This window comes from Eleutherodactylus coqui, chromosome 1 (assembly GCF_035609145.1).
Source record: "Eleutherodactylus coqui strain aEleCoq1 chromosome 1, aEleCoq1.hap1, whole genome shotgun sequence".
NCBI lineage: Eukaryota > Metazoa > Chordata > Amphibia > Anura > Eleutherodactylidae > Eleutherodactylus > Eleutherodactylus coqui.
In genome coordinates this window covers 298,257,022-298,382,228 of record NC_089837.1, presented here as the reverse complement: position 1 = coordinate 298,382,228, position 125,207 = coordinate 298,257,022, and the positions used below count along the sequence as shown (strand labels likewise).

At 46.2% G+C, this 125,207-nt stretch overlaps 1 protein-coding gene across 1 annotated transcript; it reads right to left on the bottom strand.

Moving 5' to 3' along the window:
* Positions 1–57,435: 57,435 nt before the first annotated feature.
* NT5C1A (5'-nucleotidase, cytosolic IA) lies at positions 57,436–103,851 on the bottom strand. Its single transcript, XM_066574342.1, has 6 exons — positions 103,306–103,851; positions 90,591–90,758; positions 88,284–88,413; positions 87,045–87,167; positions 70,601–70,785; positions 57,436–60,360 (listed from the first exon to the last, which is right to left on the bottom strand). The coding sequence occupies exons 1-6, from the start codon at positions 103,444–103,446 to the stop codon at positions 60,016–60,018; spliced, it is 1,092 nt and encodes a 363-aa protein (XP_066430439.1). The 5' UTR covers positions 103,447–103,851; the 3' UTR covers positions 57,436–60,015.
* Positions 103,852–125,207: the final 21,356 nt, after the last annotated feature.

Here is a 125,207-nt window from a genome sequence, read left to right as displayed (position 1 = left end):
CAGGAAAGGAGGGACAGGCAAGACACAACACCACTTTTTCTAACAACATCCCCTGAACCAACAGTATAATTACAGTACCAGATGCAATCTCAGTACATAAATACATCCCAGAACCAACAGCATAAGTACAGTACCAGATGCAATCTCAGTACATAAATACATCCCCAGAACCAACAGCATAAGTACAGTACCAGATGCAAGCTCAGTACATAAATGAAGCACCAGAACCGAGATCAATAAAGGAATAGATTATAAAGTCAAGTCAGCCTGCGATGTAAATTTGTGCTTCCTGCTATGGTCTGTATGATGGCAGCTGTCTGGTCACAAACAAGAATGCTACTACCCATCATCACTGTACAGGCCATACAGGACTGATCAGAGGCAGTCAGTGACAGAATAAACAACGACATTCTGAGGTGATGTCATCTCTAATTAGCAATGTAGTTTTCTTCTCTACCTAGTCCAGGCCTAAACGACAGCTTCTCTTAGGTCACTCTCACACATGCTGATTACCGTGGCATTTTGAACGCCTTGCTAACCACGGTATAAGTCTTCCATTGATTTCAGTAGGGCCTTCCAGACCTGCGCTGATTTTTGAGCGCTGCCTGCTTTATTTTGTAGCATTTTAACACACCTCATCACCCATTAGAATGATGGAGTGTTTTAAAAAACACAGTTGAACGCAGTAATCTAGAAAACGTCAATCAAAATAGTGGTGTTTTACCGACACTGTGTGAGAGCAGCCTTAGACACTCTTAATAGTGCCCATGGTTTCCCCTATATACTGTATAACAGTGCAACTCACAGCGCCCCCCCCCCCCCAACCGAGTAATGAATAACAAGCTGCACTGTCCCCTGCAATAAATAATGATGCACACTGTCCCCCTGCAGTAACTAAGGATGCACACTGTCCCCCTGCGGTAAAAAGGGAGCCATGCTAATCCCATGAATTAACATATAGCCATACTGTCCCCCTGTAGTAATAAACAGCCATAGCCTGTAGTAACATATATCCATACTGTCCCCCTGTAGTACCATATAGCCATACTGTCCCCCTGTAGTAATAAACAGCCATAGCCTGTAGTAACATATACCAATACTGTCCCCCTGTAGTAATAAACAGCCATAGCCAGTAGTAACATATACCTATACTGTCCCCCTGTAGTTCCATATAGCCACACTGTCCCCCTGTAGTAATAAACAGCCATAGCCAGTAGTAACATATACCTATACTGTCCCCCTGTAGTACCATATAGCCACACTGTCCCCCTGTAGTCATAAACAGACATAGCCTGTAGTATCATATAGCCATACTGTCCCCTTGTAGTAATAAACAGCCATTTCCTGCAGTAACATCCTATACTGTCCCCCTGTAGTACCATATAGCCATACTATCCCCCTGTAGTAATAAACAGCCATAGCCTGTAGTAACATATAGCCATACTGTCCCCTTGTAGTAATAAACAGCCATTTCCTGCAGTAACATCCTATACTGTCCCCCTGTAGTACCATATAGCCATACTATCCCCCTGTAGTAATAAACAGCCATAGCCTGTAGTAACATATAGCCATACTGTCCCCCTGTAGTAATAAACAGCCATAGTCTGTAGTACCATATAGCCATACTGTCCGCCTGTAGTAATAAACGGCCATAGCCTGTAGTAACATGTGGATATACTGTCTTCCTTTAGTAATTTATAGTCATAACGTCCCCCATATTATCTTCCCTACGGTCCCATAGCTTTTTTTCCATCCACCCCTTAGTCTCTTCCAGATAAAATTCTGCGTGATGACACAGACAACGCAATGACATGCTTGTGTCACCTGGAAGGCGCCAGGAGCATAACGTGGCTTTCAGTGAGCGCACCAGCAGTGCCGAACGTGCTGAAAGGATCACACTTTGTGCAGGAAGATATGGGGGTGTGGCAAGAATTAACCAGCTGGGACAAGCAAGAGAACGCCCAGGACAGCAGTTGAAAACTGGGACTGTTCCACTGAATCTGGGACAGCGGAGAGCTGTGATATCACAAAACAACATACTGGGACATGTAGTTCCACCTCTTATACTCAACCACTATAAGTTTCTCTGTTAAAGGGGTATTCCGGGACTTTTTTTCTTTGATCTCTGCCGATCAATTGATTTCTGGTGCCGCTGTCATTTAGGTCAGCACAGGAAGCAGAAAGCACTAGCCATAGTGCTGTGACTCGGGTTGGTATTACAGGTGCAACTCCCGCAGAATTCAATGCGAAAGCTGTGCTTGTCGTACCAATCCAGGCTGCTGCTCTACAGTTAGAGCAGTCTGCTTTCGGCAGTGACTACAGTGACAGTGGCCCTGGGAATCAGCTGATTGGCAGGGATCCCAAGGGTGGATCCCTAACTGTCGGTCATCAATAGAAGAAAAGTCCTGGAATACCCCTTCAATACAGGAAATTACAAGGGGAGAATATAAGAGCTGGGACTGCAAATCCCAGCATGTCCATGCCATTAAGTGATATTAACCCCTTAATGACGCGGCCACTTTCTTTTTCCATTTTCGTTTTTTCCTTCCCCCTTCAAGAACATCGTAACTCCTTTATTTACCCATTGACGTCGCTGTATGAGGGCTTGTTTTTTGCGGGACGAGTTGTATTTTTTAATGGTCCTTTTTAAAGTACCATATAATGTACTGAAAAACTTTTAAAAAATTTTAAGTGGAGTAAAATGAAAAAAAAAAACGACATTTCGCCATCTTTCAGTGCATCTTGTTTATACGGTGCACAAATGGCAACAAAAGCGACATGATAACTTTATTCTGTGGGTCAGTACAATTACTACGATACCAAACTTGTATAGGTTTTTTTTACTATACTACTCTTTTTTTTTTTTTCAAAGACATTTAATTTTTTTCAATTATTTTCTGCGGTCATTTTGTGCGCACAATAACTTTTTTATTTTTTCGTCAACGTAGTTAAGTTAGGGCTCATTTTTTACAGGATGTCCTGTAGTTTCCGATAGTACCAATTTGGAATACATACCACTTTTTGATCGCTTTTTATTGCATTTTTTTCTGGGAGATGGGGTAACTACAAATGTGCATTTCTGGCGTTCTTTATTTTTTTTCGGACGATGTTAACCGTGCAAGAAAAATAATGCACTATTTTGATAGATCGGACTTTTACGGTCGCGGCGATACTAAATACATATTTTTATTTTATGATTTAGATTTTTTAATAATAGATATGGCAAAAGGGGGGTGATTTAAACTTTTATAACTTTTTTTTTTTTTTTTACAATTAAAAAACTTTATTGATTTTTTTTTTACTTTACTTTGAAGTCCCCCTGGGGGATTACAAACAGCAATGCTTTGATTGCTCCTGCAGTATGACGTAATGCTATTGCATTACGTCATACTGTCATTTAACAAGCAGTCTTTCAAGCCACCCCACGGGGATGGCTTGATAAGCAGTCTGCTAAGGCAGCTCTGGGGCCTTTCTAAAGGCCCCCGGCTGCCATGACACCTGCACGGCTCCCCCGATCTCACTGGGGGGGGGGGCGCGTGCCGTTGCCCCGCAACCTCTCTTCATACATACCCCGCAGCTCCATGACGTACCTATACGTCATGGAACAGGAAGGGGTTAAAAAAACATTGCAAGGAGAGAGAATAAAAGAGCTACAACTCTCAGCACACACAGGCTATTATAAAGTGAAGTCAGAACAGGAGAGAACTACAACTCCCAGTGTTTCTGCTGGCTATAGAATCTCGCCCAAAAATCCAAGGATCTGCAGCGTCCTGGGAGTGGCCCTACAGTCGAGGAGACAGGCTCTTCCATCTCCTACCTTGGGGGTACCACAGGACACGACCAAGTTACTGCTGGGGGAGTTTCACAGGGAAAACGAAATCCGTGGTTTACCTTAGAGTCCTTTTTGTCACTCGTGATGTCACTGTTCCGTTCTCTGCGGTGAATCAGGAAGTTAGAATAAAATAGTCCACACGCAGGGATAACTTTCTGAGCAAAACCGTGAACGGTCCGTAGTGCCCATTTACTTGAATAAACAGTTAACAGTTCACAAACTTTACATCAGCCAGCAGGACGCTGGTGAAAACAAAATAGTGGTGTAACAGGGAGGATTCACAGGATGGCAGACAAATCCACAGTCTCAGTTATCTGTGGGGTTCTGCTCTCGGCAACTCTCTTTACTTTCTCTCCATTTCTCTTTCAGTACACACTCACAGACGTTACACTCAGCATTGCCTGGCGGTTCCGCTCACTTTCTCTCAGTCCCACATCATAGCATCTGGGAGGCCTGGGTGATTTGCTACCAGGGTAGACATTACGCCATCGCTCAGCCTCTTCCATCTTGGGGGATCCTCATAGGATGAGGCACAGTCTCTCTTACTAGAAGGCTCTCTCTTCCCAAGACTTCCACTCAGACTCTTGCAAGACCAACTCTCCTGGACTGCTTTGCAAGAAGGACTTTTGCAAAACTCTCTAACTGTTGCAGCTGTTCTGAAGTCTTCACCTTGCTTTCAGGCTGGACCAGGGTTTAGCAGTGTCTCTACCTTTCCTGGAGCTGAGGGGTGTGGTGGTTGAATGAGTGATGTCAGTCCTCACCTGTTTCTGAGGTAGCTCTGCTCCTATATAAGCCATGCAAGAATTGCCCTCACAGCTGGTCAATTTTTCATTTTCTACTTGGACTGCTGCTGAGGAGCACAGCCAGCACTTGAGCTCCTTCACATTTAACCCTTTCCAATCCATTGTCTTACTTCTGAAGACATTATGATTTAAGGCTGTACAGCTTTGGTCTTGGAAGACGTCCGTCAGGGTTCTCTTACTGTATATTGCCTGCCTCTCTGCTGTCGGAGCCTATCCAATGTGTCAACTCATGCAGTACTGGCTTTAGCCAGCAGATAGCGCCGTTGTATAAACGCAGAAAAAGAGTAAACCTCCTAGGAAAACCAGGATACAAATTGGATTGGAAAGGGTTAAGTTAAGTATCTTTGAGTATTTGGTGTTCTGTTCCCTTTTTTGTTTTAGGGATCCCTAGTAGGGAACATTTAGTGGCCCAGGCACACGTTGTGGGTCTGCACTTGTCGGAAGCGACAGCCCGCTGGAGTAGGCAGGGCCCCCCTCCCGGGTTAGGGGTTTGCAGGAAAGGCATTCCGTTAGTTTTGTATTTATGTTGCACAGTTGTGCCTTTTCTTTTTGTATATTGCACGTTCGGTAAGGATGCAACACTAACTAGCTTTCTCCCTTGCATTCACCTTTCAAACACATACATATATATATATATATATATATATATATATATCTCAATCACGTGATGCACAATAAGATACATTTTTCAGACATAACCCAGACATTAACCCATTCAGTGCTGTAGAGGTACAATACACATCAAATGCACACACCTTTAAGACATCGACAATACAATTTCACATTCATACTTCTGGAGGGGCCCAGCTAATTCTGGGCCACTACAGATTTTGATTCTTCACTGCTGCTCTCCATCCCTGCTTGCACCAGGCCTGACTAAGGTAGTGGAGGGGATGGACATGCCTCTTGCTGCAGGGGACTGCATCCTAATTCCAGGACGGTTGGGAGACCTGCTGGGTGATTGTAATAATACAGCTTGGTTGTCCAGCTAAACAGCACTTTTGTAATCATATTGCCAAGAATGGTCCATATGCATCAAGCTTTGCGGGCCAGTTTTCTGTGCATTTTGGTGAAAATAATGGTGTATATGCTATGTGCACTTGGTTTAACCCCTTGAGTGGCACGCCTGGAAATTTTCTGGGACGAGCTCCACTGATGATAGTGATATAGCCTGGAAGATTTCCGGGCTATGTTTCACTATGCGAGCTGCAGAGCACAATTCCACAAGCTATGGCATTGTGCTCTGCCTGCACAGACCCACACAGAACAGTGCAGGACTTTGAAAAACAGAGGCAGGAAAATATTACAGATCTGGCGGCAATCTCCCGCTTCTAAATTCAAAGTCCTGCTTTGTTTACAGGTTGCCATAGAGACCATCGGCTTGTCAGAAGCAAGCCGATGGTCTCTGTGGCAGGGAGAGCTGGTGCTTGGCTATCAGAGGACAGCCAGGCACCAGCTCTTACAGCAGAGATCAGAGCAAACCTCCGATCTCTGCTGTGTTAACCCTTTAAATGCTGCAGTCTATGCGACTGCAGCATGTAAAGGGTTGTCACCATCGGAACCCCGGAATGTGATCAGTGGGTCCTGATGGGTCTCTGTGGAAGTCCCCTAAAGGGACAAAAATTAAAAAGTTTAAAAAAAAAAAGTTAAAGAATTATTAAAATAAAAACGCTTGTTTCCCTTTACTTTGTAAAAAAATTAAAAATAAAATTACACATGTGGTATCCCTGCGTCGTAATGACCCAGAGAAGTGTCAGGGTAATTCTAAGTACAGCACCAATCAGGCCCACCCCACTTGCCCCGCTGCCGGCGGTAAGAAGAGACACCACACAGAGGTCTGGTATAGTTTCTCACACGGGACATGACTGCGCTTTGCGCTTTATTACAGATTACATGAGATCTTATACCCTTTTGTCTCATCACCAGGAATGGGTGATGGGCTCATAACCATATATGGGAAGTCCGGATTTCCGGCCTGAGACAGTGAAATTTATGTACATAGTTGAACAGTTGTTATCTTAATACTGGCGCCTCCGGGAAAACAGCCAAGTACGCGTCCTTCGTCTGATTCTTCTTTGCTGTGTTTAAAATACATTTTGTTCAAGATACATTCTGTCTTCGCCTTGCAAGGCCTTTGGAATATCTGATGTAAGGCGACATATAAGTTTTTTCTCATTTGGAATTGAATAGAACTTGCATATAAGTATAAAAGCATAAAGAACATATGGCAATATATACATATACCCTCACAAACCCCCCTAAAAACTTATATGGAGATCAAGCATCAGACCTTGCACTCTTCCTCGGTCGTCTCTCCCTTGCGTCAGGGTTTCTCCACTTGCCCGTAAGTCCCTACTCCTAAAAGGGGGATCCCTACCTCACCTCAGAAGGAGGCCATGGATTACCTGGGCTTATTTCCGGGCATCCATACCCTCTATCTGTACGAGTTAACACCCCGCAGGGTGTGCCCTCGCCGGAACCTAAGGTCTTCTGCACTATCCCTAGGCAAATGGGAAGTCCACTGACAGTCCATCTTAGAAGATCGGGAAAGGCGCAGTACTAGTACATTTCTCCATTCTTCTGGTAACGTACGTGGCTGGCATTATCGGAACTGGCTCTTCATCTTTTTCAAACAAGGGAAATTTTGGTGTCACATTGTCCAGTCCCTTACTCATACTCTTTTTGATCAAAGGGATAATACACATACAGGAAGTTACATACCCCACCTCTTTCTGTTAAAATCATATCCAGGGCCACTCTAGGGCCATGGATGCAGTAGGCCCTAATTGTTCAGCTAAGCCTTGCAAAGCATCTCTGGTGTAGTTTACAAACCTCTGCTGATTGTAATAGATATAATTCATCCAATATACATTATTATTAACAGTGACAATAGCAAATAAGGAATCAAAACCTGCTTTCTAGAATTAAATTCATCTGGCACCCCCCTTGGCACTCCTATTACATCTATGTATACATGTGGATAAAAGTTACCACCTGGAGCGTCAACGTCTCTCTTAGCACGATGCGTTGTTGGATTCTCACCCTCAGTGTAGTCTTCATATTGCACATTTGATTGTATTAATTTGTTCTGATCCCTGAAACACGGGGCTAGTGTACAGTAGTCAAAGGTGTGTGTTAGAGGCATTGTACCACATTATAGCATGTAAAGGATATGCAGGATCATTAGTTTTTTCAGTGCGAAGTGTGGATCCAAGTGGGCTTTCCTTCGAGCTTGACTGCAGTTGGGGTGGTGAACAAAATCTGGTAAGGACCTTCAAACCGGGTTTCTTTCTCAAACTTTTTCACATAGACCCTGTCACCTGGTTTCAGATTGTGACACTCATCTGTAGGACCTGGGAGAAAAGCAGAGACTGCAGAATGGATTACTAACAATTCCTTAGAGAGGCCTATGACAAAATTAACAAGAAAATCATTTCCCAAGCTCAGCTACTGTGGCATGTACCCTCCGGAGAAAAAGAAAAACTAATAGAAGACACTCAATTCAAAATTTGCCCATTTCCTCCATCGTCTTTTGTATCTACTTTCCCCCTACTCCGCGGACGGTAGGGTGTGTGAAAAGCCTGAAATATACCCAAATAGACATGATGTGTTGCATTATTTCACCTGTGAAGTGTGTACCTTTGTTTGACTCAATCACCTCCGGTACCCCGTATCTGCAGATTACCTCATTCATGAGCTCCTGTGCGGTTACCTGCTTATTTACCTTGGTAACAGAGTAGGTCTCCAACCTGAAAAGAAATCAACAACAACAAGCACATATTCATGCTACCCAACAAGTGGGAGCTGAGTGTAGCCAATTTGCAATCCCTGAAATGGGTAGAGTGGTCTAGGCAAGTGTGATGTGGCAAATTTTACTTCTGCCCTGTTGCTTTACGGCAAAGATCATGCAAAATTGGACAAATGATGCAGCAGCTACAGAAAACCAAGGAGCCACCCGTCCTTGTTCAAGCGTTGACATCATTGCTGCTTTGAGAGCACGGTGCGTCTTTCCGTGCGTCAGCTGGGCCATCATGGGGCACAGGGACTGTGGTAGGCAAGTGCTGTTGACTGTTCACCATACGCCGTTCCTTTTTAGTCCATTTTTCCTTTTCTTCCTTGCTGGCTTGTAACTGTAAAGTCTTTAGCATGTCAAAGTCCAAGTTTTTGTCAAAGTCCAAGTTTTTGTCAAAGTCCAAGTTTTTGTCAAAGTCCAAGTTTTTGTCAAAGTCCTCTTTTCTTCTTTTCTTCCATGGCTTCAGGGCCGCTGCGTTTGCTGTGTGGTCTGTGATGGCGTTGCCTCTTGTTTCTCCGGTGTAGGAATTGGTGTGAGCTCTCTACTTTGTCAGGTAGAAGTAGGGCCTCCATGAGACCCTGCACCGCTGCATCATTCTCAGTTGGCTGTCCTGCTGAGGTAAAAAACTGTCTGGCCTTCCATGTTGGGCCGTAATCATGAGCTATGCCAAATGCATACCGGGAATCAGTGTAAATGTTTACCGTCTTACCTTCTACCACTCTACACGCCCCAGTGAGTGCCTTTAGTTCCGCTTCTTGTACTGCGACATGCGGAGACATTCTGCTTTTAGGACATCTTGTTGTGTAACCACTGTATATCCAGTGTGGAGTCGTCAATCACCCTGGTACCATCTATAAAAAACAACTCAAAATATGCATTATTAACAAGGGCTTTTGTAACTTTTTAAAACTTAAATTTTCTTGTTGCATCAATGCTAGACAATCAGGCTGATATTCTATTTCAAAAAGATCAGAACCTTGTTGCAAAAAATTTAAAAATTTAAAAATGGCTTGCAAAAAATTTAAAAATGGCTGACTTGCAATACCTAGATCACCTATGCCTTCTCCCCCCCCCCCTTTGAACCCGGGTACGCAATTGGAAGAAATAGCCGGGTTCAAGTTAGTACAACATTGTAAAAAATTTGATGGATGCAGATAAGGCCTGTAAGATGTTAGCACCAATAACAGAGACATGAGTTACACCGGGGAAGAATAATCTACAAAACATGTATTAATATTTGAAATGTGATATTCCTTTAAGCAAATTCATTATTAGTCTGTTCCTGCCTGCAATGTCTTATCAAATTTGAGACAGGAGAAAAAATAAAACAAAAACTTTTACTAGCTGCTCAAGATCCTCACCCCCTCCCTTGTCGAGAAGAGGGATGAAACATTACGTACTATTACATGATCTAGCTCCACCCCCTTCGATATTGGCTCCTTGCGTCTTTCTTCACAGCTCATTTCAGCTTAACAGTCTACACGTCCACATGTCAACCAAGCAAAGTCCCATGCATGGGGTGGAACTTTTATCCCCAGTCAATATCTGCATCACACATTCCACACAGCCCGAACACTGGTCACTAACTCTCATCCATCCATGCTCTCAAGTTTGCTCCGTCACCCCTTATTGAAGGTGTCCCAGTACATACAGATGCATAGACAAAAAAAAAGTTTGACAAACATACATACATCAGTTGAAAAACATTGAAGTGAGTGCTATAATGTTATAAAGTACATGATTCTATTGAGATGAGATTGTGAATGAGCGCTATCTTTGACAAATTATGTGAAAAAAAAAATTTTGCTGAGTGACAGACATTCTATCTTTCTTATTTACTGAAGCTATTATATGCTGTATTAAACGCTGAAGTATTTTAGAATCTGTGGGTATTTTTCAGCCCCCCTTGTCTGTCTTTCTCTGTATTTGACCCTGAACAAAAAGTGAAGTCTGAAAGCCCCCACCTTTTCAAAACATCTCTTATCTCTCTACGAATATGAAACACAGACTGAATTGTTTTAGCTTAACTATTCCCTGCATTTGAACTCATAATTAACACATATGCTGGGACCTTGCAACATTCATTTTCAACCCCTGTATAAGTAAGAATATACCTTAGAAATTGCTATATTTCCTGCCTACTAAGACAGTATAATTAATTAAATTCATTTCAAGCCTTCATTCCTTTACAGCAAGCAAAGATATTATCCAGGGTTATTATTGCATTGTCTCTCGCTTCGTTATCTCTTGACCTTGAAAACTAAACACAAGCTCTCAGCTACATGTCAACAAAACCTTCTCTTCTAAAAGCAAGCTCAGTTAACTATTTGCACATACAGTATATACATATATACACACATATATATCTATTATCTATCTTGTATTATACACCTTTTCTTCTTTCTCTCTGCCAACAAATCACATGCATTGTAACTTTCTTCTCGACTTTGCTTGTTCCTCTTATTTCTCTCCCCTACCTAACTGCCAATATAACCTTCAATAGACACTCTCCTGACGCCCTCTTGATCACTTACTGTACTTTTCAACATTTCACTTACGGATACTTTCTTAAACAAATAATGTGTATATACTTAACTTTCTCTGACTGTCTCTCTCTGCTTCTCACTCCAGCACTTTCTAGCAAACCTTGGTCTTTCAAGGCGCCTCTTGGTCCTAAAGACCTCCTCCCAGACACCATTTTTGTAATCTACCGTGCGGGTCCTTGTCACACATTTTCATAAGTTTTCTTACATTCTACAGATTGGAACTCTTGTCTCTCCTACTGTCTCTCCTCCACCAATTGATCCGCACGGCGGCAGCCCTTGAGGGGCTCTGTCTTCTTTAATAAGGTCTTACGCATATTAGAACATCAACAACAATAATAATAACACGCTCCATAGAGTGCATCCTTCTGACCCGAATTGTCAGCCCCTTATATATGGCAAAACAACCGAAGGCATCATCTTCTATGGAACCAGTCCCAAAGAGTGCATCCCTCTCCTCAGCTAAACCATCAACAACTAAACTAAACTAAAACCGAGGGTCTCTTCTTCTATGGGACCTGTCTCAGAGTGCTTCCCTCTCCTTAGCTAAACCATCAACAACTAAAATAACCGAGGGTTCCTTCTTCTGTGAGACCAAATGAAAAGTAAGAGAAAAAAAAAATTCTGCAGATACAACAAACAACCTTCACTATTGCCAAAACGCTACGGACTTCAACAACAAATAGACTACAGACTAGTTTCTGGGTGACCGATTGGTGCGCATATCACGGTCAGTGGTCCATGATGGCAAACCCGGAGCCCACACGAGTTACCGTGTAGAACTCTTAACCCAACCCGTCCGGTCACAAAACACAGATAGTCAGTCCTGCTGCAAGACACTCAGCGTAAAACACAACATAAATATATGCTGGTCTTACCTGGAGTTCTGTGAGTTGATCAGGCTCGGTTTTCAGCAGGACGGCTTCTCCGTGGCGTGGATCCGGGTGGAATGCGTTGTGAGCTCCGGTGTTTTACCGCCCCACGTTCGGGCGCCATTTGTCAGGGTAATTCTAAGTACAGCACCAATCAGGCCCACCCCACTTGCCCCGCTGCCGGCGGTAAGAAGAGACACCACACAGAGGTCTGGTATAGTTTCTCACACGGGACATGACTGCACTTTGCGCTTTATTACAGATTACATGAGATCTTATACCCTTTTGTCTCATCACCAGGAATGGGTGATGGGCTCATAACCATATATGGGAAGTCCGGATTTCCGGCCTGAGACAGTGAAACTTATGTACATAGTTGAACAGTTGTTATCTTAATACTGGCGCCTCCGGGAAAACAGCCAAGTACGCGTCCTTCGTCTGATTCTTCTTTGCTGTGTTTAAAATACATTTTGTTCAAGATACATTTTGTCTTCGCCTTGCAAGGCCTTTGGAATATCTGATGTAAGGCGACATACGTTTTTCTCATTTGGAATTTAATAGAACTTGCATATAGGTATAAAAGCATAAAGAACATATGGCAATATATACATATACCCTCACAGAAGGAAGATGTACATTATTTAACCCCTTAATGACACGGCCCTTTTTTTTCCCCCATTACTCACCCCCCCACCACCCACCCCTGTTTAAAAAATTATAACTCCTTTATTTATCCATCGACGTCGCTGTATGAGGGCTTTTTTTTTTGCGGGACAAGTTGTATTTTTCAATGGTGCTATTTAAAGTATCGTATAATGTACTGAAAAACTTTTACAGAATTCTAACTAAAGTAAAATGGGGGAAAAAATGCCATTCCGACATCTTTCAGTGCGTTTTGTTTCTACGGCACACAAACTGCAACAAAAATGACATAACTTTATTCTATGGGTCAGGGCGATTACTACGATACCAAACTTGTATAGTTTTTTGCTGTAGCACTTGTAGTTTTTTCAAAGGCATTTTATTTTTAAAAATTATTTTCTGCTGCATCTTCTGCGCGCAATAACTTTTTTTTATTTTTCAATCGACATACTTGAGCAAGGGCTCTTTTTTTGCGTCATGTCCTGTAGTTTACGTTAGTGCTAGTTCGGAATACATACGACTTTTTGATCGCTTTTTATTGCATTTTTTTCTTGCAAACTGGGTGACTGAAAAAGTGCATTTGTGGCGTTCTTTCTTTTTTTTTTTTTCGGACTACATTCACCTTGTGGGGTAAATAATGTACTTCTTTGATAGATTGGACTTTTACAGATGCGGTGATACCAAATGTGTTTTTTTTTTTTGTTTTTTTTTTATGATTTAGATTTTTTTATTACAGATATGGCAAAAGGAGGGTGATTTAAACTCTTAACTTTTTTTTTTTTACGTGTGAAAAAGAAAAAACTATTACAATTTGGTATTGGCATAATCGTACTGGCCTGTGGAATTACTTTAATATATGATTTATACTGCTTAGAGAATGCAGTGAAAAATAAACATGCCAGGATTACAGATTTTGTTAATCTTGCCACTAGAAAAAATGGAATAAAAAGCGATCAAAATTTTACATGTTCCTAAAAATTAGATAAATGAAGACTAGAGTTCATCCCGCAAAAAACAAGGCCTTCTAGAGCTCTGGCAATGAAAAACTAAAATTAATATGCCTCTTGGAATGTGGCGACACAAAAGCAAACATTTAAGAAAAAAAAAGTTTTAAATGTACAAAAATAGCAAAACATAAAAAAACTGTATAAACTCGGTATCACTGGGCTCATGATGACTCAGAGAATAATGTTATCAGATTATTTATTCTGCACGCTGAACGCCATAAAAATGAAATCCAAAAAACAAATGGCAGAATTTCTTGGTTTTTTTACCCCCCAATCTCCCTACAAATTTTTTTTTTTTTACAAAAGTTATGCAATACATTATATATACCCAAAAATGATGCCATCAAAAAGTACAACTTGTCCCGCAAAAAACAAGCCCTCATATGGCTGTGTCAATGGAAAAATGAAAAAGTTATGGCTCTTGGAACGCGACTGGAAAATTAGTTGAGATGAAATGATTAGACCATTTAAAAACCTGCCCTGGTGGGTCTGACAGGGTGGTAAGAAACCCGCCACTCAAGGGGTTAAGAAGTAGTTGTACAAAATAGATTTGTTTCCGTTCCATGTGCAGCACTTTGCTGTACATGTTAGCGGAGATGTAATGTTTATGGGTGGGAATTACATTTTCCCCATAACCATTATGGCCCTGGTTTATTACGACTGGCATTACATATGCTGGCATTAATACAGTATAAAGTGCACTGGAGTCATGTGTGCCAAGTATATTTATTAATTATAATTCTACCACTTCTCCTTCTGGGTGTTGCAATGTCAATGTTAAGAAATAATATATATATAATCTCTCAACTTTTAAATTTAACACGCACAAGAAATGGTAAAATTGTGGAAATGGTAGGATTGATAGATATGTTAATGATATGCAAATGATAAGAAAAGGGAAACAAATATTCAAAACATCTTAATTTATTGAGTATTAGTGCCAAACGCAGAAACACACGTACTTACAAGCCTTGGCATGTTATCAATGAGGTTATTAATGGTTGTCTGAGGAATGTTCTGCCACGCTGAATACACTTGGGCACGCAAATCATCAAGATGCGCTGCTGGCAGCTCCCTTTGCAGCTGCTGACCAATGAGGCCACAGATGTGCTCAATGGGAGACAAGTCTGGAGACTCTGAGGCCATGGCAGCATGTTTAGGCTAATCTGTCTGCTTACAGTTACACAAGCAACAATCAGTGTCATTGTTATGTTTAAAAATGGCTCCTGGGACACTTCAGAGAAATGTCTAGTGATGATAGTAAAGTGCCCCGATGTCCCAATTCAGACAGGACAGTCCGGCTTTGGGACCCTGTGTCCCGCCTTCAGGCGGGACCCCTGCAGGACTTCCATTTGTTCCGCTTTTGAGACATCTGTTCACCATAGTGATTACCAGCCGGGGTGCCGCAGCTCCCCTCCAGTAATCACTTTGCAGTGCCATGGCGGATGCACACATTGATGGCAGTGTGTGCATCCGGGATCCTACTCCCCTGACCTCTCCTCCTTAATTCCCCAAGAGAGGGGAGGAGGTGCTGCTGCGGATGCACACACTTCCTCCTGCAGAAGTGCCGAGAAGAGGGGGAGTAGCGGCGCTCTGAAGACCAGAAAGACGGTAAGCATATCAGTTCCATGGGGGGCTCTACTACTACTGTGAGGGGGTCATTGTGACTACTGGGGTCAATATAAAATACACTATTAGCAATAGTGTCATCTATATCAGCCCCAATAGTATTAGCACTGAGGCCACTGTGGAGGTCACTATTACTATTGAGGACTACTGTGGGGGGGGGGGGTCACTAGTACTATTGAGGACTACTGTGGGGGGGGGTCACTAGTACTACTGAGGACTACTGTGGGGGGTCACTAGTACTACTGAGGACTACTGTGGGGGGTCACTAGTACTACTGAGAACTACTGTGGGGGGGTCACTATTACTACTGAGGACTACTGTGGGGGGGTCACTATTACTACTGAGGACTACTGTGGGGGGGTCACTATTACTACTGAGGACTACTGTGGGGGGGTCACTATTACTACTGAGTACTACTGTGGGGGGTCACTATTACTACTGAGGACTACTGTGGGGGGGTCACTATTACTACTGTGGGGGGTCACTATTACTACTGAGGACTACTGTGGGGGGGCTCACTATTACTACCGAGGACTACTGTGGGGGTCACTATTACTACCGAGGGCTACTGTGGGGGGGGGGTCACTATTACTACCGAGGGCTACTGTGGGGGGGGGGGTCACTATTACTACCGAGGGCTACTGTGGGGGGGGGGGGGGTCACTATTACTACCGAGGGCTACTGTGGGGGGGTCACTATTACTACCGAGGGCTACTGTGGGGGGGGTCACTATTACTACCGAGGGCTACTGTGGGGGGGGGGGTGGTCACTATTACTACCGAGGGCTACTGTGGGGGGGGGTGGTCACTATTACTACCGAGGGCTACTGTGGGGGGGTCACTATTACTACCGAGGGCTACTGTGGGGGGGGGTCACTATTACTACCGAGGGCTACTGTGGGGGGGTCACTATTACTACCGAGGGCTACTGTGGGGGGGGTCACTATTACTACCGAGGGCTACTGTGGGGGGGGGTGGTCACTATTACTACCGAGGGCTACTGTGGGGGGGGTGGTCACTATTACTACCGAGGGCTACTGTGGGGGGGTCACTATTACTACCGAGGGCTACTGTGGGGGGGGTCACTATTACTACCGAGGGCTACTGTGGGGGGGGGGGTCACTATTACTACCGAGGGCTACTGTGGGGGGGGGGTCACTATTACTACCGAGGGCTACTGTGGGGGGGGGGGGGGTCACTATTACTACCGAGGGCTACTGTGGGGGGGGGTCACTATTACTACCGAGGGCTACTGTGGGGGGGGGGTCACTATTACTACCGAGGGCTACTGTGGGGGGGGGGTCACTATTACTACCGAGGGCTACTGTGGGGGGGGGGGTCACTATTACTACCGAGGGCTACTGTGGGGGGGGGGTCACTATTACTACCGAGGGCTACTTTGGAGGTCACGATTACTACCGGGGGCTACTTTGGAGGTCACGATTACTACCGGGGGCTACTTTGGAGGACACGATTACTACCGGGGGCTACTTTGGAGGACACGATTACTACCGAGGGCTACTGTGGAGGACACGATTACTACCGAGGGCTACTGTGGAGGACACGATTACTACCGAGGGCTACTGTGGAGGACACGATTACTACCGAGGGCTACTGTGGAGGACACGATTACTACCGAGGGCTACTGTGGAGGACACGATTACTACCGAGGGCTACTGTGGAGGACACGATTACTACCGAGGGCTACTGTGGAGGACACGATTACTACCGAGGGCTACTGTGGAGGACACGATTACTACCGAGGGCTACTGTGGAGGACACGATTACTACCGAGGGCTACTGTGGAGGACACGATTACTACCGAGGGCTACTGTGGAGGACACGATTACTTCCGAGGGCTACTGTGGAGGACACGATTACTTCCGAGGGCTACTGTGGAGGACACGATTACTTCCGAGGGCTACTGTGGAGGACACGATTACTTCCGAGGGCTACTGTGGAGGACACGATTACTTCCGAGGGCTACTGTGGAGGACACGATTACTTCCGAGGGCTACTGTGGAGGACACTATATGCAGTGACCAATGTATTCCGGCCAGGAAGATAGTTCTAGGACTGTCTTTCCTGCCTGGCGTAAAAGCGCCCGGCCGAAATGTGCTATCTTGGCCGGGCGCTTTTCTGCCATGGAAAATTGCCCATCTGATCTGATGCATTGGAATCTAATGCATCAGATGGTAGCATATATATGGGCCGGTCGTGAAAACGGCGGCTGATATATGCTCGTGTAAATAAAGTCTTAAATTGCAAAGAGCTGTTCAGGTGTCAAGGCAGCCTGGAGTCTTCTGAAGGCCCCCAGGGCTGCCATAATTGATTGCCTATGAAAATACAATATAATGCAATACTATAGTTTTGCACTATAGCATATAAGCGATCGGATGCTCGCCGCTTCAAGTTTCCTAAAAAAAAAGGTGAAATAAGTGAAATAAGATTTTAATAATTACAAATAATAAATATTAAATGTTTAAATAGCTCTCCTTTTTCCCCGGCGTCATCCTGACGGCAGACATGGAGGTTGCACCTTGACCTCGTAGGGACAGGAAGCAGGAGACTTCCAAAGGCTCCTCCCGCCTCCCATTCACCAGTGCTTCCTGTCCCTACAGGGACATGCAAGAGGAGCTCCCTCCAGGGAGCTGCAGGATGACAGCTAGGGGAACGGTCCACAAGGCTGCTCTCCCCTCACCTTTCTTCCAAAGCAGGCTGACTGTAGGGATTGACGGTCCACAGGGCTGCTTCCCTTCTCATCTCCCTTCGGGGTGTCAGCGCGGTTCGGGAGCACGGCAGGCCACAGGTCTGACCGCCCAGGGTTCACCACCGTAGCGGTCGGAGCGGCGGACCAGAGGTCCTTGAGTCCCCTCCTTCCTCTTCCACAGCTCGGCGCAGTTGTTTTCAGCCGGGGAGAGCGGCAGGCCATAGGCTCAGATGCCTCTCTCCTCCAGGCATGCCGACGCAGCCGCGCGTGGCGTCTGGGGGTGGAGCCAATGATGCCGCGTGACGCGGTGACGTCAGACGCCGTCAGCTGACCCGGAACAGCGGGAGATTTAAAAATGTAGACCCCCCCCCCCCCCGGCAAGCTTCCACTGACAGCCGACCTTCAGAGAAGGATTTATCTGTCTAATCTGGTTCTATCTGCGTTTTCTGCATCATGACTACAAAGGAACCAGAGATGGAAGCCCTGCAAACTGTAAGTGTTACTTGTTGCAGGGATGTTATGCTCAAGGATTTAGCATTTTGTGGGGGTTTTCCCTTATGTGCATGCATGTACATTTTGCAGGACAGGGAATCCACCCGGTCTAAACAGGACCTAAAGAAAAAACACAGGAAATGCGCCCTGTCTTAAAAAAACTGGACGAGGCGTATAAAAAGCTGCTATGCCCTGATTGTACCTCCAAGATCCTTATGGATGAACAGGCGCATTCAGGGAAGATATTAGATCCCTGGTTAGAGAGGAGGTCCGGGCATCGATTTCCAGTCTCCCCCCAGCTCAGCGGGAAGGAAGAGCCGCTAAAAGGGCGAGCCACATACCGCTAACGAGCTCAGAGTCTGAGCAATCCCTGGGCGACTTGTCAGATGGCGAACTCTTTGACCGTCCCCCTGACGCCAGGGATGAGAATAAAAAGTACTATTTCTCATCTGGGGATCTGGATGACCTGATCAAAGCAGTCAGGGATACGATGAAGGTCGAAGATGTGGTCGAGCCAAGGTCCGTACAGGACGACATGTTCGGCGGGCTCAGACCAAGGAACCGCACAGTGTTTCCGGTTAAGGATACCCTGAAGAAAGTAATCACGGATGAGTGGGCTGCGCGGACAAACGCCTCTATTTGTCCCGCGAATATAAAGAGAGACTCCGCTTTGCGGAGAAAGACGTGAGCATCTACGCGCGGTCCAGGAGCACGGCGGGCCACAGGTCTGACCGCCCGGGGTTCACCACCGCAGCGGTCGGAGCGGCGGACCAGAGGTCCTTGAGTCCCCTCCTTCCTCTGCCACAGCTCGGCGCAGTTGTTTTCAGCCGGGGAGAGCGGTGGGCCATAGGCTCAGATGCGCCTCTCCTCCAGGCATGCCGTCGCGGCCGCGTGTGGCGTCGGGCACAGGTGGCCATAATGGCTAAAAAGACAGCCCTGCCATACAAGGACTCCTCTCATCTTAAAGACCCGATGGACAGGGTTGACGCCTTGATGAAACAGGCCTGGCAAACAACGGCCTATACGCTGAAGTCCAATATCACAGCGACTTCTGTGGCGAGGTCGATGTTCCTCTGGTTGGGGGAACTCGACGACCAGATTAAACAGAAGGCTCCTAGAGATGCGTTACTGGAATGCATGCCTCTACTTAGATCAGCAACAGGCGGTCTGGTTGAAAACATGGAAAGCAGATACGGCTTCCAAAGGAAGGCCGTGTAACATCCCGTTTTCATGGCCAGCACATCTTTGGCGCGGACTTGGAGATCCTAAAAAGAGCGACCGACAGAACCCACAGTTTCCCGGACCAAGCAAGAACGGGATTTCCCCACAAACCTCAGCCATCCTTCAAGCCATACCGAGGCAAAGGAAAGACGGGGCGCTGGTCCTACCCCAAAGGAGGCAGGGGTAAGACAAAAACAACCCCTTCCCCTGTAGGCGAGTACCAGGTGGGGGGCATACTATTGAGCTTTTTCCGGGAATGGCAGGGGATTACAGATAACCCATGGGTCCTGCAGCTCATAGCCCAAGGGTACAGAATAGAACTCTTCACCCGGCCCCCCAGTAATTTCAGAGTCCCCCCCACGCAATCCCCTGCCCTGCAGGATATCTTTAAAAATGAAATTTCTAAGCTGCTACAGATGGGGGCGGTAGTCCAGGTCCCCGCAGTAGAACAGGGCTTGGGGTTCTACTCACCCCTATTTCTGATCAAAAAACCCGAACGGCAGTTTCGGATGATCCTTAATCTGAAGGGCCTGAACAGGTTTATTACCTACAAAAGGTTTAAGATGGAAACCGTCAGGTCTGCAGTAACTCTGATCAAAAGAGGGGACTTTATGAGTACCGTCGATCTAAAGGACGCGTACTACCACATCCCAGTCCTGCCGGAACATCACAAGTACCTGCGGTTTGCCATCAGGATGGGCAGCCGTGTACACCATTTTCAATTCCAGTGCCTACCCTTCGGAATTTTAACGGCACCCAGGATATTCTCTAAAATAGTGGCAGAGATGGTGGCGCATCTCCATGTGGCAGGCATAAACATTGTCCCATACCTGGACGATTTCCTGGTAATTGCATCCTTGCCGAAGATCCTCAAAGAGGATACCAGCCAAATCATCTCCCTATTTCAGAGACTGGGGTGGATAGTTAACTTCCCTAAATCTAGTCTTCTTCCTGAGACGCAAAAGACCTTCCTGGGGGTACAGATCGACTCAGTGTCTCAGATCTTGTCTTTGCCTCCACCCAGGCAGGAAAACCTTAGGCTGGCAGCACAGAAATGTGGCCAGAAGAAACAAATAACTATTAGGGACGCAATGAGGCTCCTGGGCCTCATGACCTCCTGTATCGGCATTATTCCTTGGGCCCAGGCGCACTCAAGGATGCTACAGAGAGCCACCCTGGGCAATTGGGACGGGGCAACAACCTCTCTGGACAGCAGAATGCCCGTGTCATTATCGGTCACAAGGTCCCTCCGCTGGTGGCGGTCAACTGGCAACCTAGAGGCGGAGTCCCCATGGGTGACAGAGCCCTTCATCTCCGTAGTCACCAACGCAAGCCAGTCTGGCTGGGGAGCGCAAGTGGGGCAGCGTTTGCTCCAGGGCAAATGGGGTCCGACATTGCGTGCCCAGACCTCAACCTCGCGATGTGGATATTGAGGAACAGACGCTACTAAGGCAAGGTCTGTCCTCCAGAGTTATCGCGACTCTACGCCAGTCCCGAACACCTGTAACCTCAGCTATTTATAATAAGATCTGGGAAAAAATTCTCCTCCTGGAGGGGGCTGGAGGTCTCCAATCTTGACACTTCGGTGGCGGAGATTTTGGACTTCCTCCAGGAGGGTCTAGATAAAAACCTGAGACCAGGAACCCTGAAAGTTCAGGTATCCGCGCTCTCGGCCATTCTAGACCAACCTTTGGCGGATCATAGACTGATCCGCAGGTTTATGAAAGCGGCAGAAAGAATGAGGCCAGTTAGCCGTAGTACGGTCCCCCCCCCCCCCCCCATGGGACCTGAACCTAGTTCTCCAAAGCCTCTGCAAAGACCCCTTCGAACCTATCAGACTCTAATTAGGTTCCTCACGTTTAAAATGGTGTTCCTGGTAGCTATCACAACAGCAAGGCGCGTAAGCGAGCTCCAAGCCCTATCTTGTAAAACACCTTACCTATTAGTCCAGGACGATAAGGTCATACTAAAAACAGACCCCTTTTTTCTTCCAAAGGTAGCCTCAAAATTTCAGACAGCAATAAATTATTCTCTCATCCTTCTGTCAAAATCCCCAAAACAATAGGGAAAGAGACTACCATACCCTGGATGTAAGGAGGGCCATTTTATGCTACTTAGAGCAGACATCATCCTTTAGGAAGGCTGACTGTCTTTTGTTCAATTCCAGGGGCCGGGCAGAGGAAGAGCGGCTTCTTGGAGATCCATTAGCCGCTGGCTAAAATTCACCATCCAGCAGGCCTACTCGTCCTGCAACAGAACTATCCCGGAAGGACTCAAGGCCCATTCAACCAGGGCAGTATCCTGCTCCTGATAAGAGAGGGCTATGGCGACGCCGGACCAAACTTGTAAGGCAGCCACATGGTCCAACCTGCACACCTTCGTAAAACATTACAGGCTGACTGCGGACCTCTCCTCCGATCTCATTCGGGAGAAAGGTCTTGCAAGCAGTGGTCCCTCCCTAAAGAGTTAATCTGGTATACTCCATGTCTGCCGTCAGGATGAGGCCGGGGAAAAGAGTGAATTTCTTACCGAAAATTCCCTTTTTCCGAGTCATCCTGACGGCACGTCCCAAAAAATTCACACGTTTATGCGGGCACGAATCTGTAGCTCAGAGGCTCCTATGTTGGACATTTCCCTTTATGCGGCAAATTTGTGCATATTTCCTTTGTTTAAGTCCGGGTAAGCTACCCTCTTCTTGTTTATGTTCAAATGGAACTAACCATGTTTTTTTTTTTTTCGGAGCAATTAAATATCTTCCTTGGTTAACCACGACATGTCCATGTAAGTAATTTAGAAGACACTGGTGAATGGGAGGCGGGAGGAGCCTTTTGAAGTCTCTTGCTTCCTGTCCCTACGAGGTCAAGGTGCAACCTCCATGTCTGCCGTCAGGATGACTCGGGGAAAAGGCATTTTCGGTAAGAAATTCACTCCTTTCCAGTCGTCACATAAAAAAAGAAAAAAAGTGAATCGGCGCCACCGCATCCGTAAAATGGGCGTATTTATTACCACATTAATAATCCTGCACAGTGAATGCTGTCAGAAAAAATTACACAATACCAGAATTGCATTTTTTTGGTAACCCCATTTGCGAGAAATTTAATTACAAACAATCAAAGTCATATGTGCCCCAAAATTATGTCAATAAAAACTACAGGCTGTGCAGCAAAAAGCAAGCTCTCACGCAGCTGCATCAGCATAAAAAATAAAGTTATCTAGGTGAAAAGATGTCAAGCAGAATTATTTTTTTCTTTTATGTTTAAGTAGTACTGACCAACAGAATAAAGGAAACGTCGCGTTTTCTGCATCACGAATGCTGTAAAAACAACCCACTCCCTCTAAAAAATGGTGCAATTGCATTTTTGTTTTAATTTTGCTCCATTTAGAGATTTTTTTTAAGTTTTGCAATATATAATATGGTATATTAAATGGTACCATTGACAAATCCACCCCCCAAAAACACACTTATGTAGCCATGTCACCAAAAATATATAAAAGCTATAATTTTTTGAAAGTGGGGATGGCATACCAGAACAACAAAATGTGACTTGAACGCAGGGTTTAAAACTGCAATCTTGAGGCCTTTACACAAGCGTCATTGTGATGCAAAACAAGAGTGTTAAAAATCATGTCTATTAGAACTAATGGTTTCTATGAGTTCCTCCTGCTATGTGGTGATCCGGAAGATCCACTTACATGAGGCCCATGCAGAGGAGCTAGGAGGGTAAAGCTGTCACGGGTCACGGCGGCATCCACCAGTCTCCTTCCTGGAGAGCTACACGCGACCTCGGCCCGAATACCGGTAGGCCTCCTCTGGACACCCCTAGGATAGGGATGGCCAATAAACATCTGGTTGAATTGTAGGTTGTCACGTGACACCACCGTTCGCTTTTCACCAGAATAAAGCTTTGGCGATAATAAGACAATTCCACATACTGTATATTAGTTAAATACCTCAGTCCCTGGGAATGGTTTACTGTAGGTAACTGGAACACTTTACAAAAGCACAATAATACAATGATGCAGGTAACACAGAGAAAAGGGGGTCTGAGAGGAACTCAGGATGATGCTGGCCCAACAGTCATTGATACTTGTACGGGACAACTCCTGGAATGGAGTATACTCAGGATGACAGTGGCCCGACAGTCCTTATTATCTGTCCAGTGCCGCTCCTGGATGGGGGAATGGATAGACTCTGCACAGATGCACTCTAGACACAATACCTCTGCACAGTGATCAGGTTCTTCTGTCGCTCACTCTCTCTCTACTCCTTAGTGGTCTCTGGCATAGCAGGCTTCAGGGAACCACTCCTCTTCCTCCATTATTCACCACATGGGAGTTGATGGTACCCCCGTGTGACTGGCACTCCACTGACTTACCAAATCACTTATACTTATAATCTCAAGCATACCACATGACAGGACATGAATTGTTACATTTGCAGACATATCCCAGATCACGAGGACATTAATTCTACGTTTGCTGCAGCTGTGCAATAGACATAACAAATGAGTAGCCAATTTCTGCACAGTGCATCTACAGAAGACCTTTTATGCATGACATTTATGGAGGGGCCAGAAATATATGTTCTGGGGCACTACAGTTATCTGAGCGTCAAAATGATCATGTGAAGGAGGCCTCAAAGGGTTTAAAACAGCCTTGAGGTAGTTTAATAAAGGGGTTGTCTCGCGGCAAACCTCAAAATTTTACCTTACCCCATTCCCCCTGTCACCCCCCCTGGCATAAAATAGCAAAGTAAAGCTGTTTTTAAGCCTATTGCTACTTACTGATCCGACGAAATAAGGACTTTAAAAAATCTTCTCCCAAGATGGCCACCGGTCCTTTCCCAGGGATGCACTGCGGTTTTCTCCCATGGTGCACCGCGGGTCTTCTCCCATGGTGCACCATGGGCTCTGTGCGTTCCATTGCTGATTCCAGCCTCCTGATTGGCTGGACTCGGCACACGTGACGGGGCGGAGCTACGTGATGACGCGTAGAAGGGGGCGGAGCCAGAACGCCGCTCGTGCCTGGACCAAGCAGAAGGAGAAGACCGCACAGCGCAAGATCGTCTAAAAAAAAAAGCAAGAAGACATCAGAATTAGACGGATCCATGGCGACGGGGACGCTAGCAACGGAGCAGGTAAGTGAATAACTTCTGTATGGCCAATATTTAATGCACACTGTACATTACAAAGTGCATTAATATGGCCATACAGAAGTGTATAATCCCACTTGCTGCCGTGAGACAACCCCTTTAACTCTTTAGATGTTTCACAGGAATTAAAGGAATGTTCCCATCTTGATTTTTCATAGCCATGATAGGACACCGCAGCCATGCACCAAGAGCCTAAGGAAAGAGCTGAGTGCTTAGCAGCTCTCATTGAAGTGAATGGGAACTACGGAAACAGTGTAGCACAGTGTGCTGCGCGGTTTCCCTATCACATATTCACTTCAAAGAGAACTATGGGAACAGTGCTGTACTAAGGGCTCCTTCCCATAGGCATATGCACGATTGTGCGTTACTCAGCGCATTGTATTTGCGCTATGAACAAGGCTTTTTCGCACGCATTCTGCCATATTTTACTGCCCCCATTAAAAACAGGGCGTGGCTTTTTGCACACGGGACACAACCACGCTCCAATTTAAATAGCTATTTGGCCTAATGAGTTCCAAATGTGTTCTTTTTGCAGCAGAATTGTGCAATGTATTGCGCATCATCTTGTGTGCGATTTGGGTCCCCCCCCCCATAGACTTCTATAAGGACTCTTGGTGCACAAAAGCATTTTTTTCTGTGCACGCGAAATGCATGCACAAACAGGAACTATAAAAGAGCCTCTTGAAATCGATGGGTTCTATTCTTTATGTATTACCAGAGCAAATTTTGTGCACACAAAAACAAGCGCAAATACGCCTGTGTATGGGCTTCCTAGTTTTCCTATTTTGGCTATGAAAAGCAGAAATGGGAATCCCTCTTTAAAGTGAATAAATTAAAAAAAAATTGGGATAGCAGATTTAAAAGTTTTATCCACTATTTTATTGTAATACAGCAAGCGTTAAGAGGGAAAGAAAACTTAATGGACACTTGTCAAAACTGTGTAAAAGAAAAACTGTCTCTGTTGTTCATAGAAACCAATCACAGCCCTGCTTTTATTTTCGCAGAGCAGCTTCACAAATGAAAGTTGAGCTGTATTAGTAGTTATGGGCGATTAAGATAGCTTTTCTTTTTGACAGTTTTGATAAACGAGGCCCAATATTTTTACCCTGGATCGGTAGCTTTTATGAATATCCTCTATATGGCCTTAGTGTTCTACTTGACTCAGATACAGGTGTCAGAAATAAAGGTGCAAGGACCAACCTCTGGCTCTTGATTGCTTCCTAGCATCATTCTTGAACCACAAATTAAGAGACGGAGGAAGGGTTAAGGATCACTTAAAGGGGTTGTCTCGCGAAAGCAAGTGGGGTTATACACTTCTGTATGGCCATATTAATGCACTTTGTAATATACATCGTGCATTAAATATGAGCCATACAGAAGTTATTCACTTACCTGCTCCATTGCTAGCGCCCCCGTCTCCATGGTGCCGTCTAATTCTGATGTCTTCTTGCTTTTTTAGACGCGCTTGCGCTGTGCGGTCTTCTTCCTGGTGAATGGGGCCGCTCGTGCCGGAGAGCTGGCTCCGTCACGTGTGCCGATTTCCAGCCAATCAGGAGGCTGGAATCAGCAATGGACCGCACAGAGCCCACGGTGCACCATGGGAGAAGACCCGCGGTGCATCGTGGGTGAAGATCCCGGCGGCCATCTTGGTGAAGGAAGAAGGAAGACATCGCAGAGCGGGGATTCCGGTAAGTAATAACATTTATTTTTTTTTTAACACATCCTTTGGGGTTGTCCTGCGCCGAACGGGGAAACGTTTCGGCGCGAGACAACCCCTTTAATTCAAAAAGGCCAGGACTACTATCCAGCTATGGACCACCCATTGGACTGCTCTAGATTCATTTGCATATAGCACGGGGCTGTGTCAAAGACTGATTTTGGGGCTCCCGAGGGAGACTAAGCAGCGAGGAAGGTATGTATAGCCTGACCCTCATATCAGCTTTCCTGCGGTGATACTGGTTTAGTAGCTGCACGGACGTTGACCGATATCCTTAAATGGAATTCATTACAATTGGGCCATGAAGATGACATTTTTTTTTCTAATAATGTGTAGTTGTAGCTCAACACTTTAATTTTCATAAGAACTCTAGGAGGAAAAGCACCCCACAATATGTTATGAAATTTCACCTGAGTGTGGCAATTTCCCATATGTAATTGTAAACTGCTGTTTGGGCACATGGCATTGCTCAGAACAGAAAGAACTCCATTTGTCGTTTTGAGCGCAGATTTTGATGGAATGTTTTTTAAATGCCAAGCCCCATTTGCAGCTCCTTTTTGAAGTACCAAGCTTAGTGACACGGGATCCCACTTTTTAAACTGTTTACAATTAAGGAATTCATTCAGGGGTGCAATGAGCATTTTGACCCCATAAGTGTTTTGCAGAAATTAAAGGGGTTCTCTGGATTTTGGTCTGCAAGATAGGTCATCAGTAGTTGATCATCAGGAATTTTCCCCTCAGGTTCCACATTGATCAACTGATCATCAGGGCTGCTGTCACTGTACATTGCTGAAAGCAGCGCGGTCCATATTGCAGTGACCCAGTTTGGTACTACAGGCAGAGCTCCCATTGAATTAAGCCAATGAACAGGCTGGTGAAGCAGCATTTTTGGCCAATGTTAATTCAAGTGGATGTGCTGGTAATGCAGCAATTATGGGCCGATGTTAAGCCAGCAAGAGCTGTAAATGTGGCTTACAGCTACTGCCTGGACGAGACCATGCCAAAGGGGTGGTGGGTCTCAACAGGGGGCCGGTGTTACGCTGGGTATCAAGATTGGTGATGCGGTCATATGTAGGACAGTGCCCGAAGAGTTAGGTGGCAAGTGTGGCCTGACTCATCTCTGAGCCAGGCAGCAGTCTGAGGTCCAGACAATCTGTATTGATCAAGTGCTATGATTGACATCAGGCTCTCTGGTGTATTTGCCTGTAAATAAAGTGTAGCATCTGCAATTTTGTTCCAAACACTGGGGAAGTCAAGCGAAGGAATAATGTGTACATTACTGGTTATGGGACTGCACGTTCACTTGCAATGGGTCCAGAAAGTCTTCAGACTCTCACTTTTTTACATTTTGTCATGTTGTGGCCTTTTGAAAAATGTCAAGTTTTCCCCCATCTTGCATTCAATGCCCCATAATGACATAGTGAAAACAAAATATTAGAAATCTTTGCACATTTTTTAAAAACAAAAAAACACTAACATTTTGCATTGACATAAGAATTTAAACCCTGTATTCAGGTCTTAGTTGAAGCACCTTTGGCAGCTATTACAGCCTCCAGTCTTCTTGGCTATGATGCCACAAGGTTTGCACACTAGGATTCTGCCATTCTTCTCTACAGATTCTGTCAAGCTCTGTCGGGTTGGATGGTTGGTGACCATATGTGGACAGCCATTTTCAGGTCTCTCCAAAGATATTCGATTGGGTTCAAGACAAGACTCTGACTGGGCCACTCAAGGACTTTCACAGGGTTGTCCCTAAGCCACACTTATGGTGTTTCAGCTGTGTGCATAAGGTCATTGTGTTATGGGAAGGTGAACCTTTTGCTTAGTCTGAGGTTTCTTGCACTCTGGATCAGGTTTTCATTAAGAATATCTCTTTACTTTCAGCTTTGAGCAGTGACTAGTTTCCTCCAGACCTGATGCTTAGAATTGAGGCCAAAAGTTCAATCTTGATTTCATCAGACCAGAGAAGACTTCTCAGTCTAGGAGTGCTTTAAGTGCTTTTTGGCAAACTCCAGGTGGGCTTTCATGCGGCTTTTACTGAGGAGAGGCTTATTTCTGCCAACTCTGCCACAAAGCCTAGATTGGTGAAGTGCTGCAGTAATGGCTGACCTTTTGGCATTTTCTCCCATCTACACACAGGAAACTTTGGAGCTCAGAGTGACGGGTTCTTGGTCACCTCTCTTACCAAGGCACTTCCCCCTGGATTACTTAGTTTGATGGGTTGACCAGCTCTAGGAAAAGTTCTGGTTGTTCCAAATTTCTGACATTTAAAGGGGTTGTCCCGCAAAATGAAGTCAAGGTAAACACTTCTGTATGGCCATATACATGCACTTTGTAATATACATCGTGCATTAAATATTGGCCATACAGAAGTTATTATATACTTACCCCCCTGTGTTGGTGTCCCCGTCTCCATGGCGCCGACCGAATCCTTCGCCCGGCTCGATTAGACGTGCTTGCGCAGTCTGGCCATACAGAAGTGTTTACCTTTACTTCATTTTGCAGGACAACCCCTTTAAGTAATATGGAGGCCACTGTGCTCTTGGGAACTTTCAGTGCAGCAGAATTTTTTAGTAGCCTTCTCTAGATGTGTGCCTCCACACAGTCCTGTCTCTAAGCTCTACAAGCAGTTCTTTCCACATCACCGCTCTGATATGCATTGTGAGCTGTGAGACCTTATATAGACAGGGGTGTGTCTTTTAAAATCATGTCCAATCAACTGAATTTACCACAGGTAGACTCCAAACAAGGTGTAGAAACATCTCAAGGATGATCAAGACAAATGGGAGCCCCCCAGAACTAAATTACAAGTGTCATACCAAAGGTCTGAATACTTATAACAGTGCAAAATGTTAGTTCTCCTTTTTTTAAAAAAATGTACAAAGATGTGGTGAGATGTGCTGGGCTCTAGCAAATTCTTCACACCACATGTGCAGGGTGTCAGTCCTGGGACTTGTACTGCCACAACCCCCGGCCAAGGTGTCAGTCTGAGTGCACTTCCCTACACGATCTCCCAGGTCTCCTCCACTCCACAGCTTAGAAGCAGTGACCTGGTAGTGGGGACAGACATCCCCACAGTCTGCGAATTCAGGAGAGCCTAAGTGAACTCTACAGCCCCCCCTTCGGTGGCCCTGGTGAGTGCCTGCACATACCATATATATATACACACACACACAAAAGCTGCATGCATTCATTCAATTTTTCTGGTTCTCTTTAGGAGAACTAATTCTAGATGAACTTTAATAGTATTTTTGACTTAAAGGGGTTGTCCCGCGCCGAAACGGGTTTTTTTTTTTTTAAACCCCCCCCCCCCCCCCGTTCGGCGCGAGACAACCCCGATGCAGGGGTTAAAAAAACAACCCCCACAGCGCTTACCTGAATCCCGGCGGTCCGGCGTCTTCATACTCACCTGCTGAAGATGGCCGCCGGGATCCTCTGTCTCCATTGACCGCAGGGCTTCTGTGCGGTCCATTGCCGATTCCAGCCTCCTGATTGGCTGGAATCGGCACGTGACGGGGCGGAGCTACACGGAGCCCCATAGAGAAGAGGAGAAGACCCGGACTGCGCAAGCGCGGCTAATTTGGCCATCGGAGGGCGAAAATTAGTCGGCACCATGGAGACGAGGACGCCAGCAACGGAGCAGGTAAGTATAAAACTTTTTATAACTTCTGTATGGCTCATAATTAATGCACGATGTACATTACAAAGTGCATTATTATGGCCATACAGAAGTGTATAGACCCACTTGCTGCCTCGGGACAACCCCTTTAAGAGACCAGCCCTAATTTTTTTTATAGATTGCTTGCCTGTCTGTACTTCAGTATCAGAGAACTTATTTAGAGTTACAAAGGAAACGCTATACTTTGCCTCCACCTAGTGGACAGCTATTGTACAGCTTCTGTCTTTCATACCCTACCTACAATTCACACAGATTCCCAGGAGTCTGGCTCCAATTTTTCTAAGGATCCTCAGTCTTGGGGGTCTGCACTGTTAATGTTTGTTGAACTAGGCGCATGTGCATAGCTCCACATTGCAGTGATGTAACTGCCAAACTGCATAGCCCCTTACCAGGAGCGTAGCTATAGGCGGTGCAAGTGTAGCAGTTGCTACAGGGCCCCGGAGCCTTAGGGGGCCCAAGGGTCCCTCTATCGCATAAGACACCAGTATCATACATAGCACATGGTAGTTATGGGGCCCTGTTACAGATTTTGCATCAGGGCCCAAGAGCTTCTAGTTACGCCTCTGCCGCTTACCATTCCACAAAGCTGTCTTCAGAGCCATCAGCTATATTCTTGTCCAGGAAAACTGAGGTCCGGGAAACTGGGAGTCCCTGAAACACCCACAACCCCTGTCCCTTCCTACTTCTCCCTCCCCCCCCCCCCCCCCCCCTAGACTAGGCCCTAGGGCGACAACTGGGTGACAGTCCCTAGCCTAGCTAGGGATGAGGGGCAGAAGTCAGACTTACAGACACACAAGGTACAGACAAACACAAAGGCAAGTCGGGCAATACGGGTCGGCAACTGGAGAATATGCAGAACAAAGTCAGGCAAGGCAAAGTCAGGTCCGAGGCAAGAGGGTCAAAAGCCGGGAATACAATCCAAATATGCGGGTGTAGCCTGGAGATAAACCTACACTGGCAACCACTGACAAGAACAGAGAGGTTTAAATGCTGTCAGAACTTCCACCCCAGTAGCTGATTGGGGTGGGAGCCTGACAGCAACAAGAGTTTGTCAAGAGCACAAGAAAGCCTGCCCCGAGCACTAACTGGCCTGGCGGAGATGGAGGACGCGCGCCCGGCTGCCATGGCAACGGGAACAAGGCGCACGGCAGCCAGGGGAGGTCACCAGCACCAGGGCTCCCCTGCCGGCCAGGTGATAGGACCAGCGGTGTGGACACGGAGCCCTCGGGAGCCACTGGTCCTGGCAATTCCTACTTCAACCATCAGTTTAGCATAGTCTCGGTGCCTATCAAAAGTTGATGGCCCAGGAAGGTTGCTAAAAAGCTAATGTTTCTGTGTGGTACTAAACCCTCCATTAAGCAACTCTTTAAATTTGCACCAACTTACTCTTAAGTTCATGAAAAGCATTGACCTCTGGTTGATCAGACAACTTCTTCTGTGCAGGAAGAGTCTAGGTATTGATTCTTTTCGCAGGGAGACAGACAGGGTAGGCTCTTGGCGCATTGCCTAACTATTAGATCTTTTCTCTCAGCTCTCTCTTCACTGTGTCTCCCAAATGGGGTACGAAGCCAAACTCCAGTTAGCATTGGTAAGGCCTTTGGTCAATCTTACGGCAATCTGTATGCCAGGGAGAATTTTCCTGACAAAATGTGTAAGAAACTTATTGAAAAGGCACTACCCCAATTGGCTACCTAGAGCTCCTGGCCCAGAAGGCTTTTTAATTCCTATTATAAGAAGTTCTTTTCAGCCTTAGGTGAACCTATAATAGGCTTTTTCAATTCCCTCAGTCAGGAGCCGCGCTTTTCTCATATAGATAATTGGGCTTACATCCAAGTAATCCCTAAACCTAGTAAAGACCTCACTTGGTGCAAAAACTAAGTAAAACACCTATTGCAAATATGTGCCTCTCCTCTACACTACTAACACAGCTTCCACTATTTGCAATGAAAGGAGGCGGGATGGGGGTGGGGCTAAGTTCCGAGAATTGGCCCCAGCCTCGTCCCGCCTCTCCCCATTGCAAATAGTGCAAAGGGGCGGAGAGGAGGTAGAGGGGGCAGGAGCTCAGTTCCTGCTCCTGGCTCTTCCATCCTCTCCCCCCCCCCCCCCCCCCCACAGATGAGGACAACGTATATCGGCTCGACGTGAAAATTGAGCTGATATATGTTCGTGTGAATGCACCCTCAAAGTGCTGACTATTTGCTCCCCCCTCCCACCGTGTTTCTAACAGTTTACCCAAGATGGCACATTCTTCGTCCAGGAATTCCGAGATAAGGACCTTAGCTCCTGGAGGAAGAGACCCATATAAGGACAGTAACCAATCAGCTACAGCTTCGTACTTCATGACGTACTAACTATGCATACGGTCTATAAAACCCCATGCAACTTGAGTAAGAATAAAGAAGCTTCATTTAGCTGAACAGCAGGTTTCAGTGTGATTCTTCTGTGCATGCAAAGGCCTCAGGCCTTAGACCTTCTAATCAGGAAGAGGGCAGATATTCATCATTAGGTATAGTAGTACCAATCTAAAACAAATGGTGCCTAACGTGGGGCCACCGAGTTTGGACCGCGCAAGCAGCCGTGAGAAAAGTCGCTGGGAATGAAACAACCAGACGGAGGTAGTTGGAGACTGATCACCTCCTAGAGTATGGTAGGTCATATAAAATGTCCTATATATATGACCTTACCAGTACACCTGCCTGCCCGTTTGGTTTCTGTGACTTATACAGCTGGCCAGCGGCCACCAAAGATAGGTTTTATTCTTGCCAAGTGTCTGATAACCCAAACCGGTCATACTGCATATCCGCTGCCCGGTTTTATGTTATGTGTGCGTTGATAGTTGGAAGAAACTTGGAGGATTACGTGAAACGGCGGTTAGGTCTGCAGACAAATTAGCGCGGATACTGCTTCAGAGTGACAGTGGTGTAGCTCGTCACTGAAGCGGGGCTCAAGAAATGGGGCGACCTTAGTAACGAGTATCCTCCAAAGTCTCCTATGACCGGTATTGTTTAATGTTATGTCCTAAGTGTGTTAAACCCCATGCAACTTGATTAGAATAAAGAAGTTTTTCATTTAGCTGAATAGCAGGTTTCAGTGTGATTATTTATTTATTTTCCCCCGTGCATGCACAGGCCTCAGGACTTAGACCTAATCGGGAAGGGGGCAGATATTCATCATTAGGTATATTAGTACCAATCTATAACATCTCTCTGTCAAAATGTGTTTATTGAAATTTTACATAAAGCAAATGGAATGGCATACTGGTTAACGGGTTAACAGATCCCGAAGTCTAGTTTACATATTTACTGAGTAAAACACAGGCGGCGATTACAATGGTTACTTCCGTAGCCGAGTTGAGGCATCCATGTGTGTGGGCAGCTGCGTTCAATACAGCGGTATCTCGTTGGCTTGTGCCGCGTGGGATGGTACCTCTAGACTTCAGGGTTTAACTTAACAACTAAGTAACAACAATCTACCTATTTCGAGTTTATTAAACCTTGTCACTTGTAGTGCGATAACATCTTAAAACGTGTGTGTGTGAGCCAGAACAGTTCGTGTGAACTTTGGCTCTTGAAGAGTGTATTGCTTTTGGGGGGGAAGAGGGGTGGGGCAACAGAGGGCAGGGTGCAGGGGATTATAAAAGGAGTATAGGAGAGGATAAGTTGGGGTAGAGCGGAGAGGAGGGGATGCAGAGGAGAAGAGAGATGGATAGAGAAAAGAGAGAGAGAGCGTCTCGGGAGGGGCCCCCAGCGGGGCGTTTACCCTTGATTAAACTGGCACAACCCCGTTTTCAAGCCAATGTTTGAAGCCGGGAGAGCCTCGAAACATCATCCATACCTCCCACATAGCATAGTATTTGGACCACTTGTCGTCGTCTTTGGCTCTCAGCTCTTCCATGTACCTAATGTCTTCCAAAGCCGTTGACGCGTTCAGGCGTGTCGGCGACGTCTGGGATTTCCAGAGTTGGGGGATCACTATTCTCATGGCTAAAAGAAAAAATCTTAGGATATCTTTTTTTCCTGGCGGCAATGGAACCCGTCATGACCGAGAGTAAGGCGATTTTTGGGGAGAGGTCTAGTGAGCTTTTCTTCAAGTAGTTATATAGGGTCTGTATCTCTGACCACAGATCTCTGATCCCCGGGCAGGACCACCATATGTGTGTGAGCGATCCTGTTTCCTTGGTGCATCTCCAGCAAGCGGCCGAGGAGTCAGGGTATATTTTAGCTAGTGACGCAGGGGTGCGGTACCATCTCATTATGAGCTTGTAGCTTAGCTCGTGGTGCCTGCCCGAGACTGACATTCCGTGTGTCATGATAATGCCCTTAGCCCTCCTCCGATAAGGGTTGTCCTAGTTCTATCTCCCACGCCTTGTGGCGGCCCTCTCCCAAGTCCCGGGTCCCCCCGGTTATTAGCATGCCGTAGACCGCGGAGATTTCGCCCCTCGACTCGCGGGGGTTTGCGCATAATTCTTCAAAGGGTGTGGGAGGCATAGATGGTTCCGGTACTGTACCCTGTGCTCTGATGAAATGGCATAGCTGTAGATATTGGAACCACGCACCCGCCACGACCCCTCCGTCTCCTGTAAGCGAGCTCAGAGGTCTGACTCCCTCCTCCCAAAGGAGGTCTTGAATTCTCGGGAGATAAACTCCCAGGCTGTTCAGGAGTGGTAGTCCTCCGATCCCCAGGAGGAAGTTCGGGTTTCCTACAAGGGGGGTCCAGGGGCCCGGGATGGAGACCAACCCTGCTTTGCTTGCAAAGTTGTCCCATATACGTAGGAGTGAACACATGAAAGGCGATACTTTGAGCCCCCTTCTGCCTAAACCTCCCCTGAGCCAAAAAAGGCCTTGTGATCGAAAAGGGGCAGAGCTCTGTTCTAGCTCGACCCAAAGTTTGGTTTGCCCTTTGTGCATGAGGTCCAGAACCATCCTGCCTATTGCAGCTCTGTAGTAGAGCAACAGGTCAGGCAGACCCCCCCCCCCCCCACCCCCACCCCCCCCCCCCCCGGTTTCTTTTTTCTGAGTGAGGAGTCTATATAGCTCAGGTGGGGTCTAGCTCCTCCCCAGACAAACCGCATCACTACTTTTCTTAATTTATTGAAATAGCTACATGGTAGCTGTATTGGTAAAGTCTGGAAGAGGTATAGAAGTTTTGGAAGGGAGTTCAACTTAATGGCATTTATTCTGCCAAACCAGGAGAGTGTTAGTGGGCGCCACTTATCTGTGTCTTTTACTAGGGAGGAGAATATGGGTTCGTAGTTTAGGTCGTACAACTGACTCGGGTCTGAGGATAGCTTGATTCCTAAATATTTAATAGAGTCTTTGCGCCAAGATAGCGAGAATAGGGGTTTAAGATGGGCTAGTTCCGCGGGCTGGAGTGTTATGTTTAAGATTTCCGATTTTTGTAGGTTAATCTTAAAGTTGCTGACTTTACTATATCTGTCAAGATCACGCAGAAGGGCGGGTAGGGCTCGGGTGGGGTTTGTTATGTAGACTAGGAGGTCATCCGCAAACGCGGCCACTTTGTGTTCGGTTTGGGTCGTTTTGTATCCCTGGACTTCTGGGTTCATTCTGATTGCGTTAGCCAGCGATTCCATTACCAGGACGTATAGGGTTGGGGAGAGGGGGCACCCCTGGCGTGTGCCGTTCCTGATGTTGATTGGGCTGGAGAGTTTGCCGTTCACTTTTATCTGGGCTGTGGGCTTGTTGTATAGGGCCATAATCCAACTTCTCAGTCTGTGCCCCAGACCTATTTTTTTATAGGGTGGCCTCGAGAAATTTCCAGTTAACGCGGTCGAATGCCTTCTCGGCATCAACCGATAAGAAGCAGAGGGGGCTCCTTGTGTCGCGTGCCCTGCTCACCAATGAGAGCGTTCTGATGGTATTGTCTCTTGCCTCGCGGCCGAGGACAAAACCAGTCTGGTCTCTGTGGACAAGCTTGGGGACAGTTGGTCCCAGGCGTGTGGCTAGAGTTCTTGCGAAGATTTTGGTGTCCACGTTCAGCAGGGAGATGGGCCTATAGTTTACGCAAGAAAGGGGGTCTCTGCCCTGTTTTGGGATAACAGTGATAACGGCCTGCAGGGCTTGTTGTGGGAACGGGCATTTGTCGGAAATGGCGTTAAAGGCCTTACAGAGCATTGGGGTTAAAAGGTCTCCGAATGTCTTCTAAAATCGGGGCGTGAAGCCGTCTGGGCCGGGGCTTTTGCCTATTTTTAGGTTTCTTAACTCTTCTGAAATCTCTTGTACCGTGAGGTCTTGTTCTAGGGCATCGGCATCTGGAGAAGAGACCGAACCAGGGGCAAATTCCTGTAAGTAAGATTCTATGCTATCTGCGGATGTTATATTTGTGATGTTCTAAAGCTTTTCGTAATAGTGCCTGAAGCATTCCAGTAGGTCATCGGTTGCGTGGACCTTCCCTTGGGGAATTTAGTGCAAATATATATGATTGGTGTCCTCGGGGGTTTAGGGCCCTCGCTAGCCAGCTGCTGCATTTATTGCCATATTCGTAGAACCCACCCCTTAATCTGTCCCTCATGCACAAGTGGGCTTGGTCTAGCACGGCTAGGATTTGCTGACGTAGGGAGGCGATTTCTGCGTTTAGAGAAGGGGAAGCGTTTGCTTTGTTGGCCTGTTCTGCTCTCTCTAGATGGGTGATGAGAACCTTCAATTTGCCTGTTCTATCCTTTTTGAGTCTTGCTCCATGGGATATGAAGATCCCCCTTAAAACACATTTAAGTGCTTCCCATTGTATAGGTGGGGGGGTTGCATCATCTCGGTGGGTCTCAATAAACATCTCAATGGACCTGCATATGTCTTCTCTGCAGCAGGTGTCATTTAAGAGATTGTCGTTAAGACGCCATGAGTTGTAACCCTTCTTGTGGACATGTCCTAGGAGGGCTCCGTAGACAGGTGCATGGTCCGACCACAAGGGGGTCCCTATTGAGCTTCTGGGGGAAGAGTCCAAAAAACCGTGCGATATGAACAGATAATCTAGCCTCCCATAGCTATTGTGTACAGTGGAGTGATGGCTATAGTCCCTGTCCTTTGGATGGAGTGTCCTCCAAAGGTCGATAAGTCTGAGTTCTAGGAAGCGTCTCCGCAGTCTACGCAAGGCCACCGGGGAAACCCCAGACTTACCCGAAGACGTGTCAAGGCCGGGATCCATCGCCAGGTTGAAGTCTCCTCCAAGAACGATGTCGGAGCCCCCTGCGAATTGTTCTAATCTCTCTAGGATGCTGAGGCCAAAGGCGTTGGGAGAATAAATGTTGGCAATCGTCACAAGACGGTGACCCAGGTCTAGTTAAAGGAATAAATGCCTTCCGGGTCAATTTTTGACGCCAGTACATTGTGGGGGAGGCTTTTATGGATTGCTATTGAGGTGCCACACTTCTTCTTTTCCAGGTGGGAGCTATGGTACCACGTGGGGTAGAATTTGTTTATGCATTTGGGTATATGGCCGGTCTTGAAGTGTGTTTCCTGTAGGCAGGCTATTAGGACTCGTTTTTTATGTAAGTGTGCTAGGATCTGGCCTCTTTTAGCTGGGTTGTTTAGGCCTCTAGCATTATAAGTGCAGAATGAAAGGCCCGTCATGGGGGTTGTTTGGTTGTAGGGGGGTGTGTCCTTAGGGCAACCGAGACACTGAGAGAGGAGAATGGAGAGAAGAGTGTAGAGGGAGAGAAGTGGGGGAAGGAAGGGAGAAGTGGAGGTATGAGGTGACGGAAAGTAAAGTTTCCGTCGATTGCGAGATTGGGACACTGGTCCCCAAGGTGGGTTTCGGACCTGTGGTCAGAATCGGACGGCACCATCGTGGTGTCCACCCGTTGGGAGGAAGAGACCTGAGAACGCGGGAGCAGCTTCCGGCATCCCCTATGTGGAGTCGTATGCTTGTTGAAATTGTCTGTGTTTATAAGACCTGCAGTAGTTGGGTTGTTGAACATGTGGCACATTGAACGCCGATAGGGGCGTAGTATAGGAGAGGGGTTCGAGGCGACCTGTTGGGTTATATAGTTGCTTAGTGCTTATGGTGGTGTGTGGGCCCGAGCAAGGTGGAGCAAAACTTCTGTGTATCGTGTTTAACATGTGAAGCTATAGGGCTGGGCAGCGTAAGTCCAATGGTGACTGCGAAGCGCGGTGTTAGTCCGCATGATGTCTCAGTCATGCTGAGATGGATGAAGGTTATCTCTCAGTGGCTGTTCATAGTGGGCGGGTGGGATGGCTTCCGTTTTTTCGACGTCTTGGTCTGGCCTCCTGCCAAGGTGTTCTAGGTGCTGTAATGGGCAAGGCTGGGGTATGAGGCCAGTCTGGAATTGCGACCATCGGCAGTTCCAGGGTGCCCAGGAATTTGGGGAGGTCGGCAGGGGACCTGAAGATTGCGGTCTTCCCGTTCTTTGAAGCGGCTAGTTGAAAGGGGTACCCCCATCTGTAGATTATCTTGTTGGCTCATAGGAGTTCGAGAATCGGTCTGACGGCCCTGCGAAGCTGGAGGGTGCGTCTAGCCAGGTCCAGGTAGATCTCTATAGGAGTGCCATTGTAGGTAAGGGGATCTTTCCTGTCGCGGGCGTTTTTCAGGATGGCTTCTTTGTCCCTAAAAAATGTATGCGGCATACAATGTCTCGTGGTCTTGCTGGGTCGTCTGGCCGAGGGTTCTATGGATGCGGTCAATTTCTATTGGTTGGTCTGGTGGGCGTAGTAGCAAGGAACTGAAAAAGTTGCGAGCCCAGTCCTCCAGTTGTGAAGGGGCGATTTCCTCCGAGAACCCTTAGACGCAGGTTGTTACGTCTGTGACGATTTTCGAGGTCGTCGAGGTGGGACATCATGTCCGTCATTTGCTGAGCCTGGGCGTTTATAATCGGACTGTGGGCCTCGAGCGTTGTAAGGACCTCGTCTTGCGTTTCTTCTATGGCGGTTATGCGGTTTCCCATGCTTTTAAGCTCTTGTCGTATGAGGGACAGTGATTCTTTCTGCGAGTTTTCTAGGCGCTGAAAGTCTCTTTTGGTCGGGAGAGATCTTAAATGAGCCTTCCAGTCCCATTCCTCTTCTGATGAGGAGTCGCTATAAAATGGCGTGCTGACCGTGTGGGTTGCTGTGGCTTTTGCGTGACCCCTATAGCTTTTCTGACGGTCGGGACTACTACTCCTCTCGGAGCTGGGCGTCATATTTTGTGGCATTCTTGGTTGCTGGGGAGAGTTGTTTCCCTCACTGTCACGTCTGTGTTCCTGCAGGGGTGATTGTGTTGCTGTGGTGTGCTTCCCTCCAGACACAGGGGCTCTATGTCCTTCAGTTACTTTGTGCTCTTTATTAGAGCCATGGAGGCTAGGGGAACTGCGGGGGCTGGGGGAGAGACCCATGTTGTCTGCCTGTGCTTGTTCTCCCTGGGTGTGAAGGCACTTATCTGTCTTCTGATGATCTCCTGGTCCGTCCGTGCTGAGCGGCATACGTCCACGGGGCTCCGTTCCGCTGCTGCTGCGGGGTGCAGAGAGGGAGCGCACCTGGTCCGGCGCCATCTTTGGTGAGGGGGCTGCCGCCGCTCCTAGTGTGCCGAAGAACCGCTGTATTGTCGGCGGCTCGTCTTCTCCCGCTGACCGGGGTTTGCTGGAGGGTCTCCTCTTCCCCATCGCTGGGCTGGAGGTTCTTTTGTGCTGATGAGAGGCTGATATAGCAGGTCAGTATAACAGGGGAGCCGGGAGCTTAGCGAAAGCGCGGCTTACTCCCGCATAGGCAAGTCACGCCCCCAATCTATAACATCTCTAACTCCTTAAGGATGCGGCCCTTTTTTCATTTTAATTTTTTTTTCTCCCCACTTTTAAAAAAAATCATAACTTTTTTATTTATCTAGCAACATAGCTGTCTGAGGGCTTGTTTTTTGCAGGGCGAGTTGTATTTTTCAATGGCAGTATTTAATGGAATACTACTGAAAGTCTTTTTAAAAAATTCTAAGTGCAGTGAAATGGAAAAAAAACGCAATTCTGCCCTCTTTAAGGGGTGGAGGGAGGGTTTGTTTCTATGGTGTACACACTACAGCAAAATTTACATGATTATTTTATTCTTTGGGTCAGGACAATTACTACAATATTAAATTTATAGTTTATTTTTTTGCTGTACTTATTAGAAAAAATTAAATTATTTTATTTTTTTTAAAGATATTTTCTACCGCCATATTTTCTACCGCCATCTTCTAACAGCCATAAATTTTTTTTGTTGTGCAAGGGCTCATTTTTTGCAGGATATCCTGTGGTTTCTATACGTACCGTTTTGGAGTGCATATTATTTTTTTATTACTTTCTATTACATTGATGAAAAAAAGCATAATTTTGACATGTATTTTTTGGTTCAGGAACCTCAAACTCCAATCAAGGTATTTAAATGCTGCTGTCAGAATTGAAGTCAGCATTTAAAGGGTTAACAGCTGCAATAAATGGAGTACTGATCACAGCTGTTGTGGTATCAGCAACTTGCATTATATAGAGCCTGATCGCCCTCCAATCTCCTTCCATACAAACCCCAAACCTCCATGACGTAACTATACGTCATGGAGCATTAACATTAAGGGGTTAATTAAAAACACAGGCCAACAATTTTTTTTTTTTTATTTTCTGTTGCACAAGATTTTTTAACTGTTTCTATGTGCATTTTCAAAGCTGATTTCAAATCTGTCATCAGTTTTTGTGTGGAAGCTATAGTTTTCTTGCAATCTGATATTTTTGATTTTAGTCAGAAAATCTATGCTTTCCCATTTAATTTTTTTTTTCGTTTTTCAGGTTCCACTGACTACGTGCTACATTGTGATTTGTTTACTGTCAAGTAGAGGAGGTGAAATAGAGTGAAGGCTGAACCTCAGAGGGGAATAACACGTTAATCTCACAATTTCTAATATGGCTTCATCAAGTAGAGTCAGATGTGTGAATCAACCTGATGCCTTCTGCTATACATGTGGATGCTACACACTTTCTCATCAGAGACAGAATAGAACATCTTTTGTGAGGGTTGCTTACAAAACTTACTTCAAAATTCCTCTTGGTGACCAGGACAAGAAATGGGCTCCATATATTGTGTGCCATAACTGTGAAGAAATGCTTTGTGACCGGACGAAAGGAACACAAAAGGCTCTACCTTTTGGGGTTCCCATGGTTTGGGAAGACCCAAGGACTACATTACTGACTGCTATTTTTGTCTTGTCAGCATAAGAGGTGTATGGAAGAAAATCGTCATGCAATCACGTACCCTAATATGCCTTTGGCAATAAGACCTGTACAACATGGTGAAGATCTCCTGGTTCCACTTTTCAAAGGTTTTGCAAGTGAAGGAGGTGAAGATAGTGAGGATGATGAAGACTATGATATGGGGGATGAAATGGTTCTAGAAAGAGAAGAATCCTCATCTGGCACGGCACAGTCTTCATGTCCCCCAAAACTTAATAAACAAGAACTGAGTGACTTAGTGCATGATTTGGGCCTCTACAACCAATTGTCAGAGCTTTAGCTTCAAGACTCCAGGAAAAACACTTGCTTTATCGCTCAGCAACAGTTTCTTTCTTCCGACAGAGAGGGCAAGATTTTTATTAGGTTCTTTTCAGAGGAAAAGGATTTTGTTTTTTGTCACGATATTCCAGGCCTTCTCCATGAATTGGGGATAAACCCATACAGTGCAACAGAATGGCGATTTTTGTTTCTTGATGGCTCAAAGTGTAGCTTAAAGTGTGTTCTCTTGCACAATGGTAACGTTTACGGTTCAGTTCCAGTTGGACACTCTGTGAATTTGCGAGAAGAGTACAATGTCAGGAGAGTAATTGATCTACTGAAATATCATCCAATCTCTTGCCCGAACATGTCAGCTGCACCTCAAGAGCATCACAAGAATCCGCTCTTTTCTCACTGTAGACACCCTAAAAAAGCTTTTCAGCTCGATTATTGCAACTCGTTGCTAATCGGCCTCCCCTGCTCCAGACTCTCCCCCCTCCAATCCATCCTAAATGCAGCAGCCAGGCTCCTCTTCCTGTCTAGGTGCTACTAGGACGCCACTGCCCTGTGCCGGTCACTGCACTGTGCTCTTTCTTTTTTTTTGAAAGTTTGATATTTCAACTTTACATCTATTAACATATTCACTGAGTTATTGTGAGCAGCCGTCTCACAAGACAATTTAATTGTCAGAATCCTTGTATAAGAGATCTGACATCCACAGTCTCTCCATCTTGTGTCCAGGTATTTCACCACACTTGGATATATAGAGAGATTAGATGGATTCACGTACTGTTTTTTTTTTGATGAGTTATAAATTATTACCCATCTATATAACCCCTGTCTGTAGTGTCTCTTTTTGTGTTTGTTGGCCCAGAAGTGTCTTTTTAAAGGATTTCAATAAAGATTTTTTTGTTTTAAGTCTATAACTGGGAAGGCCCCTTAAATACAGAATTCAATTTAAACTCATTACCTTCATTCACAAAGCCCTCCACAGCGCAGCGCCACCCCATATTGCCTCCCTTATCTTGATCCATCACCCAGCCCGGGTGATGAATGGGTGAGTGAGGGCTGTGACCAATCAGAGGCAGACCATTCAGCAGGCGGGGATTTTAAATCCCCGCCTGCTGAATACTACAGAGAGCAGTTCAGGAGAACTGCTGGCCGGACACGGCTGAACTCCGGCTGCAGGAAAAAGGTGAGTATCCTTCTTTTTTTTTTTTTTTTTTTACACATTTTCAGAATGGTTTTCAGGGAAGGACTTATATTTTAAGCCTTTCCCCGAAAATTCATCCAGCGCTTGCCGGCATACCATTGCTTTCAATGGAGCCAGCTGTATCGCCGGCTCCATTGAATTCAATGGGCGAATATCGTTCTATATCTATATACTATCTTTAGTATATGTTCTCAAGGGGGTCGGTGCTGCTGCGGCTGGCCCCATTTGAGCGCATATATAGAACACAACGATTCGCAGAATGCAGATAGGCGCGTTCTGTGAATCGTTGTGTTCTATAATTTATCGCACATCTGCATGAAAAACGGACATGTGTCTGCTCCCATTGGGATGCATTGGGTCTATAGATCTGTAGATCACAAGTGCATCTGCAGATCATACCAAAAAACGTCCGTGTGACCGAGCCCTTAAGCTGCATTTCCTTAACAGTCATCTTGATCAGTTCCCAGAAAACCTTGGGGACGTTAGTGATGAGCAAGGAGAACGCTTCCATCAGGATTTGCGTACAATGGAGGAGAGATATCAAGGACGATGGGATAAGAACATGATGGCAGACTACTGCTGGTCCAAAAAACGTGATTGCCCTGAGCAAGTACAAAGCTATAAACGTAAATTTCTGCCGGACTAGAACCAGTGCCGAATATAATGGCCTGTCAGAGTTGTTCATCACCCTTCACATTTTGTAAATAATAAATACATTTGCATCATATGAACTAAGGCTGTTATTTCCCTATGTACCATGTACTTAATTGTGTTGAAAATGCCTTAAAGTGAAATATGTAAATGCTAAATTGCAAAAACTAGTGCTTACAGTAAAAACCTAACTCCAGATTTGAAATCAGCATACTCAAATTATACTAAAACAAGTGTTCATATAAATGCAACAAAAAATTTGTTGACCAGCATAATGATTTAAAGATTCTCACTAAAATAATGGCCACCGGGCTTAATAAATTTGTAAGCCAATATAGTCTTTCTGACCAAGTTGGATTTATTCCAAGCCATTGATCAGACCAGACAGGTAATATCATCTAGGCCAGTGGTCCCCAACCTTTTTGGCACCAGGTACCGGCTTCAAGCGAGACCATTTTTACAAGGCCCGACAGGGTTGAGCGGGACATGGGTGGGGCTTTGGTTATATGGGGCGGGGTTATGAAGGGGGTTGGAGTTTAGTGCATACTTATTTAATTATGACATTTAGAATGTCCTGGCAGTACACACATAGGGCAGTATAATATATTCCCCCCCCCCCCAGCCTGGCAGCGCACGCATAGGGCAGCATATAATTTATCCCCCCCCCCCCACCAGCACACACATAGGGCAGCATATAATTTATCTCCCCCCCCCCACCAGCACACACATAGGGCAGCATATAATTTATCTCCCCCCCCCCCACCAGCACACACATAGGGCAGCATATAATTTATCTCCCCCCCCCCCCCCCACCAGCACACACATAGGGCAGCATATAATTTATGCCCCCCCCCAGCACACAAATTATATGATGCCCTATGTATCTCCCCCCCCCCCCCCCAGCACACACATAGGGCAGCATATAATTTATCCCCCCCAGCACACAAATTATATGCCGCCCTATGTATCTCCCCTCCCAGCACACACATAGGGCAGCATGTAATTTATCCCCCCCAGCACACACATAGGGCAGCATGTAATTTGACTAGCCCCACCCCCAGCAGTAACGAGTAGCCCCACCCCCAGCAGTAATAGGCAGCCCCCCCAGTAATAACCCCCACCCCCCAGTAATAAGCAGCCCCCACAGTAACAGGCAGCCCCCTACCCAGTAATAAGCAGCCCCCCAACCCATATACTTACCTCCTCCTTGCTGTCAGCATCGCTCTCTCTCTGCTTGCCCTGACGTCAGTGTGCAGCCCGGCACGCTTCCTCCCCGAGTCCTCTCCTGCGGAACTAATGAGCAGGGGACTCGAAGAGGAGGATCCTGGCTGCACACTGAGATCAGTGTGCGCCGGGATCAGCGCGATTACCAGCGGGGAGCTGCGGCACCCCAGCTGGTAATCGCTTCAGTGGTGAGCGGCGTCGGCACGCCACGGGCCACATAACACGAGGCAGCGGGCCTTGTGCTTAGAACAAAAGTTCCCCGCGGTGCCGGGGACTGGCGCTGAGCACCTAACGGCCCGGCCCCAGTCCGCGGACCGGTGGTTGGGGACCCCTGATCTAGGCTATGTGTTCGGATTAGGATGGGGGTGCGGATAGACGAGGTCTTTTTCTTCTTAGACTTACGCAAGGCTTTTGATTCGATTTCTTGGCATTACGTCTTAATTGTTCTTGAGGGGTGGCTTTAGGGCTACATTTAGATCTATTATACAGTCCATATACTCTCTCCCATCAGCTTCTGTTAGGGTCCATAGCTTTCAATCCAATGCCATAGCAATTGAAAGGAGAACATGGCAAGGCTGTCCCCTCTCACCCCTCTTATTCACATCCCTGGCATTCCTGCTTAGGGCCAAGAAGAACATTAAGGGCTTCTGCATTGTAGGGCAAGAACATAAATGTGCTTTATTTACCAATGATATCCTACTATTCATTTAATCCTCCGTCATCTCTCTCCCCAATATTTTCCATATTCTTGATAAATTTGGCTTGGTCTCGGGTCCTAGAGTTAACAATTCTAAATCTTTAACTCTCAATTTAAATATACTAGTCTCATTGTTTAAAATTCTAAAGTTTAAGCTACCTACACATAGGTGAGCAAAATATTGCGCTCGTGAACGTCGATTTAGCCGTGAATGCGAGAGCCATGCTAAGCATTAAAGGTCCAATTGAAATCAATAGGCAAAACGGCCAAGGAATGTGAATAGTTAGAACATGCCATGATTTAATGCTACAGCATTACGTCATACTTCAATTTCACAGGCAGCCTATCAAACCACCCTACAGGGATGGCTTGATACCGTAGTCAGTCTCTCAAGGCAGCTCTGGGAAGGCCCCCGGCTGCCATGACACCTGCACGGCTCCCCTGATCTCACTGCGGGGAAGGGGGTGGGGCGTGCAGGACCCCAGAACATCCTTGGGGGGGATTTAAATGCCGCTGTCAGAACTGACAGCGGCATTTAAAGGGTTAATAGCAGCAAACGGCTGATCGCAGCTATTGCCCGCGGGTGTCAGCTGTAATAAACAGCTGACACCCACAGAACTGATCTGGTCAGCAGGCCCAATAAAGGCAAATCTTTTAGAGAAGAGCCCCCTCTCTTACCACTCAATACGCACCTGGAGGGAGGCCAGATACAAACATAAGTTGTCTACCAATCCATCCAGGTTAATACCTATATTACCAAACGAAAATTTCCCTTTAAGTAAAGACCTGGTGCATTTCCACTGGTGGAAAATCAATGAAGTCACCAATGTACACCATCTGGTAGAAAACTCCAGACTACTAACCATAAGTCAATTTAAAGCCAAATTTAATCCTCCCGCATCCGAGAATTATAGAATCAATCAAGTATACCATTTCTTAGGTTCACTCAAGCTTACGCGAATCTTCCCGGACGTAACCACGTTCGAGAGACTATGCTTGAGAGACCCTATGAAAAGGGGCTCCTTATCCCTGATATACAATGTACTGAACAATTCAGGGGGATTTTCAATAACATGTTATTGAAAAATGTGTTTTTTCCTGCACACAAGTGGAAATCAATTGCGATTTTCCACTCACGAAAAAAAAAATCACAGCATGTTGGAATTCTAAGCGGATTCCGTGAGGACAGTGGCCATTAAAGTCAATGGAAGCCATCGGATCTGTGGTCCTTCCGCAATTGACATTGCATAAAAGTCACGGATTCCGCATCATCGCTAGGTGATGACATGGAAAAAGCAGGGGTTTTAGAAAAAAAAATGTATTGCGCATATCTGACGGCGAGCTGTGCAGACCGTCCGCAGTACAGAAAAGAAGAGAAAATGACATGTACGCGCAGATGCCGACTTGGCACTGGGTAGGATTCTGCTGAGGGTTCCTGCACGCGGAATCTAACCCAGTCACGTGCAGCCGCCCTTAGGCAGGCAGGGGGTCTACGGGGGAAAAAAGCTTGTGAACCTCTGATCTACAGTCTCTAAGAGGTGCGACGCCTCTTAATGACTGTAATGAGCATGCAGAGCATTGACCATCCTTCTAAAGTGGCCATCAGTGCTTAATAGTGATTCGCCCTGTTCTAATCACTAATCACTATAATTTCACAATGCATTATGGCACATTGATTGGTTCATGCTGAAAATTGCTGCAATCGGAGAGTCAAATTTGACCAGTCAATCACAATGATTATCGATGTAGGGGGGCACCTCTACTATAGCCTCCTAGGGGACTCTGCTACGGCCTCCTGAACAATGAGTAGAGATGACCTGCTGTTAGGGACAGCAACTATCTTTATTCGGTCACTAGGCTTGGTAATGCCTTCCCACTATGCCATTCATGCACAGCGGGTGCAGGAAGTCCTTCCTGACAGTGCCATATATATATACGGGGAATGTTGCAAAGAAGATAAGCTTTGTGTTGTGTCAGTGTTTTTTTAGCCATATCCTCCCTTCCAGCATTTGAAAATAGAAAATAGGTATTATATGGCAGTGTCTACTAGTAATATACCTATGGTACCACTCAGTAAATTGTACAACTTTCCTGCTTCCTAAAACAGTTATAGCTTTTCTTTGAGCAACCACTAGGGGGAAACCACTGCATAGCATTTTTTATTTTTACAGCTCTCATAGAGTACACTATAAAAGTAATCAGATGGTAAGCTCTAAGGCTATTTCTAAGCTGGTTCGAAAAAAACTGACATGGCTATAAGGCAACATTTGAAACAGAAAACAGTAGCAGAGCTGCAGTTTTCTGTTGCAGGTTTGCACACACTACTGCCGCAGACCTGCATGCCAGAGATGTAGCTAGGTTTTCCTGCACCCGAGGCAAAGATTTACTTTAGTGCCCCCACCTTTGATCTTAAGCTGTACTCTGTACTGTTGCAGGAAAAAAAAACACTATACAAAAATCAATAGTACCCCCATACAGTGACTATATAATGGTGGTTATCAGCTCTACAAAGGCGCTTTGCAGACGGAATAAGTGATTACAGTACTATTACATCCAGTGATCACAGGCAGCATCCTGTCTGACTGGAGTCATTTAAATTCTCTTTTCTTCTCCATCCGTCTCAGAGTGCTATGACAACTTCTCCCGGCAACAACATTTGATTGCATAATTTGAGACACAGACATTTTTCTCTACTCGCTTTTTCAGCACACTTGGTATGTTATCCACAACTCTGCACAATCCCCTCTTTTATAGTGCCCCAGATAGTAATAATGCCAACTGTAGTGCAACACACAATAGCAGTATTTCCATTTCTGTTCCCCCTGTAGACACCACATAGTGAGTGTTGCTTATAGTAACCCTCACATACTAAAGATGTCCTCACTTAGCAATAATGCCTTCTTATGTTCCCACTCAGTAAAAATACCCTATTTTGTCTCCTTTTACTAATACCTGCTTTTGCTTCCAGCCAGTAATAATACTTCTTAGGCCCCTAGTTAGCAATAATGCCCCCTTTTGCCCCAGTCAGTCAGAATGCCTCCTCTGGCCCCCTTTTAGGAATAATGTTTCGTTTTGCCCCTAATATAGATATATATGCCACCTTAAGCCCCTTTTAGATATAATGCCACATTTAGATTTAACATCACCTTCAGCCCGTTTTTCGACATAATGCCACCTTTTGCCCTGTTGGATTTAATGCCATCTTAAGCCCCCTTTTAGATTTGCCCTTCCAGTTATATATAATGCTACATTTATCCTCCCATTATATATATGCCTCCTTTTGCCCGTTATATACAATGCCACGTTTCCCCCTCCCAGTTACTGTTTATATGCCACCTTTATATCCTGTTATATGTATACCAGCTTGATCCAGCAGTCCAGGCACCCCGCAACTTGACAAGCCCACCAGGATTTCTCCCACTATAGTCAACCCTTGTCTGCCGCCTGCCCCTTCCACCTTATGTGCCCGCTTGTCCCCAAGCTACGCTCCGTGCATGCTTATTAAAGGGGTTTTCTGGGATGTAAAAAAAAAAGTTGAAGGGGCTTAAAATTACTTTAACAAAATTAATAAAAATTGAATAGAGATGAGCGAGCACACTTGTCCGAGCTTGATGCTTGTTCGAGTATTAGGGTGCTCGAGATGCTTATTACTCGAGACGAACACCACGCGGTACTCGAGTCAATTGCATTTCCCTTCCCCGCATGTTTAGCGTCATTTTCTAGCCAATAAACAAGGCATTACCACTTCCTGCTGTGACATGCCAGCCCTCTCCCCCCCCACCCCCCACAGTAGTGAGTGGCTGGCGAGATCAGGTGACCGCCGAGTACTTAAAGTGGTCCAGCCTGCGGCTTGCCTCAGACGCATGCTGGCAGAGGTTAGGGAAAGTGCTGATGCTTATACAGGGATAGTGTTAGCGTAGGATCCTGTCTTCAAGAACCCCAACAGTCCTTCTTAGGGCTACTCCTCATCACGTGCATTACAGTTGTGGCTGGCTGGGAGCAGTAGTGCACGAGTTTTTTTTAAAAAAAACATCTATCCCTCTGCAGAGCATTACAGCTATAGCAGCTTACTCTCAGCTTTCTGTCCCTGGGCAGAGCATCGCACAATACCCTTTCCTTGGGTGCGGTGAAGTTACCGCAGTTACCAGCACTATCCACTGGCTTTCTATTTTTCTCCCACTCTATACAGCCTCTCTATTATATGCAAGAGTCTGTGAGCGGTAAATGACCCCTCCGTATCAGCGCAAGACCGGTTTAATTTTTTCCGGTCACAGCATAGAGCCTCCGGTATCTACATGTCTCTGTGTGCGGTAAATTAGCCACAGTTCTCAGTGCTATACGGTGGGGTAATTTATTTTGGCCCTGCTCTATCCTTAATCCGACATGATGAGGAGTAGGGGTAAGGGTCGTGGACGTGGACGCGGGCGTCCAAGTGAGGGTGTGGGTGCAGCCAGAGGTCCTGGATGGGGTGCAACACAGCCAGCTGCTGAGGGATTAGGAGAGCGCCAGGTCCCTAGGCAGCCTAGCTTCCTATCACAATTTGCGGGTCCGTGTGGTAGACCTTTATGACAGGAACAGCAGTGCGAGCAGATTCTGTCATGGATGGCAGATAATGCGTCCAGCAATGTATCAAACCCCCAGTCTTCTACGCAGTCCACTACTCCTGACCTAAGGACTGCACCTCTGAATCCTCTGGCTGCTCCTCCTTCCTCCCAGCCTCGTCCCTCCAGGAAAATGACAGATTCTGAGCAGGCAGACTCCCAGGAACTGTTCTCAGGACCCTGCCCAGAGTGGGAGAAAATGGTTCCTCTCTCACCTGAGGAGTTTGTCGTGACCGATGCCCAACTTTTGGAAAGTTCCCAGAGTCCGGGTGATGAAGCTGGGGACTTCCGGCAACTGTCTCAAGAGCTTTTTGTGGGTGAGGAAGATGAGACACAGTTTTCTGTCAGTGAGGTAGTAGTAAGGGCAGTAAGTCCGAGGGAGGAGCACACAGAGGATTCGGAGGAAGAGCTGCTGGACGATGACTCCACCTGGTTTGCTAAGCCTACTGAGGACAGGGCTTCAGAGGGGGAGGCAAGTGCAGCAGCAGGACAGGGCCAGAGCGAAGAATCCCCCAACTGTTTCCCAAAGCACCCCCTCGCAGCAAGTCTCCGTGCAGAGGGCTAGGTGTTCAAAGGTGTGGATGTTTTTAGTGAGAGCGCAGACAACCGACGAACTGTGGTGTGCAACCTGTGTCGCACCAAGATCAGCCGGGGAGCCACCACTACCAGCCTCACCACCACCAGCATGCGCAGGCATATGATGGCCAAGCAACCCACAAGGCCATTGGGGCGAAGGCCATTCACCACCTCCGGGTCACACCACTCTCTCTTCCCCTGTGCCACAACCTGGCACACAAATCCAATTCCCCTCCCAGGACACAGGCAAGAGCGCCTCCCTGCCTGCACCCACACTCTTACCTCCACGGTCCTCCACTCCATCCAGCAATGTCTCTCAACACAGCGATCAGTTGTCGCTAACACAAGCGTTGGAGCGAAAGCGGAAATACGCTGCCACCCACCCGCATGCACAAGCTTTAAACGTGCACATTGCCAAATTAATAAGCTTGGAGATGCTGCCATACAGGCTTGTTGATACAGAGGCTTTCAAAAACATGATGGTGGCGGCGGTCCCGCACTACTCGGTCCCCAGTCGCCACTATTTTTCCTGGTGTGCCGTCCCCGCCCTACACCAGCACGTCTCCCGCAACATAAATTGTGTCCTCACCAATGCGGTTACTGGGAAGCTCCACTTAACCACGGACATGTGGACAAGTACTGGCGAGCAGGCCACTATATCTCCCTGACGGCACATTGAGTGAACTTGGTGGAGGCTGGGACCAAGTCAGAGCCTGGGACCACTCATGTCCTACCCACACCCAGAATAGCGGGTCCTACCTCGGTGCTGGTATCTGCGGTGTTTTATGCCACCTCCTCCAAACCCTCCCCCTATTCCTCCTCCTCCGCCACCTCTACCTCTCAATTAAGAATTGTGAGCACGTCGCCAGCCGTCAGTAGCGCAGCGCGGCAGCACAGCGGTGGGCAAGCATCAACAACCCGGGCTGAAACTAATCAGCTTAGGTGACAAGAGGAACATGGCCCCCGAACTTCTGCAGGGTCTGACAGAGCAGACCGACCTCTGGCTTTCGCCGCTGAGCCTCCAACCGGACATGGTCGTGTGTGACAATGGCCGTAACCTGGTGGCGGCTCTGCAGCTTGGCAGCCTAACACACGTACCATGCCTGGCCCACATCTTCAATCTGGTGGTTCAGTGGTTTCTGAAAAACTACCCCCACTTGTCAGACCTGCTCGGCAATGTGCGCCGTGTCTGCGCACATTTCAACAAGTCCACCATAGACGCTGCCACCCTGAGGACCCTACAACGTCAGTTTCAGCTGCCAGAGCTGTGCGACGTGCCCTCACGCTGGAATTCTATGCTGCACATGTTGGCCAGGCTGTACGAGCAGCGTAGAGCAATAGTGGCATACCAGCTGCAACATGGACAGCAGAGTGATAGTCAGCCTCCGCAATTCTTTACTGAGGGGTGGGCATGGATGGCAGACATCTGCCAGGTCCTCAGAAACTTTGAGGAGTCTACCCAAATGGTGAGCGGCGATGCGGCCATCATTAGCGTTACCATCTAGCTGCTTTGCCTGCTAAGAAGTTCGCTGCTAAGCATAAAGGCCGACGCTTTGCGGTTGGAACAGGAGACAGGTGATGACAGTATGTCGCTTGATAGCCAGACCACCCTCATGTCTATATCTCAGCTCGTTTTGGAGGAGGAGGGGGGGAGGGGGAGGAGGAGGAGGAGGGAGAAGAGACAGCTGGCCACACTGCAAAGGGTAGCTATGCTGCTTGCCTCTCATCTGTTCAGCGTGTATGGGCTGAAGAGGAGGAGGAGGAGGATCCTGAAAGTCATCCTCCTAGTGAGGACAGCGATGTGTTGCGTACTGGGACCCTGGCACACATGGCTGACTTCATGTTAGGCTGCCTTTCCCGTGACCCTCGCGTTAGACGCATTCTGGCCAATACGGATTACTGGGTGTATACCCTTCTAGACCCACGGTATAAGGAGAGCCTTCCCACTCTCATTCCCGACGAGTAAAGGGGTACGAGAGTGATGCAATACTACAGGGCCCTGGTGCAAAAAAGTGATGCTAAAGTTCCTATCTGAAAGCACTAGTGGCAGAAGACGCAGTTCCGAGGGCCAAGTAGCAGGGGAGGCGCAGGGATCAGGCAGCATGTTCAGCGCAGGCAGGGGAACACTCTCCAAGGCCTTTGCCAGTTTCATGGCTCCCCAAGCAAGACTGTGTCACCACTCCCCAGTCAAGGCTGAGTCACAGTGAGCACTGTAAAAAGATGGTGAGGGAGTACGTAGCCGATCGTACCACAGTCCTCCATGATGCCTCTGCTCCATACAACTATTGGGTGTCAAAGCTGGACACATGGCACGAACCTGCGCTGTACACCCTGGAGGTGCTGGCCTGCCCTGCCACTAGCATCTTGTCAGAGAGGATGTTTAGTGCAGCTGGGGGAATCATCATGGATAAGCATACCCGCCTGTCAACTGATAGCGCCGACATGCTTACACTCATAAAGATGAACAAAGGCTGGATTTCCCCAGACTTCTCTTCTCCACTGGCAGAAAACAGCGGAACCTAATGATTCTTTTCGCTGCAACAGGAGCAAAATGCATCCTCTATCACCACAAAAAAAGGGGGAATTAGCTTCGTCAATCACTCTCAGATATTATTACTCCTTCTACTCCTCCTCCTAAAACAGAATGTCATCACGCTGAACTGCCAATTTGTCTGCGGCCCAAAAGCCTCTGTTTACAACTTTTTTACAATTTTTCAAAGTTTCAAAAGTTTTTATACTTTAACTGAAACTAATTTTTTCAGAGGCTGCCTCCAGGCTCTGTGACAAATTAAGCAACAGCGAGCTGTATCTTTAAAAAATGTTTATGAGTTTCACCTGCCCTCGCGGTTGAGCAATTTTTCAGCGGTACACTTGTACTCTTGGTACACCAATTTTTCTGGCCCTTCCCTATACTGTTATCTAACTAATTTTTCCGGCCTTCACCTACACTCTTGGTAACCATATTTTTTCAGGTGTTCGCCTATACTTTTGGTACACCAATGTTTCAGGGGTTCGCCTACACTCTTGCTACAGAAATGTTACAGGGGTTCGCCTATACTCTTGCTATAGAAATGTTAAAGGGGTCCGCCTATACTCTTGCTACAGAAATGTCACTGGGGTCCGACTATACTCTTGCTACAGAAATGTTACAGGGGTCCGCCTATACTCTTGCTACAGAAATGTCACTGGGGTCCGACTATACTCTTGCTACAGAAATGTTACTGGATCACAGAAGGGGAAATAAAAAATTAAAAACAATCACAGAAAAATGGCCGTTACTGAGTAAGGAGTGCATATAGATGCATCCTCCTCTCACCATGCAGGTAGCTGATTACCAAATGGAGGAGCAAATAACACCTGTGCAGGACAGCGATAAGACTACCACTCACACTGCCTCTTGATAATGAGGGGGGTGGATCCTTGGCATACACTCCCACACATAGTGGATACAGGGTGCCAGACCATTCTGATATATGTAGTTCACCATGCAGACCAGCAACCTATTAATGACGCCATAATAATTCGGCGGGTTGCCCTGCATTTCCATCAGTGAATCACATTGGTACTGCCACCCTGGGCTCACCCTGGAGTCTCAATGCCACACTGCATGTGAATGATAGATAATAAATGCAAGGCATTGGTTGAATGTTGGCCAAGATACATGAGCCCAATAACCACTTCACGGTTCCTTGCATTGTAGTGGGTCCCTACACTAATATAAATGCATCACAGAAGGGGAAATAAAAAATTAAAAACAATCACAGAAAAACGGCCGTTACTTACTGAGTAAGGAGTGCATATAGATGCATCCTCCTCTCACCATGCAGGTAGCTGGCTACCAAATGGAGGAGCACAGGTGCACAGGTATTATTTTAGCGGTTTTTTGAACGCTTTTTGCTGTGCAGAATAAAACGCATGTTCAACTTATTGTACACATCATTACGGACGCGTCGATACCAAATATGTGCCATTTAAATTTTTTAAATTTTTTTAATGCTAATATGAGAAAAAGCATAAAAAAGGGGTTTTTGAACATTTTTTTTACATTTTTCTTTTTTGTTCATTTTTATTATCTTTTTTTTACACCATCTATGTCCCTCTGGTGGACTTCTGTCTTCTGTCGCTTATACAGCGATCATAGGCTCTGACAACACAGGACGCCGGTACCTGGCGTCCTGTTGCCATGGCAACCAGCTGGGCTCTCTGCGATTATATTGCGAGAGCCTGGCAACTTCATAGAGGGAGCGCACTCCCTATGTGAACCCTTATTATGCCGCGATCTACATAGATCGCGGCAGGGAAGGGGTTAATAGCGGGGGGCGCATCTCCGATGCACCCCCGCTGCTGCAGCGGGAGGCCAGCTATGACTGACAGCCGGCTCCCTCTGCAGGATAGCGCGAGATCTGTCATGATCTCGCGTTACTCCTATGACGTAAGGGTACGTCATTTTGCCGGAAGTACCCCACTTCCATGACGTACCCTCACGTCATGGAGAGGGAAAGGGTTAAAAAATGCACCCCTCAAAGTTATCAAAATAGCATTTACAAGTTCTGTTAACTCTTTTGGTTTTTCACAAGAACTAAAGCAAAGGGGAGGGTACATTTAAAAATCTAATTTTTCTTGCCAATTTTCAATTTTAATAATTTTTTTTCTGTAACACAACATAAGTTCGTAGATGGCCAACATTCAATGTTTATTACCATGTTTTTTTTCCCTGTAGTTTTTAGAAATATCCCACGTGTTTAACATGACTCAATCACAGGCCTCAGAAATGAAGGAGCACCTTATGGAATTTTGGGGCCTCCCTTTTATTGGCCCAATTTTTCATTGGCCTATTCGGAGAACCATAGATTTTTTATTTTTCTATCAACAATGCTGTGTGAGGCCGTTTTTTTTGGTGGGATAATTGGCACAGAAGTGGTGAAGGATTTAATAAGTGAGTTATTTATTTATCTTTGTATTGCATTTCATACTGTTGGATTGATTTCTAAACTGTTACAGCAAATAGTTCCATCAGGAGAGCAAAGAGCAAAGAAGAGAGGGGACAGCCTTGGCATGTACCATCACATATTTGAGTAAAGGCAAAAGGCAAAAAAAAAAAGTAATGACATATTATGGCTGGCAGGTTAGTATATTGTATAAGGCAATAGAATTAGCACATTGCCCTGTGAAACCAAAATGCTGCAGTGTGGTAACCCCAGTAGTGTAACGCTCCGGTTCCGGTTCAGAGCCTTACTATTGCAACCAATACGGGCAGAGCATGGTCAGGGGAAGCCAGAGATTGGTACACGGAAAGTAGCAGTTCAGTGCAGAGGAGCAGGCAGATGGTGGAACTTAACTACCGTATAGGCTTGGAACACAAATAATCATGCAATGAGGAAGTGGAAGGGCCAGGCTTTTATGGGAGGGTGGAGCCAAGCAGGGAACTGGATCAGGAGCAGGAAACACAGACAAGGTCAAGCAGGGGAGCTTTCCAGAAGGCTGCATAGCTCAGTAGGTAGAGTTGCCACCTAGAGTACCGGAGCTCATGGGTTCGAGTCCTGAAAAATGGATTCTGTTGATTGCTTTTTCTGCATTTAAAGAGAGGAGCAGAGTGTAAGGCCACAGATGACAGGTCATCAGCTTTTACACAGAAACATCTCTAGTCAATGCAGCTGGAGTGGGATCGTTCTGGCCCACTCGTCTCCACTGACAATAAGCAGGCAGTTTTTCATAAGTGAACACAGGCTGGTCTGGCATCCAGTTCTCTGCATGCAGAAACTGAGCACCGAACAAGAAGTGAACAAATTCGCATTCGTCCTTCAGGCGGGGCATGCATTTGCACTGAACAATTTATCAGCCATAAAAGGGCCCTAAGAGATCACGCCCCATTTCAACACCACTAAACACTTCTTCCTCCCCTGCTCCAACTTCAGGTCTTCACTGTGGCCCTACTTTTTCAGGTCACAGCTAATCTGCGAAGTGTGAACAGACCCTGGGGCAAAACCCCAGCTAGCCATGGTGGCCAATAGCTGAAGGATTGTGCTGGTAGAAGGACAGACTATTGGCCACTGTGGGTGAGTAAGGTTTTGGCTGCATGTGGTTACTGAAGTGTGAAAGACCAGCCTAAGGTTTCCTTGACACAAACTTAGTTGGTGGCATTTTGTGCTCCTGAAAAAATGCTTGTGAGTAACAGCCAATTAGCAATTTTAAAAGACCACCCGATTGTCTTGGGAATTGATAGCCTGGCTCAGGATGAGAGCAAGTACTTAGATCAGGTACTCCACCCACTCATCCTTTGTACAGGACACGAGGTATGTAATACAGAGGCTAAACGATTTGACTATTTCAAATTATATGCTGTTGGCAAGCCTGGATGTCAAATTGCCTTTGCAGTCCAATATGGCTCAGTTGTCTCACTTGAGGCTCTGGAGAGTACATTTCAGATGTTCAACCTGGAGATTACTTACTCCCAAAAAATTCAGCTGGGATGGCTCTTATATAAAGTCTGGAATCACACGTGTCAGTTGTGGCGCATTTTTGATGTAATTTTTTTTTAGCTAAACACAGTAGTAGATATATAAAAGAGAAGATACAATTTTCCTTCATACTTCCCCTTTCTTTTGGATACACTTCAGATTTTGGCTACATAGAACTGCATCTTCAACCCTTCCAAAAATAGTCCGGCCAAATGAGGATAGAAAAGAGTTATGATAACTGCTCCTATGAGTAGAGCAAACATGGAATGCAAAACATCAGAGTTACTGTAGATAGAGAAGTTTGTTTCCTGCTGTGAAACTAAAATAACATTTGATGTGGGAATGCAGTCATGGAATTCGTTTTTAAGCCAAATGCTTCCAAGAGAATAAACAGAAAAGCCAAACATCTTGTCCAAAAATAATATAAATATTACACCCTAGATAACCAATATTTTGGCTCAATAATGCATCATACTGGGGTTTTATTTTTTATTTTAAATAGCATACAAGATGCTTTATACATTCCATGGTTTATATTCTTAGGAAAACCATACATTCCATTGCACAATCCAGGTCACATAAAGGCACAAAATACTCCAGAGGTGAAAAAATATTTGAGCTCAATAACATATAACATATACAAACATATATTCAGTAGACTGCCATTCTAGTTGCTTCGCTTTCCAGCCACCTAATTGATGTTTATATGGATCCTCTAGTTGTTGCCTCATGAAGACAATTCCGGTCTATACATATAGGGAAAATGGTTGTCATAGAGGAGAGCCCCCATTTGGAACTCCTCCACTTTCACGAGACAGAATGAAGAGCTGCTCTGTAAGAGTGGCAACCCCTCCAGTGAATTTGAGATGTCCCTGTATTACAAAGATGGCCATTCATCTTAAAGGCCACTATGTAATGCTATATTTCTCCTGCATGCTTTCCCTTGTCTGATCTTGTCTTCTCATTGTCCAGAAGCCAAATTCACAATCATCCGTTGACCACTAGCGTGGCTGCATTCGGAAAGGAGTTGTCTGTGATGAGACAACTCTTAAAGGGGTTCTGACACAAATAATTTTTTTATGCTTTAGCAGCCATTGTTCCCTGGTCTGCCTAATGGACCCAGGGAACCCATGGGTTAATGGCTGCTAAAGCATAAAAATCTTATACTTACCTGTTCTCCTGTTGTTGTTGACATCGGGGGGTCATCTCCCGGCAGCATATTAGCACTTTCTGCTCAGGTTAAGCAGCCTGACTAGAGCCACCTGATTGGTGCACGCTGTGCAGTCACGTGGTGCCGAAGAGCCAATCAGGTGGCTCTAATCAGCAGCGCTGCTTAACCTAAGCAGAAAGTGCTAGTATGTCTCCCGGCAGGCAGTCTTTTTCCTCCAGCAGCCGCGCCGCTCCGGGATCGCGCGCATGCGCAGTGGAGAGGTGCCCTCTGACAGGAGTCAGGACGGGCCGCGTCTCCACTGCGCATGCTCAGCACTCCGGAGTTCAGCCAGGACGGACGGGCCGCCCACAGCAAGCACTGCTTGTGACGTGCTTGCTGTGGCGGTCCGTCCGTTGACCTCGGAAGTGCCTGACGGACGGACCAGAGCAGGAAGCGGTCTTTTTGACCGCTCCTGCTCTGCTTTAAAGGCACAGAAGATGATGCCGGCTGGAGGGGACATACCTGGCGATCGGGCCAGGCCAGGCAAGGTGAGTACAATTTTTTTTTTTTCATGTCAGAACCCCTTTAACAAATTTGTTGAGCCATATTATGTTAATTACTACATTAAAGTTGATATTGAAAAGGACCCAATTTATTTGTCTTCTGCAGGTGAGGGAAACAATATACAGTAATATGTACCAAAAACTTTAATAAAAGCTACCATACTTTTAAAATGCAAATTAATACTGTCACAAAGTGCTACTAGTGGGCAAGACACTTAAAATTCCTGTGCTGAATTTACAGAATAAGCATCTGAGGAAACCAGGTCCAGAAAATAAAAAGTCTAGCACACAGATATAAGAACACATGGAAGCGCAAATATTAACACCCTGATAGACCTTTAAAGTCTCACACTCCATCAGTTAAGATATAAGACAACTGATCACGAGACATAAAAATCTAAGGCCTCTGTAGCTTGATTTAGCAGGTGGAACTGTTAGTAAAATGTATAAGATGCCCTTACAATTAGAAGTAAAGGTGACTTCACACAATTCGATGTTATTGATGATCTGGCAATTAAACCGCACAAGTTAACTTTGGTGTCTCACCCCTGTGCCATGTGATTACACTAGCAATTTAATGATGATATCAAGGAATTGCCACTAGTAAGTGTACTTAATTGAATTCTATCAATGCCAGATGTAAATAGCCTTGTAAGTAATAAATTGCCAAATCATATGTATTATGAAAGCATGCAAAACCACCCTAAATAAAAGCATGAACACCCCCTGATCTGTGATATTTTGGTGTTGCATAGGCTAAGCCAAACATTTGATTAGTCTAATGCCCCAAGAGGGCTCTGGTGGCTGAAATTTTCAGTTGCACAAGCTCATTTTAAAGAGTAGGTTATGGTACTTTAATTAGCATATATTAGACATGCACTTGCTAACTTATATTTGTCATGGCATGTTATGGTGTATATCCTGTATGTGCTAATTCCTTGGACTTCCATTTGTTACATTCCTAAATTAATTCACAGCAAATAGTTCCATTAGTCACCAGATGTTACCTTAGACATTCTGATATTTAGTGCTAAAGCTCTGCTCACACTTGCGTTGGAAGGTCAGTTTGGAGTGAGACAGAAGTCCGACGGGCTTGTTATAGTCACTGAGGTCCAATAGGCATTGTCTGTGTTAGTTAAATTCTGGTTGTGACCCTTCTGTTATTTCTATTGTTAGGCTAATGAGGAAGCCCACCAATGGAAATAATAGCGGAGGTGTGTCCCCCAGCCATCATTATAGAATGTAGTAAATATCTCTGGAAGTAAATTGTAACAGTTTTGTGTATCAGATATAAAATGAATTCCAGGGTGGTGAGGTAACAGGACAAGTTTTTACATTCGTATCACTTGGTGTTCTTATGCTTGTGTCTTTGCCCCACACCATAAGGGACATGCGCTGCTATTGTTCCCATCTCTTGGGCTCCTTCTACGTGGAACATCTGATCATCAAAGAATATATGTGGGCGTATTTTTTCCAGAAGAGGTCCTTTTGGGGCTCCAGCCAAGAATAGAGCCTCATCAGTTTCAAGGCCCCAGCTACGTAAAGTTTTTAGAGCTCGCGCCCCAGAACTTGCTGCACTACGAGCAGTAACCAAGTATGTGCGTATTGGGCAGTTCATTCTCATTCCCTTTTGATAGAATTTTTTCTGTAATTTTCCAAGAGATTCCAGGAAACCTTTTAATGGACCCTGAGGAAAAAAAGAAATAAAAGCAATCACTAAATTAACAAAAAAGGGCCAATACAGTATTTACAAGGTAATCTGACATGACAGTGCCAAAGACAAATATCTAAATGCAATAAGTGACAGAAATTTAAATTTTATTTGCCAAGGAACTCAACAAAAATGCAACTGTCAACAGGATGAAGTATGCCCATAATAACTGTGTTAGTTGTATCACACTCATCCTTTAGGTACTGTATCAACCTGGGGGTTACTTGCCTGTTAGGATCGCCATCTTTTCATCAGGATGGTTGGCACACATGCAGAAAGGTTTATAAGATATGGAGTTTCTTTCAATTCTGGCACCTGTCAGCATTTATTCCACATATCACAGCAAGCAGTCCTAGTACATACACAATCTCAGGGTTCACAACCTATAGGGTATCCGTCACTATCCCCCACCTGGGGCGTCTAGTAGGCGTCTAGAGGTCGTCCTCCTCTGTCAGACTTTTGTGACGGGCCTAGACTGGTCCACACGGACCTCAGGCTCCAAGTGCTTGATGGCTGTTCCTACACCCAGGTACTTTGGCTGACAGCCAACCTCCCCACTGCATAAATCTATATTACACTCAAGTTCAGCACTAACAACCAATCAGGTTGAATCAGGGAACCCAAACAACTGAGGTTGAATCAGACAAGCCAAACAACCAATCAGGTTGCTGGAATTGCTCCATAGTGCTGAACTTGAGTGTAATATAGATATATGCCTCCCCCCTGAGATTTGCAGGAACTGATACTTTTATGTTGCCCCCTATATGCCAATTTGTGTACTACAGCACCACAGTACATTTATAAAAGCTGTCACCAAAACTTTTATTTTGGAGTAGATGCAGTTAAAAATGATAAACATACACCAAGATAAATTGTGTGGCTGACATTTTTTGCATACTTTTCTTCTGGCGGGCAGTGTAGTCTTCAGTTTGTAAATGTAAAACAGAAGCTAGACTTCTATTTCTCCTGTATTTTTATGTATAATAATTAGAGATGAGCGAACGTACTCGTCCGAGCTTGATACTCGTTCGAGTATTAGCGTGTTCGAGATGCTCGTTACTAGAGGCGAGTACCACACGTGATGTTCGAGTTACTTTCACTTTCATCTCTGAGACGTTAGCGCGCTTTTCTGGCCAATAGAAAGACAGGGAAGGCATTACAACTTACCCCTGCGACGTTCAAGCCCTATACCACCCCCCTGCAGTGAGTTGCTGGCGAGATCAGGTGTCACCCGAGTATATAAATCAAGCCCTCCCACGGCTCGCCACAGATGCATTCTAACAGAGATCAGGGACAGTGCTGCTGGTGCCGGAGCTGCTATAGGGAGAGCGTTAGGAGTTATTTTAGGCTTCAAGAACCCCAACGGTCCTTCTTAGGGCCACATCTGACCATGTGCAGTACTGTTGAGGCTTCTTCTATATCGGCCGTGCAGAGCATTGCGTCCGCAGTCTGCAGTCATTGTACAGAGTATAGGGCCAGTACTGGTGAGGCAGGGAAAGAGATATTCAGGCTATATAGGCAGTGGGCTTTTTCCAAAAAATTGATCGCCGTCATCCCGCCAGAGGGAAACAGTATACATAATATTATACGCTGCCTACAGTATCTATCTGCTGGGGGTAGTAGTCGTAATTAATACGCAGCTAAGCGTTACAGCAGGCTTGCGCAAAATTGTTTCCTGGATCTGCTGTCTCTGTTACATGATCGCCGTCATCCCGCCAGAGGGAAAGAGTATACATAATATTATACGCTGCCTACAGTATCTATCTGCTGGGGGTAGTAGTCGTAATTAATACGCAGCTAAGCGTTACAGCAGGCTTGCGCAAAATTGTTTCCTGGATCTGCTGTCTCTGTTACATGATCGCCATCATCCCGCCAGAGGGAAAGAGTATACATAATATTATACGCTGCCTACAGTATCTATCTGCTGGGGGTAGTAGTCCTAATTAATACGCAGCTAAGCGTTACAGCAGGCTTGCGCAAAATTGTTTCCTGGATCTGCTGTCTCTGTTACATGATCGCCGTCATCCCGCCAGAGGGAAAGAGTATACATAATATTATACGCTGCCTACAGTATCTATCTGCTGGGGGTAGTAGTCCTAATTAATACGCAGCTAAGCGTTACAGCAGGCTTGCGCAAAATTGTTTCCTGGATCTGCTGTCTCTGTTACATCAGCGCTGTCATCCCACCAGAGGGAAAGAGTATACATAATATTATACGCTGCCTGCTGTATCTGTCTGCTGTATCAGCTCAGCATTTAAAAAAAATAGAAGCAAAATACTTAAGGCCTACTACTGGCCTTTGGCCACTTGACTGCTTCTGCGCTGTGAATTCCACTAGCTCAGTCATACGCACCTACGTCTCACTACAGGAGTGCGCAAAATTGTTTCCTGGCTCTGCTGTGCGTTCCGTAAGGGAAGTCAGCCTCCAACCACAGGCCAATAAGCGGCACATTTAATTACATCGTTCTGTTTCTGCACTACTGGTAATACAGCATGCTGAGGGGTAGGGGTAGGCCTAGAGGACGTGGACGCGGGCGAGGACGTGGAGGTCCAAGTCAGGGTGTGGGCACAGGCCGAGCTCCTGATCCAGGTGTATCGCAGCCGACTGCTGCAGGATTAGGAGAGAGGCACGTTTCTGGCGTCCCCACATTCATCTCACAATTAATGGGTCCACGCGGTAGACCTTTATTAGAAAATGAGCAGTGTGAGCAGGTCCTGTCGTGGATGGCAGAAAGTGCATCCAGCAATCTATTGACCACCCAGAATTCTGCGCCGTCCACTGCTGCAACTCTGAATCCTCTGGCTGCTGCTCCTCCTTCCTCCCAGCCTCCTCACTCCATTACAATGACACATTCTGAGGAGCAGGCAGACTCCCAGGAACTGTTCCCGGGCCCCGGCCCAGAATAGCCAGCAATGGTTCCTCTCCCACCGGAGGAGTTTGTCGTGACCGATGCCCAACCTTTGGAAAGTTCCCGGGGTCCGGGGGATGAGGCTGGGGACTTCCGGCAACTGTCTCAAGAGTTTTCAGTGGGTGAGGAGGACGATGACGATGAGACACAGTTGTCTATCACTCAGGTAGTAGTAATTGGAGTAAGTCCGAGGGAGGAGCGCACAGAGGATTCGGAGGAAGAGCAGCAGGACGATGAGGTGACTGACCCCACCTGGTTTGCTACGCCTACTGAGGACAGGTCTTCAGAGGGGGAGGCAAGTGCAGCAGCAGGGCAGGTTGGAAGAGGCAGTGCGGTGGCCAGGGGTAGAGGCAGGGCCAGACCGAATAATCCACCAACTGTTTCCCAAAGCACCCCCTCGTGCCATGCCACCCTGCAGAGGCCGAGGTGCTCAAAGGTTAAACGTGCACATAGCCAAATTTATCAGCCTGGAGATGCTGCCGTATAGGGTTGTGGAAACGGAGGCTTTCAAAAGTATGATGGCGGCGGCGGCCCCGCGCTACTCAGTTCCCAGTCGCCACTACTTTTCCCGATGTGCCGTCCCAGCCCTGCATGACCACGTCTCCCGCAACATTGTACGCGCCCTCACCAACGCGGTTACTGGCAAGGTCCACTTAACAACGGACACGTGGACAAGCACAGGCGGGCAGGGCCACTACATCTCCCTGACGGCACATTGGGTGAATTTAGTGGAGGCTGGGACAGAGTCAGAGCCTGGGACCGCTCACGTCCTACCCACCCCCAGAATTGCGGGCCCCAGCTCGGTGGTGGTATCTGCGGCGGTGTATGCTTCCTCCACTAAACCACCCTCCTCCTCCTCCTCCTCCTCCTACGCAACCTCTGTCTCGCAATCAAGATGTGTCAGCAGCAGCACGTCGCCAGCAGTCGGTGTCGCGCGGCACGGCAGCACAGCGGTGGGCAAGCGTCAGCAGGCCGTGCTGAAACTACTCAGCTTAGGAGAGAAGAGGCACACGGCCCACGAACTGCTGCAGGGTCTGACAGAGCAGACCGACCGCTGGCTTGCGCCGCTGAGCCTCCAACCGGGCATGGTCGTGTGTGACAACTGCCGTAACCTGGTGGCGGCTCTGCAGCTCGGCAGCCTCACGCATGTGCCATGTCTGGCCCACGTCTTTAATTTGGTGGTTCAGCGCTTTCTGAAAAGCTACCCACGCTTGTCTGACCTGCTCGGAAAGGTGCGCCGGCTCTGCGCACATTTCCGCAAGTCCCACACGGACGCTGCCACCCTGCGCACCCTGCAACATCGGTTTCATCTGCCAGTGCACCGACTGCTGTGCGACATGCCCACACGGTGGAACTCTACGCTCCACATGTTGGCCAGGCTCTATGAGCAGCGTAGAGCTATAGTGGAATACCAACTCCAACATGGGCGGCGTAGTGGGAGTCAGCCTCCTCAATTCTTTACAGAAGAGTGGGCCTGGTTGACAGACATCTGCCAGGTCCTTGGAAACTTTGAGGAGTCTACCCAGATGGTGAGCGGCGATGCTGCAATCATTAGCGTCACCATTCCTCTGCTATGCCTCTTGAGAAGTTCCCTGCAAAGCATAAAGGCAGACGCTTTGCGCTCGGAAACAGAGGCGGGGGAAGACAGTATGTCGCTGGATAGTCAGAGCACCCTCCTGTCTTTATCTCAGCGCGTTGAGGAGGAGGAGGAGGAGCATGAGGAGGATGAGGAGGAGGGGGAAGAGACAGTTTGGCCCACTGCTGAGGGTACCCATGCTGCTTGCCTGTCATCCTTTCAGCGTGTATGGCCTGAGGAGGAGGAGGATCCTGAAAGTGATCTTCCTAGTGAGTACAGCCATGTGTTGTGTACAAGTACCCTGGCACACATGGCTGACTTCATGTTAGGATGCCTTTCTCGTGACCCTCGCGTTACACGCATTCTGGCCACTACGGATTACTGGGTGTACACACTGCTCGACCCACGGTATAAGGAGAACCTTTCCACTCTCATACCCGAAGAGGAAAGGGGTTCGAGAGTGATGCTATACCACAGGACCCTGGCGGACAAACTGATGGTAAAATTCCCATCCGACAGCGCTAGTGGCAGAAGGCGCAGTTCCGAGGGCCAGGTAGCAAGGGAGGCGCGGAGATCAGGCAGCATGTACAGCACAGGCAGGGGAACACTCTCTAAGGCCTTTGACAGCTTTCTGGCTCCCCAGCAAGACTGTGTCACCGCTCCCCAGTCAAGGCTGAGTCGGCGGGAGCACTGTAAAAGGATGCTGAGGGAGTACGTAGCCGATCGCACGACCATCCTCCGTGACGCCTCTGCCCCCTACAACTACTGGGTGTCGAAGCTGGACACGTGGCCTGAACTCGCGCTGTATGCCCTGGAGGTGCTTGCTTGTCCTGCGGCTAGCGTCTTGTCAGAGAGGGTGTTTAGTGCGGCTGGGGGAATCATCACAGATAAGCGTACCCGCCTGTCAACCGACAGTGCCGACAGGCTTACACTCATCAAGATGAACAAAGCCTGGATTTCCCCAGACTTCTCTTCTCCACCAACGGACAGCAGCGATACCTAAACAATACGTAGGCTGCACCCGCGGATGGAAGCATTGTTCTCTATCACCATCAAAAACGTGGACCTTTTAGCTTCATCAATCTGTGTATAATATTCATCCTCCTCCTCCTGCTCCTCCTCCTGAAACCTAACGTAATCACGCCGAACGGGCAATTTTTCTTAGGCCCACAAGGCTCAGTCATATAATTTTTGTAAACAATTTTTATACGTTTCAATGCTCATTAAAGCGTTGAAACTTTCACCTGAACCAATTTCTATTTTAACTGGGCTGCCTCCAGGCCTAGTTACAAATTAAGCCACATTAACCAAAGCGATTAATGGGTTTCACCGGCCCTCTTGGTTGGGCATGGGCAATTTTTCTGAGGTATATTAGTACTGTTGGTACACCAATTTTTGGGGGCCCTCGCCTACAGTGTAATCCAATTAATTTTTTGCCCACCTGCATTAAAGCTGACGTTACATCAGCTGTGCTGGGCACTGCAATGGGATATATTTATGTACCGCCGGTGGGTTCCAGGGAGCCACCCACGCTGTGGGTCCAAAGGGAGTTGTAACTAATAGACATGAGGGTGGTGTGGCATGAGTGCAGCTGAAGACTGCGCAGGGACACTTTGGTGTGCGCTGTGGACACTGCGTCGTGCGGGGGGGGGGGGGGGGGGGGTTGGGCAGCATGTAACCCAGGAGAAGTGGCAGCGGAGTGTCATGCAGGCAGTGATTGTGCTTTGCTGGAGGTAGTGTGGTGCTTAGCTAAGGTATGCATTGCTAATGAGGGCTTTTCAGAAGTAAAAGTTGTGGGTAGGGGGGGGCACTCTTGCCGCTATTGTGGCTTAATAGTGGGACCTGGGAACTTGAGATGCAGCCCAACATGTAGCCCCTCGCCTGCCCTATCCGTTGCTGTGTCGTTCCCATCACTTTCTTGAATTGCCCAGATTTTCACAAATGGAAACCTTAGCGAGCATCAGCGATATACAAAAATGCTCGGGTCGCCCATTGACTTCAATGGGGTTCGTTACTCGAAACGAACCCTCGAGCATCGCGATAATTTCGTCCCGAGTAACGAGCACCCAAGCATTTTGGTGCTCGCTCATCTCTAATAATTAACATTCTTGGCTTTCTGATTCATCTGCTTACAAGGCGATAATAATCCACTTGTTACCCACCTGTTTTCCAATTGCAGTCACATAAGTTGAGTCAGTTTTGTAATGTTAATGATTGCCTTCAGTTTAAAGGGAGTCTGTCAACTTAAAAATATGGTCTAAACTGCAGGTAGCATGTTATAAAGCAGATTGAGATATATATATATAGGCGGTGGTCAAAAATATGGAAACCCCTTAGTAATGCATGGGATTTTAATCATTAGAACTAAGCTGCCCTTTTGACCCCTGCTTGACTGAGAGCTTTCCCACCAAATTTTTATTTGCTTCACCTGTTGGCCTGCTCTAGGTGGTTTTGGGAGCCAGATGGTGTAGCTCAAACTCCAGACTAATAGAACCTTGTTGCTACGGCAGATGTTTACTTCTGCCTGGCAGCATCTATGTCATATTACCTCCACTTAAAATTGGTCTCTACTCTCTACATGTCTTATTGAAAAATGATTTATAATCACATATAACTTAAGGCATGCATTTTGTACGGTGTTTCCATATTTTTGTCCACCCCCTTAGCTTTGTAGAAGAACATTTATTGTAACTTGTATTTTATTTATTTATATCCCTGTTTATTTTGAGCTGAAAAGTCCAATGGGCGGAGCTATCAGTGATTGACAGTTATCTGTGTATGTACAGACATTTAGTTGAAACAAAAAATCAACTTACTATTTACGAATCTCGATTAACTCTTAGATGGTACAGGGAAAAGTACACTCCAGTCATGAACACAAATCCATAGAGGAAAAAGGCATATCTTTCAGCACTTAATGTTATTTAAAAAATGTATCCTTTATTCCATACTTCTTGAAAGCAACATAAAGAGAGGTAGAAGATAAGAAACACAGAATATCAGTGATGCGTTTTGAACCTAAAGAACTTGGCTTTTATATATAGTTCAGTTCCATAATGAAAAACAGAGAATTTAAGACTAACACCTACCCTTCAGCACACACAAGAACCATATGACTAATCTAATTGAGTACATTTAACCATTTCATATGTCACAATGTCGCTACTAATTAAACATATGTATAATATGAGTTCAGTAAGATCCATATGAAACTATGAATGAGAGCCAAGATTTTTAGGTTCGAAACGCGTCACTAATGTTCTGTGTTTTTTATCTTTTACTCCTCTTTATTTTGCTTTTAGGAAATACAGAATAAAGGATACATTTTTATACTGACATTGAGTGCTGAAAGATTTCCCTTTTTTTCTATGTACAGACATTCACAGATAATAATAATCTTTATTTATACTCGTATAGCAACAACATACAAATTGTTGAAAACATACACAAAATAGGTCATAACATCCAGTAATTAACCAATGCACATCTTGAACAATAGGGGCGAGGGCCATGCTCCCAAGACCATACAGACTATAAGGCCTGCTTCACACGGGCAATATCGCTGGGTCTTCTCGCGGCAATACCGCAATTTTGTAGCACTACAAAGTTGCATTTGATGCTACAAAGTCGCATCTGGCAAGTATGGAAGGTCCTAGCAGCCTGTTTGCAGCCAATAGATGCTGCTAGGAGCTTGCTTGCCAGCCGTATTAGATTATCTGCCCTGGAGGCTTGAATCCACTGCCACTATGAATTTCTCACTACCTCGCCCCTCCAGCCATAATTTTTCCTAAAACACTGCAAGCCAACCGCACAAATATTGTCCGACTACATCGGGCCTCTACTGCTTGTGATGCAGACAGCGGGGCCCACTGCAGCACACCCCAGACCTGCAAGCGCCTTTCCCGCAGCCACCCCGGAAGAGGTCCCACACGCTGCATTTCACCACAGAAGGTTGTCGCCACGAGGGAGAAGACAGCCGCCTGAAGCGCCTTCCCTGCCGCCGGACAACCCCCCCTCCCCCGCCCCCCGCAATGCTCATCGCCGTCGGAAGCAGGGAGCCCTCAGCGCCACGGCTGTCCAAAGAGCACAATGCAGGAGGACACCATGGACACTGGGAGCCCATGCACAGTTACATGAGGCCAGGGGCGAGGGGTAGCTTCCTTGAGAAGGGAGCCCATACTGGCAAAATACAGTGCCCTGCCAGCAATGCACACCGGGAAGAGCAGCGGGGAAGGGCCAAGCATAATTACAGCAGTTGCGGGTACACTTCCCTCTGCGCCGTGAGCAGCAACAGCAGAAGAATAGTGGGCAACCAGGACCTGCAGGGGATCGTTGTCGGCAGCCAATGAGGTAGAGAGGGGCATCTTCCCCCTGTCAAGCTCGACTCCACCAGGACTTCCTGGTGGCATCAAGATACAATAATACCGGATCTCTGTGGTCGTGGTTGGTTGTTGTCTTCTGTCAGGACCGCTGAGTTGTGTCTTCTGAGATAATAAAGGCTTAGTTGTATTCTTAGTGTGTTATTTTTGTTCTCCCCTTCCAAGAGCCCTAACTATGTTGTTCTTCTATCGGTCAGACTCTGTGTTTTATATATGTTGTAGGACCTTCAATGGCATCACCAGGGGGCAGAGCAATGACATCAACAGGGGCGGAGCATCAGAAGCACTCACACACAAACATTAAGACAAGTGTTCGTTAGTAGTTTGATTAGTAAGGTCCTGTTCACACCATGTTTGGCTATTTTGTTGTAACGTCCATTATATTTACAGTATTTATTAATTTTTTTCAAATGGATCTGTTAATAGATCTATACATTTTAAATGGGGCATCCATCATGTTTTAAAGTTTTCATTTGTATCTGTGTGACAAATTTCTGTCAGGATTAGAGATGAGCGAGTGTACTCGTTAAGGGAAATTACTAGAGCGAGTATTGCCATTTTCGAGTACATGCCTGCTTGCCCGAAAAGATTCAGGGGCTGGCGGGGGGGAATGAAGGGAAGATCTCTCTCTCTCACCCCCCCCCCCCCCCCCGCTCCTCCCTGCTCACTCCCGCAACTCACCGCTCACCCCCGCTGGCCCCCGAATCTTTTTGGATGATCAGGCATGTACTCAAAAATGGCGATACTCGCTCAAGTAATATGCCTTAACGAGTAAGCTCGCTCATCTCTAGTCAGCATCCATTTTTTAACAGAATATATTAACAGAGACTATTATTTTTTCTCCTGTTGAAAAATGGATCCTGACAGATCTTTTACAATGTAAATCTATGTTAATAGGATGCTACAGGATAGGCATCCTGTTGCACCATCTGTTTTAAAGTCTACTTTACTTCAATATTTTTGCAATTTAAATTAGCATCTTTAAAAACTAAAAAGAGAAAAAAACTCTATTCTATAGAAATGAATAAAAATAGATATAACTGGATGCAAATAGATACAGCAGAATCATCAATCTATGAACAACATGGCTTTATTTAGTAGACAACATTCACTATAAGCATTGTATAATGAAAAGTTATCAAGCTTTCGAAAATCTCTTTTAGTTCCTTACCACTGTCAAGATCTCAGTTTTATGACAGTAAATAAGTTATTCTTATTTATATTCAAAGGTTGAAAACCCTTGTGGACCTAATCTTGCTCACAGGTTAGAGGCAGATCCCATTGTATCTGACCTCTGGTGGAAAGTAAAGTGGACAATAAAGTCACATGTATGTAAAACACCTAGTATATACCTGTGCCAGTGGCTTGTTCTCATAAGCCTTTTCATGCTCAAAGAATTTGTCCAAACCATGCTCTTTCACAATCTTTTCTGATTCATCAGAAAACAGAACAGCATCTCCATCGAATGCCACCCGCAACTGATCTTCATTAATAGACACATTGTGACTTGGGTTGAAAATTGTTGCAGCAGCGATACCTGAAGGCATAACAAAAATGTATACATATATTAAATTGTAAAGAGAGTCAAATCACTAAAAAGCACCAGTCTCTTTCCTGACATGTCTATTTTAGTATATAAATATATATATATATATATATATATATATATATATATATATATATATATATATATATATATATATATATATATATATATATATATATATTATAGTGGCCTTTATTTTTCTAAACTTTCTAAAAGTTTAGCTGCCACCCGCCTATCTCGTTCCAATCAACAAAAATACGATCTATGCAAAATTTTAGCTCAATCATACAACTGCAAATCAACCCTCTTCAACCATGAAGCTTTGACATTTTCACCCAGAAATTCATTTTTTCAGATAAAAATTAGTTTGAGTTATTTTATTTATGATCACAAGCACTGGAAATTAATGTGAATTTTCAATAATTGAATTAAGTTAAAGGGGTTGTCTCGCGAAAGCAAGTGGGGTTATACACTTCTGTATGGCCATATTAATGCACTTTGTAATATACATCGTGCATTAAATATGAGCCATACAGAAGTTATTCACTTTCCTTCCCTGCGCTGGCGTCCCCGTCTCCATGGCTCCGTCTAACTTCAGCGTCTAATCGCCCGATTAGACGCGCTTGCGCAGAAGGGTCTTCCCGGGTATGCCTTCGGGTCTGCCCGGCAGCAACGGCGTTCTGGCTCCGCCCCCTTCTGCGCGTCATCGCGTAGCTCCGCCCCACCACGTGTGCCGATTTCAGCCTCCTGATTGGCTGCAACTTAAATAGCAGCTGTTCAGTACTGAACGTCTGCTATGTCAATGTACAGGGGCAGGGGAGTAAGAGCAGAGAAATCTCCTCCAGCCACCCGGCTGTGAGCCATCGGTACTAGTTCCCATGCAGTAACATGCGAGCGAGTATGTGCAGGGCTGAGTGTCGGGCATCGTTTGCCAGATTTCTGCCGCGTTTCACATGGCGGTAATTCACGGCGTTATGCCACAGCTATTAGGTTCTATTGAACCTAATAGCTCAATGTTCACACTGCTAAATTCTACCACGGAATTCCGCAGTGTGAAAGAAACCACGGCATGCTCTAGTTGCCGCGAAAAAATGCGAGGCCGGCTTCCATTGTAGTCAATGCAAGCTGGCTGTCACGCTACACTTCCGCTGTGAGCACAGCGGAAGTATTGCTTGATTATACGTCCCCACCCACTCCCGACCGCGTCATACCGCACTGCCGGCGCAACATGCACTGTACTGTGATGCGCACCGACACGGCATGTGGGACGCGCAAGCTGGATCCGGAGAGGTGAGTATGGCGTTTTTGGGGGGCACAATGATGGGCTCCGCTGCCATATTCCGCTGGCGGAGTCTGTCACGGCCGTGGGCATGAGGCCTTAGTCTTTGCCAAAAAAATAATTGAATTCAATGATTATATTCTATTTACCTATTTTCAGCAAAACATTATTTTTGTTTTAAACATGTTTTTAAACAATTGCTGGGGTTGCCTAGTTGTGTTCACATAAACTTCTCTAAGAAGAAAAAAGAAAATGGTTGAGATAGGGAATAGTATACCGCTTTTGAACGGAATGAATGATTGCATAATTGCGTATACTATGTTCCAACTTCAAGGTGTTTGAGGGTCACCTAGCAGTTGTCCGATTGAGCTGAAGTTTTACACGGCCCAGTTTTATGTTGATTGGAACAGGATTAGGGGGGTGGGAGCATTGAAAAAACAACAATTATGTAGCATATTTTCTTAGAGTGCTACATTGTGCCGTTCCTCTATTTTTCTTCCTAGAAATTCATGAATAAATTGACAACTGGGTGTTTGAATAAATATTATGTGAACATCCATAATCCATAGTACAAAGTGAGAAATTAAGTGAAATCTTACATTTAATAAACTGTAAGTCCCTCTTTAGCAATAACCTCTACCAAACATCCCTGTAGCTATAAGTAACATTTCACAAGGTTAACGTGGATTTTGGACCATTTCTCCCTGTAAATATGTTTTAGTACATTAATATTTCTGGCATGCCTTGCGAGTGCGGCCCTTTTCAGCATTCCAAAAGGGTTAAGGTCAGTCCAAAACACAACTTTTCTTTTTCAACCATCTTTTAGTTGATTTACCTGTGTGCTTTTTGGTCCTTGTCTTGTTGCATCATCCAACATCTCTTTAGCCTGAGTTTATGGACTGCTACCCTAATATTCACCTGTAAAATGTTGTGATTCACCTCAGAAATCATTGTTCCCTAGATGATCCCAAGAAATCAAGGCCCTAAGCCAGCAAAGCAGCCCCAAACTGTGATGCTCCCTGCACCATACTTCATGGTTGCGATGTGGTTTTGGTGTTGGTTTGCAGTGTTCTGTTTCCACCAAATATAGTGTTGTGCCTTTGCGCTAAAAAGTTTTACCAAAGTCTCATTTGTCAATAGAACATTTTCCTAGAAGCATTGTGAAACATCCAAGTGGTCTCAGGAAAACGTAAGATGGGGCATAATGTTTATTGGATAGCAGTGGCTACCTTTCTGCTCTTCTTCCATGAACACCATTCTTGTTTAGTGTGTTTCTAATAGTCGAAACATGAACAGAGGTTTTTGCAGTTTTATAGTGCAGAAAAGGAGGATACAGTGCTCTTTCTCTTCCTTTCCTCTGTAATACAATGTGACCACTGCCCTGAGTGGTTTTGCGTTTATCCGCTCACCCAGAAAGGTAATATCATTGCACTGGCGTCAGACACATTCTAACATACGGTGTATGTAGTGCAACTTACATTGTCTGATCTTGAATCAGTAGAAACCATGAAGAAGTGAAGGAGCCAAGGAGTGAACCATGAAGAAATCTCTGAGAGGGGGGCCATGTCAAACAGTATGTGTAAGGGGGTTATCCATGAGGAGCAGTTTATGGGAATGGGCAGATGGAACCATAAGGAGTGGTCTGTGTAAAAGAGGGGTAGGAAACATGGGGAGCATTCTATGAGAGAGAGGACCATGGAGAACAAACTCTCTGAGGGAAAGAGGTGGCCTTGGGGAACAGTCTCTGAGGGAGAGGCATGGATGGGGAGCAGTCTGTGTGGGAAAGAAGGGGCCTTGGGGAAAAGTCTCTGATGAAGAGAAATGGGGAGCAATCTATGTGAGAGAAGGGAGGAATAGGAAGCAATCCATGTGAGACAGATGGCATGGAAACCAATCTTTTTGAGAAATGGAAGGGAGCCACTCCATTTTAGTCTGAAAATTCCTGGCATCCAGTAATAATTCATGCTACACACTTGCAGTGTAATTACATCAGTGCACCCACCAGTGTGACATTGCTGCCCAGGCAGCACAGAAGAGCAGGTAGTAGTGGACTCCCCATGGGAACAAGGGTAGAAAAGTACTGTGAATCTGCCAATCTATATATATATAAAATAGGATGTATGTATGTATGTGCCACCATAACTCATGAATGCCTGGAGCAATTTCAACCAAACTTGGTACATATATAACTCATCCCATGGGGACAAATTTTTTTTTTTGGGGGGGGGGGGGGGGGTAACAGAGCCCCACTACCCCTGCGGGGTAGGAGGGGGGGGGGGGGGTTATGCCAGAATTGCATTTGAGCAAATGGTTTTTATTTCACAGTCTTATCTAACAGAGACGACCTACTCCTCCTCATACGCTAATCTATTACACGGATGACCTCTTCCAAACTAATACTCCTCAAATACTAATATATTACACAGACCTCCTGCTCATCAGATAATAATATCTTACATAGACAACCTCCTCCTCTGCTCCAACTACCACGCAGCTTCCCACCAGCACTAAGCCACTATGTACCACACAGAAATGAGCCCAGCACCCACTCTTATGAAAGCTGTCCAAAAGGAAATCTGTGTTGCCCTTAGCAACCTATCACAGCACAGCTTTCATTTTACCTCAGCAGTGTAAGAGATTATAGCTGAGCTGTGATTGGTTGCTATTGGCAAGAAAAATAACATATTTAAATTATTTTCGTGTCTAAAAAAAAAAAAATACACGAGCAATGCCGGGTAATCAGCTGTATTTTATATGGGAGAACAATTTGATATGGGGCACTTGGTGGGCATAAACACATATGGGATATTAGTACTAGAGATGAGCGAGCACCAAAATGCTCTGGTGCTCGTTACTCGGGATGAAATTTTCACGATGCTCGAGGGTTCGTTTCGAGTAACGAACCCTATTGAAGTCAATGGGCGACCCGAGCATTTTTGCATATCGCCGATGCTCGCTAAGGTTTCCATTTGTGAAATCTGGGCAATTCAAGAAAGTGATGGGAACGACACAGAAACGGATAGGGCAGGCGAGGGGCTACATGTTGAGCTGCATCTCAAGTTCCCAGGTCCCACTATTAAGCCACAATAGCGGCAAGAGTGGGCCCCCCCCTCCCAACAATTTTTACTTCTGAAAAGCCCTCATTAGCAATGCATACCTTAGCTAAGCACCACACTACCTCCAACAAAGCACAATCACTGCCTGCATGACACTCCGCTGCCACTTCTCCTGGGTTACATGCTGCCCAACCCCCCGCACGACCCAGTGTCCACAGCGCACACCAAAGTGTCCCTGCGCAGCCTTCAGCTGCCCTCATGCCACACCACCCTCATGTCTATTTAGAAGTGCGTCTGCCATGAGGAGGAACCGCAGGCACACACTGCAGAGGGTTGGCACGGCTAGGCAGCGTCCCTCTTTAAAAGGGGCGGGGCGATAGCCCACAATGCTGTACAAAAGCAATGAGAAATCCAATCCTGTGCCACCTCCATCTGGAGCTGCACACGTGGCCATAGCAATGGGGAACCTATGTGCCACACACTATTCATTCTGTCAAGGTGTCTGCATGCCCCAGTCAGACCGCGGTTTTTTATAAATAGTCACAGGCAGGTACAACTCCGCAATGGGAATTCCGTGTGCACCCACAGCATCGGTGGCTCCCTGGAACCCACCGGCTGTACATAAATGTATCCCATTGCAGTGCCCTGGACAGCAGAGCTAACGTCAGATTAAATGCAGGTGGACTTCGGCCCACACTGCATGCCCAGCCAGACTGGGGTTCTTTATAAGTAGACACATGGAGTTACAACTCCGTGTGGACCGACAGCATGGGTGGGTGCCAGGAAGCCACCGGCGGTACATAAGTATATCCCATTGCATTGCCCAGCACAGCTGAGGTAATGTCAGGTTTAATGCAGGTGGGCTTCGGCCAACACTGCATGCCCCAGTCAGACTGGGGTTCTTTAGAAGTGGACACATGCAGTTACAACTCCGTGTGGACCGACAGCATGGGTGGGTGCCAGGAAGCCACCGGCGGTACATAAATATATCCCATTGCATTGCCCAGCACAGCTGAGGTAATGTCAGGTTTAATGCAGGTGGGCTTCGGCCAACACTGTATGCCCCAGTCAGACTGGGGTTCTTTACAAGTGGACACATGCAGTTACAACTCCGTGTGGACCGACAGCATGGGTGGGTGCCAGGAAGCCACCGACGGTACATAAATATATCCCATTGCATTGCCCAGCACAGCTAAGGTAATGTCAGGTTTAATGCAGGTGGGCTTCGGCCAACACTGCATGCCCCAGTCAGACTGGGGTTCTTTAGAACTGGACACATGCAGTTACAACTCCGTGTGGACCGACAGCATGGGTGGGTGCCAGGAAGCCACCGGCGGTACATAAATATATCCCATTGCATTGCCCATCACAGCTGAGGTAAAGTCAGGTTTAACCCCTTAACGACCAATGACGTACCTGGTACGTCATGGAGCGTCGGGGTATGTATGAAGAGAGGTTGCGATGCAACCTCTCTTCATACAGTGCGGGCATCAGCTGTTTATAACAGCTGACATCCGCGGGCAATAGCCGCAAGCGGCCGCGCGGCCGATCGCGGCTGTTAACCATTTAAATGCCGCTGTCAATTCTGACAGCGGCATTTAAGTTCCCCGAACGATGTTCGGGGGTCCCGCACGGCCCCCCCGCGGTGAGATCGGGAGAGCCGTGCATGTGCCATGGCAGCCGGGGGCCTAATGAAAGGCCCCAGGGCTGCCTTAGCAGACTGCCTATCAAGCCGTCCCCGTGGGGTGGCTTCATAGGTTGCCTGTCAAAAAGCAATATGACGTAATGCTATAGCATTACGTCATACTGCAGGAGCGATCAAAGCATCGCATCTTAAAGTCCCCCAGGGGGACTTCAAAGTAAAGTAAAAAAAAAAAATCAATAAAGTTTTTTTTTAATTGAAAAAAAAAAAAAGTTGTAAAAGTTTAAATCACCCCCCTTTTGCCATATCTATTATTAAAAAATCTAAATAATAAATTAAAAATATGTATTTGGTATCACTGCGTCCGTAAAAGTCCGAACTATCAAAGTACCACATAATTTTTCCCGCACGGTGAACGTCGTTCGTAAAAAGAAATGAAGAACGCCAGAAATGCATTTTTTTAGTTACCCTGTCTCCAGAGAAAACGCAATAAAAAGCGATCAAAAAGTCGTATGTATTCCAAAACGGTACTATCAGAAACTACAGGACATCCCGCAAAAAATGAAACCTTGCTCAACTACGTCGACGGAAAAATAAAAAAGTTATTGCACGCACAAAATGACCGCAGAAAATAATTGAAAAAAATTTTATGTCTTTAAAAAAAAAAAAGAGGAGTATAGTAAAAAGAAACCTATACAACTTTGGCATCGTAGTAATCGTACCGACCCATAGAATAAAGTTATCATGTCGTTTTTGTTGCCATTTGTGCGCCGTAGAAGCAAGACGCACTAAAAGATGGCAAAATGTCGTTTTTTTTTTCATTTTACTCCACTTAGAATTTTTTAAAAGTTTTTCAGTACATTATATGGTACTTTAAATAGCACCATTGAAAAATACAACTCGTCCCGCAAAAAACAAGCCCTCATACAGCGACGTGAATGGATAAATAAAGGAGTTATGATTTTTTTAAAGGGGGGAGGAAAAAACAAAAATGGAAAAAGAAAAATGCCCGCGTCATTAAGGGGTTAATGCAGGTGGGCTTCGGCCAACACTGCATGCCCCAGTCAGACTGGGGTTCTTTAGAAGTGGACACATGCAGTTACAACTCCGTGTGGACCGACAGCATGGGTGGCTCCCTGGAACCCACCGGCGGTACATAAATATATCCCATTGCAGTGCCCAACACAGCTGATGTAACGTCAGCTTTAATGCAGGTGGGAAAAAAATTAATTGGATTACACTGTAGGCGAGGGCCCCAAAATATTGGTGTACCAACAGTACTAATGTACCTCAGAAAAATTGCCCATGCCCAACCAAGAGGGCAGGTGAAACCCATTAATCGCTTTGGTTAATGTGGCTTACTTTGTAACTAGGCCTGAAGGCAGCCCAGATAAAATAAAAATTGGTTCAGGCGCAAGTTTCAACGCTTTAATGAGCATTGAAACATATAAAAATTGTTTACAAAAATTATATGACTGAGCCTTGTGGGCCTAAGAAAAATTGCCCGTTCGGCGTGATTACGTGAGGTTTCAGGAGGAGGAGCAGGAGGAGGAGGATGAATATAATACACAGATTGATGAAGCTAAAAGGTCCCCATTTTTGATGGTGATAGAGAACGATGCTTCCATCCGCGGGTGCAGCCTACGTATTGTTTAGGTATCGCTGCTGTCCGCTGGTGGAGAAGAAAAGTCTGGGGAAATCCAGGCTTTGTTCATCTTGATGAGTGTAAGCCTGTCGGCACTGTCGGTTGACAGGCGGGTACGCTTATCCGTGATGATTCCCCCAACCGCACTAAACACCCTCTCTGACAAGACACTAGCCGCAGGACAAGCAAGCACCTCCAGGGCATACAGCGCGAGTTCAGGCCACGTGTCCAGCTTCGACACCCAGTAGTTGTAGGGGGCAGAGGCGTCACGGAGGACGGTCGTGCGATCGGCTACGTATTCCCTCACCATCCTTTTACAGTGCTCCCGCCGACTCAGCCTTGACTGGGGAGCGGTGACACAGTCTTGCTGGGGAGCCAGAAAGCTGTCAAAGGCCTTAGAGAGTGTTCCCCTGCCTGTGCTGTACATGCTGCCTGATCTCCGCGCCTCCCCTGCTACCTGGCCCTCAGAACTGCACCTTCTGCCACTAGCACTGTCGGATGGGAATTTTACCATCAGCTTGTCCGCCAGGGTCCTGTGGTATAGCATCACTCTCGAACCCCTTTCCTCTTCGGGTATGAGAGTGGAAAGGTTCTCCTTATACCGTGGGTCGAGCAGTGTGTACACCCAGTAATCCGTAGTGGCCAGAATGCGTGTAACGCAAGGGTCACGAGAAAGGCATCCTAACATGAAGTCAGCCATGTGTGCCAGGGTACCTGTACGCAACACATGGCTGTCCTCACTAGGAAGATCACTTTCAGGATCCTCCTCCTCCTCCTCCTCAGGCCATACACGCTGAAAGGATGACAGGCAAGCAGCATGGGTACCCTCAGCAGTGGGCCAAGCTGTCTCTTCCCCCTCCTCCTCATACTCCTCCTCCTCCTCAACGCGCTGAGATATAGACAGGAGGGTGCTCTGACTATCCAGCGACATACTGTCTTCCCCCGCCTCCGTTTCCGAGCCCAAAGCGTCTGCCTTTATGCTTTGCAGGGAACTTCTCAAGATGCATAGCAGAGGAATGGTGACGCTAATGATTGCAGCATCGCCGCTCACCATCTGGGTAGACTCCTCAAAGTTTCCAAGGACCTGGCAGATGTCTGCCAACCAGGCCCACTCTTCTGTAAAGAATTGAGGAGGCTGACTCCCACTGCGCGCGCCCATGTTGGAGTTGGTATTCCACTATAGCTCTACGCTGCTCATAGAGCCTGGCCAACATGTGGAGCGTAGAGTTCCACCGTGTGGGCACGTCGCACAGCAGTCGGTGCACTGGCAGATGAAACCGATGTTGCAGGGTGGCAGCGTCCGTGTGGGACTTGCGGAAATGTGCGCAGAGCCGGCGCACCTTTCCAAGCAGGTCTGACAAGCGTGGGTAGCTTTTCAGAAAGCGCTGAACCACCAAATTAAAGACGTGGGCCAGGCATGGCACGTGCGTGAGGCTACCGAGCTGCAGAGCCGCCACCAGGTTACGGCCGTTGTCACACACGACCATGCCCGGTTGGAGGCTCAGCGGCGCAAGCCAGCGGTCGGTCTGCTCTGTCAGACCCTGCAGCAGTTCGTGGGCCGTGTGCCTCTTCTCTCCTAAGCTGAGTAGTTTCAGCACGGCCTGCTGATGCTTGCCCACGGCTGTGCTGCCACGCCACGTGACACCGACTGCTGGTGACGTGCTGCTGCTGACACAATCTAATTGCGAGACAGAGGTTGCGTAGGAGGAGGAGGAGGGTGGTTTAGTGGAGGAAGCATACACTGCCGCAGATACCACCACCGAGCTGGGGCCCGCAATTCTGGGGGTGGGTAGGACGTGAGCGGTCCCAGGCTCTGACTCTGTCCCAGCCTCCACTAAATTCACCCAATGTGCCGTCAGGGAGATATAGTGGCCCTGCCCCCCTGTGCTTGTCCACGTGTCCATTGTTAAGTAGACCTTGGCAGTAACCGCGTTGGTGAGGGCGCGTACAATGTTGCGGGAGACGTGGTTGTGCAGGGCTGGGACGGCACATCGGGAAAAGTAGTGGCGACTGGGAACCAAGTAGCGCGGGCCGCCGCCGCCATCATGCTTTTGAAAGCCTCCGTTTCCACAAGCCTATACGGCAGCATCTCCAGGCTGATCAATTTGGCTATGTGCACGTTTAACGCTTGAGCGTGCGGGTGCGTGGCGGCGTACTTGCGCTTGCGCTCAAACACTTGCGCTAGCGACGGCTGGACGGTGCGCTGAGAGACATTGGTGGATGGGGCCGAGCACAGCAGAGGTGAGGGTGTGGGTGCAGGCTAGGAGACGGTAGTGCCTGTGTCCTGAGAGGGGGTTTGGATCTCAGTGGCAGGTTGGGGCATAGGGGGAGAGGCAGTGGTGCAAACCGGAGGCGGTGAACGGCCTTCGTCCCCCCTTGTGGGGTGCTTGGCCATCATATGTCTGCGCATGCTGGTGGTGGTGAGGCTGGTGGTGGTGGCTCCCCGGCTGATCTTGGCGCGACAAAGGTTGCACACCACTGTTCGTCGGTCATCTGCACTCTCAGTGAAAAACTGCCAGACCTTTGAGCACCTCGGCCTCTGCAGGGTGGCATGGCGCGAGGGGGCGCTTTGGGAAACAGTTGGTGGATTATTCGCTCTGGCCCTGCCTCTACCCCTGGCCACCGCACTGCCTCTTCCAACCTGCCCTGCTGCTGCACTTGCCTCCCCCTCTGAAGACCTGTCCTCAGTAGGCTTAGCAAATCAGGTGGGGTCAGTCACCTCATCGTCCTGCTGCTCTTCCTCCGAATCCTCTGTGCGCTCCTCCCTCGGACTTACTCCAATTACTACTACCTGAGTGATAGACAACTGTGTCTCATCGTTATCGTCCTCCTCACCCACTGAAAACTCTTGAGACAGTTGCCGGAAGTCCCCAGCCTCATCCCCCGGACCCCGGGAACTTTCCAAAGGTTGGGCATCGGTCACGACAAACTCCTCCGGTGGGAGAGGAACCATTGCTGCCCATTCTGGGCAGGGGCCCGGGAACAGTTCCTGGGAGTCTGCCTGTTCCTCAGAATGTGTCATTGTAATGGAGTAAGGAGGCTGTGAGGAAGGAGGAGCAGCAGCCAGAGGATTCAGAGTTGCAGCAGTGGACAGCACAGAACTCTGGGTGGTCGATAGATTGCTGGATGCACTTTCTGCCATCCACGACAGGACCTGCTCACGCTGCTCATTTTCTAATAAAGGTCTACCGCGTGGACCCATTAATTGTGAGATGAATGTGGGGACGCCAGAAACGTGCCTTTCTCCTAATCCCGCAGCAGTCGGCTGCGATACACCTGGATCAGGAGCTCGGCCTGTGCCCACACCCTGACTTGGGCCTCCGCGTCCTCGCCCGCGTCCACGTCCTCTAGGCCTACCCCTACCCCTCAGCATGGTGTATTACCAGTAGTGCAGAAACAGAACGCTGTAATTAAATGTGCCGCTTATTGGCCTGTGGTTGGAGGCTGACTTCACTTACGGAACGCACAGCTGAGCCAGGAAAGAATTTTGCGCAACTGGCTGCGTATTAATTAGGACTACTACCCCTAGCAGAGACGCAGTACAGTCAGGACGGTCACAGGCAGCCCAAATATATATTTTTTTCCCAAATTTTTTGGGAAAAGCCCACTGCCTATATAGACAGTATATGTCTTTCAAGTTTTTCACTGTCCCTGCCTCAGCACTACTGGCCCTATACTATGTAAAATTACTGCAGACTAAGGACGCAATGCTCTGCACGGCCGATATACAAAAAAAAAAAAAAAGGTGCAACACTGCAAAAAGCAGCCTCAACAGTACTGCACACGGTCAGATGTGGCCCTAAGAAGGACCGTTGGGGTTCTTGAAGCCTAAAATCACTCCTAACACTCTCCCTATAGCAGCTCCAGCATCAGCAGCACTTTCCCTGAGCTATGTCAGAATGCATCTGTGGTGAGCCGCGGGAGGGGCCGATTTATATACTCGGGTGACACCTGATCTCGCCAGCCACTCACTGCAGGGGGGTGGTATAGGGCTTGAACGTCGCAGGGGGAAGTTGTAATGCCTTCCCTGTCTTTCTATTGGCCAGAAAAGCGCGATAACGTCTCAGAGATGAAAGTGAAAGTAACTCGAACATCGCGTGGTGCTCGCCTCTAGTAACGAGCATCTCGAACACGCTAATACTCGAACGAGTATCAAGCTCGGACGAGTACGTTCGCTCATCTCTAGATATTACAGAATGCCATTGTTTTATTTGGGGAACTTTTAGGGGGGAGCATAATTTTATGTGGGTCACTTTGGAAGGCATTATATATCTGGTATAATTTCTTATTGGGCACTTAGGAGAACACTGTACAGCATATATAGCACATTTTCTATGGGACACTTTTGGAGACAGTGTACTATAGCTCTATTTACTATGGAGTACTTTGGATGGGGCACTATATGTATGAACCTATTTACTGTGAGGCATTTTAGAGGGAGCACAATGTGCAAGGTGCTTTATAATCTGCATGGCACTATTACTTTTGAGAGTCCTATGTGTATTTCACTTTTATTCTGGGGGTGCTATAGTTACAATTGTATTTCTGCATTGCAGTATTTGTGAAGCCCTAAGGGCTCATGTCCACGGGGAAAATAGGATTTAGGATCCGCAGCGGATTTCCTGCATGCGGATCCGCACCCCATAGGGATGCATTGACCACCCGCGGGTACATAAATACCCGCGGATCGTCAATAAAAGTGATTTAAAAAAAAATGGAGCATGAAAAAATCTGGACCATGCTCCATTTTCATGCGGGTCTCCCGCGGGGACGGCTCCCGCGGGCTTCTATTGAAGCCTATGGAAGCCGTCCGGATCTGCGGGAGACCTAAAATAGGAATTTAAAGCATTTACTCACCCGCAGCGGACCGCGAAGCTCTTCTCTTCCTCACGGCCGCATCTCCCTTGCTTCGGCTCGGCGGATGTGCCCGGCGCATGCGCGCGGCACGTCGACGACGTGCCGGCGACGTGCCGCCGGCGTCAGGAATTCATCCGCCGGCCGAAAATGAAGATCCGGCCGTGAGGAAGAGCAGAGCTTCGTCGCCCGCGCCGGATAGGTAAATGCTTTTAAATTGCTATTTTCGGCGCTCATGTCCGCGGGGCAGGAGGGACCGGCTGCAGATTCTCCATGGAGAATCTGCAGCGGATCTGATTTTCCCCGTGGACATGAGGCCTAAGCCTCACAGCAGACACACATTATTAGTGGAAGAGCAAGATGGTATTATTAAAAGGGGCATCAGGATGGGGAGCTTGTGAAAATGGTGGGGATGTGCTGGGAAAACATAGAGCCAATAATGTCTGTGCTCCAAACTCTGCAAGACAAAAAGTAGCTGGAAGACATCATCATAGCAATCTGGGTCAGATGGAAAAGATGGTGAAATAATATTCTGGTACAGCAGATGAGTCTTGGAGAATATAATCCACACTACTGAACAACGGGAACTGGTTGTACACTAGGCAGCAATGTTACTGAGTAGCGTTTACATTTGGCAATCATGCCAATAAGTTTTACAGTTTCACAATTGATTAACAATGATAAACTATAATTTTGTTGTTGATCCTCTCCATTGTTAACACTGACCAGTTATCATTACAATTGCTCAGAGTGAATCATAAGGATTGGTGATATGTCTCTTTAATAGCGGCATATTTAGGTCTAGTGCCTAGGCAGCATGAGCTATAAATATGACCCTGATTCTATGTACCACAGGTTCAGAACCAGGGGCGTAACTATAGGGGATGCGGTTGCACCCGGGCCCAGGAGCCTTAGGGGGCCCATAAAGCCTCTCTTATTGATATAGAGAGTGCACTACTATGAAAAAGAATTAAAATTGGGGGCCCTGTTACATATTTTGTATTGGGGCCAGAAGCTTCAAGTTACGCCTCTGTTCAGAACCTATGGTTAACTAAAACAAAGCGGTAAATATAACATCCTATGGGGTTTCTGGTAACATCCTTTGTGGTAGTGCTGAACAAAAAGAGAATATGGTATATGTGCAAAATAGCATGGGTCAAATATTCCCGTAATTTTAAAGTGAATTTGTTCTGTAAGACATCACATGAATTTATAAACTTACATCACAGGTTGGTGATATCTGCCAGTTAGGCTGCTTTCACACCTTCGCTGGCATCTTTGGAGGTTCCATGGCAGATCCGACACAAAATACGGGAAGAAAATGTCCATCATGCATTCGATAGAATGCCAGTCAGCTGAACAGAAACTGAACTGACCACATTATAGTCCGTTCAACACTGTTTGGTTCCATCATAAGGCGGATCCTATCGGCTCTCATAACGGAGCAGGAAAATAGAACCCACGCTGCAGATGTGAAAGCAGCCTTACTTGTTAAGTCATTTCAAGTTAACATCCTGTATTAAGTATTATCTTATTATCACGTGATCACTAACATGGAAATGATTAAGCTATTGCTGCGCAGACCTGGCTCCAGATTCATATCTTCACCCTTGGAAAATGTTCAGCTTCAATCACCAATGGTCATAACAGCAAGCTACCAAAAGTAAATCTATACTTAGCATTTAGTTTCACACCCAGATGTCCTTTCATACTTGTTGCAATATGAACTACTGTTGAGTGAAGGCTCTTGACCTGTATTAGTCTTTATGGAATACTTATACTGTACTTACAGATTCATCCAACTCTTCTTTGACTAACACAAATGCATTTATTTCAATTTCCCTTTTCCTTTTTGTGTATCTTTGCTTTTTCATTAGAATGCTACCGTGTTTCCCCGATAGTAAGACACCCCCGATTGTAAGACGTATCGGTGGTTTCAGGGGGGTCGGCCAATGTAAGCCGTACCCCGAAAGTAAGACATATGTCTTACTTTCGGGGAAACACGGGGGTATTGCCGCCTCCCTCTCATCTAGCTGCGCGCCGCCTCCTGCCCACGTCCGCACCGTCCCCCTCTCCATACGTCGCCGCGTCTGCCACCTCCCTCTGATCTTAACCCCTTCCCGCTCCAGGACGTACCGTTACGTCCTGGGAGCCTGGTACTTCCCGCAACAGGACGTACCGGTACGTCCTGGAGATAGCGCGGGATCACATAAGATCCCGTGCTATCCCGCAGCGGGAGCCGGCTGTCACTCACAGCCGGCGTCCCGCTGCAACAGCGGGGGGGCATCAGAGATGCGCCGCCCCGCTGTAAACCCCTTCCCTGCCGCGATCTAAGTAGATCGCGGCAGGGAAAGAGTTCACAGAGGAATCGCGATCCTTCTGTGTCTCCGGCCAGACACTGGCGTCCTGTATTGCCTGTGCCTATAATCGCTGTATAGGCGATAAGGCATGGAAGAGCAGTAGCTCTGCCATGCCTTATCACAGCGATCATAGGCATACTGCTGCTAGTCCCTCAGAGGGACTCAAATAGTGTAAAAAAAAAAAAAAAGAAAAATGTAAAAAAAAGAAAAATGTAAAATTTTTTTTTCTTTTTTCCAATATAAGACATACCCCGAAAGTAAGACATAGTGGGGCTTTTGGGGATAAAAAGAAAGTAAGACACTGTCTTACTTTCGGGGAAACACGGTAGCTACCAAGATGAAGATGAAAAAGGCGTGATTGTACTATACACAAGTCATTGTAAATGAATGATTCACATAAAGGTTGTACTGACTATGTGGACCCTTGACCAAAAAAAATTATAATAAAATATAACTTTTATTAAAGAAATAACTAAAAGGAAGAACATACACACATAAATCTAGATCCAGGAAAACCCATGGAACCGATAAAAATGTATTGATACCACTGTCCATTACATAAAGGTTGTACAAAGTATCCTAAGTGGCAGAATCCCTATTAGGTAAATACACTGAAAAAGTAATTTCTGAAGATGTTTTAGTCTAAACAGTTTCATTATGATTTGCTAGTTCACTATTACAAGGCACATTAGCATACTACAGTAGATTACAGTTTTAACGTGAATGCCCAAGAACGGATTTCTATCGCATTTCCCATGGCGAAAATCTGCTAGTGAATTCCGCAGCTATTAGGTTCTATTGAACCCAATAGCTTTCTGCCTGCCAATGCTCATATGCGGAATTCTAAGCGGCATCTGCTATTTGCCGTGGATTTATGCCGCGGGAGATCTCCATTAAAATAGCATTAATTGAGACCGCGGAAATCTGCGATCACTCGCAGGCACTTTTTTGTTTATTATTGCGGTACTCCCACAGCGTAGATCCGTGGGCATATCCCGCGACGCTTGTGAGCATGAGCCCTTAAGTAGAGAATTACCAGTCTATACCAATCCAGTGCAGATGCCCGGCTGGTCGTGCTCAAGTCTTTCTTTACTGGAAACCAGAGATGATATGTCAACAAGGCCTAATGAGCGGCCCCTGGAAAATCTGCAGGGGATTGATACAGTTTGTTTGTTTTTTCAATTTTAGGACTTTTGATGTTTCTTTCTTCTTTTTTTAACCATTGGATGACTACTTTAATGTTGGATAAGTGTGTTTTTCCACACAGCAGCTCACTATATTCAAGTGAATAAGGATAAGGTCCTCAATGTATACCCCTTTAAGTCTACCTGTATTCATATAACATATTAGATACATCCTTTATGTGATTTATGGGTATATGCACAGGTTTGCCTGCAGCAGATGTTTTGCTTACCTTCTTCTATGGCCTCCTGTACTTTTTGCCCATCAGATGAGAGATATAGGTTTGTATGATATGCTTTTAGATACCCAATAGGGCTGTTACCTCCAGTCATACAGAATCGTTCAACAAATAGGTCTGAAGCAGAAGAAAAATCAAGTAAGAGTATGTAATATACTATGTAAGAACACATTTGGGTAAGGAGCCTCCATTGGGGATTTGTCATTTTTATGGCAAGAATAGCTCAGCATCAAATTCATTACTTACCTTCAAAACTATGGAAATTTCAATGTATCTCTCGAACTACATTATACTATAATGATTACAAGAGACTTGGCAACATAACATTTGCCTTTATAGCATGCGCAGAACAGCTGTGCGGCGTGAGTACGCTGGAGCGGCCCCTTCAACGGGACAGAAGAGGCAGACTGCGCAAGCGCGTCTAATCGAGCCAGGAGAAGGATTCGGTCGGCGCCATGGAGACGGGGACGCCAACACCGGGGGGGTAAGTATATACCTTCTGTATGGCCAATATTTAATGCACGATGTATATTACAAAGTGCATTAATATGGCCATACAGAAGTGTTTACCTTTACTTCATTTTGCAGGACAACCCCTTTAAGGGGTTAAGGGCATAGTAATATAGTATGTTAGGCTGAATGAAGACAATGTCCATCTAGTACAGCCTGTTTCAACCCCTAGTTGATCTACAGGAAGGCAAAAACCCCAAGAGGCAGAAGCCAATTTACCCATTTGGGGGAAAATTCCATCCAGACTCCCTAATGGCAATCAGAATAATCCCTGGATCAATCTTTGATAGTTCCTACCTAAATAAAAAAAAATCCATAACTATAAACCTGCGGGTCACCTAATGTCTATATCTTGTAATATCCTTTCGCTCTATAAAGGAGTTAATAAACTATATGCCATACCTATATCTTATGTGTTGTACGTGATTGGACCAATCCAATGTGATAAACATGCATATTTATTACTATCCAGTATACACTAGAGATAATAAGAATGAATATTATTTTTTTAAAATTTCAGTTAGTATTCTAATATTGCTGTTGTTTTTGCTAAGAACACTGAATCCCGTATTGCAACGCCATTGTCCATCTGAGTCCTCTACACGATCATGGTTTTACTAAACCTTGCTATTGGCTGATAGATGCAAGGCAAATACAACATAGACGGAGTGGTAGCAAGAGACTGTTTACTGTTTAGTAACATTATACAAAGTAGATACTTACTGTAATGGTTTATGGTATTAATGAGTCTTACTCCAACTTGGGCATGGTTGTTGGTCACAAGGACTATATCAAACAGATGCTCACTGTCAGGGTATAACTCACGTAACTGAGTGTTAACAGCTTCCAGCGCCTGGCATGGAATAAGGACAGATAGAGATTAATGCCTAGAAGTGAGAAGGGAACTACAAAATAGAAGTCTACAGGTGACACTTGGGGAACTTATATACTTGTATATATATTTAAAGTGTTTTAAGTCTTTGAACTGAGTGCACATTCACCCTACTTGGAGCTGACACTTCTTGATGTGTGCCTGCAAGTTCCTGTCACATAGGAACTGATAAGCTGCTAACATTACTCTAGGCTGCATATTCGTGAGCTTCCTTGGAAGAACAATCTTTGGGAGCCAACACATTAAATACTTTCGATTAACAATATTCTTTTGGGTCCAAAGTATATTTTGACTAATTGTATCAAATTCTAGCTAGATCGCTGTTGGTTATATCCCAGTCACAATAACTTGGGTTTTGCAGCAAATTTGGTCATTAACAAATTACTTGGTATCAGCCTATTGCCAGTAACTGTGTTTATTATTCTTACTTGTTTTTGACATAGAAGCCTTTGAGCTTATTATATATGATAAAATATTTATTGCATTTTTGTTTTTAATGTGTATAGATATATGGTCAGTAAAATAGATGAAAACATACAGAAGGCCTTCCAAAGGCTAGCCCTTCACTTCAATAATCCTAGGTATACTGTCCTGTGTAACACATGTTTTCAGGATTTCCTCAGTATTGCACAGGTGATGTAATTATTGTCGGTGCCTCAAACATTGCCACAGGTGTTCTTACCATAGGATATCCTAAAAACATCACCTGTTGGGGGTCCCTGAGGACTGGAGTTGGGAAACACTGCTCTAGATGATGTAAAAAAAAGTGATTTATCAGACCAGGCCACCTTCTTTTATTGCTTCATTGTAGGTACTTTTGATAGTGGACATGGCTTACCATAGGAAATCTGACCAAGTTGCTGCTACACAGCAAGTTGTGATGTCCTTTGGGTTCATCGTAGCCTGCATTAACATTTTCAACAATTAGTGCTATAGTAGCTCTTGTTAGGATCAGACTAGATGGGTTAGCCTTCACTCTCCACACAAGTCGTTGAGCCTTGGATGCCCATGTCCCTTTGCGCTGACTCACCGGTTGTCCTCCATTGTAGGTGTATGTACAGATATAGTGAACATCTGTACATTTAATGCATTATGATAACTAAAAGAGACCCTATGGTTTCAAGAAAACATTCTGTCCAAGGACCGAATGAGGAGAGTATATTTGCTGACATTATTCTCTGTCAATATCCATTCAATCTGTCGTTTTGGAATTTTGTTTTTAGCCATTCAAGATGGGCACTGCAATTTCATAACTACCTAATGCACCTTGTGTACTGCTAAACTCATTGGCTAGCACTAATCCCATGAGTTGATCCCTGTGGGCATTAGGTAGTCTGAAGATTGCATCGGCCACTTTGGACAGCTGAAAAAAGGGACCTGGAGCTGGTGGATCCGAGAATCGTTACAGGAGACCAACAGCAGGTGGTATAACTGCTCTCACCCATCCTGAAGACAAAATTTTGTCCTGAAACCGGAGGGCCACTTGAACTTAAATGCACTACAATGCTGTAAATCGAGTTATTACAATGTGTCAGTCATGTTAACGATTGCTACATATGTATGTTATTTATTTATATACATTGTTATGTATTCTGCTTCTGATGGAGCTTTATTAAAAATTTTGCTATAGGGCCCATGGTCTCTAGTAACACCCCTGCTTCTACTGCTTTCATTTTTTAACATTAGAAGAAGCTACATTCTAACAGCTATATAAGTCCAGGGGGATATTATTTTTAATATCTTGGTTTCCCAGTCACATAATCCTATAAATCTGTAAGCAAGGCATCCTCTTCCCCTCTGTTAGTTCTCTCTGGCTATGTTTTACAGGTGAAGCATTTGAAAAAACTGAGTTTCCCCTGTAAATACTACACAATTTATCGCTGGATGCCTAAATCATGGCAATTCACAGCAAAATATTTGCTGCAATTGACTGCAGGACCCACTAACACTGCATGTAAATGCAACCTCAGGTTTTGGGACTATTACATGAAGAGGTTATAGCTCAGCATAGAAGATATCAATAAATATTTCCTAAGTACAGCAATAAGTGTAATTCTATTTTAATCGGCTGTATGTTGTCGTTTGCTTTTCTTTCTGCAATTACATTATTCATAATGGATAACCTCTTTGCGGCTTACTCTAACAAAGGGAAATGCTGCTCCTGGTTTAAATGGCTCATTCTCATGCTCCAGTTGGTATTTAACATATTCTTCTAGTCCCTGTTCCTTGAAAACTTTCTCTTCTTCTTCCATACGGAAAAGTGCCCTTGAAGAAACAGCTATGTTGATTGCATTCTGAGGCTTTGGCTGAAATTAGAAAGGGCAATTAAAGTGCAGCAATAGGTTGATCAGTCAAAACACAAGAATTTGCTCAACATAAGTGATTTAGGTATAAATTATTGAACAACCATCTTCTCTAATAGCATTGTACTTTAGCAACATTGATTTTCTGGGGGTTTGAAAGCCTAAAGTGCAGAAGTTCTCCCCGAAACTATGACCCAGAGCATGTCCAAGATGATTGAAAAAGATTCTACAGAAGGGATTACACACTCTTATTTACTTTCTCACTTGTACACTATTTATACATGAGCCTACTGGTAGGTGGAGATTAGAACAATTTTTATCATTCCTAATAACTCCTTCAGTCACTCAGGCCACAATTTATCTATTAATCTAATTATTTCATCACTTTTGTATTTATCACAGCGTCCTAATGTCCCATATATGTGTCCCAATAATCTAAAGGATTGTAACCATAAGATTTCTTTTCCCATACAACAGCCAGTTCACACGATTGGGGGAGCCATTCAGACTGTTGAGCCATGGCAGAAACATAACTTCGAGCTTCTGTGCCCTAATGTAAAATCTGTAACACATCACCATTACCTACCATGTGCCATTTATAAAACAGGAGTCTTGTTAATCAGTAGAGGGGCCTTTGCTCCCCTCTCAAACCAGAGTTCAGATACAACTGCTACCTCTGCACCAACCCTCTATAGCTACACCCCTAAGCCATGAAAAATACTGGGAGACAACCTACGCAGACACCAAGGAGCTGAGTGCCTCCCTAAGCGCAACTTTGTGGGCCATATGATTAAGAGGTTTAAGGAATGCTGAGGACTCTTGTTCTTTCTAAGAGGAATAGTGATAGACTACATTTTTGGGCACTTATTGTGTGCTACACATCACAATTTATTGAGAGAATGTGGGATCTTTAGGCTTAAAAAGAGAGAAAAAACATGGGCACAGCTATTACATGTGTAGACCGTGTGAGTATTAGTGTATCTTGATGCCACCAGGAAGCACCGGTGGAGTCAAGATACACGGGGGGTGACGCCCCCTCATGCTGATTGGCTGAATAGGTGGATGGGCTGCAGGTCCTGGCAGCCCACTAACGATGTATGGGGAAAGTATACACCATCCTCCGATGCAGCTAGCTCTTCCCTGGTGGTCAGCCAAAATCTCTGCTTTCACATAAAATACAGCGGCACCAAGCATCGGCTGGAGCTGCAACATCCTTCCCCGAAGCGCACAGCAGTGTCGGCTTCAGGAACAGCACTGGCGTTTGAATCTCCTTCCCTTGCTGCGCGAGCCATTAGCTGTAGTAGGCACAGCGCAGCGCCATGAAGCACCTTCCCTGGCGCCGCAGCAGCACGGAGCACACTGCTCCCAGGGCAATACAGTCACCGCCAGCGGCCGCTGGAGGCGCAGGGGACCTGGGAGGCCATACAGTGCGGGAAAAAAGTGACAGAGTTGCGCTGCCGTAAGACTAGCAGAAGAGGACAGCAGTGAGGAAAAATAACTGTGATGCAGCAACGGCACAGTAGCGCTGCAAGAGTAGACCAGGAACTCCATAGAGTGCATCGGGGGACACTAACTCACTGCTGCAGGAAGCCCACAGCGCTGAGGGACTGTGAGTGGCAGCAGCTGCACGCACAGCTATGGCTACTAACACTCAGGCTGGGGAGGACAGTCACAGGGCAGCTAAATAATGCATACTATCAGCTTCCAGGACCTTACATTCTTGCACCAATCGGGAGCTAGAGGTGTGAGAGGGGCGTTCCTTCTGTCAAACCCCTAGCTTCCGGTGGTGTCAAGATACACTAATACCGACTGTGTGATATAAATGACGTATTTCACTTGAAGCATGTTAAAAGGTCTATTATTGTTAAAGAAAAAGTGGCTCTGCAAGTGAAATTTGGCTTTAATATGTCGTAAAGATAATCTCTATAGCTGTGTTAAGTGTAAATATCATAAGGATTCCTGGTTACTTTGGCAAATATGGACAAAGATCACCAGAGTATTGTTAAAGAGGACCTGTCATGCAATAAAATCAGCTGGACTAGCTGCATAGCTCTGTAGTCATAGACCTGCTCACTTGATCCTTGATTTTTTTCATTCTCTCCCACTCTTTACCTGGACGGGCTTTTCTTAGGTCTGGCTCCTGGCATTGTCAATCTGTCAAGTTGACAATCTGCTCTGCTTACACTCAGTGGTCTCAATCTCATATTTGGGGGTACAAACATTTTTTTAATAAGCTAAAATACAAAAATGTTTAGCTATGGACTGCATTTATTTATAAACAATATTTTTCATGGGACAACCGATTTAAGGATTTTGCCATTTGCTACTTTGGTGTAGTTATATTTGCATACACAAATTTAATTTTCAGCAACTGTTTCTTGCTTCATGATGTCACACTTTTCTTTGAGGCTGCCTAATATCATTATTTAGCCTAATTATGACATTCTGAAAGTTAATTATAGGTTAATTACATAAAGCACATTATATTTTAGTGCTTGTTTGACTATATAAAAGGACAAAAAAAATCTAAACACCATCTATCTAATTATTCCTTGGCTGGAAGAGATGTTCATGCTGAGTTGGGCTAGGACAAATCAAAAATATGAGGAGAAGCAAACATGGTAAGCGTGAGTTGCAGTAGATACCTAAAAGTCATTATTTGGCGAGTCAAGAGGAACTGTCCACATTATAGTTAAAAAAACATACACTATTTTAGTGAGTGAGTGAGCTAAGCTGGGGGCTTGGGCAGAAAAGTCACAAATGAGATTTAACCCCTTAGTGACCGGGCTTTTTTGCTTTTTTTCCATTTCTGTTTTTTCCTACTCCCTTTTAAAAAATCGTAGCTCCTTTATTTATCCATTGAAGTCACTGTATGAGGGCTTGTTTTTTGCGGAACGAGTTGTGTTTTTCAATGGCACTATTTATTGTACCATATAATGTACTGAAAAACTTTTAAAAAATTCTTAGCGGAGAGAAATGGAAAAAAAAACGACATTCCACCATCTTTCCGTGCATCCTGTTTCTACAGCGCACAAACTGCAACAAAAACGACCTTTTATTTATATTCTATGGGTCAGTACGATTACTATGATACCAAACTTATATAGTATTGTTTTTGCTGTAGTACTTGTATTTTTTTTTTAAGATATTAATTTTTTTTCAATTATTTTCTGCGGTCATTTTGTGCGCGCGATAACTTTTTTATTTTTCCGTTGACGTAGTTGAACAAGGGCTCATTTTTTGAGGGATGTCCTGCAGTTTCCGATAGTATCAATTTGGAATACATACGACTTTTTGATCGCTTTTTATTGCGTTTTTTCTGGGAGACAAGGTAACTAAAAAAATGCATTTCTGGCGTTCTTTATTTTTTTTTCAGACGACGTTCACCGTGCAGAAAAAATAATGCACTACTTTGATAGTTTGGACGTTTACGGACGCGGCGATATCAAATACATATTTTTATTTTATGATTTAGATTTTTTAATAATAGCTATGGCAAAAGGTGGGTGATTAAACTTTTATAACTTTTTTTTTTTTACAATTGAAAAAACTTTATTGATCTTTTTTTTAACTTTACTTTGAAGTCCCCCTGGGGGACTTTAACATGCGATGCTTTGATCGCTCCTGCAGTATGACGTAATGCTATAGCATTACTTCATACTGCTTTTTTACAGGCAGTCTTTCAAGCCACCCTGTGTGGATGACTTGATAGGCAGTCTGCTAAGGCAGCCCTGGGGCCATTCATTAGGCCCCCGGCTGCCATGACACCTGCACGGATCCCCCGATCTCACCGCGGAGGGGCCGTGCGGGACCCCCAAACAGCGTTCGGGGTATTTAAAGGGTTAATAGCCGCGATCGGCCGAACGGCCGAGCGCGGCTATTGCCCGCGGGTGTCAGCTGTAATAAACAGCTGACGCCTGCGCTGTATGGAGGGAGATAGCGGCACTACCTCCCTCCATACACGTCCTGCAGCTGCAGGACGTAAAAACACTATGGCCCGGTCGTTAAGGGGTTAACACTGATAAATGTAAGATTATACACACTAAATGGGAAACCACTAAGCAAAACCAACATGGAAAAGGGCTTGGGGATTTTATTTAACTGTAAGTTTAACTGGAGCAACCAGTGTCAGGCAGCTGCTGCCAAGGCAAATAGGACCATAGGGTGCATCAAAAGAGGTCTAGGGGCACATGATGAGAACATTGTTCTTCCATGGTTAGACGACACATGGAATATTGCGTATAGTTTTGGCAGTGGTACTCAAGAAGGACATATCAGAGCTTGAGTGGGTTCAAAAGAGGGCAATTAACGTAATTAATGGAATGGGCAAACTACAATACCCAGAGAGGTTATCAAAATTGGGGTTATTTAGTCTAGGAAAAAAGATGGTTGAGGGGCGACCTAATGACTTTACATAAATATATCAGGGGACAATACAGAGATCTCTACCATCATCTGTTTACTACTAATAATAATCTTTATTTACATAGCAGCAACATATTCCACAGCGCTTACAAAACAGGGGAGAACAGATACAAAAAAAACAGAGATACAAAAACCACGGTAACATCTAGTAATCAATTGATGGAGACACTAGGGGTAAGGGGCCTGCTCCAACGAGCTTACATACTACAAATAATGGAGCTGGAGATTTGCAAGGTATGGTGAGGTGGAAAGTGTGAGATGCTATACAAATAGACAATGGTCAAACTCAAGCCGTGTGGTGGCTGAATTGGTGTGACTGCCGGGGACAGTTGATTACGGCTAGCAGGGATTGCAGTCAGTAGACAGGGCATGTTATCAGGCGGAGTACAGAGCGGTTTGGTTTAGAAGATATGGTATGCCTTCTTGCAGAAGTGCATTTTTAGAGCACACCTGAAGTTTTGTGTGTCAGGGATTGCCTGGATAGTTTTAGGTAGCACATTCCAGAGGACTGATGATGCTTTGGAGAAGTCTTGGAGGTAGGAATGAGAGGTTCATATTAAAGGGGCACTTAATTTGATTTCCGTAAAAGAGCAGAGGGCGCAGGATGGGTGGTGAATTGAGATGAGGGAGGCAATGTATGGTGGTGCTGTGCTATGGAGAGCTTGGTGGATGAAGGTAGTGAGTTTAAATTGATTTTTATATTTGACAGCAGCCAGTGCAGTGACTGACACAGGGCAGAGTCTTCCGAGTATCAGCTGGACAGGACGATGAGCCTGGCTGCCGCATTCAGGATGGATTGGAGGGGGGGTAGGAGTCTGGCACAGCAGAGGTCAATCTGCAGCAAGTTGCAATAATCGAGCCAAGAGTAAATGAGGGCAACAGTGAGCGTTTTTGCTTGTCCATGGTGAGAAAGGGGTGGATTCTTGCGATGTTTTTGAGGTGCAGCTGACATGTTCAGGCCAGAGATTGGATATAGGAGGTAAAGGAGAGATCGGGTTCAAATGTAACCCCCAAGACAGCGGACGTGCTGTCTGGGTGTTATGCTGGTGCCACACACGGAGATGGAGATGCAGAATGAGGTCGGTTAGTAGAGGGCAGAAACACCAGTAGGTCAGTTTTTGAGAGATTCAATTTTAGGAAAAGAGACGACATAGTGTTAGAGACAGCGGACAGACAGTCTGTGGCATTCTGGAGGACTGTTGCTGTGACGTCATGGGAGGAGGTGTATAACTGGCTGTCGTCAGCATAGGGATGGTACTGAAAACCCAAAAACTTGATGGTTTGGCCAATAGGGGCTGTGTAGATGGAGAAGAGTAGGGGGCCGAGGACAAAGCCCTGGGGGACCCCAACAGCAAGGGAAAGAGGAGGGGAAGCAGAGACAGCAACAGAGATACTGAAGGAGTGGTCGGATAGGTAGGAGGAGAACCAGGAGAGAGCAATGTCCTTTAGTCCAGTGGAGCAAAGCATACTGAGGAGGAGCTAATGGTCAACAGTATCAAATGATGCAGAGAGGTTAAGGAGGATCAGTAGGAAGTAGTCGCCCCTGGATTTGGCTGTCAGGAGGTCATTTGACACTTTTGTAAGGGAACTTTCTGTTGAGTGTAGAGGGCAGACACTGGACTGTAGGGGGTCAAGAAGAGAGTTTTCTGATAGATAGCTTATAAGGCGGGAGTAAACCAGGTGTTCTAATAGTTTGGAGATGAAGGGGAGGTTGAAGATGGGTCGGTACTTGGAAGCATTTGTCGGGTCAAGAGTCAGCTTCTTTAGCAGTGGGGATATAATAGCATGTTTAAATGAGGAGGGAAAAATACCAGAGGTCAGAAAGAGGGTAAATATAGTGGTGACGTGGGAGATAACTACCGGATATAGGGACTGGAGGAGGTGCAAGGAGAGAGGGTCGCGAGCGCAGGTGGTGGTGTGAGCAGAGGAAAGCAATCTGGAGACTTCTTCCTTTGTCGTTGGTCTGAGTACAGAGAGTGAGCAGGAGCTAGATGCAGTACTGACGAGACTAGGGTCGGAGCTAGTCTAGAATTGGGAGGTTATTTACTGCCAGATGTCATCGATTTTCTTATTGAAATAAGCAGCCAGTTCTTCGGCACTGAGATCCGTCACTAGGGACTGCTAGGTTGTAGTGTCAAAGTTTCATTTAGGGTTGTGAGATAGTGAGGAGACGATAGAGGTGAAGTAGACTTGCTTGTAATGGTGGAGGGCTAGGTTGTAGGCTCTGAGCATGATTTTGAAGTGAAGAAAGTCTGTGGACATTTGCGACTTTCTCCATAGCCATTCAGCACACCTAAAGCACCATCGAATGAAGCACATTTGGGGCATGAGCAGGGTTGCTGAGGTCTGCATTGGATAGCATGGGTTACAGTGGGTGCTGCTTCATCCAAGGCATGTTTGAGAGCGGTGTTGTAATGTGTGGCAGCCAGGTTGGGACAGGTGTGGAGAGAGATAGGGGAAAGAAAAAACTGTAGAGACTCAGCAAAGTTTTGGGTGTGAACAGCCTGACGATTCCTGTACGTACGTACAGTAGGTGGGTCTGGAGAGATGCTAGGGAGCTTGACAGAAAAAGAGAGGGGGTTATGGTCCGAGAGCGAGAGAGGGGAGTTAGTGAAGTGGGAAGCAGAGCAGAGACTGTAGAAGACAAGGTCAAGAGTATTGCCATCCTTGTGAGCGGGAGAGGCTGTAAGTTGTGAGAGACCAAGGGAGGAGGTGAGAGATAGAGTCTGAGAGGCAGATGGGGAGATGGGGTCATTTATGGGGATGTTAAAGTAACCTAAGATGATGATGGCAAAGTAATCCAGAAACAGGCGTGGAGGACCTAGAGGGAGGTGCATAACTGCTACTCGCATGGATAGTGGACGGAAAAGTCGTAGTGTATGTACCTTAAATGATGGGAAAGTGAGTGAAGGTACAGGGGGATGATCTGGTAGGTACATTTCAGGGAGAGAAGAGCACATGGGGTGTGGGGAAACTGTAGGCTGTTATAAGACAATGCAGCACGGGAGGCAGTGTCAGACTGCTTTATCCACGTTACTGTGAGAGCTAGCAAATTTAGGGGTTTAGTAGTGAAAAAGACATGGATGCTGAGGAGTTTATTGCATGCTGACTGGGAGTTCCAGAGTGCACATTTAAAGGAGTCAGCAGAGGGTATGCATGGGCTAGTGGTTGGGCTTGAAGGGTGTGTAAATGAGGCAAGTAGGGGGTAATAGTTAGGAGCAATTATGGGTGGACCAGGATTTGGAGAGAAATCCCCAGCTGCTAGTAGCAGCAGGATAACGAAGGTGAACAGGTGGTTGGGAGATTTATGAGGGCAGCTGTTATGCTTCTCAGTGGCAATAGGGTGTTTAAGTCTTAGTAAGAAAGTAAAGAGGGCATGTGAACTGTGCATAGTTGAGTATAGGAAAGAGGGGTTGATGTGAGTAAAGTGCACAAAAGCTGGGATTTGGAAATAGGTTTTAAAGCTAACAGCAAAAATGAGGATAGAGGTGATAGCATTAGTTATAGTTGTGAAGCACAAAAGCATTTAGGCAGAGTTTGTTGCCTGACTGTCTCCTGCCCTGTCAAACTGCCATTTCTAACTGCGTGAAACTCTTGATTCAGCTCACTTTTGTGGCTATGATGGTAATACTGATTTTATCATACAGTTTAGGATATAACAAGGATACAGCTTGGAGTGGCTACTTAGATTGCATTAACGAGTTAGGCCCCTGTCCACGACCGAGGCGGAATATCGCTAGCGATATTCAGCCGCGGGGGATGATGGGAGAGAGCTGTCAGCTCTTCGAGGTGAGCCTATCTAACAGGCTCACCACGGAGAATTGCGGCAAATTCTCCTCTCATGGACAGGCGGCTGCACTTTCCATAGCAATGCTATGGAAAACGTGCACTGCGTTACTCACGGCCGGATTATCGCTGCAAGTAACGCAATGCAACATCATCTGTGGACAGGAGCCCTTACCATTGCATACCTAGTGAAAGGGGGGAATTTATTGATCTCCTTAGATAAAGCAAACATCTTCAACAAGACTAAAGGTCCCTTTACACGGGGCGACTGTAAGCGCAGTGAGACTATGGAACTCTCTCTGCCTGAGGCTTCATTCATACGAGTGCATAAACAGTGACGTTTTACGGCCGACCGATATAAGCGACCATCTGAGACATTGGTTTCCAATGCATTCACACGGGCATATATATGGCACATAAAAATGTTGCACTGTAAAAAATGGAACATACGTGACTGAAATGCTGCAGTGGCTTATATTCGGTGGCTAAAAAGATAGTTCTGGAACTATCTTTTCCTTGATATATGGGGGTGGCTCCCATAGAGTCTTATGGGAGCTTTAAAAATAAAAAAGGAGGCATTTTAGCAGTCTCCAAAGCTCTAAAAAGCTTACAGGTGCCTCTATGTAGGCATTGGAAGGCATCCTGATGATTTTTGCAGACCGAGGGTTATCAAGGGTGCAACATATTTTTTTGCTAAAAACATCACTCCTGGTCGTATGAATGGGCTGGCCATGATCACGGAAAAACAGACGTACGTGCAATTTTACGGCATGGCCGAGAGAACACAAAGACACATACGCTCGTGTGAAAGAGCCCTGAGGATGTGGTGATGGTGAACTACCTAAAAGAGTTTAAGAGGGGCCAGGACATCTTTCTTGAGTGATACAATATTACAATGTTATACTACTAATTACTTCAGAATGGTCTGTGATCCAGGGATTATTCCGACTGCCAGATTGCAGTTGGAATTTCTTTTTCTTAAATGATGTAAATTGGCTTCTACCTCATTGGGTTTTTTTGCCTTCCTCTGGATCAACATTTTAGGGGTAATAGGCTGAACTGGATGGACATGTGTCTTTTTTCAGCCTAACTTACTAGGTTACAAAGTTTAGTGGTTGTGTGTACAGAGCTTTATATGATGCTGCCAATTCGGACCCTATTATTAAAGTTGATGCTCAATGACTATAGCATTTGTTGATATTAGTGAAATCTGCTAAATCCAATTTATTTATGCAGTTGGCTGAGTTTAGGATTAACCCTTTAGACCGGGCACACATGAACAGGTCAAATTCTGCATGTGGATTTCCACAGCGGAAGACCTGCGATATCTCGCCGAAACGAATTGCATATCAGAGAGAGATATCTCACCTGATTTACTTTCTGGTGTTTCCCTGTTTGCAATATTTTTTCCACGTATATCATTTGGAAAGTATATCAGGTGAGATACCTCTCTCTTTCTCTCTCCTTCCAGAACTAGCAATCAGAATACATATTCTGGCTTTTCAATGTATTCTGCTTGCTAGTTCCAACCGATTCCACCGCTCATATGCAATATTAATTTCGTATTGGCAACAGAATACATGCATCCATTGACTTCATTAGTGGCCGTCTGCACCAAATCTGCACTAAAATAGAGCATGCTCGCATTTTGTTCCTGTGAGTGTGAAGGTAAATACATACCTTTTAATGCGAGCATTTTACCGTAGATCTTCCGCTAGACGGAATCCGCAATTAAAATCTGTATGTGCTGATAGGGTGGTAGTTAATGCAATAGGATGTAAACTAACATTTTGTGAATAGCATCCAATGCATCAGATCACACAGGCATATTCCCGGGGTGTAAAAGCGTCCGGCAGGCGCTTTTACGTCAGACAGGAAAGATAGTCCTGCAACTATGGGAGCCAATGACAGCAGCCGGAGAAGAGAGTTGGGAGGGAGTTTAGCAGCGTGACTGCTAAACTCCCTACCCCTTCTCTCTTCCTCTCTCCTCCCCTCTGGCTGTTTGCAATGTATGGGGTGGCATGGGGGGGAGTTAAGCTCCACCTGCCCACTCCCATTGCTGGCTGCGGACAAGGGGCTGGGAGGGGGCGGGAGCTTAGCTCTGCCCCCATCCTACTACCTCCCATTGCAAACAGCTGGAGGGGAAGAGAGAGGAGGTGAGGGGGAGGGAAGGGAGACACAGTGACTGCGCCAGCAGCATATGCCATCGGGCGTCTCCCCCCACTCGATAGTATATACGCCGAGCCCCTGCATCAGATGGTAGAGTATATACGCCGGGCGATATATGCTTGTGTGAACAAGCCCTAAAAGTGATCAAAAAAAGCTGTATGTACCCCAAAATAGTACCAATAAAAGTTACATGCAAAAAAACAAGCCTGCACAGACCTCTGCCCATAGAAAAATAAATTTGAATGCAACCATTAGTGATGAGCGAACCTACTCGGCCACGCCCCTTTTTTGCCCGAATACCGTGATTTTCGAGTACTTCCGTACTAGGGCGAAAAAATTCGGGGGGCGCCGTGGGTGAGTGGAGGGTTGCAGCGGGGAGTGGGGGGGGAGAGGGAGAGAGGGCTCCCCCCTGTTCCCCGCCACGCCTCCCCCCGCCCCCCGGCGCCCCCCGAATCTTTTCACCCAAGTACTGAAGTACTCGAAAATCGCGGTGCTCGAACGAGTAATTACTTGAAACGAGTACGTTCGCTCATCTCTAGCAACAATGTAAAAAAAAAAAAATTTCCAAAAAAAAGGGCTTTTATGGTGAAAAGTGGAAAAACCTAAAAAAAAATATTGTGGTATTCTCACAATTGGACCAGCCAGCTAAAAAAAATGTCATATATGTTGCATAATTGGTGCTGTAAATAAAATAGTAGAATTGATGTTTTCTCTCCATGCCCTTAAAAAAATTTTTTTTAAAAGGGCTACAATACATTATATGTACACAAAAATGGTACCAATAGAAACTACAGTTTACCACGCAAAAAACAAGCCTTCACACAGTCATGTCGATGGAAAAATAAAAAAGTTATGGCTTTTGAAAAGTGGAGCTGAAAATCCCCTCAAAAATCGTTGCTTCCTAATGGTCAAAATAGGCCATGTCTTTAAGGGGTTAAAGCATTTTAGCAACTGCCTGTAAAATATATCATGTTTGCTATGTCAGCCAATATATTGCTGCTAAAGTCTGATTTGGCAGTGGGTTGGCTCACTGCAGCTCTTAGGATAGATGGTTGGATTTTGCAGATGCAAGGTTTTGACATTTTTAAGGATACCTGTCATTTCTCTCCACAATGAAATCCACCCTTGCTTTTATTTCACATATAGTTCTCTCAGTCTCCATCTTTATTTTATCCCACCAGATTTGTTGGCTAAGCTCCTGGCTGACAACATCATTATGTTCCACATCCTATAATTTCTCTGTATGAGCCTGAATTTTTTAAAGGATCATCTATTCTATCCTCACGATAGCTTCAGCATGACCTTCAATTATCTGCAGTATCCTCGGGGTCGTTTATCGTGCAGATTTTTTTTTAGCCACAGTTTTTGTGATCATTTTTGAATTTTTTTTTTTTTAAGCAAAAGCTACCAGTTGATTCAAAAGGATCCTGCTGGATCCACTTCTGGCTTTGGCTCAAAAAACTGCAGGAGCATTTTTCCAAAACAACTGTGTATAAAATCCCCCTGATACTTCTATGAAGGGAAATGGTATTTACAAATATCATGGCTCTCTCATTTCCTGCTTATTTTTCACAGCAGTTCCATGTAGTGGGTGAGGTAAGCTGATGGGAAAGACTGATCAACAGGTAACTGAAAAGAATTGGTAAATTAGTCATGCTCTTGTAATATAAAGTATGTGGCATGTTATGCACCAGTGAGCTGTATATATAGGCTCATGTACACAGGCTGTGGATCTATATGTATGTAGCTCCATCCATGACATTTTTCTTTTGGAATAAGGTGGGAGGTAAGCAACCTTGGATGAATTCCCTATCTACATCCCCTACTGATCCCTCAGCTGAAGGTCAGTCATGAAGCTTTCTGCACAAACAATCACCTCCATGAGAAGCAGTGACATCAGCTTCTGTCACCACTGCATAGACAACACATAAAGCAGCACATCTCTCCTAGTAGAATTTAACCCTATCCCTACTGACGAAAACACATAAAAATAGAATCTGAAGAGTGAGTGACAGATAAAGCTGAACAGAGCAGGACTGTGTCTGTGGCATAGAGTGCAGTCTACTTGGGTGGCTGAACCACATAAGTTTCTCAATTGTCACACCAGTACCTTGCTCTTCAACTGGGAAAAGAATATTAGGATTGTGGCTTTACACAGTTAAGCACCTACCGATTTTGGCTTCTTGGTTGGGGTTAGGTTTTCGTAGAATGCTTTGGCTTCCTCCCATTTCTGCTTCTCTCCAGGGCTTTGAGTGGGGACATGGGTGCTCTTAGGTCCTCCCTCAGCTGCGTCCCCGGGGCCCGGCAGCATATTTTCTGTGCAGATTGCTGAGTCAATAAGCTTGGGTAGAGCTAATGCCAGCCTATGTGTGATGGAGAGGGGATGAGCAGCCTAGCACTAGTCTCTGTGCCCTCCTTTCTAGTTGTCACCATCTGATTGCTCTGTTCTCCCTTTCATCTCTCTCAGTAGGCGGACTGCTGGGCAGCTTTACTCTGAAATGACTCCTTATTTTCTGTTATCTGCTCATTCTTAGCTTGTTTCTAAATGTGCCCAATCTTCTTTTGTCTCCCCCTCACCAGTGACAGGTCTTTATAAGGCATCCCATAAGTCCCCTGTGTTCCCGGCTCCTGATTCCATGAAATGGAGAAGGAAGGGATAAATATATACTAAGTGTAACTCCCCAGACCAGCTGATCATTTCCTCCTCTCCTCAGGCTTCAGCAGTACAGCTTCTCTCATAGGTCAGGCTGCCTGAGAAACAGAAGTGATAGCAAAGCTAAAGTCTCTAGAGAGAAGAAGGATCCACCCATTCCCAGCAACTAATTGTTTACAATCCACTGCCTATGAATATCATACAGTACTCTCTCTATCTCCATTATATATATATATATATATATATATATATATATATATATATATACACACACACACTCATTGTAACAAAAAAAATCAAGCACCTAGGAGTTGTCAGATTTGAATGAAAGTTTCTCTGTGTGATTGTAACATTGATACAAGTAAGTGGTTACAATATCAGAGCAAAAGGATAGTTTATTGTGAAAAGCTGGACACTTGAAGGGAGGCTCTAGTACCCTGTTGGGCCCCTTATAGCTTGGATGTAAGATGTGATACGGGTGGGCATGAAGGCATACAGGTTCCGTATGCTATCCTGCGCCATATCAGTCCACATTTTCTGTAACTGAGCCTCTAGATCGTGTAAACTTGTAGGCTGTCGCAGTTGGCGTCCCAGATAGTCTCATATATGTGCTATAGGCGATAAAACTGGAGACCATGGAAGTGTAGCAGTGTTGTGGAGGCATTCCTATGATACTCTTGCTGTGTGCGGCTGAGCATTATCCTGCTGGAAAATGCCTCTTGGAAGCCCCGCCATGAGATGCAACACATGTGGCTGCAGGATAACCTGAACATATCGCTGATTTGGCATTGTCCTTCATACCACTAGTAGGGGTGATTGACCGTCATATGCAATGGCACCCAGAACATCTCATTAGCTGTGGGGACAGTGTTCCGATCCACAGCAAAGGCAGGATTGAAGTGCTCACCCCTAGGTCTCCAGACACTAACATGGCCATTGTCAGTGGCCAAACTAAATCTGTGTTCGTCGATGAAGACAACCCAGTTCCACTCCGTAGCAGTCCAGGTTAGTTGTTCACAACAACACTGCAAACAGATGGGTGTCAAAGGCAATACACATAATGAGAAACCAAATGTCCTTCAGTCAAGCACTTAGAAATGGTTCCGACAGACACAGGAGCCTATAACAATGGTGCCGCTTATCTTTGGATGGTGGACAACTAAACAGTTGGAGTTGCTTGTGCTTGTCGGACAATCAGACAATTCTCTCTACCAGTGGTCTGTCAAGGGTGTCCAAAGCCCTGTCGCCTTTTGTGCATACCCTCACGCATCCACTGGTCCCAACACCTCCTTACAGTCTAGTCAGAACAGCCCAGGGAATGGGCAGTTCGACGATATGACAATCCAGCTTCTGGCATTTCAATAATGAACCCCTCTCAAGTTCTCTTAACTAGGCAAAATCTCTTTGAGTGCATCGTAGAGGCATGTTTAGTGGTCAACAAGCTCTACACAAGCAGAAAAGAGGTCGCTACACACAAGTAGCCTCTGAAAGCCTTCTTATAGGTCAATGGTGGAACCACGTTTATCGCCTCAGGTGGCAAGACCGTTCATCTAATCATGCCACAGCTCTAATCATTTGCATATTCACCTGAGATGCAACTGCATGACAAGTTTTGCAGCAAAATGTCAACTGCTTCTAGGTGCTTGATTTTTTTTTTAACAAAGAGTGTATATATATTTTTTCCATACTTGGATGATAGAGAAAAACAGTAGCAACAGTTAGTTGAACAATTAGTAATGATACATAGTGGTTAGATCTGGATGTCCATATCCTTATATTACATTGTATGCACATACCACCCATGTAACAACACCTAGTGGGCCTCTCAATCAATTAATTTAATCAGCATTAATATAATCTCCTTTTATGCACCCTGTAATAAAAAATAAGAAAATGACAATTTACTCACAATATTCTTCACTACTTCAATAAAGATTGAAAAGTCCAATATTTTTGAATACACACAATGGTTGGATGTTAAATCAATGTCTGCCAAACTAGCAAATAGTCATGGTGTCAGGGCTCGAACCCAGGAACTCCTGGCCCTTCCACTGCACCAGTGCGCAATTATTGAGCTCCCTGCCATATAGTCTAGCTCCTCTTCCTAACTTGATCCTCTATCCTCCATACTTGCAAACTGCTACCACCTGTTACAGACTCCTGGTTTTCCTTTGGCAACAATACCTGCTTCCTCCTTTGTACCGCAACTGATACCACCTGTTACCGACTGCTGGATTCCCCTGACTACACTCTGGTTACAATACAAGAGGCTCCAACCTAGAACCAGACCGATTACATATGGATCCATTAACGCACATGATAGTGGCGTTCTGTAGCTGTGAAAGCTTTGATTTCTAACCTTAATCTGTTTTCCCTTAGTCCTGACAGCAGCACAACCACGGGGTTATTCTGACCCTGAAAATTGGTAGAAGAGATGTCCTATATAACCAGTACATACTGGCACCATGTAAATTAGGTCAAAGGAAAAACAGATTAATGTTAGTGCTTCCCTTACATTCTACTATCAACACAACCATGGGTATTTAGCAAGTGGAAACAGAAAGGCCTATATAAAAATAGACCTTCAGAAAAGTGAAGAATTTCATCTGTCTGGCATGTCCATACGACAGAAAAAAAGCACAGTGCTATTTTTATTTTCATTAACCCCTTAGTGACCAAACCTGTTTGTGCCTTAATGACGAGGCCAAATTTTGGAAAACTGACATGTTTCACCCGTAAAGGTTTTGCATATCCAAGTAATTCTGACATTGTTTTTTTTCCGCCACATATTGTACTTCATTTTAGGTGATAAATAGGGATGAGCGAGCATACTCGTCTGAGCTTGATACTCGTTCGAGTATTAGGGTGTTCGAGATGCTCGTTACTCGAGACAAGCACCACGCGATGTTCGAGTTACTTTCACTTTCATCTCTGAGAAATTTGCGCGCTTTTCTGGCCAATAGAAAGACATGGAAGGCATTACAACTTCCTCCTGTGACGTTCCAGCCCTATACCACCCCCCTGCAGTGAGTGGCTGGGGAGATCAGGTGTCACCCGAGTATTTAAATCTGCCCCGCCCGCGGCTCGCCACAGATGCATGCTGACATAGATCAGGGACAGTGCTGCTGATGCTGTTGCTGCTATAGGGAGAGTGTTAGGTGTTATTTTAGTCTTCAAGAACCCCAACGGTCCTTCTTAGGGCCACATCTGACCGTGTGCAGTACTGTTGAGGCTGCTTTTAGCAGTGTTGCACAATTTTTTTTTTTGTATATCAGGCGTGCAGACCATAGTGCCCTCAGTCTGCAGTCATTTTACTCAGTATAGGGGCAGTACTGGTGAGGCAGGGTAAGAGGTATACTGGCTATATAGGCAGTGGGCTTTTTCCCAAAAACTTCCAAAAAATACAATATTAGGCCTGCCTGTCACTGCCTTCAGTTTACTGTGTCTCTGCTGGGGGTAGTAGTTGTTGAATTAATACCCAGCCTTGCGCATAATTGTTGCCTGCCTCTGTAGTGCGTTACGTACGCGAAGTCAGCCTCCAACAGGGAAATCGAAATACAGTGTATATCACAGGCAGTGGGCTTTTTCCCCAAAACTTCCAAAAAATACAATATTAGGCCTGCCTGTCACTGCCTTCAGTTTACTGCGTCTCTGCTGGGGGTAGTAGTTGTTGAATTAATACCCAGCCTTGCGCATAATTGTTACCTGCCTCTGCAGTGCGTTACGTACGCGAAGTCAGCCTCCAACAGGGCATTCGAAATACAGTGCATATCACAGGCATTGGGCTTTTTCCCAAAAAGTTCCAAAAAATACAATATTAGGCCTGCCTGTCACTGCCTTCAGTTTACTGCGTCTCTGCTGGGGTTAGTAGTTGGTGAATTAATACCCAGCCTTGCGCATAATTGTTGCCTGCCTCTGCAGTGCGTTACGTACGCGAAGTCAGCCTCCAACAGGGCAATCGAAATACAGTGCATATCACAGGCAGTGGGCTTTTTTCCCCAAAAGTTCAAAAAAATACAATATTAGGCCTGCCTGTCACTGCCTTCAGTTTACTGCGTCTCTGCTGGGGGTAGTAGTTGTTGGATTAATACCTAGCCTTGCGCATAATTGTTGCCTGCTCTGCAGTGCGTTACGTACGCGAAGTCAGCCTCCAACAGGGCAATCGAAATACAGTGCATATCACAGGCAGTGGGCTTTTTCCCAAAAAGTTCAAAAAAATACAATATTAGGCCTGCCTGTCACTGCCTTCAGTTTACTGCGTCTCTGCTGGGGGTAGTAGTTGTTGAATTAATACCCAGCCTTGCGCATAATTGTTGCCTGCTCTGCAGTGCGTTACGTACGCGAAGTCAGCCTCCAACAGGGCAATCGAAATACAGTGCATATCACAGGCAGTGTGGTTGTTCCCACAAAGTTTAAAAATATACAAGATTTGGCCTGCCTGTCAGTGCCTTCCGTTTACAGCGTCTCTGCTGGGGTTAGTAGTTGGTGAATTAATACCCAGCCTTGCGCATAATTGTTGCCTTCCTCTGCAGTGCGTTACGTACGCGAAGTCAGCCTCCAACAGGGCAATCGAAATACAGTGCATATCACAGGCAGTGTGGTTGTTCCCACCAAGTTAAAAAATATACAAGATTTGGCCTGCCTGTCAGTACCTTCCATTTACAGCGTCTCTGCTGGGGGTAGTAGTTGGTGAATTAATACCCAGCCTTGCGCATAATTGTTGCCTGCTCTGCAGTGCGTTACGTACGTGAAGTCAGCCTCCAACCACAGGCCAATAAGCGGCACATTTAATTACAGCGTTCTGTTTCTGCTAATCTCGTAAAACACCATGCTGAGAGGTAGGGGTAGGCCTAGAGGACGTGGACGAGGGCGAGGACGCGGAGGCCCAAGTCAGGGTGTGGGCACAGGCCGAGCTCCTGGTCCAGGTGTATCGCAGCCGACTGCTGCGGGATTAGGAGAGAGGCAAGTTTCAGGGGTCCCCAGATTCATCTCACAATTAATGGGTCCACGCGGTACACCTTTATTAGAAAATGAGCAGTGTGAGCAGGTCCTGTCGTGGATGGCAGAAAGTGCATCCAGCAATCTATCGACCACCCAGTCTTCTACGCCGTCCACAGCTGCAACTCTGAATCCTCTGGCTGCTGCTCCTCCTTCCTCCCAGCCTCCTCACTCCATGAAAATGACACATTCTGAGGAGCAGGCAGACTCCCAGGAACTGTTCTCGGGCCCCTGCCCAGATTGGGCAGCAATGGTTCCTCTCCCACCAGAGGAGTTTATCGTGACCGATGCCCAACCTTTGGAAAGTTCCTGGGGTCCGGGGGATGAGGCTGGGGACTTCCAGCAACTGTCTCAAGAGCTTTCAGTGGGTGAGGAGGACGATGACGATGAGACACAGTTGTCTATCAGTGAGGTAGTACTAAGGGCAGTAAGTCCGAGGGAGGAGCGCACAGAGGATTCGGAGGGAGAGCAGCTGGACGATGAGGTGACTGACCCCACCTGGTTTGCTACGCCTACTGAGGACAGGTCTTCAGAGGGGGAGGCAAGTGCGGCAGCAGGGCAGGTTGAAAGAGGCAGTGCGGTGGCCAGGGGTAGAGGCAGGGCCAGACCGAATAATCCACCAACTGTTTCCCAAAGCACCCCCTCGCGCCATGCCATCCTGCAGAGGCCGAGGTGCTCAAAGGTGTGGCAGTTTTTCACTGAGAGTGCAGACGACCGACGAACTGTGGTGTGCAAGGTTTGTCGCGCCAAGATCAGCCGGGTAGCCACCACCAGCATGCGCAGGCATATGATGGCCAAGCACCCCACAAGGTGGGACGAAGGCCGTTCACCACCTCCGGTTTGCACCACTGCCTCTCCCCCTGTGCCCCAACCTGCCACTGAGATCCAACCCCCCTCTCAGGACACAGGCCTGCACCCACACCCTCACCAACGCGGTTACTCCCAAGGTCCACTTAACAACGGACACGTGGACAAGCACAGGCGGGCAGGGCCACTATATCTCCCTGACGGCACATTGGGTGAATTTAGTGGAGGCTGGGACAGAGTCAGAGCCTGGGACCGCTCATGTCCTACCCACCCCCAGAATTGCGGGCCCCAGCTCGGTGCTGGTATCTGCGGCGGTGTATGCTTCCTTCACTAAACCACCCTCCTCCTCCACCTCCTCCTACGCAACCTCTGTCTCGCAATCAAGATGTGTCAGCAGCAGCACGTCGCCAGCAGTCGGTGTCGCGCGGCGTGGCAGCACAGCGGTGGCCAAGCGTCAGCAGGCCGTGCTGAAACTACTCAGCTTAGGAGAGAAGAGGCACACGGCCCACGAACTGCTGCACGGTCTGACAGAGCAGACCGACCGCTGGTTTTTCGCCGATGAGCCTCCAACCGGGCATGGTCGTGTGTGACAACGGCCGTAACCTGGTGGCGGCTCTGCAGCTCGGCAGCCTCATGCACGTGCCATGCCTGGCCCATGTCTTTAATTTAGTGGTTCAGCGGTTTCTGAAAAGCTACCCACGCTTGTCAGACCTGCTCGTAAAGGTGCGCCGGCTCAGCGCACATTTCCGCAAGTCCAACGTGGACGCTGCCACCCTGTGGACCCTGCAACATCGGTTTAATCTGCCAGTGCACCGACTGCTGTGCGACGTGCCCACACGGTGGAACTCTACGCTCCACATGTTGGCCAGGCTCTATGAGCAGTGTAGAGCTATAGTGGAATACCAACATGGGCGACGTAGTGGGAGTCAGCCTCCACAATTCTTTACCAGGTCCTTGGAAACTTTGAGGAGTCTACCCAGATGGTGAGCGGCGATGCTGCAATCATTAGCGTCACCATTTCTCTGCTATGCCTCTTGAGAAGTTCCCTGCAAAGCATAAAGGCAGACACTTTGCGCTCAGAAACGGAGGCGAGGGAAGACAGTATGTCGCTGGATAGTCAGAGCACCCTCCTGTCTATATCTCAGCGCGTTGAGGAGGAGGAGGAGGAGCATGAGGAGGATGAGGAGGAGGGGGAAGAGACAGCGTGGCCCACTGCTGAGGGTACCCATGCTGCTTGCCTGTCATCCTTTCAGCGTGTATGGCCTGAGGAGGAGGAGGAGGAGGAGGATCCTGAAAGTGATCTTCCTAGTGAGGATAGCCATGTGTTGCGTACAGGTACCCTGGCACACATGGCTGACTTCATGTTAGGATGCCTTTCTCGTGACCCTCGCGTTACACGCATTCTGGCCACTACGGAGTACTGGGTGTACACACTGCTCGACCCACGGTATAAGGAGAACCTTTCCACTCTCATACCCGAAGAGGAAAGGGGTTCGAGAGTGATGCTATACCACAGGACCCTGGCGGACAAGCTGATGGTAAAATTCCCATCCGACAGCGCTAGTGGCAGAAGGCGCAGTTCCGAGGGCCAGGTAGCAGGGGAGGCGCGGAGATCAGGCAGCATGTACAGCACAGGCAGGGGAACACTCTCTAAGGCCTTTGACAGCTTTCTGGCTCCCCAGCAAGACTGTGTCACCGCTCCCCAGTCAAGGCTGAGTCGGCGGGAGCACTGTAAAAGGATGGTGAGGGAGTACGTAGCCGATCGCACGACCGTCCTCCGTGACGCCTCTGCCCCCTACAACTACTGGGTGTCGAAGCTGGACACGTAGCCTGAACTCACGCTCTATGCCCAGGAGGTGCTTGCTTGTCCTGAGGCTAGCGTCTTGTCAGAGAGGGTGTTTAGTGCGGCTGGGGGAATCATCACGGATAAGCGTACCCGCCTGTCAACCGACAGTGCCGACAGGCTTACACTCATCAAGATGAACAAAGCCTGGATTTCCCCAGACTTTTCTTCTCCACCAGCGGACAGCAGCGATACCTAAACAATACGTAGGCTGCACCCGCGGATGGAAGCATCGTTCTCCATCACCATCAAAAACGGGGACCTTTTAGCTTCATCAATCTGCGTATTATATTCATCCTCCTCCTCCTGCTCCTCCTCCTGAAACCTCACGTAATCACGCCGAAGGGGTAATTTTTCTTAGGCCCACAAGGCTCAGTCATATGACTTTTGTAAACAATGTTTATACGTTTCAATTCTCATTAAAGCGTTGAAACTTGCACCTGAACCAATTTTTATTTTAACTGGGCTGTCTCCAGGCCTAGTTACAACTTAAGCCACATTAACCAAAGCGATTAATGGGTTTCACCTGCCCTCTTGGTTGGGCATGGGCAATTTTTCTGAGGTACATTAGTACTGTTGGTACACCAATTTTTTTGGGCCATCGCCTACAGTGTAATCCTAGTAATTATTATGGGCTTCGCCTGCACTCATGCTACAGCAAGGTGTGTGGGGTTGGCCTACACTTTTGCTACATAAATGTAACTGGGGCCTTGTCTATACTGCAACTACTGAAATGTGAAAGAGACTGTTATCTCCCTAAACTGCTGCAATGGGAATGTTACTGTGGCCTGTCTTGACTGCTACTACTACTGAAATGGAACTAATACTGTGCTCCCCCTATAATGCTGCTAGTGATATGTTACTGGGGCCTGTCCCTAATGCTACCGCTGAAATGTTACTAATTCTGGGCTCTGCCTATACCGCTGCTAATGCTATGTCACTGGGGTGTGGAAACGGAGGCTTCCCAAAGACATGATGGTGGCGAGGCCATTTCCCACCAACGCGGTTACTGTTAAGGTGCATATAACCACGGACATGTGGAGAGGACACATAGTCCCTCAAAAACATCCCCCTCCTCCTCCAACAATGAAAACATTCTAGGTAAATACCTCTGCATTGGTCCGTCTGGTGGCAGTCCAAGAATTTCACCTTTACCGACACAACAAGAGAGCCCCCCCACCATCCCCCCGCCACGGCCCACTTAATCCTGGCCACATTCCGAAAACCAACTAAATAAAACCGCACTACTAGGTCCGCAGTCGCCACCACATTCCCACCAACACGGTTACTGTTTAGGTACATATTACCAGTCTGACTGGGGCATGCACTGTGGGCCGAAGCACACCTGTATTGTATGTGATGTTAGCTCTGCTGAGCAGGGCACTGCAATGGGATACATTTATGTACCGCCGATGGGTTCCAGGGAGCTACCCATGCTGTGGGTCCACAGGGACTTCACATTAGGGATTTGTACCTGCCAGTGTCTATGTATTAAAAACCCTGGTCAGACTGGGGCATGCAGTGTCGGCCGAAGCCCACCTGCATTTAATCAGACGTTACCTCAGCTGTGCTGGGCAATGCAATGGGATTTATTTATGTACTGCTGGTGGCTTCCTGGGACCCACCTATGCTGTCGGTCCACACGGAGTTGTAACTGCATGTGTCTACTTATAAAGAACCCCAGTCTGACTGGGGCATGCAGTGTGGGCCGAAGACCACCTGCATTAAACCTGACTTTACCTCAGCTGTGCTGGGCACTGCAATGGGAATTATTTATGTACTGCCGGTGGGTTCCAGGGAGCCACCCATGCTGTGGGTCCACAGGGACTTCACATTAGGGATTTGTACCTGCCAGTGTCTATGTATTAAAAACCCCGGTCAGACTGGGGCATGCAGTGTCGGCCGAAGCCCACCTGCATTTAATCAGACGTTACCTCAGCTGTGCTGGGCAATGCAATGGGATTTATTTATGTACTGCTGGTGGCTTCCTGGGACCCACCTATGCTGTCGGTCCACACGGAGTTGTAACTTCATGTGTCTACTTATAAAGAACCCCAATCAGACTGGGGCATGCAGTGTGGGCCGAAGACCACCTGCATTAAACCTGACGTTACCTCAGCTGTGCTGGGCACTGCAATGGGATATATTTATGTACCGCCTGTGGGTTCCAGGGAGCCACCCATGCTGTCGGTCCACATGGACTTCACATTAGTGAGTTGTACCTGCCTGTGTCTATGTATTAAAAACCCCGGTCTGACTGGGGCATGCAGTGTGGGCCGAAGCCCACCTGTATTTAATCTGACGTTAGCTCTACTATCCGGGGCACTGCATTGGGACAAACTACAGGAGCAATACAGCGCTAATGCGACGTGCACAGCTACGCTAGCATAGGAGTCCGCTGTAGGCCTGCGATTGCTGAGGGTTTGTGCACAGGCCTATGTCCTTGGTGCAGTGAAAGTCCGCTTCCTGCCTAGGATGGCTGAAGCTGTGGGCCGAGGCCTATGTCGTGGGCGCGGTGCAAGTCTGCCATGTTTGGCCGCTCAGATCAATTTTTTGTTCATGTCTTGGGCTTCCTAGGAACCCCCTATGCTGTTGGTGCAAACTTAGTTCCCATCGCGGTGTTTGACCTGTCTGGCACAAAGGCACTGACTGACTTGGGTAGAGGGCAGAGCGCTGACGGCTTTCCCCTTGCAGTGTGGATTGAGCTATGCGACACCTTGACAGAATGAATACTGTGTGGCACATGGATTCCCCATTGCTATGCTCATGTTTGCAGCTCCTGATGGAGGTGGCACAGGATTGGAGTTCTCATTGCTTCTGCACCGCATTGTGGGCTATCGCCCCTTTTAAAGAGGGTCGCCAACCCTCTGCAGTGTGTGCCTGCGGTTCCTCCTCATGGCAGACGCACTTATAAATAGACATGAGGGTGGTGTGGCATGAGGGCAGCTGAAGGCTGCGCAGGGACACTTTGGTGTGCGCTGTGGACACTGGGTCGTGCGGGGGGGGGGGGGGGGGTTGGGCAGCATGTAACCCAGGAGAAGTGGCAGCAGAGTGTCATGCAGGCAGTGATTGTGCTTTGTTGGAGGTAGTGTGGTGCTTAGCTAAGGTGTGCCTTGCTAATGAGGGTTTTTCAGAAGTAAAAATTGTTGGGAGGGGGGGGCACTCTTGCCGCTATTGTGGCTTAATAGTGGGACCTGTGAACTTGAGATGCAGCCCAACATGTAGCCCCTCGCCTGCCCTATCCGTTTCTGTGTCGTTCCCATCACTTTCTTGAATTACCCAGATTTCCACAAATGAAAACCTTAGCGAGCATCGGCGATATACAAAAATGCTTGAGTCGCCCAGTGACTTCAATGGGGTTCGTTACTCGAAACGAACCCTCGAGCATCGCGAAAAGTTCGACTCGAGTAACGAGCACTCGAGCATTTTGGTGCTCGCTCATCTCTAGTGATAAACATATTTATATACACAGAATTTGTGTACAGATAGTCCCCGACTTGCGAACATTCGACTTACGAATTTCGCTAGATACGAACTATCTGTTCTGCACAGTATGATGTAATGCTATGGCATTACATCATACTGTGCAGGGACCGGGCAAGCTTCTATCAAGCCTGATAGAAGCCTGTCCGGTCACATCGCGGTTGCTGGGCAGCCGGGGGCCTTCTGAAAGGCCCTAGGGCTGTCTATGCAGAGCGCCTATCAAGCCGTGCGCTTGATGGGCACTCTGCATAAGCAGCCCTGGGGCCTTTCAGGAGGTCCTCGGCTGCCTAGCAACCACACAGCGTCCCACGATCTCATTGTGGGACGCTGTACGGGCCCCCTGAACGTCGGGTGCAGGCTGTTTCTTACAGCGGGCTCCCGGCGGCAGCAGTTCCGATGAGCCGCGCCGCTCGTCAGAGCGGTATTTAAAGTGTTAACAGTTCCGACAAGCGCCACGGCTCGTCGGAACTGCTGCCGCCGGGTGCCCGCTGTACGAACAGCCGGCACCCGACGTTGTATGGAGCGGGATCCACCCGCGATCCCCTCCATACAACCATTTGTTCGACTTGCGAACAAAACGGACTTGCGAACGGGCTCCCGGAACGGAACCTGTTCGCAAGTCGGGGACTAACTGTATATTTATTAAAAGTGCCAAAATTGGTAGAATTTTGAAAAAATTGTTGTTTTTTCACATTTTCAACTGCAATATGTCAAATATGTGTAAACATACTGTACAAATTTTTGTTGAGATATATATTGCCATCTGTTTACTTCATTCTGGACGCACATTTGAAAAACATTAGGAAATGTACAAATTACTTATTATAATTATGGGGAACATTTTGTTTTCCTACACCAACCCAAGATTGCAAAGGCTCATAGGTGTCAGAATGATAGATATTCCAACAAATGACCCCATTTTAAAAAATACACCCCTTAATGTATTCACTGAAGAGGATCATGAGTATTTTGACACCGCAGGTTTTTTTCAGGAGTAAATGAAATTTATCAAGACAATTGTCAGAGGAATAAGAATAAAATTTCATACATTTGCAAATATATCATTTTAAAGATAGGATTTTTTATAGTGCACATGAAAATTGGGGATTTTGACCCCAAAATGGATACCCATTTCTGTGTTCAGAAGCATACCCATTGTGGCCCTCATCTTATGCCTGTATGCACAACGGGGCCCAAACCGAAAAGAACAGCTAGTCACTTTCAGAACATAAATTTAGCTTGAAGGGGTTTCAGGCCCCATTGCCCACTTGTAGAGCCCATGAGCTGCCAAAAGGATGCAAAACCCCTACGAATGACGCCATTTTAAAAACTAGACCCCTTAACGAAACTATGGGGGTACATCTAGGGGTGTACTGTGTATTTGAATCACACAATTTTTGAATGACTCTAAGCAAAGCAGAAAGAAAAAAATATGTTTTTCATTTTTTTGGCAATTGTGTCATTTTTTTGTGCAGCACACATATGAATGAAGACTTGCACCCCAAAATGGATACCCCTGTTTGTCCCGTGTTTAGAAACATACCCATTGTAGCTCTAATCTGGTTACTGGACACATGGCTGTAATGGAAGGAACACCCTTTGGCTTTCAGGGCACAACTGAATAAATTCCAGGCCCCATTGCTCACTTGTAGAGTCATCCAGATGCCAAAACAGAACGCTTCCCACAAGAGACCCCATTTTGAAATCTAGACCCCTTAGCCCATTTATCTAGGTGTGTACTGAACATTCTGACCACAGCTTTTTGCAAAAATTATTATAAAGCTGGTGAAAAATAAGTAAAATTGCATTTTTTTCACAAATGTCACTTTTATTTTTGGGGAGACGCACCCCAAATTTTATAGCACTGGTTCTTCTGTGTTCAGCAATACCCCATTGTAGACTCAATCTACTTTCAGGACACATGGCTAGGCCTATAATGGAGGAAACACCTATTGGCTTTCAGGGCACTCATTGCACACTTGTGCAGAAATGTTTTTTTTTTATTTTTAATTGACTCCCTAAAAATAATCTCCCCTCCTGATTGGCATTCGCTAAACCTTAGATAAAAGTCATAATGTAAACTGTGTGGTATGTCTCAAAACAGAAGTAATTACTGAGGCCTGGTTAGGATGAACACATGGGGCAATAAAGCCGGGTATCCCTCCTCCTCCCCCCATGCTTGCTGCAAACCCGACACTTTTTTGAGGGGTATTTCTTGACCTCAGTAGCAGGGATGGAGTGTAGAAAGTGGCGCTCTGTGAGCCCTCGCACCTCCTCAGACTTGTAATCTTGCTGAGGTGCCATGGTTTCAAACAGAAGGTCCTCTGAACTGCAGGAAGGTGAGCTTTTCTTGGGACTTTTTGTAAATTACGTTGGCATTATAGGTAGTGATCTGAATAAGGTAGATCACTATCTTTTTATACCATGGGATAATGGTGATCATATAACTGAGAAGCACTCACCGGGGTCTCCAGTCACTGCACCATGCTCTAGGCTACCTTTCGTAGCAGGGAGCAAGGAGATTTAAAATTTTCCAGGCCCTCTCTGGCTTCCGCACATGCGTCCACCATTTTGCCAACAGTTGCATGCTCAGAAACCAGGGAAGATTCGTATAGGATGATTGCGTCGGGGGACAAACCGGATGCCTCCGGAAAGAAATAAGAAGTTTCATTTCCTCTCACCGATCAAATTGGTGAGGTGAGATGAAACTTCAAAAGGATTTTCTGGGGAAAATAGGAAAATACCATTGATGACCTATCCTCAGGATGTCATTGGTAGTTGATCGGCTGGGGTCTGTCGCTTGGGACCCAATCGATCAGCAAATTGTGACAGTACGGCAATTACACATGGGGTCGGAGCGAAAGTAGCGGAAGTCTCTGCTCCGACCTCTGTGTAATGGCAATTGTAACTGCAAGCGCAGCTCTCATTAAAATCAACACAGGCCGTGCCTGCAATTATAAGCGCCTCCCACTACACAGAGGTCGGAGCACAGACTTCTGGAGAGGTCGGAGCACAGACTTCTGCTTCTTCTGCTCCGATCCCCTGTGTAATCGCAGCGCTGTTAGCAGGCACACAATCAGCTGATCAGTCCTTTGGTACCCAGGAACAAGGAGATTTTAAATTTCCCAGGCCCTCCCAGGCTTCTGCGCATGTGTCCACCGCTTTGTGGACAGGCGCATGCGCAGAAGTTGGGGATGGTCCGTGCAGGAAAATCACATTGAGGGACATCGCAGAGGCCATAGGTTTGGATTGGATCCGTGATGGAGATGAAACTTTAACTGTTTTAACTTTTACGTGATCACATGACGGGGGACCACTCACCGATTTAACTTTACCTTTTTAAACTTTTTTTTTAACTTTTACATGATTGTCGACCGCTCACCATGACTCCCAGTGACATGTCCAGGCTCTTGGCTACATTTGGTTGCCGGGAGAAAGGATATTTTAAATTTCTCAGATTTTAAATTTCTTTTGCTAAACATACCTTTTGGAATTATGACCAAAAATTCAACCTTGATCTCATCAGACCATAACATATTCTTCCACATACTTTTGGCAGAATTGATGTAGGTTTTGGAAAAACATAACCAGGCTTGGATGTTTTTCTTTCTAAGAAAATGCTTTCAACTTGCACCCCCACCCCACAGCCTAGATATATAAAGAATACGAGAGATGGTTGTCACATGCACTACACAACCAGTACTTGCCAGGATTTCCTGCAGCTGCTTTAATGTTGCTGTAGGCCTCTTGGCAGCCTCCAAGACCAATTTTCTTCTGGTCTTTTCATCAACTTTAGTGGGTCCTCCAGTTCTTGGTCACTGTTATGCCAAATGTAAACCACTTCTTGATGACCATCTTCACTGTTTTCCGTGGTATATGTAATGCCTTGGGAATTTTTTTCTCCCCTTCTCCTGACTGATACCTTTCAGCAATCAGATCCCTTTGATGTATTGTAAGTAGGGATGAGCGAACGTGTCCGTTACGGACACATCCGCACCCGGACACCGGCTTTGCCGAACACTGCAGTGTTCGCGCGTAAGTGTCCGGGTGCCGCCGGGGGGCGGGGAGATGCGCGGCGGCGCGGGCGGCAGTAGCGGGGAACAGGGGGGAGCCCTCTCTCTCTCCCTCTCCCCCCCACTCCCCGCCGCACCCCCCCGCGCTGCCACGGCGGCCCCCGAACTTTTTCGCCCGAACACTGAAGTGTTCGCAAAGTTCGGTGTTCGGGCGAAAAAGGGGCGGAGCCGAACGTGTTCGCTCATCTCTAATTGTAAGCTCTTTATGGACCATGGCCTCGGCTGAAAAATGCAACTAAGAAAATATCAGGAAAATGTTACTAGAACAGCTAAACTTTACAAGGGTTAAACAAGAATCATTTAACATAATGGTAGCTGTGTACTGACTGATACCTAAACTGATGATTGGTTAATTCTGAACACAACCACATCCCCAAATGTAAAGGGGTGTTCACACTTATGCAACCACATTATTTTAGTTTTGTTATTTTATTTTTTCACCCTAAATGATTTCAGTTTGTTTTTCAATTGAATTGTACAGATAACGGGTCACATTGAAGGTGAAAATATTTCTGAAATGATTCTTTTTGGTTGGATTTTTTAACATGACAAAAACGTGGCATTTTAACAGGGGTGTGTAGACGTTTTATATCCACTGTACATATATGTATCAAATGATGCTACCTTTATGATGATACTGAAAACCAAAATATCAGAATTAGCGACCTCCTGGAAGCCACTAAGACTAGAACTTGTTAGGAGGAGACTTACCAGGAGCATGGTCGGGTCTCGGCAGCACGCCAGTCCAGCTGCGGGGGTCCAGGCATGGCGTTCTACCTTTCCGGTCCGGCGCCGTTTCCCTTAGGGCGGCTGTGCAGCTCTGGGAGCCTTTTCTGATGTGAGTGGGTGGGTCTTCTTCCTCCATCCACCAGCATGTCATTGGCTCCGCCCCTTTGCTAGGGATAAGAGGCAGCAGCTGGCAAGTTTCACTGCCAGTGTTTGTTTGTATCTAGTGAGGTTAACCAGGTCTCTCTGGTCCTCTTAGTCCTTGTGCTTTAATCCTTGCCTTCCTTTACTGTAGTTTCATTCAGCCTTTTGTGTTTCTCCGTGGTAGTTTCTTTATTAGTTTTTTGCTCCTTTTTTTCCCCCTATAGTATCAGGTTATCCCTAGACAGTATAGGGACTGCTGCCCAGTTGTCCCCCTGGGTTTAGCCAGGGCGAGGCAAGTAGGTAGGGTCAGAGGGGTGGGTGGTTTTTAGGGACTCCCAGTCTTATCTCCGTACCTGACTAACAGAACTTTTGCCCACTCTACAGAGTATGTTCATTATGATATTAGGACACCAGAGTCTCAGAGGGGTTGGAGATCCACAGAGCTCATAGGGCCCTGGGCCCTGCCAGTTCTGATATAAATAGGCAAATATATGTAATTTGTTGTTTAAACTGTTACACTGTTAAAAGAGATCACAATGATTTTGATGGTGTATACTACTTTAGCACAACATAGAATACTTTGACTCTTGCTGGACTTCCTGACAGAACATGATATTCCTTACTCTTGGGGTTTTCCATTGCAGTTAGTGGTGTGCAAAAATGGAAAAAGGCATGAGCTAAGAAACCCCTATAAGCAGCTTTATCACTGATCTATATGTTTCTTCAATATCACTGCCAGACTACAGTTCTATTCCCCCTCTGCAAAAGTTCCTACTGAGATCTAGGGATCCTCCTCTTGGATGAAAAAAAATAAAATAATGGAAGGCAGAGATTGAAAGATTCCAAAAGTTATGGCTAGGGATGAGCGAGTAGCCACAGGTGTAGTAGCCATGAGAGACCGGAGGTCATTAACAGGTAGTCACTGTTTGCAGAAGATGAAGCTTAATCAAGGCAGTGGAGCACAATAATCACGCAAAGCATGAACGACCAGGGCCAGGTTTGTATAGAGGGCTAATTGGGGAAGGAACAAGACATGGAGTGGACTCAAACAGGGAAATATGGAACAAGGGACAGGAGACAAGGGATGAGAAACAAGGTATCAGGACTCAGGGGCGCTATCCAGCAGCTGAATAGCTTAATCAGCAGAGCCCTTGCCCAGAGCATGTGCAGGTGCCAGTTTGCATCCTGACAGTCCTAAAATATATTATCAGAGGTACCTAAATCCAACAGAGCATGAGACTGTAATGAAAAAAAGCAGTTATAATTCAGAAATTAAGTACTAAACTGGAAGAAATAGAGAAAGCTCACGAGCACTCTTCTGCTCTCCAGAGACCTTGACAGAACTTACTATAGTATGGAAACAGCTGAAACACATCATAGCTCAAAAGGCCGTGAGACAGAACAACCACTTCTGCATTTATTAATATTAAAATGCAAATAAATTCACTAGAGCTTTGGCACTCGTGCTTCACCCAAGAAATTTCCAAACACACATCCTATTCGTTAGAGAGAGATTCCCAGGACAACAACGTTTTACAATGGATCTCTTATAACATTATTGACCTTCCAAAGATCTGCATTAGGCAAGGCAGTGCTGACTAAATGTTAGTTATTAGATCGAGTTGGCATCCCTGATTTCAAACTGTACTATTAAGCCACACTTTTCTTACTACTACTAGACTGGTCTCACAATAGCACAAAAACTTATGGGTACAAATAAAGCACAGACTTTCTCCTGTGGGTTTACTGACAGCTCCCTGGATCAATATTCAGGATAGAATGTCTTGTGATCCATGACCTTTCTTACTATCCCATTCTTTGATGAGATTCTTGGGTGAAAAAACACAGCATCTGTCTTCGACCGGGTCTAATGTCCCAAACAAAAACCCATCCTTCCAACCAGTCCTTAAAACAGGGGAGCGATAGGCAGTAGTCCATGGAACGGCTAAACATAAGCACCCAACAGTCATCCCATGCAAAGGTAACACAGGCTGAAAAAAGACATATGTCCATCCCTTTTACCCTATTACCCCCCAATTTTAATCCAGAATAAGTTTTTTTTTAAAAAGCTCGATGAGGTAGAAGACAATTTTCCCCATCTCAGTGAAATTTTTATTTTTTTATTAAAGGAGATGTCCCGCGCCGAAACGGGTTTTTTTTTTTTTAAACCCCCCCCCCGTTCGGCGCGAGACAACCCCGATGCAGGGGTTAAAAAAACCACCCGCACAGCGCTTACCTGAATCCCGGCGGTCCGGTGACTTCAATACTTACCGCTGAAGATGGCCGCCGGGATCCTCTATCTTCGTGGACCGCAGCTCTTCTGTGCGGTCCACTGCCGATTCCAGCCTCCTGATTGGCTGGAATCGGCACGTGACGGGGCGGAGCTACACGGAGCTACACGGAGCCCCATAGAGAACAGCAGAAGACCCGGACTGCGCAAGCGCGGCTAATTTGGCCATCGGAGGCCAAAAATTAGTCGGCACCATGGAGACCAGGACGCTAGCAACGGAGCAGGTAAGTAAAAAACTTTTTATAACTTCTGTATGGCTCATAATTAATGCACAATGTATATTACAAAGTGCATTATTATGGCCATACAGAAGTGTATAACCCCACTTGCTGCCTCGGGACATCTCCTTTAATGATTCTTGCATATAATATTGTATCGCTCAAGAAAGGCATTCGGGCCCCTCTTGAACTCTTTTATGGAATTTGCTACCACCACAGCCTCAGGCAGAGAGTTCCATAGTCTCTTCCTTTCCACAGTAACCTGGTCGGGTGCGGTGCTGCTGGTCAGGTGAGGGCACTACAGGCCGCTGGAAACCAGCAGGAAGCCTTCAGAGGAGGTGAGTGGGAGCACTGCATTGTATGACTGATTTCCAGTCAAAATCCACACTGGTGCTCCAGTGCTCCAGCTAGGAAAAAAACTGGGCGTTCCTCTCTGTTTATTTTAAATCAACCATGTACTTTTTATAATGACAGAGGTAAAAATCATATACTGTGATACCCAACCCTGTGACATGTTGGTAATTTGCTATAAAAACGTGGGTTTTGGGTTGCAGCTTAGGCACTTGGTCTCTAGAAGGTTCGCCATCACTGCCCTAGACCTTTTTTGATGCACACCATGATCCTATTTGCCTTGGCAGCAGCTTCCTGACATTTGTTGCTCCAGTTAAGCTTACAGTTAACTAAAACCCCCAAGTCCTTTTCCATGTCATTATTTCCAAGTGGTTTCCCATTTAGTGTGTAATGGTGGCATGTATTTCCTCTGCTCATGAATAAAGCTCTACATTTATCATTGTTAAATCTCATTTACCACTTTTCTGTACAAGATCCTCTAGCAATCTCCTTGCATCCTCTCTTGTTTTAATATCTTTACATAGTTTTGTATCATCTGCAAATATTGATATTTTACTGTACAATCCTTCTACCAGGTTATAAATAAATATCTATAAAAAAATAGGGCCCAGTTATAACCCCTGTGATACCCCACTAGTAACGGTGACCCAATCAGTCTATGTACCATTAATAACCACCCTCTGCTTTCTATCATTGAGCCAGTTACTTACCCACTTACACACATTCTCACCCAGACCAAGTATTCTCATTTTATATACCAACCCTTTATGTGGCACAGTATCAAATGCTTTGGAAAAGTCCAGGTACACAAGATCCAATGACTCTCCCTGTTCCAGTCTAGAACGTACCTCCTCATATAACCTAATCAGGTTGGTTTGACAAGAGCAACCCCATATAACCCATGCTGATATGGAGTTTTACAGTCATTTTTTCTGCGGACAGCATCTCTTAGAAACCCTTCAAACGGTACAATCTAGAGATACAGGCACACAGTTACAATTTTTTTCACACTATACTTCTTGGATCAATTTTTCCCTACACATTGACAGATTTTGCTTGTCCCTTTCTTCTCTCGTCTGGGCTGCCAAGATGCTCATCACACATGTATCTGTTATTGTTACAAATGCAATTCCAAACGCCAACTCAACGCATGGATACACTTTCCACTGGGTGCACAGACAGGCAATTGCTGTAAACAGCAATCCATTTCCGTGGATTCCACAATAAAAGCAGCACTTTATCCATGAAATTTACATAAAAAACTATTTGTAATCTGGAATCCACAGAAGTGCCAGAGTTTTTTTCTATTGTTATCGTTACAGATTAGCAATCCAGATTTAGCTCAATTTTTCCTCCATTGGGAGAGTGAATTTAAAGCATGCCTGAGATTTTTAAAAAATTTCAAAAACAACCTAGGTCTTCACTGGCTGCTCCTTTGCTGCTGTTTGTGCAGCATCTCATAGGGAAACCCCAGACACCTGACATACATGGGGAGCTGGGAGGGTAATCATTGGCACTTACCAGGCTCCTTCCCCGAGGTACACATGCAGCCAAGGCCAGAGTAGCACAGCAGGCCACTGGAGACACTCCTAGGGTAGGGAATGCCCACTAAACAGGAACTTAGGGGAGTATTTGTCACGGGTGATGCCACCATTTCAACACACACCGTTATGACCCTACGCGGATAATAAACTCAGCCAGAGACAGCTCTTAGTACCACGGGTCTTTAGGAACAGTTGGAGCCCAGCAAACTTTATTTGAAACTTGGCAACAAATATTACAAGGCAGTTCAGTTGTAAACTTCACAGTGCAGGTAAAGACTAGACTTTAAAAACGTAGTACCTCTACACGGCTCTCATAAGCTAAAAGACGCAACGTGTGTGAACAGAGATTATTATCTTGCAGTACCTCCACCCAGTCTTGCAGAAGCATGGGTGTGACAATTAAAGGGTGTACCTCTACTCGGTGATCCAGGCTCCAGACAGCCGTGTAGGAAAATCAGACGATAAGGTAGTAATCTGCATTGGCCTTGAGAAGAAATAGTTACATACAAATGCTCTCTCACTCTTGGGGGCTCACTCCATTAACATACAGTCTCATGCAACACGGGAAATCTCTCCTCCTCTTCCATGCTTTGGTACATGGGAACTGAAGGTGTCCCCGTGTACCTGGACCTGCTGAACAGCAACACTCCTGAAGACATGGACGCTTTCTCGCTCTCATACACTCACATTTATAACCTCCTCTCACACCACATGACATGACAGACTTGATACATTTACATGCAGGCTTTGGATTTTACAGACGTTAACCTCTCAAGCGCTGCAGCTGTGCACCACACATACTGGAAATGACAAGACAGGTTTGCACACTGCATCAACATAAGACATACATGTATAACATTTATGTAAAGAAAGAACTTCAGCAGCACCAGCGGTGCTAATCAATCAGAGAAGATTTTATTCCTCCATCACATATAAACAGGC

Bases quoted from the DNA above. Each gene is read 5' to 3' on its own strand.
- NT5C1A (XM_066574342.1), bottom strand. From the start codon at position 103,446: ATGCTGCCGGGCCCCGGGGACGCAGCTGAGGGAGGACCTAAGAGCACC. The intron at 87,168-88,283 runs GTAAGTATCTAC...CTTCTGCTTCAG, and splicing joins TAATACCATAAACCATTACA to ACCTATTTGTTGAACGATTC. The intron at 60,361-70,600 runs GTATATACTAGG...TTTTTTCCTCAG, and splicing joins AGAACAAGCCACTGGCACAG to GGTCCATTAAAAGGTTTCCT.